Source organism: Squalius cephalus (assembly GCF_949319135.1).
Source record: "Squalius cephalus genome assembly, chromosome: 6".
In the NCBI taxonomy this organism is placed as follows: Eukaryota; Metazoa; Chordata; class Actinopteri; order Cypriniformes; family Leuciscidae; genus Squalius; species Squalius cephalus.
Window position 1 is genome coordinate 18,370,605 of NC_137127.1, and position 144,179 is coordinate 18,514,783.

Below are 144,179 nucleotides of genomic sequence, written 5' to 3' on the forward strand. Positions count from 1 at the left end.
TACCCCCCCCCCCCCCACCCCAAATGGTATACACAACAAATGGTCACGAGACCTTAGACTAGGTAACATTCCCACACAGTCCAACTCTTAGTTGGAAGATCAAAGCAACGTTTAGACAGCTGACTTAAAGCTGACTTCTGATCAGTAAATTGATGCCATCATGTTCACCTTGAATGCCCAATACAGTGTAATTCACCTTAGTTTTTTCATGTGATGTTATGTAAGGAAGTAAGATCAGCAGATCTTAAACATATTCTTAAATTTTAACCCTTCAGTACGTATCCTAGAGACAAAGATGAATTAATGATATTAAGAAGAGGATCTAGGACCTCTGGAAGCATCTCTTTCAGTAGCTTAGTTGGTATAGGGTCTAACATACATGTTGTAGATTTAGATGATTTAACGAGTTTAGTAAATTCTTCCTCTCCTATAGCAACGAATGAATCAAATTTTTCCTCAGGGAGACTACAATGCACTGCCTGATGCGATACTGTAGTAGACGGTTGCATAGTTATAATTTTGTCCCTGATATTATCAATCTTATAAGTGAAGAAATTCATAAAATCATTACTGCTGTGTTGCTTGGAAACTTCGGTGCTTGAAGCTTTATTTTTCGTTAGTTTAGCCACCGTTTCAAATAAATACCTAGGATTATGTTTATTTTCTTCTAATAGGGTTGAAAAATAAGCAGATCTAGCAGCTTTTAAAGCCTCTCTGTAAGTAATTGAGCTCTCCTTCCATGAAATGCGAAATACCTCTAGTTTTGTTTTCTTCCAGTTGCGCTCCATTTTTCTGGCTGCTCTCTTAAGGGCCCGAGTGTGCTCGTTGTACCACGGCGTTGGACTATTTTCTTTAATCTTCTTTAAGCGCAACGGAGCAACTGTGTCTAAAGTGCTGAAAAAGAGAGAGTTAAAAGTTTCTGTTGCAATATCTAGTTCTTCTAAGCTATCTGGGATGCTGAGATGATGAAACTGATCAGGAAGATTATTAATAAAGCAATCTTTAGTAGCAGAAGTGATAGGTCTCACATATTTGAAACACGGAGTCGGCTTTGCAGCCTTGGCTAAATGCAAATTACACGAGACTAGGTAATGATCTGAGATGTCATCGCTCTGCTGCAGAATTTCAACGGCATCAACATCTATTCCGTGTGATAATATTAGATCTAGAGTATGATTACGACGATGAGTAGGTCCTGACACGTGTTGTCTAACTCCAATTGAATTTACAATGTCTTTAAATGCCAATCCCAATGCATCTTTTTCATTATCGATATGTATATTAAAATCACCAACAATTAGTACTTTATCTGCAGTCAATATTAATTCTGATAGAAAATCCGCAAATTCTTTGATAAAGTCTGTATGGTGCCCTGGTGGCCTGTATACAGTAGCCAGCATAAATCTCAAACGTGATTTATCGTTTACACTATATATTTTTACATTAAGCACCAATGCTTCAAAAGAATTATATTTAAAACTTGATTTCTTAGTGGTTTTGAAACTATTACTATAAATTGCAGCAACACCACCCCCTTTGCGTTTCAGACGAGGCTCATGTTTATAACAGTAATCTTGCGGGGTTGATTCATTTAAAGTAATGTAATCGTTTGGTTTTAGCCAGGTGTCTGTCAAAGACAGCACATCTAGGTTATTATCTGAAATCATATCGTTAACAACGAGTGCTTTAGAAGTAAGCGATCGAATATTCAGCAACCCAAGCTTTAGCATTTGCTCATCTGTAATATAGCTGTTTTTTATTTGTTGAACATCAATTAAATTTTTAACCTTAGATGGGTTTAAACGTTTTTTGGATTTCCAAATTCGGGGAACAGACACAGTCTCTATATGATGATAGCTAGGTGAAAGAGGCTCTATGTGATAGGATTTATCTGACCTTGGTGACGCGAGGCCGCTAGCAGACAGTCGGTTAAGCCAGTCTGTCTGCTTCCTGACCTGAGCCCCAGATTGTCATGTTTGAGCTCTAAGACTATGAGCCATATTACTAGAGAGAAGAGCAGCACCATCCCAGGAGGGATGAATACCATCTCTTTTCAACAGGTCAGGTTTGCCCCAAAAACTTTTCCAATTGTCTATGAATTCTATATTATTAAGCGGACACCACCTAGACAGCCAACCGTTAAGCGAACACAATCTACTAACTATCTCATCACTCCTGCGAACAGGAAGGGGGCCAGAGCAAATTACAGTCCTTGACATCGTACTTGCAAGTTCACACACCTCTTTAATATTAATTTTGGTGATCTCCGACTGGCGGAGTCAAACATCATTAGTGCCGACATGAATAATGATCTTAGAGAATTTACGATTAGCATTAGCCAGCACTTTTAAATTTGCTTTGATGTCAGGCGCTCTGGCTCCCGGCAAACATGTGACTATGGTGGTTGGTGTCTCTATTTTCACGTTCCGTGTAATAGAATCGCCAATAACTAGGGCACAATCATTCTCAGTGGGTGTTTCACTGAGCGGGGCAAATCGATTTGTTATGGTAATCGGAACGGAAGAGTGGTTTTTTGATCCGCGACTAGAGCGATCCCTCACTGTCACCCATTTGCCCGGCTGCACAGGCTCTACTTCAGCCGGAACCGACTCATGTAAAGTGTTCACTATGCTATGCGCATCCAAAACATCTAAAGCACTAGCACTCTAACTATCCTCAATTAAAGTTTGGATGCGTGTTTCTAATTCTGAAATCTTCTCTGTCAACCTAACTGTCTCCTTACATTTATCACATATAAATCCTATATTGCCGACAGAGAAGGCTATACTAAACATGTGACATGAAGTGCAGGTGACAATAACAGGACAAGACATTACTCACCGTGTTTGTTGACTGATTCTTACTCACCTGAGCTTTTTATGAACTCAAAGGCGCGGACGCACGAGAGAAAAATAAATAAATAAAAATAGCTGAGCGCACGGGTGGCGCGTTAACAGGCTAGCGAATTACTAGCATTTTGTGCTAGTAGTACTAATAACAAAAGCTAGCGATGTCAGGTTAATCTGAGATGTTGGGTAAAATGTAGTAGTATAAACAACTAGAAATGGTAGTAAAATGATGGTTCAAAACAAAGAAATATAAGGCTAAGACGGAGCTTACAGCACCGAAGCAAACAAACACACTCACAGCAGGCAGCGAGGCAGACAGGAGCAATCGATCAGCGATTCAGACAGGAGCAATCGATCACCGTCATCGACAGACATCTTTGGTTGACGCTGGCAGATATGAGCGAGTCGGAGCGCGCTGTGTTCCTCAATGCCCCGCTCTCGCCCACTGGCCTCTTCGGCCCTGCGGTCAGCGGGATTGTGGATCGCTTCTCTGAAGTGCAGAAGGCGTCGCAGGCTATGAACCTTTTTCTGCCCTGCCGCTCGAGCCCAGCCGCAGGCCGCTCTCAAGCTCAGCCTCCTGCGCGCAGCTCCACACAGCGCTCGTCTCGGCCACCCACTACTTCGCAGCGACGCCAGGGCGGCCGCCCTAGGTCGCGCTCGACCAGCCATCGCAGACCGCCGCCCCCCCCGGGGACCGCGGCCCAGGATAACGCTGAAGTCTGAGCCCGCGAAGTCCTCCTAGCAGCTGTAAGGAGGAAAAGATGGCTGAGTCCCGCCGCGGCCGGACCGCCATCAAAGTGCCCAGCTCTGTCAGTCCCCTCAAGTCAGGCTACTGCAGCAGCTTACACCGCAGCCAACGAGCCAGTAATATCACTCGCTAGCCTGCACACAAACGCCGTTTTTACGGCGGCCCAGATAAATCTCAGAAAGAGTATAAATTCGGGTTTCCAGGCTCCGGCCGAAGGTGTCATAAGTGTAGTAAATGTGCCCACACCCACGTGCTCACTGCTACACACAAACATGGTCCCTATGGTAACGCGCTCACAGCGCTCTCTCATAAAGCGGACTCACGCCGCTCAAGGCTTTCCTGCTGCGGCCGAAAGTGTCATAAGTGTAGCGAATGTGCCCACTCCCACGTGCTCACTGCTACACACAAACACGGTCCCCATGGTAACGCGTTCAGAGCGTTCTCTTTAATAAAGCGGACTCACGCCGCTCGAGTGCTAAGTGTAGTAAATGTGCCCACAGCTGTGTGCTCACACCTACCCGCTGCCCGCTCTGCCATACAGTTACCCCGGGTTACGGACCCTCTAAAGCTCCCAAACACTGGCCGTGTCATAAGTGCAAACTTTGCGCCCGCTCACGAGCACGCGCACTCACTTTCAGACACAATAACCCCCACGCCGCTCTCGCGCCAGGGGAATTTGACAGCAAATCGCGCTCCATCCTTAGAGATCGAGCCACCATACGCTGTACAGCCGGCCAGCACTGTTTACCAGCCCCCGTGTTCGAGCACCGGCCCCATCCTCTCTGATACAGATTCCCCATCCCGCGCAGCGCGGCGATCTGAACCCAGAGACCATTCGACCCCTAGCTATGCGTGCGAAAGCATGGGAAGCAATTCAGGGTGCCTCAGAATGGGTGCTGAATATTATAAAACACGGCTTCTCGCTTCAATTCGCTCGTCGCCCCCCGTGCTTTCGAGCGCAGACGGAGACGAAAGTGAGTTTAGAAGCAGCGCACTTGCTTCAAGCAGAAATAGCAAAGCTGCTGCGCAAAGGGGCTATAGAACAGGTGTATCCTTCTCTGAGCGAGTCGGGCTTTTACAGCCGCTACTTCCTCGTACCCAAGAAGGACGGAGCATTAAGACCTATTTTAGATCTGAGACACCTGAACAAAGCCCTCATGAGACGGCCGTTCAAAATGATTACAACCAGATAAATCCTCGCGCAGATTCGCCCAGGAGACTGGTTTATCTCGCTCGATCTAAAGGATGCATACTTCCAGATCCAGATAACTCCCCGTCACAGGCCATTCTTGAGATTTGCCTTCGACGGTCGAGTATATCAATACACCTTCCTCCCATTCCTCCTAGGTCACCATGTTCTAGTCCGCACGGACAATACATCGGTAGTGGCCTATGTGAATCGCCAGAGCGGTGTCAGATCAAAGATGCTCTGCACCCTGGCAGAACGCCTCCTCGTGTGGGCTCAGCACTCTCTGCGCTCGCTGAGAGCCGCGCATGTGCCTGGCCACCTGAACGAGGGCCCCGACAGACTGTCCAGGGACAACGTTCCCCCCGGGGAGTGGTCTCTACATCCCCAAACAGTCCAGTCGCTGTGGCGCTGTTTCGGCAAAGCGAAAGTCGACCTTTTTGCGTCAAAAGACAACGCTCACTGCCCAGAGTTCTTTACGAAGAACGAGGACGCGCTGGCACAGACCTGGCCCAGCGGCCCGCTATATGCTTTTCCCCCGGTCTCTCTGCTGCCTCAGGTCATCAGGAGAGTCAGGGAAGCGCGCCACACAGTGCTCCTCATAGCCCCATACTGGGAGAACCAAGCTTGGTTCCCAGAGCTAATACAGCTGGCAGACACAGTCCCCTGGCCAATACCGGTGAGGAGAGACCTTCTCTCCCTAGCCCGCGGCTCAATCTGGCATCCCCATCCAGAGCGCTGGTCTCTGCATGCATGGAGCCTCAATGGTTTCCCGTTGATCTGCCAAAAGGGGTTATGAACACGATCATACAATCTAGAGCCCCCTCTACGAGGCGGCTCTACACATCAAAATGGTCTGTGTTTAGTAAATGGTGCACTGTCAAGGGGCTCGATCCACAGACATGTGGGGTATCGCAAATGTTATGTTTCCTTCAAGAGCTGCTGGACGTGGGAAGATCCCCCTCCACGCTCAAAGTTTATGTTGCGGCCATTTCAGCTTTCACTGTCTCAGAGCTGGGCCGTGCATTAGGAAGGAACGAGTTTGTCACCCGCTTCCTTAGAGGAGCCAGGAGGATGAACCCCCCGCGACCCCCCTCGGTTCCTATGTGGGATCTTTCACTGGTCTTGGAGGCCCTGAAAGCGCATCCCTTCGAACCTTTGGAAACTGTGGATATGAAATACCTCACGCTCAAAACCGTTTTTCTGATAGCTCTGTCTTCAGTCAAACGAGTGGGAGACATACACGCGTTATCTATTAACGCCGCGTGCCTCGAGTTCGGACCTAATGACTCTAAAGTTATTCTCAGACCGAGGCATGGTTACGTTCCCAAAATTCTGGGCACTCCCTTCAGAGCGCAGGTCATTTCCCTCTCAGCCCTGCCAACCCTCGGCAGAGAGGCTGATAGTAATCTCCTTTGCCCGGTCAGGGCACTGAGAAACTATATCACACGCTCCGCCGCTTCCAGGCGCTCGGAGCAGCTTTTTGTTTCGTTTGGAGGGCGCACCAAGGGTCTCGCCGCCTCGAAACACAGCCTGTCCAGATGGATAGTGGACGCTATTGCAACATCTTATGCGTCTAAAGACCTGCAGTGCCCACTGGGCATTCGAGCTCACTCCACCAGAGGCATGGCCTCATCGTGGGCGTGGTCCAGCGGGATTTCCATTCATGACATTTGTGCAGCGGCAGGCTGGGCCTCCCCCTCTACATTTGTTAGGTTTTACAACCTGGAAGTTCCCGCCTTGCAGGCGAAAGTTTTATCAGTCTAAGTCCCGCGTAGACCGGCCCACTATCAGTGCGCGGGCTACGTTGGTTGATTTAGCTCTACTGGTTGAGCTGCACTATACAGGGAATTGTCAGTTCGGACCGGCTGGCCGCTCCGTGCTCCCTTTTATGTGCTTGTGTACTGCGCTAAGCCTTGTTGGCCGCCCGGCTCCCTGTTATCACGTTCCCCGGGCTCTCCCTGGGACTCATTCAGTGGATGCTGGGCGCGCACGGCGTTGACAAGGGAGTTCCCGCTGCGTAAGCTACTTACGCAATACGAGAGAACCTCTCGTAAGAGAACGTATCGGTTACTAAACGTAACCTCTGTTCTCTCTAGAAGAGGGAACGAGTATTGCGTAACCCGCCGTGCTCGCGCCACGAGCTCATTCGCTTCAAGCGACAGAAACCAGTGAAGCAGCCTCTGAGCCTTGCTTATATACGCTAAGCCACACCCCTTTCGCGGGCTGTGACGCATGAAGCGCGCCAAGCGCGCTCATTGGTCGTGACGTCACGACAAGGGCTCAGCGATAGGCTGCTGCAGTTGCCGCAGGGCAGCCAATGGGCACGCTAGCTGCCTGCCCTAGGTCTGCATGCTGCTGCACTGCGTTGACAAAATTATTAAAAATTAAGGATAATTTTTTGGCTTCAGTATCTCGAGAAAGAAGACTTTCCCGTGCGTAAGCTACTTACGCAATACTCGTTCCCTCTTCTAGAGAGAACAGAGGTTACGTTTAGTAACCGATACGTTAACGAGCGTCAGAGTAGTCCATAAAAATGACAAAAATAGGCCATGTGTGTTTATTGCTGTAAATGATAGATTATACCAATGGTTTTGAGATGCAATACTTAAATTTTCATTTATAACTTGATAAATACTGAAGTTAATGATTTTATTGACACTACGTTATACTTTTGCGCAAAAAAAAAAAAAAAAAAAAAAAAAAAACGGACGTGGGCTTCCTAAACATTGATTTTAATCGTCTCTGGTTTTATTTCGCGCAACAACACTGCTGATTCGTATATCATTCGGTTCAGGAACTAGAGTAAAAACAGACGTTAATATCAATCCGTGAGCGGTAATCAGGTCAACACAATGAAAAAAAAAAAGAGATTTAAGCCGGGTTTAGATGTCTGTGGTGATTTTTTTCTTCTCATAGCCAATATTTTAAGAACTGCTTATTTGTTTTGTAGCTTAGTATTCTGCCAATAATATCCAACTTATTTTAAGGACAATTTTGGCCTGCTACGTGTTATTTACGGGATGGTAACGTTAATGCGTTGTTTTGACATCTGACATGGCCATGGCTTCACAGGTGTAGTGCCGAATTTCGACCCCCGCCAAATTATTACCCCCTAGTATTGGTAGGTTTAGGATTAGTTGTGGGGAAGGGGTTAGGATTAGGGGTGGGGTTAGGATTAGGCAATCAGGTACTGACTTTAACGAGGGGGGTAATAATTTGGCAGGGGGGTCAAAATTCGGCACAACACCGGCGACACCGAAGTATGAGCAGGAACGAAAAATAGCTGCTGCTTAAACAGCTTGTTTGATATTATCTCGGTGGAATTGCCCCAAATTATGATTTAACCGGTTTTATTGCGGATTATTTTCTGGAGGATGATTGTGATAATGAACAGGACACATTCTTTGACGAAACTGACGAGGAATTTGACGGTAAGTTTTTTTGTTATTATTTTGTTATACTAAATATGTATACTGTCAGTGTCCAGCCAATGTAATGCTAACACATATCTGTGATGCAAAAATAGTGGATTTTAAATGTTTACATATGTTGATTGGGATTGAGTCAGTCTAAATTAATTACATTTATGGCATGATGTTTATTTGTTTCATTACACTCTGAATTGAAGTCTGCTTACCACCTATAGGCTGTTTCTTGTTGTTCCTATGCCCTCCCCTCAATTAATCCAACGCATTATCATCCTAGGGCGTCATACTGACGCTTTTGACATTTCGTCTACATCGAACGCACATGGCACCCTTTAGCGTCAATATGACACGCACAGAGCTTTGTTCGGTGGTAGGTTTAGGTCTGGGGTAGGGTTAGGTTTAGACCGCTAGGAGGCGCCTTCTGGCCCATATCTATCTGCGTCTCATATAATGACGCTAAAGGGTGCCATGTGCGTTCGATGTAGACGAAATGTCAAAAGCGTCAGTATATGACGCCTTGGGATGAGAACGGGCTGATTAATCAGATCCAGTTTGACTAAACTGAAAAAATATTTTCTGATATTTTCATATAAAATGCTTCATTATCCATTTTAAATGTGGAATTAAACCCACTTCCCATTCTTGTATGGTACGCAGTCATGTTTTTAGGTATCTTGCTTTGAATAATAATAAAAAAAAGATCTTTGCTTTTTCAGGCAGTAACCAACATGATAAGGAGGACAAGCCAGTTTTGGTGATTGAACCCCAAGCTATTTGTCTGGTGAACATGAAGAGGGAACACCAGCAAAAAGAATTTGCTTCGAATGCTGGAAGTCCAGATGTGAAACTGAAAATCAGTTTCTCTTTTGCAACTGCAAGTATTTCAATGGGGAAAAGTGTTCTTTATTTTTCAAGGAGGGAGAGTTGCTGTCACTCAGGATAAGTCATTTGGAGATGGACAATACTGTACTCGACATGGTAGTTTTAGCTCAAATACGAAGTCACTTGCACTCTGGGGAAGAAACCGTTAAATCAAAAAAAGACTTTTTAATAACAAAATGTAATACTTTTGTGAATAGAATCCATGACATTATCAAATATTTTACATCTAGACAATTTTAGAATGTGTACAAAGTTTGAGACTGACCTGTTAAAGGGATAGTTCACCAAAAATGATTTAGTCATACTCATACTCACCCTCATGTTATTCCAATCCTGTATGAGTTTCTTGCTTCTGTTTAACAAAAAGTAAGATATTTTAAAGAATGTTGGCAACCAGACAGTTGGCGGCACCTATGGAAGTCAATGGGTGCCGTCAACTGTCTGGTTACTAACATTCTTTAAAATATCTTATTTTGTGTTCAGCAGAAGAAAGAAACTCATACAGGTTTGGAACAACATCAGGGTGAGTAAATGATGACAGAATTGTTGTTTTTGGGTAAACTTTCCCTTGAAATTTTATTTATTTATTTATTTTTTACTCCAAATTTACTCAATGTTACACCGTGGGCCAGTAAGAGAATGATCATTTCAGAGAATGAGAAATGTTATGTTATTTAATTGATATATTATTGACATTTCACTGATATTACATTTTACTAATAAAGTTATACAAATCATTCCACTGAATTGACATGGTAATTGTTGCTACGATCAAGCTCTTGTGGTACCCCATTAATTTCAATGTTTTTATGCTTTTAGCTTTTTGGACATGCACATCATAATAAATAGACCTGTTTTACGAAACTTTAAGAATTTTTCCACTGATGTGTCATATATCACTAAAAAGGGGAGAATCTCAGCTTTAATGTGTTATATGGCACATATGCAGGATAACTATGGATAAAATGTTTGGCAGTTTTAACAAATAACTCAAATATTTTTGAATTTCTCAAAAATATGATTTTCTGAGCCCGAATTTTAGCAAATTTTTGACATGGCCTTACTCAGTCAATATTAAAAATATCAAGGTTATATTTTCACAGAATGTTCTTTACATTGTGTAGGATGATTTTATGTAGAAAACATTGAATCACAAAAAAAAAAAAGACTTTAGCTGAGTTTTCAAAGGCAGGGTCACATATAGCCAGCTACTATTGGATAGAACCTTCAGTGTTGCTCAAAAGGGTAGCTTGACTGTATATTATAACTTATGAGTAGCTTGTAAGTTTAATATATTTTATAATATATTTTAGAATGCTGTATATTAACATATGACAGCCGGCACGTGTCAATGGAATGTGGCATGGTTCATGATAGTGTGATGTTAGGGAAGGTCATACATTTATTTTAATCAAATGCATTTTTGTGTATCACTTTACAATGTGCACTAATATGCATTAATTTATGATTAATTAAGTTAATGCTTAATGTTTGCCGCATCAGCAACTAATAAAGAGTCTATCTGATTAATAGATTAAGTCATATATTAATTGCTATTGATGAAATGTGTAATCATAGAATAATACCCTATCGACATCTAGTATTAACTAATAGTGTAAATGTATGTGTTAATTACCACAATGTGTCGAAGTTCAACTTCCAGCCTTCGGTTTTAATGAATCATTTAATTCTTTATTAATCATACATTAGCCTAGTTAGATAGTTCACTTTAAAATGAAAATTCTATCATCATATACTCACCCTCAAGTTGTTTCAAATCTGTGTGAATTTCTTTCTTCTGCTGAACACAAAGGAAGATATTTTGAAAAATGTCAGTAACCAAACAGTTAACTGGTCCCATTGACTTCCATAGTATTTTTTTTTTCCTACTATGGAAGTCAATGGGACCAGTTAACATGTTTGGTTACTGACATTCTTCGAAATATCTTCCTTTGTGTTCAGCAGAAGAAATAAATTCATACAGGTTGAAACAACTTGAAGGGTGAGTATATGATGACAGAATTTTCATTTTAAAGTGAACTATCCCTTTAATGCATATCAGTGCATCTGTATTGTAAAGTGTTTCCTTTTTTGCAAATGCATGTGTCTAATGCTTATGAGCAAAATGTCAGTCGAATCCTAGATCAAATAAAAGGGGAAAAAAATATCTGACAGATCAGCATCAGACAGATATTTAAGATTATCTTAAATATCACTCACTTAAAAAAGACAGGGGAAAACATACAGTCAACATTTTATTTACAATTCAACTAGTCAAAAGTAAATATAATAAAAAACAAAATAATAATGCAAAACAATGAATGATAATAATAGAAAAAAACAATCAAAAAATCAAATTCCGTTCCCTTCACCCCCCTATGACGTAGCTTCTAGTTGGTATCGGTGAGCGGAACAATCAAGCCATAAATCTCTACATGCAAGAAAAAAAAAAAAGTAAATCCTGTGCATGATTTACTAATTGGTTCCCTAGATTTATAAATCATGCGCACGATTTAGCAGATCGAGGGAACCAACAATAAGTAAATCGTGCTCATGATTTAGCCTACTATTTTTTTTTCTTCTGCATGTCATGTGGGGGGCTCCGTAAAATATTATATTATAAACTTAAATTAATGGGTAGATAAAGATGAAAAAATTACTCTGTATTAGTTATGTCTGTGTGTTGTGAATGAATGCATGCGGAGTTACCCTTATGGGAAATGTAGTTCATGAAGTGGTGGCAATGGAAGGAGTGCCCTCTGGTGGAGATCAACGTGTGGATGTGACAGTGTCCATTGAAACAAGTGATAGAAACCCAATGTCATTTCAGGACATGTAGCCTACTTTTTCTGAAGTCTTTAAAGAACACTCCTATATCCTGTCCTGCAGCATTTTTCTCACATACATCATTTTTTTCACTACCATAAGGAAGTTGTGCTTTCCAGTAAGTCATCTGAGGTATAGGTGACATGAATCCAGGATTACTTTCTTTTGTTAGAGCATTTCAACACAAACCTAATAAGCAAGTTTGTTGCTGTGGATACGTAATGTTGGGTGTTATTACCTTTATGTTTCTTCTATAACCTTCTACATAAAGAATGCACAGCAGAGGAAACACCCCTGACATAAAGACTGAATGGAAACACTGCAATAGTTTGGATATTTGAGTGGTCATTTTTAGATTAATTTGATTAGTTTGAACAGATATTGTTATTGTTAATCAAAATAAATGTGAATATTTTTATTAAAATGTGCCCTTTTCCTTATTTAACTTGACCTATTCCTAGTGGAAAAATCTATACATTTATTTTAGTATAGTACAACACTGTAAAAAGTGAACAGTTGGATCAACTTAAAACAATTACTTCAATTGGTAACACCTAAAGAAATTAAGTTTTCTCAACTTAAATTATCACGTTTTTCACGATAAAACGTGATAATTTAAGTTCAGAAAACTTCATTTCTTTAGGTGTTACCATTTGAAGTAATTTTTTTAAGTTGATCCAACTGTTCACTTTTTACAGTGAAATTATGTTAACATTTTACTGACATATCCCTTGAGATTTACTGATAAGTATTATAATTAAACTTTATTTTGGAGTATACTTATTTATTGCACAATGCACATTCTTAAGCGTAAAATGTGTTTTAACATCACTATTAGTAAGGATAGTATGATCACTGTGTCTTAAAATGCAAGATTATAGTGAACCTAGTGTATACTTGCAATATAGTTCAGTTTTAGCACAATCAAATTAAGTATATCTATAGTTGGATCAGCAATACTTCCAGATATTGAAAGTGCATTATGTACAACATTAGTTGTTCCAATATAGCAGTCTTTAAGTATAACAATTTAGTATACTAAAAGTACAATTGCATGGTGTATTTATAGTAAGTAAATAAATATGTAATTCAATTTGTAATACACTTAGCATAAAATAAATGTATTTCAAATGCATTTTGGTATACTTATTTTTCACTAGGGATGAAAATAATTAAATAAAAAGATAAATAAAAATAAAATTCTTAGGTTAAATGTTGTTTTCTTGTAATCTGAAAGATTGCAGTTGGAATTGATTTATTGCAATTATATAATATATATGAGTGAGTAAAAGCAAGATAAAACAGTGCATACTGTAAGCATCGGTATGAGAGTGTGAGAATAAAACAGGTTTGGGTTGGTAAGACTTTCCTAAAGCAAGTCCCATAAAATATAGTTTTTTAATGTTAAAGATATTAATAGCTTCTTTTGAGTGGCTTTTATATTTTTTTATCTCATTAGGGGAAGTATGCATAAAAAAATTCTATAAATCCACTTATACTTAATTCTTTCAGTATTTGTTTCTGTTTGCCCTACATGTGAGTTGCTTCTCCATTGAATCCAGTTCTTTTTTCTTTTAATGAAGAAAAGTTAAGAGGTTTTCCATGCAAAAATGACTGGATAAACACTTTCTGCACACATGGACCAACACATCAACACAATAAATACTTAAATGGACATTTTATCAAGAATACAGAAACATGCATATTGTTTGTCACTGCCCCAAAACACAAACATTCACTTTTAAACATTTATTTTCTTTAATCAACATTTCATCCCAAAAAAATGGCAGATCACTCATTATATTCAAGTGAAAGTTCTTGTTTTTTTCCAACAATTGTATATTCTGGTAAGCGTATTATGTTCAGTGAAGCATGTTGAGTGAAAGTGAAGAAGGAAATAAGTAGGGAAAAAAGACAATATGCTGAAAGAATTAGGACAATACCAGCCATACCAAAGGCCATTGTTGTGCGATTATAGCATTTACCCTCAAAAACTGTTCATTTACTGCTCTTGCATAAGATATGTTTTCAAAATGGAAAGATTTTAATTGCAATTCATTGTGTTCTTCGTGTGTCTACTTAAACTGGCCACTTAAAGGATCTCAGAAAGTGGACAGTAGATGCATGCGATCAACTGATCTTGTTCTTTTGGCATTATATACCAACATCCCTGCCACCACCGCAATGGAGACAACAAAGAGTCCTGCAAAGACCCCAGTGCTTGTGCTCATGTGTAGAAATCCACCATCATTTGAGGCTACAAAATTAAAGAACAAGAGTTAAATAGAAAATAATGACAGAAATCATATTACAGACACTGTTAAAGGAATAATTAAGCCACAAATTAAAACTGCTTTTTTAAAGACCTATTATGTTCTTTTTCAAAGTCTGATTTTGTTTTTTGGATCCACTAGAATAGGTTTTCATGCTTTAATGTTCAAAAAATACATTATTATTAACATATTTCACATAGTTGCAGCACGTCTCTTTCCAGTCGGTCAGTAACACACTGTTTATTTAGTTCCTGTCTCTATGAAGCCCCTCCTGCTGGATCAGTGTGTTGTGACTGGGCAAGTGCATGTTTCGTAAATGTCACGCCCCTTTCCCTAATGTGAGTTTTTTCCCCCTTTTTTTTTCCTGTATGCCATGGGTGGGAATTATTTAAATGAGAAATATTGTGAAATACAATCGAGGCATTTCAGGGAGTTCAGAAACAGTGCTTACTGATATAGACAATAACTCCCTTTGGAGTGACTTTGTGCTTTGTAACTTTGCAGACCTTTTTCATGCTCAAACAGCAACATTTCACACTAAAGAATCTTGTAAATGTAAAAAAGCATAATAGGACCCCTTTAAACCATATTCATATACCTGCAGAATTATGAGTCTGTCTCGCCACACGCAGGGGACCCTGGGTGATGTAATGCCTGGCTGTTTCTTGGCTCACGTCTCGCCTACGTCTGCGAGCGGCTTGACCGAGGCAGCCTTGGGCACATCTGGAGTTAGAGCTGTCTTTTGCACACAGGATCACGGAGCAGCTAATGTACACCTGTCAACACGATTATTATAGTGAAAGGTTCCTGCTCAACACAATTTACACATTATTGTTATGCAAATGTATCACACCTCATCGAAGCCTCCTGTGAACTTGAAAGCTTGGATCTCAAAGTCATATTTTGTGGAGTCACTTGGGTGAGGCATGACTGTTTCATCCATAACACACCTGAAATAACACAATCAAATAACTGAATGACTTCTGAACATATACTTGAAAAAAACAACAACTTATTATTACGTATTATAATACGTATTATTTTTCAAGTTAGAGAGAAAATGCAACAAAAAACATTCATCATGCCTGAATGAGCTTTGTTTAAGTCTGCAATTATTTGATCAGAAACAGTAATATTGCAGTTAAAAATTACAGTTCCCTTTTGATACGGTTCACTTGCATTGCGTCAGTTTTTTTTCTGACACTATGGGGAAACTCAGTTTTCTCTGAATACTGAAGCCTGATGACAAGTGGTTTCTCAGCCTGCAGAAACCAGGAACGATTTTAATGCGAAGATCATCTCCTTGCTGATTCTGAAGACGACAAGACAGAAGCCTCTGTACTCGCCGTCGAAGCAAGCCACTTGCAGCGGATCAATGGTGCCTGTCCGGCGAAAGCAAAAGAGCAAATGTTATCCGGCGAAAGTCGAAAGAGCAAATTCCTATTATAAAAGAGCAAATTAAGCGACGTTTGTTGCAAAATATCACACCACAAGTGTGGCTCATGCAGGGTTCCAATGCTTCCCTCGTATGAGAATGACTCGGGACGCGCCCACGCCGAGGTTGGACTCACTGAGACTCTTCAGCAGCCCTCACCACAGTTGACGACGTTAAGGAAAAAGGATATACTAAACTTCCCCCATTGGAGGAAGCCGTCACTGCGCATCACTTTCCACCCTTGGCTGGAAGGCTAAAGCCTCCCACCCGTCCAATTCATGCAGAGCTACATCTGCGCTCACGGCCAGGCTGGTTCATCGTTGACTCAGCAGCACGCCAAGCCGGCTCCCGCACCCGCTCAGCCCCAACGAAAGGCGGAACTCGAGGCGAAGCAGCGCTTCCTTCCCGCAAAGCGCTACCGGTTTCCCAGGCGCTAGTGACCCCGTCCTAAGCTAAAGCTGGTCCCTGAGCCACCTAAGCAGTCCTGCTATCTTGGTCACGAGGAGGAGGAGACTGGGTCCCGCAGAAGCCGGACCACCACCAAAGCGACCATGTGTCCCAACCCCCTGTTCAGTTCTGGGCATTGGAGGCGTCACACTTCTGTCTCGGACGCCAACTCTCACGTCCTCCGAGCCGAAGTACAAGTTCTGCTAGCAAAGGGTGCAGTAGAGAAAGTTCCTGCAGCCCACAGCGAGTCAGGCTTTTACAACTGCTATTTCCTTGTCCCTAAGAAGGATGGCGGCCTCAGGCCCATCTTTGATTTGAGATGTCTGAACCACACTCTGATAAGACGGCCGTTCAGAATTAACTTTGGAACAAATCCTCTCACAGATCTGCCCAGGGGATTGTTTTTTATCAGTGGATCTGAATGATGCATACTTTCGTATCCAGATAGCTCCCCATTACAGAACGTTCTTGAGATTCGTGTTCAACAGGGTGGCTTACCAATATACAGTCCTACCATTTGGACTGTCCATAGATCCACACACTTTTACAAAATATGGATGCATCTCTCTCCCCCCTGAGACGAAAGGTAGTATGCGTCCTGAATTACCTCGACGATTGGTTGCCCTTAGCCCAATCAAAGGAGGAACTGTGTGTGGACAGATCTCTGCTCCTCAGCCATCTGGAAATTCTGGGGTTCAGGATCAACTTGAGCAAGAGCTCGCTGTCCCCCAGCCAACACATCGCATTCCTGGGGGCAGTATTCGATTTGTCCCAAATTCGGGCCTGGATTTCGCCGGAACGCTCCCTGAAAAATCTGTTAGTGGTGGCATTCACAGCTGGGAGCAACCTCCTCCTGAAAATGTTTCAGAAGCTACTGGGCCTCATGGCAGCAGCCTCCTTAGTAGTTTCCTTGGGCCTGTTACATATGCGGCCACTACAACGCTGGTTGAAGGCCCACATCCCACCTCTAGCGTGGCACGAGGGCCGCATTATTCTCAGGGTGACCCACGGCTGCACCAGAGCCCTGGTCCCCTGGCTCCTGGATGGAGCCAATGTTGGCCTGGCACATCAACTGCCTGGAAATGATGGTAGTACTTCTGGCCTTCAAGGAATTCCAGCAAGAACTCAGAAGGCACCTTGTCCTGGTCTGGTAGGACAGCATGACAGTGGTAGCCTATATAAATTATGAGTGATTCGGTCTACCTAGTCAGTCTCCACCCTTTTTTCCACCCTGTTTTTAGGAGATATCATACCCACAGGTTCTGGTCCCAAACCCAAGCCTGCCTTATAGGACATATTCTAGGTCCCTATCTCTGGTAACCTGCCCTGGGGCCCTCGCATGATGGCTTCCGTTCTGCGCTAGTAGCACTGCGTTTTGCAGTGCATTCCCTGTTGGATCAGAAAAGATTGACCCAATGCGAGTGAACCGTGTTGAAAGGGAACATTCCAGATACTGATGTACAGTAACCTTGGTTCCCTGAGATAACGGGAACAAGCATTGTGTAGCTTCCCATGCTACTGCGCATTTGCGTGAGTCGAGGCTGCTGCTACTCTGTCGAAAATGGCTGAAAAGACATTTGTCTGCAAATGCACGGACGTGCACAGATGTGAACCAATCAGGCTTCAGTTTCCCCACTGTTATCTCAGTGAACCAAGGTTATGTCCGTAACCAGAAAGTTTTCTGTTTTAATATACTTTAAAATGTAATTTATTCCTGTGGTGTCAAAGCTGAATTTCCAGCATCATTACTCCAGTCTTCAATGTCACATGACCCTTCAGAAATCATTCTAAGATGATCTGCTGATTGCTCAAGAAACATTTTTTATTATTATCAATGTTAAAAACAGTTGTGCTGCTTCATACATTTGTGAAAACCGTAATACAATTTCTTTAGGACATTATAAATGTCTTTACTGCCACTTTTGATCAATTCAATGTGTCCTTGCTGGATTAATGCTAATGTATGTCTTAATTGATTCTATTATTAATTTATTTATTATTAAACTCCATTGTATAAGATCACAGAAATCACTTCTAAAGATCTCTCAGTAGCAGATCAAGTGTAGCATTATTCAATGTGTTGACGTAATTTCCACTGAAACAGGAAAATAGGGCGGGACATATAAAACAGCTCTTCCCCTTTTTTTAAAAATAGCCAGTAGCATTTAATTTATATCACAGCTCGGCCAGAGCCATTGAGCTCGGGAAAGCCGCAGTTTCCTCCTAATCTCTTCCATATCGCTTTAAAATATAGCATTCTGTGCAGAATTCAAATGGGTCCGATACGTTTTCTGGTATGCACAGATCGCGCAGATGATCTGTGCTAATGTGTCTCTGGACCGGAGAAGACTGTTTGCGCTGCGGTGGTTCGTGTGACACTAATGTGAAACCAGACTTCATTCACCCCAACGGAAAGCATATTTACACTATCTGGATCATTTCCTATTCCCTATATAGTGCACTATGTGCTATTCACCATGTAGAAAATAGTAAATGTGTGAACAAGTGACTGATTTTAGATGCAGCTTCAGTGTTTATTTATAATGTTGGGGGCGGGATGCTTTAGATTCTAGAGAGCATTTGATTGGACAGAAAATCTGATTAGAAGCTGAAGTGCAGTGTGATGTCATCAAAATCATTGATTCATATTGGCGGAAGTGGGAGACTGTAAGTTTTGAATGCTTATCTCTTCTAAATATGAATGTTGTCATTGTTTGGGGGTCCGTTAGCTTATAGAAAACAGTAAGGCTCATACTAAAAGCCGAAAAACTTGATTTCATGGGGACATTAAGTGCTTTGAGCAACTTGACCTTAATTAAATGACAAATAATTTTTCTTTCACTAATACAGTTCAAACAAGTGTGTTTAGCACTGAATAAGGGTTCAGGTGCACAACATCTTTAGCTTCACACTTGTTTTCACATTGCAGCCACAGTAAGTAATAAATAAAATGTTCCTTATTTGAGGAAAGCCATTGTGAGGTTTTCAACAAAGCCTTGAAGGCCAACCATGTATTTGAAGGAGAACACCAACTTTCTACATGGGCTTGAACCTGAAACCTTTGTGTTAGTTGACCAAAAGCTTAATCCAGTGAGCCTTTAATTTTGCAACAATCCTGCAGTGTTTTAAAAATTACCAATGACAAACTTGGAGTATAATGAATAAACTTACTCTGTCCATGTCATTGCTCATTCTGAAAATGTCAAAATCTAGTTCATGATAAAATCTTACCCGTCTTTGATGATGTCATAAAAGACAGCACTGAACGGATTGTCTTCAGGAGTGGCCCTGCAGGACTCAACGAAGAGCGTGACCTCTGGGAGAGCAGTACGGGCTTCAATGCCCATGTAGATCTTGTCCATCAGCTGAACCTGCACTGGATACTGGCTAGGATCTACCTGACTGTTAAAGGTTTGGTCTGTGAAAACTTCAAATGAGTAACTAAATGTGCCAAAGCTGGATTCAGTGAAGATGTAGTCAGATTTGTGGTTGACATAGCGGTTGGACACACTGGCTATTTTGGGATACTGGCAGGAGAAGCCAAATTTAACTTGATTGCGTCTGGTGATAACAGCATTCGGGTTCTCAAAGGAGTTGATCTCATTTTTGAAGACAAAGAAATCTCCAGAGTCCTGGTTGGTGTTAAATGAAGAATAAAGAATGTAAACACTCAAATATTCCAAAAAGAATTTAGAATAATATAAAACACAGTTTCCATACATCCATCGTAGTGCCACAGGTGTTGAGGGACATTGTGCCCATGATGTGGGTTTGATTGGAAGTAAGAGAGCAGGTGGGGTCTCGTAGCTGGAGCCAGTCCTGGTCAATGCCATCCATGGAGGCTTTACTGACTACAATGCTGATACTGTTATCGTCACAGATGACCTTTGCTTCACCTTAAAAGATATGATGCATTTATTAAGTCACGTTTAGTGTATTTTTATGTAACCTGCATTTAAATAATGAAAAAAAAAAACACAATTTGCGCAATGAGCATGAACACAATTCATAACTCATAACATTCTCAGTGGACATTAGCGATTAATCTATTCCAAATACATTTAAAGGTAACTCCCTTAAGTACTAAGGTTTGTTACCACCCAGCAACACAATTTTACATTTACATTTAATCACTGAGCAGACGCTTTTATCCAAAGCGACTTACAACTGAGGAGAACAATAGAAGCAATCAGACCAGCAAGAGGGCAACAGTATACAAGTGCTGTAACAAGTCTTAGTTAGTCTAGTACAGTTAAAACAGTTTTTTTTTTCTTAATCAGAAAAATAAATAGAATAGAATAGGCAAGTGTTAGTATTAATTGGTAAGGTGCTGGCGAAAAGATGTTTGTTTTTTTTTCCGAAAAAGAAAAGTAGACATTATTTGAAAATGGGTAAAGACTCAGCTGCACAAATTGAAATAGACAGGTCATTCCAACAGCAGGGAACAGTCCAGGAAAAGGTCTGTGAAAGTGATTTTGTGCCTCTTTGGGATTGCACCACGAGGCGTCGTTCACATGCAGAACGCAAGCTTCTGGAGGGCGCATAAGTCTGAACTAGCGAGTTTAGGTATATTGGTGCAGACCCAGTGGTTGTCTTGTAGGCAAACATCAGTGCCTTGATTTTGATGCGAGGGGCTATTGGCAGCCAGTGCAAACTGATGAAGAGAGGTGTGACGTGGGCTTTCTTTGGCTCGTTGAAGACCACCCTCGCTGCTGCATTCTGGATTAGCAAAGGCTTGATAGCACATGCCGGAAGGCCGGCTAAGAGAGCATTACAAGAGCAGAGCAGTCTCATGCTCTGATAGGAAGCGTAAAAGCAAATCTGCAGGACCGGGCCGTTGTAATAATATGGTCTGTGAATCTTAGCTGATCATCAATCACAACTCCAATCATCAATAACAACTCCAACTGACAACAATGTCAGTACAATGTACTGTTAATTTTGTTCAACCAGTTTAATACGTGCTTGCTAGAAGTGGTGAGGATTTTGGTTGATCCTCAGTGATTCACCGAAAAGATTTGTTCACTGATTCGTTCAGTGGCTCTTTGCGCCAATAGGTGTCAATAAGTGAATATATTTGTGCTTTATGTTATTGAATCATAGCCTAGAAATCTAGACGCACCCTAGCGGCAGCAAATGTAATTTGCAGCCAGGGTCGTCTAGCAACTCTCCGTTGGCTTGCAAGCTGGAAAAACCAAACTCTACTCAGGCCAATCACATCGTTTATAGAGTCGGTGGGCGGGTTTAACATAATGACCGCAGAGTTGCGACGGTTCCGCGTCAATTCCCTGCTACTTGAAAACAAAGAAGATGGCTGCTGCTGCAGGCGAACAGTGGTCTTTCGAATCGGCTTTGGTCGCGACTCTGGAAGACTTGGATTTAAGCTTTTCTTTGAGAAAAGAACAAAGAACGACACTGAAGTCATTCTTAAAAAAGGAAGATGTGTTCGGAGTTTTGGCAACCGGATGCAGCAAAAGTTTAATCTATCAACTAGTTCCGCTGGTGGGAAAACACTCTGGTTGGTTGTAGCGCTATCCTATTGCGTGCAGAGGGAATTTGAAAGACTGTTTATCCCGCCCCTCGGATTGAGCTCTGCCAATGGTGTGTTCCCAGACCCATGATGTGGGTCTGGCTTGTCAGGCTAATTGAATCATTCAATTCATCAAAAAATGTTGAATGTCGTCAAATATAATAAGGTAAAGAACTCTAGAAAGAGCGTCAAAGCATTGTTTTCTCCACAAATAACAAAGCAGCCTATAACCTAAAAAATGTACGAGTTTAACTTTAACACATTAACTGAACAAACAACATTCCATAAAACTTTAGAAAGTTCGGCAGTTCAGCAGTCACATCACATGCTTCAAATGTTGAGAACAATTAACACGAGAATGATTTATTCACTTAAAAGATTCATTCAAAAACACAGAACGCACCAGTACTTGCTAAGCATTCACATATGTATTCAAATATTTACATTTACATTCAAATGTTTCTGCTAATGCATTTACCTGATAAAACCCTTGCTTTTGCCACAACCACAATAATGCACCTCATTTCTGACTGCCTGATGAAGAAAAAAGAGGAAAGAACTCTTGAGAAATTATACAGAGAACATAAATTACTGGTGAACTTAAAACAAGATCCCCCTTTACCTGTGAAGCGTCTCTGCTGTGAAACACACAGGTACATGGCGAAATAGATCAGTCTGCTGTGGAATCCAGGTCAGTGTTGCCATCATAACCCCATTACTCAAACTTGTCAGGGTCTTAGACATATTAGAGGGGCCACTGACCTGGAAGTCAAAGATGCTACACAAGAGGAACAGAAAGATCACAAACATCAACTCAAGTGACCGGCACATGGAAAAACTGCTTTAGCAAACATTGTCAGTTGAGCATATCAAGGTATGCTTTGACCTAGTGATAAAATAAAATCAGTTTAATTAATCACTGCACTGCATTAAAAGTCACTGCACTAAGAAATTAATTGTTTTGATACCGTATATCAACTCTCCCAGCTAACACAAATGTTTTAAAGGGGCGGTATAATGCTCTGATGTCCCCAGAGTGTGTATGTGAAGTTTTAGCTCAAAATACCCCACAGATATTTTTATATAGCATGTTAAAATTGTCAATTTTTTAGGGTGAGCAAAAACGCACCGTTTTGTGTCTGTTCCTTTAAATGCAAATGAGCTGCTGCTCCCAGCACAGAGGGCGGAGCTTTAACAGCTTGTGTCCTTTTATCTCACACAGACATGCACTGAAAATTTCAAAAACTTTTAGCCTTTTATGTTCAAACCGGATTCAGACAATGATGGAGAGACTCAAGAAGAGGTGACAACATGTAGAAGCAACAGGACATTTCTGAATGGTTAGTTGATGAATTTATGTAGCTTATGTGTAGTTCTCTTCTAGTCATTGATTAGTATATTCTGTCATGATAATCTATAAATCGCCTTCCCGGGGGCGGGTTTATGTAAATTTTAGGGTTGGTGATGTCACTATCCCGGGAGGAATGTCTTGTAGTCCCTACCAGCCGTTTGTTGTAGTCCTTAAAAAGCAATTTCTTTAAAAGCAAATATCTCTCTTTGCTTTGAACTTTGAGCGTTGTAACTTTGCAGATGTTGTTTATACTCAAACAGCAACATTACACACTAACTAAAGTTAAAAAAGTGAAATCATAATCAACCACCCCTTTAAGAACTTTTGCTGAAACGTTCAAAACACAAACAATGTATAAATAATGTTTTTGTGCTTAAGTTTTGAGTCCATTATTAAAGATCAAATAATTCTGAACGGATAATTAACTTATTAGAAGAATGTTAGTTCATAACTTTGAGAGAACCTTGCCAGAACATTAGCCAAAGTTCTGGAAACGTTCCATGTTAGCTGGGTTGTTGAAGTTTGGTAGCAACAGAAATGTTGCAAAAAAAGTGAAATACAATTAAATACAGAAGCCAAAGACAGCGAAAACTAATTGGCTGACAAAGAGTGGAAGACAAATATGTAACACCAAACATTATTCAGACCTGTTGTCTGCGATCTGTGCTTGGAGGGTGATCTTGTGAGCCTGTCCCACAGCCGCATGATGTACATCTCCATGCAAAGGAGTTGGTGTCAAGAAACTTGGCTTGTTCACCCCTGGCACACAACCCTGAGCTGGTGGAAGAACTGCAAGGTGCCGTAGATTGTGTTTAAATCCACAGAAACAATGCACACAATACACAGTTTCAGTGGTACACTGTTCATTAATGAGCACAACAAACCAAAAATACACATTCTAAGGGTTTCATCATCCACAAACTGTGAACATACATAAGTTCACTTCTACTTCCAATTACATGCTGCGATATAATCAACAACTGAGCCTGTTCTTCCACAATTTTTCTTTTGTCATGTATTGCATTGTTTCTGGCTCTTGCACACATTCTGCCAAATGACAGAAACTGGTTGTTCAGGCGATCAAAAACAAATGTTCTGCTGGTGGTGATTGATGCCTCTATTGATGCAAATATACTGTGTCTCTATCTAGTTTACACTCTTTCAAAATGCACTTTTGACTTTAATTTCTTTCTTTATATTTTATCAATGCCTTTATTCAACAATAGATTATACATTTCACACCTAAGTATTATCTGCATTGATTTTCCAGTTATTTGTGATTTACTGTATTAGGAATTTTAATCAGTATATTAATCAATATTTCTTATTCTAGGCTATATCTATACAGTTACCTTCCTAATTATTATTTTTGCATAAAGGAGAGTCTCTGTTTGACCCATAGCAGATGTGCTACAGTGTGCAAATGTGATTCTCACTCACTTTCAACTCCAAACTGCAAAGGCACTTGGCTGAGAGCAGTTGGCTTGCTGTCATTGAATGCATTACTGACAGAGAAGACCCCATTATGGTCCATCACAGTTATGTTTGAAACAGGATAATCCTCCAGGATGAGCTCAAACACATGCACACCCAGGGCCAGTGATTCTCCTGTGTGCAAAGTGCATGATTCCTACAAAGCAGAATAAACCATTATATACTGTGTATATACATATATATATATATATATATATATATATATATATTAGAGGTGGGCATAGATTAATTTTTTTAATCTAGATTAATCTAGATTAATTTTGAAATTAATCTAGATTAATCTAGATTAAAATGGCTCATTTGAATTCTGCCGAAGGCATTCAGAATATGTGTGCTACCCAAATAATGACTATAAAAGTAAGTCTTTGTGAACGGGTTTCTCAAGTCAGGTGGCGCATTAGACCAGGGGCTCATCTCCTGTTTCCAAAATGCATCACAAACTGCTTGAGAAAGCTGTTCTACTCATAGACTGTAAAAGGTTACTACTGTACTGTTACCGTCCATAGGCAACATTAGGTAGGCCTATGTTATTATCAACTACTATAGGCTATCAATTAGGGATGGGCGATATGGCCTAAAATCTATATTGTGATATACATTGCAGCCTCTTGCGATAACGATATACAGTATATTATAATAAAACCATTTCAGAACAGGTTACACAGACCCTGCTAAACAACTGCTAAATGTATTTTTTTTAAAGGGTATATGTAGTTTTGAGAACATATATTGTGCAAAACTGTGAGTATACAACATAATTTTGCAGATAAATAAAATTTAAGTACACTAGCTGCAGAGACTTAAGTAGGTCTAATGTTTATTATAGCTTTGAGCTTATGAAACCCCAAATTTAAAGTGATAATATTGTCTAACTGATGTATTTTCAGTTAAAAAGAAACACAACAACGATTCTTAAAATCGGGCGTAGACAGAGATTATGTGTTAACGTTACACCACTAAGATATATTGGAATGAGAATAATACGCGCGCGCTGGTATTCAATGATATCATGTTTCGTTTTGAATTTGAGGTGGTAGAACGGATTAGTCGTGTGTTAACTTACCGAACCGTTACCCCACACACTCTGTCTATAGTTTGCTGCTGTTTGTCGGACGGCTTAAATCCGAACCAAGTCCAAATAATGGATGTTGCAGCTTTCACTTTCAGCCGTGTTTACTTAAGATGACGACGAATATGCGTTGCAGCCGGGTTTACCTCGCGGCCACGGGTAGATTGCGTCATCATCTCCCAACCCAACCTGGGGAATAGATTAACGGCGATATTTTTTTTATCGCGCGATAAGAGTCTCGCGTTAACGCAGCGCGTTAACGCCGATAACGGCCCACCACTAATATATATATATATATATATATATATATATATATATACATATAATATCGTATCATACAGGCTCACACACACTAAACATTACCTTGTGAAGATGTATGTTTGTATGTTGATGGCACAGTGTGCAATTGGCGTCATTAAACCTGCATCTCACAACATCGTCATCTGGGTCATGTGCCAGCAATTGAAAATTCTGGAAGCAGTTCTGAGGAATCCTGAATATTATCAAACAGAAGATGGAGCAAGATTATTTTTTGGAAGTAGATGTGTCTGTTATAAAGGCAAATGTGAATAATTGATTAAAATGCACAAACCTTATGTTTGGAATTGCTGCTGAAACAGGGGATCTGTTTGGAGACTGAGTGTCAGATCTTTGGCTAGTGTCAACATGAGTGTGAAGCGTCCATCCACCGACACCTTGAACATTATCTTCCCAACAGCAACCAGAGGAACTGAAAGAGATATTTGATCAAATGCATATGCATTCTTTCAGTGTTTTATGTGTTTAAATTCATGAGTTTACTTTACGCATTGACCACAGAACTTAGCATAATAACATTCCTTTAACCTAAACTATTAACTTTTAAGGTCTTTAGTATGTGCATTTTGGGATTTTATTATTTAACCTAGTATGTATATTTTGCGACCATGTAAGACTGTTATCAATAACTTAAGGTAGAACATAATAGTTCTATAATATAAAAGTAGCATCAGAATTACCTCAGAATGAAGGGACCATTAGTGACATTGGTGGCCATGTGAACCTCTGATTGGCACCACAGATTTTGTGCTGTGCTGTCTGTCTCCATAGGTTCTGTGTTGGTGAGGACGCCACAGGATCCACTCTCACAGATCCAGTTGACTTGAGAACCACAGGGACCCCTACTGGACTCTCTGTAGTAGAAGTGCATCTGCATAAAGCATATAGAGGATACCGGGGTTACCACATGTTTAACTCTAGTGAATTTTTCTCAGGAGAGATTTCTTTTTAAAATGTTTATTTTTAAGTTTTGGCTATAAAAAAGCCACATCAGAAACAACACTGTAAAAAGTTGCTGCCTTAAATTTTGCAGTATAATCAACGTCTCGGTTATGTATGGTAACCCTCGTTCCCGTGACTAACGAATAGGAATCCGAATCCTCTACGCCTAGAGTGACCGAGTGATAGGGAACTTGGATGTTTAAGTCATTACAACTTGAATTACATTTACTTAAAAAATAAATGTTGAATCTTGTATAATTTGCCTAACTTATATGCGTAAAAGCAATGTAAAAACATGTTGTCATAACTTATTGATATTTTTTACAGTGTATCTAATTGCAATGATAATGCCTCCCTTTGTTATTGTTAACAAAAACTATTATATAAATCATCAATTATCAATTATATTGACCAATTTCTCATTTTCAGTAATTGAAATAATGCTGAAATAAAGTAAAATATAAATATTAGATGAAAACTTAAACTTTCACAAGTTTAATGAAAATTAGAAATGTTGCCTTGGCAGCTAACTGAAATAAATGTTTAGTTGAAGTATTAAAATGACTAAAATTAAACTGAAATAAAAATAAATTAAACCTAAATATATTCAAAACTAATAAAATTACAAAAGCACATAACAACATTTCTAATAAAATGAAAACTTAAAATACATAAATAAGAGCAATTACTATTTATAAATAATACTAAAGTAGCATTGCATCACAGCAACCATCTCTTTTTTTTCGGAGAAACTTCAGCAACTATTTACAATCTAGGTTTAGATTACTTAATTTTACGTAAAATTTATTTGACATATTTTGTATGACAGTTAAAATAGAGGTCAAATAAAATGGATTAAAAATAAACAGAGTGAGACTCATTCAGTTCTAAAATGTTAAAACTGGATTCACCTCCACGGATCCATCTGGAAATCTGTTTCCAGGCGTGAACGTCATGGAACCCCCATAGAAACCTACGGCTGGTCCCACAGCGAGAGTCAAGCTAATCAGCAGCAGCATCGTGCCTTGTGCCATTGCGTCTGATGGAAACTTTCGGTGAGCATTGCTATATACAAAGAGAAATGAGTTGATGCCTTCGGTTTCCAAGTTATTGTTTAAGTTGTTCCACCAGTTGATGACAAGCATGTGATGAATGACAAGAATCAGGTGTCTTAAAAAGCCACACACGGATTATTTATATCTGGTTACCTTCTCACCTTTGATTTCCTATGAAAAAGATACAGATAACAATATAATGCATGGTAACATGATACATTGCAAAAAATATTATTTTATAAATTAGAATGTTGTCAAAACTCCATAAAATATTAAGAAATTGTTTTATATGCATAGCAATAATAAGAAAAAAAAAAAAAAACTCATTTATAAACCAACTTTTGCAGTCGATCAAGATTAAATTCACATTCCACAAACAAGATAGCAAATATTTCAGATGATCTAACTGTTAACCATGTTGTATCTCTGGAATCCATATATGGATAACCATACAGTGGCTAAATGTATGATTATAGGTCAATATGTTTTTCAAAGCAATATAATGATATCCATCTTTAACACTAGAAAATCTATCTGATTTGTGATCAACAGAAGAAAGATGTCACACAGGTTTGTAAAAAACAAAAGGGTATAAGTAAGGACAGCTTACAACTAATTACTGTAATGCTCAATAAGGTTGTTTTATTGTTAAGTCCTGGCTTTTAGGACTTGTTTACTCAGAGAAACAGTTGGGTAACTTTCATAACATTTCCTTCAAATGAGCTGAGAGAAGAAGAGAGTGAGACATCTAAAGAAAAGATTAATTAGAAACAGTTGAACTGAACAAAAGGGTTTTGTGTAGAACATCCACATCATATTTGCCTCCATGCTGCATTTGTCTACAGTCAAAGTATTGTTTTATTAATTTTTAAAAAATCTCCTACAGACAATTCTAATGTCTTTTGTGATTGTGCATGACTTTAAAAGTTAGGTTTTATATATAAGAATCAAAAAGCCTATTGAAAAGATGTAGCCTTGTGGCCTTACCAGATTATGCAACAACAACAACAATACACTCAAAAAAATGCTGGGTTGTTTCTGTAAACAAATTGTTGGGTTGATTGTGCTGGGTCAAAAAGTTGGGCTGTTTGGGGTACTGTAAACACATTATTGGGTTGATCATGCTGGGTCAAATGAGTTGTAAGGGGGTCATTCACAAATAAACCGCTGGTTGGGTTATTTTGACCCAGCAACTGGTTACTTTTTTCATTCTTTGCGGAACTTTCTGGATTCTTCACTTCTGACTCGAGGAGCACGCCACTCGGAGCAGGCAGTGTTTTATGGTAAGTTAATATGAATGTTTACCTATATTTTTAATAAGTTGTGGTGGTAGCAGCAAGCTAATTTCACTGTTCAACATACAGTCTTTGATATGGAAGTGTGAGGGGTAACTATTTATTTCTGTGAAACATTAAATAGCCACAGCTAGCCGGTTAGAATTTTTTGACAAAATGCCACGTTAAATCCTTAGTTGAAATTAAACCAGCTATATCAGCAGCCTTTTTGAAATATGCATTTTAAATTCTAAATTCATCATGTAATTATCGTAGGCCTATTCATTGTGGACGTTGCGTATTTAAAAGTGAGATAAGCGTTTTGTATGAAATCCATACGCGCACTTTCCTCACAGGGCTCGCACGTAAAATCAGCGGGAAATGAGTCTCTAATGTAGGCTAGCTAGTGAGTTGTGAGTGAAAAGTCTGCTGGCGTAGTTTTAGAAATACTCGTCAGAAGAAGTGACTGAGGTAAGTTCCAGCACAGTCTGCGTGTGTTTTCTGTAATGTCTCGAACCATCGTTTCTGCCAAAAAAAGGCTTTCAAGAGCTTGATATAGCCTAGTTTTTATTATGTAGGATATGACTTGCAATCTTTATATACAGCGACTGAGGAAAGGAGAAATAAATGGACAGGCGTCAGTTTTGAGAAGAAAATTATACCCGTTTAGTTGAACGAATGATCGTCAATATTTAAAACTTAAAAAATGCAAACTTACATGATAGCCTACCTGAAGTAGCCTATTTTATTGTGTGTAACATCTAAACGAGGCGATCATCAGCGCCAGTCAGGAGATTACCGAGCAGCTTTGTGGGTTTGTGAGTTTTAACGTTAAAGACACTATCAACATTACAGTAATATTTTACTTTTAATAAAGTAATGTTTTATTTGAATGCCTTAATGTTGATAATATTTGTCCAAATTACTCTTTTATTACTATTACTATAATTCAGTTTGCAAATACTGAATACACATTTTGTTTGTTTTTCACATTTGGTCATTTAATGTTTGCAATATTTTAATTGCATATTCAATAATAAATTGATACTTCCACAAAAAAAAAAAAAAACTTAACTTGCATGTCAGTTTTATTGCAACACTCTCCAAGTGATTGTCTGGGAAGCAGACACACTCTGTCAGTTTAAATCTAAACTAAAACGCATATCTTTTACCTGGCATTCATATAGAACATTATACATTTCTATTATTCAAATGATTATTAGGCTGCATAGGTCAGCCGGAACCGGGGACACTTTCCTATAACACCTGATGTTCTCATTATTTAATAAGAAGAATGGCATCTATGCTAATTTTTGTCTTTCTGTTCATTCTAAAGTTTACTGAAGTCAGCCGGATCCAGGCCATATCCAGATCAGAAGGTGGACCTGCGCCTGGACCCATCCATGATGCATCCCTGAAGTGCCAGCCTCATCCACCCTGTGAAGGCCTCATCGACACGACTGATCCTCAACAAACTCGTCTCCATACCGGTGTGATGACTCCGACTTCCAACCAGATGGAACTGGATAAATATTCTGAATTTTCTTATTCAATCTGACCTCTGACCTGTAATGCTGCCTGAATCATAATCATACACTGTTCGCTCGATGGCCAGAGGAGAACTGAACGACTGAGCCTGGTTTCTCCCAAGGTTTTTTTCTCCATTCTGTCTCCTGATGGAGTTTTGGTTCCTTGCCACTGTCGCCTTGGCTTTTGGCTTGCTTAGTTGGGGACATTTAATATTCAACAATATTATTGATTTGCCTTAAGGTGGACAATGACGCAATTTTTCATCTAGAAACAAACTTTGTTGTATTATTTTCATGTTACAGTATTACTGTGAAGCTGCTTTGATACAATCTGTATTGTTAAAAGTGCTATATAATTAAAGATGACTCTACTTGACTTGTGTAATCAACAGGTGAGGACCAACATGGTTGAATATTTACAAAATGAGATGACTGGTGAATTGCTGCACATTCTGTGCCTCAGGGATGAAATGAGGGGGACATGTCAGACCTTTGACATTGATTAACATTTGTATTCAATAACGAAAAGTATGTATAAAATTTAAAAAAAATTAAATGAGATTGAAATCACATATACTGTGGCCTCTCTGGTTTATTGTATTACAGAGATAATAATTATTTTACATTCGTAATATAACAAATATTTGTTACTAATTTTATTAAGGCAATGAGACAAGAAATAACCCAGCACATGAGTAAGACTTAACCCAGCAAGAGGGTTAATTTCACCCACTGGTTGAGTCAAATGAATGACCCATAAATATGGGTTAAATGGTAAAACCCAGCACTTGGGTCAAACCAACCCAGCGCGTGTTCTGTCCAATAGTGACCCAGCGGTGTGGTTAAGGTTGGGTTATTTTTTAACCCAGCAGTTTTTAGAGTGTACATGAATGCTAACATGACTGAATATTAATGACTTCATTCAGGACTGTATGTGATTGTATGTAATGTGTTTTATGTATACTCTAAGCATTCAAAAGTTTGGAGTCCATAAGATTTTTACATAAAAAAAAAAAAAAGGCTCTTACTCTCACCAAGGCTACATTTATTTGATCAAAATACAGTAAAATATTAATATTATGAATATATTATTCCAATTTAAAATGACTGTTTTCTAATTTTAATATATTCTATTTTATCGTGTCATTTTTTCCTGTGATGTAAAGCTGAATTTTCAGCATCATTACTCCAGTCTTCAGTGTCACATGATCATTCAGAAATCATTTTTAATATGATGATTTATTGCTCTAGAAGCATTTCTTATTATTATTACTATTAATGTTGAAAAGAAAACAGCTGTGCTGGTTAATATTTTTTTTGTGGAAACCTTGATATTTGATTAATAGAAAGTTCAAAGAAAAGCATTTATTTGAAATATATATATTTTTTAACATTAGAAATGTCATTACTGTCACTTTAGATCAAGTTAATGCGTCCTTTAAAAAAAAAAAAAAAAAAAAACTTGAAGTGTACGTATGCCATAGGCTACTTAATGGCTTACGTTAAAAAGATAGTTCGGTTTCATGTTAAATAAAAATACCTACATACTGACCCTGAAAAGTGGTCCAAAAGTGTCAAAATGTTCCTAATTGCGAATTTCCTTACTTTCTGCTATCGGAGACCTTCAGACACACGCCCCTCCCCTTAGAGCGAACCTCTTTTGATTGACATGGACCATGACCAATCAAAACAATGGAATGTTTGTGAGGGGCGGGATTTCCTTCAGCGCTGGATGAGCTGCTGCAGTTCTAGGTGACACGTACCGAAAGGTGCGATTAGGCCTCTCTAAACTTCAGATAATTATTAAAAAAGGCTGCTTTTCACTATGTAAACATCTTCACAGAGCTTTGGCTAAGCACGAGGACCAAATACAACCGGATTCGTTACTTTCTTTAAACTGTTGAATGTATTTGGAAAACTTGGGAAACATTTCAGATATATATGTCGTTTGAGCAACAGTCCAGAAATATAATGTTTCATGTTTCATCTCGGAGGGGACAGAGTTGTTTCTATACTGAAGAGTGAAGAGAAAATCATTCCCAGGAACGTTTCTGTGGAATCCAGGAGAGGAGGGAACATGGGCAACGGCGTGTGCTCCAGGAAGCAGAAGAAGATTTTCCAATCTCTCTTACTGGTCACGGTGGTATTCGGGATGATCTACGGTGGGATGGTGTCTTATGAGATGCACAAACAGCTGAAGAGGACAGAAGAGATGGCCATGAAATATCAGCAGCACCAGGAGTCTCTTTCCGCTCAGCTTCAAGGTAAAAACACACGTCGTCTTGATGACGTCACGGCGCAAGAAACATTCTCCCAAACTTTGGCAACTTACGAGCCCTAAAATGTAGTTTACTGTGAGTGATCTTGCAGGGTGTCTATTGTTTGTGGTGTTGTTGCTTAATGGTTTAAGATCTAGAGAGGTAATCGAAAGTTTTAGGTTTAAAGCACATTTCAAGACCATTTAATGAGAATAGAATAGAATAGAATAGAATAGAATAGAATAGAATGGGGCAACGTTGTCTATTGGTTAAAGGGATAGACATGAGGATGAGTAGGCTAAATTATGACTACCACTTTAAGAAAGATCGGGGCTGGTAACCAAAAAGTTCCTGAAAAATTTCAAATGACATAAAATTGGTGACAAATGTTTCTAAATATTTCACACCTTTATCTTGAGAATAGAACAGAATAGAATGCGATAGATTGGGGTAGCTTTTTCTTGTGGATTTAAGTCACCATGAAATCATAATGGAATTAATCGAATATTGCAGTATTTATTATAAATGATTTATCTGTGCACGTGCCCTCCTCATCTTTAATCACTTCTCTGAAGTGTTAACTGGCACGAGGGTGGGACAACATGTCACTCACATGACATCACAGCAAAAGCAAACCACAAAGATCCAAATGAATTCCCCATGGACAAAGTCAAATCCAGCCCTACATTTTTAACTTCCGTTTCATGCTGACTTTAATTGTTAGATCAAACCATATAAAATGATTCCATATAGCAATGGAATCTACACGACACTTGACTGACACATATGAAATGAAACACCACGGTTTGCAAACCTTTTTCATGGAACTCAAACAAAGTGTTTTGCTGCAAATCCAACTTTGCTGCAATTCACAGAACTTGAAACTGGTCAAACTGGTTGTTAAGGTATTGAAATTCTAGGAATGTTTGAGTGCTTTTGTAGATACTGCAGTGATTCCCTGCAGCTGCCGTTGAAGATGCTCATTTTTATGCAGAGCATTTTGTTTCAACCTGTGCCTAAAATCACAGTCTTTCATTGTCCCAGTCTTACAGAGATTGGCTTCGCAGTTTTTCTGCTTGTCCAAGCTCAATATGCTAGCTGCAAAAAGGGTACGACAAAATGGCCCTAGTTTTTAGATTACCAGTAAATACAAATATATGTTAAACTGTTGGCAGATGAAACTATAGTTTTGTTACTTTGCAATATTGCAATATTGAGTTGCATGCCACATTTTCTGTTCCGTTCTTCTCAAATGTTTTGAGTTTGGAGGGGGTTTTGTGTGTGTATTCAATCATGTAATGTATTACTGAATATACATCTGCTCCACATTTTAGTATATCAGAATCGTTTGAGTTTTATGGTTGTATTCACTTATAAGCTCAAATGTAATCAATGGCTGATTCTCAATGGTTGATAGCTAATAATGTACCCCTGTTGCAATTGAATGACAATGAATGAGACTTCAACAAAATAGATTTAATTTAAATGCTCAACAATAGATTTTTCATTTGCTAGCCTGCAGTCCATGACTACAACAAAGCAGTTTTTTAGAGACATATTTATATTTGTAATAAAATAAATAAATATAAATATGTATTTGTTTAAAATTACCTGGGGTAAAAGAGTTTCCCTTTTAAAGTGTAACGAGACACTGCGTCAGGATAATAATTATAAAGTAGGCTAAATATTTTACTGTAGGAAAATAAATAAATGCATGTTTTTTGTTAATTTAAATATAAAAATATTTTCAATAATAAAATAATTATTAATCATATTTTACGTTGTCAAGACAAAGATCTGACATATACATATAATAAATATAAAACAATTCATTGTAAATGACTGATTAATCGTAATTTAACAATTATAAAATTTAACAATAAAAAATCTAAATCACTTAGGCTACTGCAGGAAGTTAAATAAATACATAAATATATTTGTACAAATATAAACATTTCTCTAAAAAAATATTAATCATCATCGTTTTTGTCAAGATCTGAACTATTTAAAAAAAACTATATAAATATTATAAAAAAGTATATAAAATAGTATTATTCATGGCTATGATGAATTATATAATAACTATAAAATAAATATATATATAAAAAATGTCTCAGATTTCAACTGTAACCACCGTGGTTCCCCGAGAAGGGGAGATCCTGTGTCTCGATCGACACTATAGAGAACAACATCAGCATTTTTTATTATTATATTTTTTAGTTATTTAATTTTATAGATATAATATAGTTCATTATAATTTATAAAAAACATTAATAATATATTATTTTTTTTATTCGTTTATAGAGAATTAATTGCAGAATTAATTGCACCCCTGCTAAATATGACCAAAAATGGCTGTAAAAAATAAATCTGCATTGTTTATCCTTTTGATCTTTCATTAAAAAAATTAGCAAAAATCTAACCTTTCATTGAAGTAAAATAATTGAAAGTAGGGGAGGAAATCACATTATGAAATAAATGTTTTTCTCCGAAACACGTTGGCCACAATTATTGGCACCTCTAGAATTTTTTACGAGTAAAATATCTCTGAAGTATATTCCCATTAATATTTACCTTTTTTGTTTTTAGAACACCAGGGTGACTAAACATGAAATTGTCCAGCTATGACTTCTTGTTTCACAAGAGTTTAAATATGAGGAAACACATATTTAAAGATCTCAGTTCAGATCAATATTGTAGTTCAGATCTTGACGACAACAAATTATTCATATATTTTTGGAAACATTTTTATATTTGTAAAAAAAATATTTATGTGTTTATTTAACTACCTGCAGTAACCCATTTAGATCATTATATAACAGTTATTAATAATACTTGTTCTTAGGGGTGTAACGATACCCTCATGTCACGATTCGATAGCCTACATATCACGATGCTGAACTCACGATACGATATTATTGCGATACTCCAAGACATATGATAAAAGGTTAGCAAAAAATGTACTTTTGATTAAAATGCTAAATTTGGTATTACATTGGGTGTGTAAATGAATAGGCTTGGACTTGTGCTGATAACCCAAACACAGGACAATAGAGACACCAGAATAAAAATATTCATGATTCTGAAGCTGAAAATACAGAATTATTTTAGACGAATATGCTGCACTCTGTCACTGACTAGAATGTAGACACTTTTTACTGGTAACATAAGACATTTGGCATTATCAGGACCCACAAACATTCCCCCTTTGCATTATTATACATTATATTCAACATTGTATATAGTAGTTTAATATAGTACTGACACTAAAACTCTGTAAACTAGAATTTTTTCACACACAGTAATTTTCATTTTGGGTGAACTATACACAATACATATTCTCACTGTCCACGATACATATTGTTGCATTTTTGTATTGCGATATATTGTGACACGATATATTGTTACACCCCTACTTGTTCTATATTCATTAAAAAATAGCCTTGGGACCTTGATCCAACATTATATATTTTATTTCCTAAGCATATGTGCTGCTTATTGCACAAACGATTTTACTTTTAATTGTTATTGTAACCACGATAAGAGGTCCTGTGATTACTGCCTTCTTTGAGTCTTAATCACTGCACAATCTCTTTAATCAGTATAATAAGTACTTGACATGTCTGTTATGTAATGATGAAAGTAATAGGAGGATACAAGACAAGAGGCAAGGGGTCCAAGGATGCATACCATGACTTCGCTGTAATAATGCAGTTCAATGAACAACCCACGCTGCTGAACAAACACAAATATGGGGAGGAAAGCCTCTGCCAGCCCTCATTTCCTGAGGCATTTCAGATTTTGCTGGTGTAGCTCATGTTACGTGTAAAAAGAGCAGACGGGTCAACCTTTCAATCTGATGCCATTAGAGAGAAATTAAGAGGGTTGAATGTGGCACTCAATGGGTCAGTGGTTCACACAGTGGGGAAAGTCTTAAAAAAAATAGCTCGGCTTACTTTACCTTCTGATTATGGTACTGTAAATGGTTCTTGTTGTGAGGAGATTGTGTTGGGGTATCTAGATTTTTTTTAATATATATTTTTAGCACTGGTGCTTTGTTTGCATGTTAACAGCATGCTATACTTTTTGTTTGACTGTTTGCACAGTAAACCCATGTCAGAAATGTACATCTTTAAATTTATATCTTTTATAACACGGCCTCTATAGCCATATGAATTCAGAGTCAGACAGATGTTTTTGTTCATTCAGTTATTTTTCTGAATTAGTCTGTTTAGTAAAATCTTTTTTTCGATGTTGGGTTGTGCAAAACTATATATTTTCTTGTATAATTAAGCTGTATAACTCAGCCAATTTAGTGTCATGTCAGCATAGGACTCATGGTGCATTACGCTGTCTCAAAGACATAACTTTCATTGTGCCATATGGTGAAAAAATGGCATGGAGATATCTGAGATTAGAGCCGAACACATTTGTTTGCATTTTTGCATAGACTCAAACTGTAGCTGAAAGATAACCAAGGAATATATCAGCTAAATTTAAATTAACTTTCATTGCACAAAACTGTCTGACCTTTGGATTATGCATTTCAATTTTAAAGATGCTGTATGTAGCTTTTTGACTGTACTAAAGCATAAAAATACCATAATATGTTTGTAGAGATTTAGTTATTAAAAAAACAAACAAGCAAGCTCAGCCCAGGTGAGAAAAAGTAACGCAACGCATTGCTTTCCATAAAAAGTCACCAATTAACGCAATTAGTTACTTTTTATGGAGGAATACAATATTGTAACGGATTACTTTTAAAAGTAACTTTCCCCAACACTGGTCAACACCAATACAAAAATGTATTTTTCTCTCTTTCTTCCTGTCAGTTGTGTACGAGCATCGCTCTAGGTTGGAGAAGTCTCTTCAGAAGGAGCGGCTTGAGCATAAAAAAGCCAAAGAAGGCAAGTTTGTTTATAATATATGACAACATCAGTGACTAATTGATGAAGAGGAAATGATGAAGTGTAATGACATCCTGTAGCTTGCATGATGGATAAACCGGTGCAGCCCAAAGCAGCCATGTTATGCCAAGTGTCAAGTTAATAAGATCCTAAGAGTATTTGGACTTTTAAGCCGCACTTAAAACGTATGAATGTCTTTGCAAAATAATATCATGTAATAGTTCATTAATTAGCATAATACGTTTTTTGTATTTGTCTCTGCTGTAATACTTGTTTTTGCCTTTTCCTCACAGATTATCTTGTGTATAAAATAGAGTCTCAGCAGTCTCTCAACAAAGAAAAGGTATGTTGTTTTGAGAGCTACGGCATGAAGAATTTTTTTTCAGTAAAAATTTGAGTTGTAAAACTAGTTGAAATGCAGGGAAGCTAAGTTTTTTGAGAGAAAACATACACTTACCCTGCAGTCAAATACTCATCTGGTTGTTTGTATGCAAAACATAAATTTCTCGAATATCACGGCCTGTGGCTTTCTGGCATGGCATTTAGAGAGACATGATGCCATGCTTACAAAATGACTAGGTTTGTTTGTATTTGCTTTGTTTACAGCAAGATGCCAGCGTCAGGTTTAATTCTCTGCATTCCCAGCATCAGATTTTGAAGGTCAGTTGGAAAAACTCATCAACTGTTTAAAAAAAAAAAAATGTTTTGTGATGTACTGTAAAATGCAGTATGTATTTTCTTCCCACGGCAAACACAGATAATTCACTGTTGTCTGTGTATGTGTGTGTGTTTATCATCAGAACCAGCATGACGATCTAAAAAAGCAGTATTACGAACTACAAGAGCGACATCAGCTACAAGGAGATGAACACAACAAGGCATTAGATGAACATAAACTGAGACTTGGCCAGCTTCATCAGACCAAAGAGACTGAGATTTCTAAGCTCAAAGGTATCATGTTCTCACCATCTTTCTCATAGCAATCACACCCTGGCAACCACCACAAAGACTCTAGCATCATGTTGCGTACTGGTGTCTTTATGGTGGAAGTAAAAGCTACAGTCATTTCAGCTGCCTTTCTCACTCTCTTTCTTTCCCAGATAATGAATTTAAGCTACGTGAAGAAAACAAGCAGTTGAGAAAGGCTCATCAGGACATCTATGTGCAACTTCAGGATACCAGGGTAAAACCGAAAAGTTTTTCTTTTTAGAGCAGTAGTACAAAATATGTTTTATGGTTATTATGAATAATTAAGCCATGGGTACTGTTTGCCACAGTTAAAGGGGTAAATCTTGTGAAAATGTCTGGTTATGGCAGCCCCAAAATTCACAAACAAATAAATAAATAAAATTAGAAAATATATTTAGCATGAAGAAACGGAATCATATTTCAAGACCATTGATATATATATATATATATATATATATATATATATACAGTGAGAAAAATAAGTATTTGAACAACATGCTATTTTGCAAGTTCTCCCACTTAGAAATCATGGAGGGGTCTGAAATTGTCATCGTAGGTGCATGTCCACTGTGAGAGACATAATCTAAAAAAAAAAAATCCAGAAATCACAATGTATGATTTTTTTACTATTTATTTGTATGATACAGCTGCAAATAAGTATTTGAACACCTGAGAAAATCAATGTTAATATTTGGTACAGTAGCCTTTGTTTGCAATTACAGAGGTCAAACGTTTCCTGTAGTTTTTCACCAGGTTTGCACACACTGCAGGAGGGATTTTGGCCCACTCCTCCACACAGATCTTCTCTAGATCAGTCAGGTTTCTGGGCTGTCGCTGAGAAACATGAAGTTTGAGCTCCCTCCAAAGATTCTCTATTGGGTTTAGGTCTGGAGACTGGCTAGGCCACGCCAGAACCTTGATATGCTTCTTACAGAGCCACTCCTTGGTTATCCTGGCTGTGTGCTTCGGGTCATTGTCATGTTGGAAGACCCAGCCTCGACCCATCTTCAATGCTCTAACTGAGGGAAGGAGGTTGTTCCCCAAAATCTCGCAATACATGGCCCCGGTCATCCTCTCCTTAATACAGTGCAGTCGCCCTGTCCCATGTGCAGAAAAACACCCCCAAAGCATGATGCTACCACCCCCATGCTTCACAGTAGGGATGGTGTTCTTGGGATGGTACTCATAATTCTTCTTCCTCCAAACACGTTTAGTGGAATTATGACCAAAAAGTTCTATTTTGGTCTCATCTGACCACATGACTTTCTCCCATGACTCCTCTGGATCATCCAAATGGTCATTGGCAAACTTAAGACGGGCCTTGACATGTGCTGGTTTAAGCAGGGGAACCTTCCGTGCCATGCATGATTTCAAACCATGACGTCTTAGTGTATTACCAACAGTAACCTTGGAAACGGTGGTCCCAGCTCTTTTCAGGTCATTGACCAGCTCCTCCCGTGTAGTTCTGGGCTGATTTCTCACCTTTCTTAGGATCATTGAGACCCCACGAGGTGAGATCTTGCATGGAGCCCCAGTCCGAGGGAGATTGACAGTCATGTTTAGCTTCTTCCATTTTCTAATGATTGCTCCAACAGTGGACCTTTTTTCACCAAGCTGCTTGGCAATTTCCCCGTAGCCCTTTCCAGCCTTGTGGAGGTGTACAATTTTGTCTCTAGTGTCTTTGGACAGCTCTTTGGTCTTGGCCATGTTAGTAGTTGGATTCTTACTGATTGTATGGGGTGGACAGGTGTCTTTATGCAGCTAACGACCTCAAACAGGTGCATCTAATTTAGGATAATAAATGGAGTGGAGGTGGACATTTTAAAGGCAGACTAACAGGTCTTTGAGGGTCAGAATTCTAGCTGATAGACAGGTGTTCAAATACTTATTTGCAGCTGTATCATACAAATAAATAGTTAAAAAATCGTGTATTGTGATTTCTGGATTTTTTTTTTAGATTATGTCTCTCACAGTGGACATGCACCTACGATGACAATTTCAGACCCCTCCATGATTTCCAAGTGGGAGAACTTGCAAAATAGCAGGGTGTTCAAATACTTATTTTCCTCACTGTATATATATATATTTTATGTAAAGAAAAAAGCAAGTCAATAAATAAATAATTCTATTTATATCTCTGTTGCTGTATATTTAAATTTAATGTGTATTAACCATATATAATATAATGTAATACATTTGATATTTAATTGTTTGTTTATTTAGAATATTCTAAATGACATCAGGTCAACAGATATTACAATGATGCAATTGTTACTGTTTTACTGTGCTTATAATTGAAATTCAAAAATGATAATTATCAGTTTAAATAATATGTGATTATTTTATCACATTACAAATGGAGAAATTGTTATGATTCTGAAATAATTTCACAGTGCAAAAAAATTAATGGTTCTTAAAAATATACTTTTTTTATGCAATGTATATTTTTTAATTTTTTTCAAAATGTTTAAATTTTGTGAAATGTTTTTGTACATTTTCATAAAATTCACCTAATCAGAATTCAAATTTAGTCTTAATTTCCATGATCCATTTTATTGCAGATCAGGCAGTTGTATTTTTGATGATTATAATTTAGCTTTATCACACGGTCCATACTAATATTCAGTGCGGTTATCCTGAATGCTTGTATTTGAGCTTTGCCTGTGATGGTTCCTCTTGTAGCAACAGCACAAGAACCTAAAAACCAGCCACGATCAGCTTGTGTTGACCCTGGAGGACCACAAGAGTGCGCTAGCTGCGGCACAGGTTAGGGTGTGTGTGTGTGTGTGTGTGTGCATGCGCTTTAAGCAGGTGCAGGAGTGTGTGCGCTGTTCCACTGACAGCTCAAATGCTATGCAGAGCATATCCTGTGGGAAAGGCAAGTCAAGTTTCACAGAGCTCATGTAAGCAGCAAGCATAGTTTAGTGTAATAAAATTAAATTATTGCATGCATTTTCACACTTGTTCGAGCATTGTGTCATTATCAAGCAACAAATAAGTTGCTTCTCCTGTGCAATTTAGGAGTGTTATTTATGTGGCTTCATCCCAAATCAGACACCTATGACGGTAACCATGGTGGTTAGGATGTTGCCTATGTAGGAAGCAAGGTTTTGAAACAGAGCTAATATGTTTTATTATATTTTCTGCAAAGCACTGCATAGAAGTAGAAATGCTCTCAGTGTGAAAGCAGAGCATGATACTGCTGATTCAGTTAGATTTCAGCGCTGCTTATGCAAGCTTGTCAGACTGGACTAAGCCTGCGTTTCAAGTCCGGTCACATTCCACAAGGCCATTATGATCTCTTGCGCACGCTCTCACTCTCGTTTCTCTGAACTTCTTGCCCTTGTTTAGCGTGCTAAAATGTGCATGACTCTGATAAGCCATACATGCTGTACTTCCTGTTTACTCGCTCTTTCTCTGTGGCTTTGAGAAACCAGATGTACAGATGCTCGTTAATTAGAACTGTCATTATCTGCTTTCCCAGGATGATAGAGAAGGATGCTGGGAGGCATTGGTTTAGCGTGTGTGTGAGATACAGAGTGATATTTTCCTTCCATATGCTGGCAACACTTGGCATTCAAACAGAAAAGAAAACAGGTACTGCACCCTAGTGAAGAAGGACTGGGAGAAAGGTTAGGTTAGGATTGCAGGATCTTGGGTATGAGTTGAGGATGATAAAACAATAGTATGATTTAAAAGAATAGTCTTTTGAAGTCATACATTTGCATTGTGTGACCCAAATTTGAAGTCTTTATTTACTTTTCTTTAAATGGGTGCAAGAACAAAATAAGATGCAAGAGGTACAAAGCTGATGTACAAGAACCTGCAATGTTTAGTATCAATGACATTAAACATTTTTAAAGACCTACATTTAAGTTCAATAAAAAATAATATGCGTTTGAACATAAATAAATATAATATAATTTGAATAGAAATAAATACATTTAAAACCATGTAGTTCTCTAGTATTAAATACATTTTGCTTTAAAACAAACTTTACTTTCTAAAACAAAATCATTTATTTTAAAAGTATAAATATTCAATTATTAAATATGAATTAAGTATCAAATACATAAATACAATAATACCATATTGTTTCTTTTTCTTTTTATCAATTAAATACATTTTGCTTTAAGTTCTAAATAATATGATTAAATTAAATTAGTAAATAAAATGAAAACCAAGTAGTTTTGTAGAATTTGGTCAATTAAATAAATGTTGCTTTAGGTTCTCAATTCATTATTCAAGTAATTATGCAATTATTGATATAGATTGCTCTAGTTTTCTTTCTGTTTTCGCCCTTTAATCTCTTTCTCTTCTGCCTTATGTCAGGCTCTTGATTTTGGCTTGCTGTGTTTGTTGCCTGTTTCAGCTAACCACCAAACCATCGCTCATGTAACATTTCAACAGAGTATATGAAGCCTTTACTCTGATGCGTGGTGTTGTACTGACGTAGTCGGTCTCGATGGGTTCCAGGTTCAGGTGGATGAATATAAACAGCTGAAGGAGACGCTCAGTAAGATGCCCAGTCTGAGACATGCAGCTGTTCAGCCCGTCCAGAATGAGAACGCAGAAAAAAACAATCAACCCCAGGATGCTCAGCCAGAGGTATTGAAACTGTTTATCCATCATGCATTCAAAACTGAGGTTTTCCCCCAATCATGTCACTGGTTTAAATGGTGAAGAATGAGATCTGTTTCATGTTGATCTCCCTCAGATGGAGAAACACCACGAGGACGAGAAGCCTGAATCGCACCACAGGGAGGAGGTTGGAGAAATGGGAGGAGCCGAGGAGAGGAGGAGAGAGCTGGCAGAGGAGGAGATGGAGCAGGCGGGGCAACCTCAGAAACTAGAGGAGGAGTTTGATGTGCCGCATAATGAAGTGGAGGAGGAGGAGCCACAGGCCAACCAACCAGATGAAAACGCGCTAGAAAGGGAGCAACGTCACGTTCAAGAGGTCAGAACACTTGCGACATGATTCTGAATGCAAACATTAGATAAATTACCAATAAACTAGCATGGCTACATTAGCGTTCAAAAGTTTGGGGTTGGTAAGATTTTTTTTTTTGCTCCCCAATGATGCATTTAATTGATCAAAAATACAGTGACAAATGGAATATTGTAAATCATTCATATTACAATTTTAAATAACTATTTTCTATGTAAATACAGATATTTCAAAATGTAATTTATTCCTGTGATGGCAAACCTGAATTTTCACAACATTACTTCAGCGTCACATGATCCTTCAGAAATCATTCTAATATGCTGATTTCATTCTAATATGCTATTATTATTATCAATGTTAACAACAGCTGTGCAGTTTAAAATTGTTATGCTTTTATTTTCAGGATTCTTCTTCATTTGTTTTGTAACTTTATAAATGTCTTTACTTCAATTTAATGCATCTTTCCTAAATAGATGTATTCATTTCTTTAAAAATGAACATACACACAGACCCAAAACTTTTGAACGGTAGTCTAGCATAGTAAGCTGCCTACCTAGACATTTTTAGCCAATTGGTCAGAAAGACAAAAATTTCAAGTATCATTTGAAAAATGTTCCATCTAATTTAAAACATACTATGGCTATGTTCAGACTGCGAGCAAAAATTCTTTGCATATGCAGATTTTGCATTTCCCAAAAAACACATGAAATCTGTTGTTTTGTTTTTTTTCAAATCTGATTCAAACTACATTTGGAGTTTGTGTGAAATGCGATTCCAATCAGATTTTTACAAATGCGTCTCAGTCTGGACACTGGCTGCTCAAATCAGATTTCAAATTGTCTTATGCATCACTCTTAATGTGACGCACAACGATAACGTTAAAACCAGTGACGGAAATACCGGAAATATTCTGCACCGAGACTCAATAGGGCGCTTATTTGGAGAGCGAGATGATGCTTTTAATTTTTCCTGCATCATTTGAAAGCCTCATCACATACGTTGGTACGCTTACGTTGTTACCAAAACAACCCATGCAGATAGGTTGGTTATGTCACACAAATGTAATTTGACAGTCTGCTTGAAAAGATCTGATTTGAGAAAAAATCCGATTTGCCTGCAGTCTGAACATCAGTATGTTTTCATTCTGTATGTTTTCGTTATTATTATAAATATACTGAGATGTTATCTTAGCCAGTCCACCTCCCTGCATTGTCTTCCAACATTGAACTAATTTCCCATTGTAAGGCCCTCACTCTTCTGTTCTGCCCCCAGGTGGCGCCAGCGCAGGTGGAGCGGGTGAAGTCTGCATACGAACAGCAGCAGGAGCAGCAGCGTCTGGCTGCGCAGCTGGCGGAGGAGCGTAGACAGTTGCATCTGCGTCAGGAAACCCTGCAGAAACAGCAGCTGCAGCAGCAGAAGGAGAGAGAGGAAAGATTACGTCTGCAGAGAGCGAGAGAGGAACAGCTGAACAGAGAAGCCGATCTCAAAGAGCAAAAACTCCAGCAAGAGATGCTCCGGTCAGAGGCCCTCCCTCGAGTTATACAGTTATAAAAATAAAAATAAATATATAATACAATATATAAAAATTATAATAATTTGTAATTATGTGTATTTTTAACAATACTTTTTGCAGTAATGAAGAATGGTCATTTGTGCCTGTTTATTTGCTATTTTACTGTTCCAGGAAACTGCAATGATTTGTTTTATAAATCCTTTTATTTTTTTGTATTTACCAGGAAAAAGGCACAGTATGAAAACATAGATGCTGATATAGTCCAGGGAGAAGAAGAGCCACAGATAGATGATGAGAAAGGTGACAATTTATGTGGTTTGTCGTGATAGCAGTGCTACTTTTTACTCGTGGTGTCTCAAAGTGATTTCTTAAATGTTTGGTGCAATTCTAATATCTTGGACCAGTTGTTCAAAAGTAATCTGATCGGATTGGATCAAATCTTGAAAATTGGTTGTTGAAAAGAAGGGAAAAAAAAGGATTCTGAAATCAGAGTAGATTACAAAATCCAATCTTGGATGCCAAAATAGATTGGGATACCTTTGATCGAAAAAATCTGGATTATCCTGATCCCAGCAGAAGGGTGGATTTCAGGAACAAAAATGTAATTAAACTTTAAAACTGGTAAAAAAAAAACAACAACATTTGTATAAAGAGATATTTGATATTTTTATTTTGTTCTTGATTAGTTTAACTGTAAAATAATAAAGTAGTAGACATTAGGCTACCTATTAAGTCTTTCAGTACAGTAAAGTAAAAAAAAAAACTATTTTAGTGCAATAAAATAAACAGCTGTCAATATAGAAAAATAAAAAATAAATTATATATTTAATTTTAAGTTTTTTTTTTATCACTCTATGTAAACTACATTGACACAATCATCAGAGATGAACCAGACAGAAGTAATTTCTAAGAATTATTGCATGCATATTTGTTTGTTTTGGTTCTGGGTCACATGAGGGACTACGGAAACCCTAAAGGGACATGGAGATGGGAGGAAAAATGCTTTTGTGTTCTCTCGCAAGAAGTAAAATGGATTACCTGATCCTGGATAGCAAAACATGGGATTTCCAAATCTAGATCATTTTGATCCAGATTAAACTTTGAATAACTGGGCCCTGAGGATTATACTTTTGTATGTCTCTGTCATGTGTAGAGGAGAACGCGCACCATGAGGAGCCAGGGCAAGGTGAAGAGGACCATGCTCAACATGAGGATGAGGTGTGTTCCCTTATGATATTATAAACACATACAAGCACCAGTATTCATATAAACATGGCTTGATGCTTACTTTTCCCAAGGAGCACATGTGCTCCTAAGTTTAAAAATGTAGGAGCACATTAAAAAATGTATATTTCAAAAAGTACAGTAGGTTTTTTAAGATTTCTGCTTCAAATTGAATTGAATAATTCTGTAATTATAAATATATATTATAATGTTGGACTTTAATTATAATTATAAACAAGCTCGAAATACACCGGGACTCTTATTTTGAAGTTTGTTTTACTATAGCTGGCTGCTTTTTCAAAAAGATGAGGCACATAAAATATGCACTCATACAACAATCTACAACATGTTACAATTACAAAAATAATATAAAAACCATAAAGTAAACATTGTCACAATTTATCAACAGTAGATCATAAGCAATCTATTCGCATAAATCCTTAGTATTCATTGATTGCGAACTGCACTGAAACCGAGAACCTGTAGAATGCACAAAAGCGCAATTATTTGACTTTAAACATGCAATGTTCATATTTATTTAATTCAGTCATCTCCTTTTGAGATTTAATAATCTGAATAATTTTTTTTCTGTCCCCAAATTAGTTTTTTATACCATGTAAGATATTTAAGACTTTTTATGACCTTAAATTTCATAAAACTGCATTTTTAACTTGATGAGTGACTTTTTAAAGCATTACATTTTTTGCACATGCTGTGCAAATGTGAGTAATTTAAGCCATTGTTTGTGAACGTGTACTGATGATAAATACGTCAAACTTACAGCGACCTGTAGGAGCGGATGTTGATCCAGAGGACGACCCCAACAATCAGGGTGAGGATGAGTTTGAGGAAGCAGAGCAGCAGCGGCATGCCCATGAGATAGAGGAGGAGGAAGAGCCAGCACCTGTAGGCAACCCCAAAATGCACCTGGCCGTAGAGAATCAACACCAGCCGCCTGCTGAAGAACAACTGGTGGTAAGCAACTGGTTCTTTGCAGCTGAAAGGAGTCTCCTAACCAGCAGACGTGACATGTTTTCAGCATGATGTTTAATAGGTGTATGAAACGACCAATGAGTCTTCAGTGTTGGTGGAGATATACTGTATTTTTTGTATAAAAACAAAAAACAGACTCACAGTGATTTAGTTTGGGAAGCTGACTGTTGTAGGGGATATTTATATTATGCAACTGAGAATGTCTGAAGTTTTGTGTGTTTTGTGCAGATGGCTGGAAACCCAGACCAACAGGAAGATGCTCTGGATGAGCAGTACCAGGAAGATGGCGATGATGAGGTCGGATAACAAATGCAAACACACACACACCGTCCTAAAAACAAAAAAAAAAGAATTATTTGTTCCCTAATCGGGATGGCTTTCTCTCTCCAGGCTCAAGATGAGCTGGCTGAAAATCAGAAGCATGAGGCGATGCGCGAAGAAGAGGGAGACCCTTATAATGAGGAGAATGGAGAACAGGTACAAAATATTTATAAATCGTGGCTGTTCAGAAGAGGTTTGCTGATCAGACTTATACCTGGACAATGATGAAATAAATTAAAAATAGTCCTTTAGATTTACATGATTAAATTAAAAGTAGGCTGTGCAGTTTTTGTAGAGGCTAGTAATATCAAGCTAGCTTTGAAAGCATGAGATGCCGCCCTCCCTTCAGAGCGTCTCCAAAGCCACGTGTCCTTCAAAACACATGATCACAACTCACACAGCAGCGTCTGCAAAGCGTCACGAGACGGCATTAAATTACCTCATGTCTCAAAGCACATAACAATACAATAATAATGAACATAAACAACTTACAGAGCTCTACCTGACTGTTGCAGATTCTTTTCGGCATTGATATTGTTGCCATAGACAGGCAGAAATTCAAGTCTCCAAGGACAGCTCCAAGTAGAACGTCACGGGTTGCCATCTCTTAATTACTGTAGTTACGACAGGGCGTGAACGCAGCATTTGCTTCAGAAGGAACTGTAAAAGGCAGCTGCTGTTTGTTTGCGGCACTCAGTGTCTGTCTACAACTCTGCATAGCCTCATGGAACCCGCTGATGGTGTAGATGTCTGCGTGAGCAGGTGTGCGGAGGTATGTAAATACATACATTGGCAGGCTGGTAGGACATCCTATTATTGTATTCGGACCGAATCCAATGATTGGACGAACATTTTTGGTCCTGAGACATCCACAAAAGATATATGTGCATTTTTTTTATATTTAGACCACTTCTTCTATTATTGATTGCTATCAGGATGTGAAGAGAGTTTCAACCAGTATAACAAAAAGTGCAAAAACATTGCCTACCCTAGCTTTAAGGAATGAGACCAGAACCAGAATATTATAGTGACTTGACAAGGACTAAGCAACAATGCAGGACAACAAAAAATGAATTTTCAATTCTTTTTTAATATGTGTAGTGTAGTGGAGATTCTTAGATATTGAAAATGCTGTTATGTTAGGGGCTTATTTTAAAAATAACCACAATGACAGTCAAAAAGTGTCCTATTATATACCTGTATTCACTCTATATATACTTCAAAAGTGTTTTGTTGTTGTTGTTTTTTTTGGAAGAAATTTATTCAGCAAGGATGCATTAAAGTGATCAAATAGTAAACACTAATTTCAAAAGTGACAGTAAACACTTTGACTGATACAGAAGAAAGATCTTTTGATCTTTCTATTCATCAAAGAATTCTGAAAAAAAGGCATCACTGTTTCCATAGAAAATATTAAGCAGCACAACTGTTTTCAATATTGATGATGATAATAATAAGAAATATTTTATGAATGTTTTATGAAGGATCATGTGACACTGAAGCCTGGAGTAATCATGCTAAAAATTCAGCTTTGCCAACAGAGCAACACATTTTAAAATATTTAATATTAAAATAGAAAACGGGTCTTTTAAATTGTAAAAATATTTCACAGTATTACAATTTTGATCGAATAAATACAGCCTTGGTGAGCAAAAGAAACTTCTTTCAAACATTCAAAAATCTTACCGACCCCAAACTTTTAAACAATGCACTGTGTAATTTTTAGCGGTGGCCGGTAAACTCTAGTGGTGAGGTTGTGAATCGCAACCAACAGAAATTACAGTGGCCGACAGGAAAATATATCGTCGTCTGAGACAGCAGAGAGTAGTCAGTTAAGCAATGAGGTTTCTTTAAAAATATAAATTAAGAAATTTGCTTAATAATATTCAAAATAACATATCGTTTTACTGAATAATTAAGTTGTTACTTGTTCATCATTGTGTCAGAGTTTTATTCGCTGACTTTAGCTAGCTTCTTTGCACGAAGAACAACATAGTGACAAAACACGTTTGTTCGCTTAGGACTACTGTAGAAACATGTCGGCGCATATCAATGTAAAAGACCCGTGGTGTATGTAGATAGTAATGGCTCATTCTAAGGTAATAAAAACATAACGGTTCATTAAGTAGGTCTTTATACACCACTGAAAACATAGTTATGTATATGATATTGCATTTCTGTCAACATATCCTCCTAAATATTACACAGTGCACCTTTAAATACCTTAGTATCTGTTAAGCATTATATATTTGTTAATTGTAGTGTTAATTTAGTTTCTTGTCGAAGGCAGGACCATGAATCTCTAGTTAAGCTGTCTGTTCCAAGACAACAATTTTATGGTCTCTGTCACTGTAATGTATCACAGAGAGTTATGTAGTGCTTACGTGTGTGTACGTTTTCACTTATTCTTTTGTACAAGCTGCCGCTGTAACTGTAGACTGTTGGCAGTGCCACAGTTGGGTGAGTCAGATCAATTGCAAAGTCCTCCACGGTGTTCAGTTACTGTCAGGAGTCCAGCTCCACTTTAAACATCCATCCTCCATTTTCACCTCATCTCTAAAGCCCCTTTCACATAGAGCGCTGATCCCAGAAAATTGCCATAGAATTGCTAGAGGGCCTTCTGTGTGAACGCAAACACGTCCCAGGATTGATTCTGGGATGGGGACGTTAACATTGCTGGGATTAGTCCCGGAACGTTCATGTTGTTGTAAATGAACAACAAAGTTTGCACATCAACATCTAATGCCTGATCAGCTGCCATGTTGTTTAAAGCAATGCAAACACTTCCATTGTTGTACCACAACACTAACGTTTTCAACGCATACATTACACATGACGTCTTTACGGGATGTGTGTGAACGCCCTCACAGATTCCAGAAAATCCTTGGTAGTGTGAATGAACAAATCAAACAATCCCGGGACACATTATCAGTGTATTTTCCGGAATCTCTGTGAAAGGGGCTTTAGATTTAGGAAATGTTATTCATGCTTTATTCACATCTGTGCACTTTTAAAGTTACAGTTCACTCAAAATGAAAAAGTCTGGAATCATTTACTCACCTTCATGTTGGTCCAAACCCATAGCTGTGTCCGAAATCGCATACTGTATAGTAGGTACTACATTTAGTTACATACTTGAAATGTATTTAGTATGATAGTATGAATGTGTGAAGTATGAATGAAATTTGGACATACTACATCTGCCATGTTGTCACTGTCTTGTGACCTAAGGCGTCAGTTGTGTCGCTTCACTGCCGTTCACAAACCCCCTCCTGTGGCCTTGTGGGATATAAAAGTGTCCAGTGGATGCACACTTGGAAGTAGCAGGTCATCCGGGTACTCTTCAGCTACTGTTTCATGAATTCTATGAATTCGGACAAACTACTCAGCTTAAATAATGTTTTTTGCCTACTATATAGGCATATTCGAATGCAGGGCATCACTTTATTTCTTCTGTAAAAGAAATTTGAGGTGGTTAGTATCAAACGAACAGACTCAATGCCTTGTATAGGTGTGTGTAACAAACATCATACTTGATTATTTTTATATAAATATGTTTTTTTTGTATCTGTACAGGAAGAGGTCAGGGATCAGGTTGTGAAGGAGGATATTCAACTCGCCCAACATCACAATGAGGAGAACTATGAGGAAGAAGAGGAGGAGGAAGGCGGCAACGGGGATAAACCCCCCATTCGCAGGGCAGAAATGTGAGGCGATTGAAAGGAAGGACAGCCAATCGCTGCCACATTTGGATTGGGTTTCTCACACCATCCTCTTAAACATTGTGCCGGGAGATGGCTCTGTTGGGTTGTTCTGATGAATAGGAAATCGAATTTTCTTCCAGTTTGTGTAACTCTGAAACCGAGATGCACCAAAACGCCCAATCACTTACAGAGCAAACACCTGCTGTCTGCCTTTACTGTACGTCTGTCTGTCATTTCTTGTAAGGAGCAGTGAATAAGTTCAGTTTAAATGCTGTTATATCTTGAGTTTGATTTCTTTGGCTGGACGAAAATCTGAAAGCATAGATTTCAACCACCAGAAACTCTTGCACTGAAACATTTGCCTTTTTTTTTTTCAGTTGTGGCTCCACATACAAGAAATATTCCATCTTTGAAGTAAGCCCTTTTAAAAAACTCTAATTTTAAGTTACGACTGATCTTGATGGACAGGCAGCAGTCACCAATCAGCCTTAAATCCTCACCTGGTCTTGCCCAAACTTGTGTTGGTAATTCATCCATCTTGTTGAGGAAAAATACAATGCAGAAATATTGTATCATGGGCGAGTTTGGCAAGGTGCTTGGTTCAACATACATTTAATGTTTACATGTAATTCAAGTAGATAATTGTAGCTGTTGAAAGTCATTTTTAAATGCTGTACTGTATGTGCTTATTTACCATACTGCTGCCTAAACATAAACCAAATTCATTTAGTTAAACACGATTTTTATTTGCTTTTCACAAAGTGCCTCCTAGAGATTATAGGGAAAACTTCCTCAAATGCTGCCTATCTCTCCAGGATAATTTGGTTCCTGATCTCTTTGTCGAATGTCTCTGTTATGGAAAACTATTTGTATTGAATTTTTTCTCTTTTCTTTTCAAGTCGACCTGCCAACTACTATTCTAGTATAAACTAGTACTAGTGTTCTACGTGCTACTCGACCTGGTCCTCAAGTCTTTTTGTTACTGTTAGTCTTTGACATATGACATTAGACAGCAGAGAAATGAATGGCACATTGAAAATGAGAATCAATAAGAGACATAATATTCAGATGTAGAATTTGAATATGCAAAAAGTCAACAAAATGTTTGGATTAGCTTACTCAAAATGATTTGTTCTGAATGTATGCTAAATCACTACAATATTGAAAAAATTGTATTTATTTTGTCTTGTATTTACTTTGGTTTTTTATATTATATAAAATGAAATAATCTTGTTTTGTCACCTTTTTTTATTTTCTGGGATGCATATGATTTTTAGGTTTATTAGTTGATGTAATCAACTTTCCTGTAAGTGTTCAGCTTTAATACTTTATATTTAAAATAAATATATATATGTTTATAGATTTTTTTTCTGTTCTGCAAGTGATTTACAGAGAAATATTTTTGTGCCGTTTTGTTGATAATGGCATTGTGAGCGGAATAAAAATTGGTGAAGGATTAAATGCTCATCCTCTTTTAATCATGCACAAAGTCTGGCAGGTGTGCTGATGTTTGGAGCAGAGGAAATATCTCTTCGTCTAATTACATAAATGTAAAAATGAACCTAAAGCAAAAATAACAAAGTGCTCTGCTTTCATCCTGAAGTTCCTGGAAGGCTGATGAGATGCAGCAGAAGTGACACAGAGGTAATGTGTAGACTCAGGCGACAGTTCTGCAGTCAGTCTTAGAGAACGAGAGCCTTGGATGAAATAGTAAAACAAGATGGACTGAGACCATCCCAAAAACATTTTCCACCTCTCATTCTTCATGAAACGGAACAAAATTTGTCTTGGTACTTAGTGGTATATTATTTAGACTATAAATGGTGTGTTTGTGTATCTCTTGATAAAATAAATATTTTTCTTAAAAACACATTGGCCACAATTAATGGCACCCTTTTATTCAATACTTTTTTAAACCTGCTTTTGCCACAATAACCAAGAAGATATTTTATATCTCAATGGGACTGTCCTGTTAAAATAAAGGATAATAATAATAATAATAATAATAAATAACAGCTTTTGAGTCTTCACCTATAATGCCTGATGAGTTTGGAGAACACCTGACAAGAGATCAGAGATCATTCCTCCATACAGAATCTCTCCAGATCCTTCAGATTCCCAGATCCATGTTGAGGCTTCTTCTCTTCAGTTCAGCCCACTCATTTTCTGTAGGGTTCAGGTCAGCGGACTGGGATAATCATGGCAGAAGCTTCATTTTGTGCTTAGTGACACATTTTTGTGTTGATTTTTATGTTTGTTTTAGATTGTTGTCCTGATAGAAGACCCAACCACGTCCCATTATAAGATTTTTAGCAGAGGTGGTCAGTTTTTTTTGTTTTTTTTTATCTGTTGGTATTTGCTAAAATCCATGATGCCATGTATCTGAACAAGATGTCCAGGACCTATATGTTTCTTTTCAAGGCTCAAATTCTGATTATTTGGTTGTTGATAAGGGTGTTCCTCAAGGCTCAACACTGGGTCCTCTGCTCTTCTGTGCCTTTATTAATGACCTTCCCAAAACTTGCTCACGGTCTTTCATTCATCTTTATGCCAATGACACTGTTATTTACTCTTCCCACTCTCATACATTCAGTTCAACTCATTGCAGGATTGGTTTTACAAAAACAAACTTGTCCTCAATAAAAATAAGTCTTGCAGTATGGTGTTTTTTTAAAAGACGCCACCCCTCGCATTCCTTTGATTTAGATATTAGTTTTAATGACGGGTCACTCCTCAATAAAGTTAATCTATTTAAATATCTTGGTCTTTAGCTTAACCCCGAACTCTCCTTTAAGCCTCACATTAATTTTATCAAAAAATCGTATGGTTGCTTATGTTCTCTTTAGCGCTCAATTGTTTTTCATTTCAAGTCAGAAAAAGATCTCCCAATTAATTCTTCCTATTATTGACTATGCAGACATTATTTACCAAAACACTTCAGATACCAATTTAAAACCTCTAAATGTCATTCACAATGTAGGTGTGTTTTGAGATGTCCTTACAGAACCCATTGTACGCTGTATGGAACTCTTGATTGGCTCCAACCAAAATCCCGAAGGCAATATCACTGGCTCCAGTTTCTTTTAAAATGCGTTCATTTTAATTGCCCTTCTTACTTAAAACAGCTTTTGGTTCCATTTACATCCTCCTATCCCTTTCGACACATGCAGCATCCGTTTTTCTGTGTCCCGAGAATTTTTACTGAAGTCGGCCACAGGTCATTCCAGTACAAAGCTCCATCTGACTGGAACAATCTCCCTCCTCTTCTCAGATCAATCACATCTTTCTGTCTTTATGGGACTAATCGATCTTCTCATCTGAAAATAACCTGCTCATGTTTTTAAATCAAGGGTTCTATACCAACGCTTATAAATTATCCTGTTAATTTTATATATTTATTTTTATTTCTGTTATCTCTCAGGGTGCAGGTACATTTTGATTTTCATGTTTGCACTAAAATGTCTGTCCTCTTGTGTGTACATGCTCCTGTTTGTCTAATACAGTTGTAGACTGTAGGTGGGAGAATAGGGGAGTGAGCTATTTGTGTGTTTATGTGATTAAAAAAAAATATATATATTTGTGGGAATACAGTTGTAGACTGTAGGTGGGAGAATAGGGGAGTGGGCTATTTGTGTGTTTAAGTGATTTTTTTTTTGTTTTTGTTTTTGTTTATTTGTTTGTTTGCTTTAAATGTGTTGTATTTTGTATTGTAGTTTGTATGTGTGATTGGGACCCCCTCGAAAATGAGATTTTACATCTCAAGGGGCTATCCTTTCAATAAATTCAAACTCTTCCAGGCGTGTTTTGTAACTTCTTTAGTTGTTGGAACTTCTCAATTAATGTCCTGCTGATGGAAATGGGAATTTTCAATGCTTTAGCTATTTTCTTACAGCCACATTCTAATTTGTGAAGCTCAACAATCCTTTGCTGCACATCAGAGCTATATTCTTTGGTTTTAATTATGCTGGATGTTTAAGGGAATTTGGCCTTTGTGTTGCCTCTTATTTATACTCATGTGAAACAAGAAGGGACTTTGGCTAGCATATCTGCATTGTGTTATCATTTCAGGCAGCTGTAATACGAAACGCTGGAAAAAATGCTTACCGCAGGGAAAGTTGCTTCACAGATTAAAAAAGCTGTAGAAGGCCTAAAATTTTGTCAGATCTCTCGTTTCTCTGTTCTTTGCTTTCCCGCGCACAGTCTCCTCGGCTCGGGTTTCATTGGCACTGAAGTTGACACCAAAATTAAAACAAAACACTGAAGCGCATATGAATTAGTGATCGCCGCTGAACAGATAAGCTAAACTTAAGAGGACAATGGTGGGTCATGATGAATGGCTTTTCAATGGGAGGCCTTGAGCATATGCAGTGGTTACATAGCCAGTGTGCGAATGATGCTTTCAAGGGCATGTAGCGCTATCAATTGAGGTTTGTCGCACTCAATGTTTTAGCTAAACGTCAAGATTTCTTAGGAAATACAAAATGTTTTGTGCATTTTGTATGTAAATCTATGATAAATAATGACAGTAGGCTTCCTACATTTTGCTGATCGGCCAATACAAGCGGTCCACTGTTGCTATGGCTACTTCTTTAGGTGTTAGCGATTTGCGGTTACACTTGCGACAATAAAACACCATTATCATTTTTAAACGTTTGTAAACAATTAAATGTACACATATTATGTACTCTGATTATATCTGTTAAGAATAAGTATGTTTGTCTTAATGGTATAGCTTGTTTCCGCAAATGAATAAAAAGTAAAAAAGGATAATTCACTAGCAAATTTTATCTTGCAATTCTGACTTTTTTCTCACAATTGCGAGTTTTATCATCTCTGCATGATTCATATCATATATGAAGTCGCAATTGCGTGTTATCACAATTATGAGAAAATAAGTCAGAAATGTGAGATATAAACTCGCAATTACAAGAAAAAAAGTCGGATTTGTATCTCTTTATAACTTTATATCACACAATTCTGACTTTAACTTGCTATTGCAAGTTTACACTCACCTAAAGGATTATTAGGAACACCTGTTCAATTTCTCATTAATGCAATTATCTAATCAACCAATCACATGGCAGTTGCTTCAGTGCATTTAGGGGTGTGGTCCTGGTCAAGACAATCTCCTGAACTCCAAACTGAATGTCAGAATGGGAAAGAAAGGTGATTTAAGCAATTTTGAGCGTGGCATGGTTGTTGGTGCCGGTCTGAGTATTTCACAATCTGCTCAGTTACTGGGATTTTCACGCACAACCATTTCTAGGGTTTACAGAGAATGGTGTGAAAAGGGAAAAACATCTAGTATGTGGCAGTCCTGTGGGCGAAAATGCCTTGTTGATGCTAGAGGTCAGAGGAGAATGGGCCGACTGATTCAAGCTGATAGAAGAGCAACTTTGACGGAAATAACCACTCGTTACAACCGAGGTATGCAGCAAAGCATTTGTGAAGCCACAACACGCACAACTTTGAGGCGGATGGGCTACAACAGCAGAAGACCCCACCGGGTACCACTCATCTCCACTACAAATAGGAAAAAGAGGCTACAATATGCACAAGCTCACCAAAATTGGACAGTTGAAGACTGGAAAAGTGTTGCCTGGTCTGATGAGTCTCAATTTCTGTTGAGACATTCAGATGGTAAACAGAATGAGAACATGGATCCATCATGCCTTGTTACCACTGTGCAGGCTGGTGGTGGTGGTGTAATGGTGTGGGGGATGTTTTCTTGGCACACTTTAGGCCCCTTAGTGCCAATTGGGCATCGTTTAAATGCCACGGCCTACCTGAGCATTGTTTCTGTCCATGTCCATCCCTTTATGACCACCATGTACCCATCCTCTGATGGCTACTTCCAGCAGGATAATGCACCATGTCACAAAGCTCGAATCATTTCAAATTGGTTTCTTGAACATGACAATGAGTTCACTGTACTAAAATGGCCCCCACAGTCACCAGATCGCAGCCCAATAGAGCATCTTTGGGATGTGGTGGAACGGGAGCTTCGTGCCCTGGATGTGCATCCCACAAATCTCCATCAACTGCAAGATGCTATCCTATCAATATGGGCCAACATTTCTAAAGAATGCTTTCAGCACCTTGTTGAATCAATGCCACGTAGAATTAAGGCAGTTCTGAAGGCGAAAGGGGGTCAAACACAGTATTAGTATGGTGTTCCTAATAATCCTTTAGGTGAGTGTATATCGCAATTTTGACATAATAACACAATTGCGATCTCACAATCTCGCAATTGTGAGAAAAAAGTCAGAATTGTGAGATAAAAAGTCACAATTATCTTTTTTTAAATTTTTCTGTGGCAGAAACAAGCCTCCATATAAAGGAGACCATGACGTTCAAAGAACGAGGCCCAATCTTTCCTACATGACCATAACCATGAACACAGATTTAATTTCAATTTAGGATATTGTTCATATGCCTCTGTCCACATTAGCCTGTGAGAACATGAAACGCTTGGCTGTGACATCATCAGTTTTATCTGCTGCTAACCACAGTGTCACATGACTGTATCTGATTTAATCTCTGTGCCCTTTCTTCACACCAGCCAAGCTTCAAGCAATACCACCCAAGAACGGATTCGCCTGTCAAAACAGCCATCAGGACAAAGTGTGAACTAACCAAAGCCAAGGGTTGGCTGGTCATTGAGCAACCAAATAGCCCGAATTACATGCAGCTGACATACTGTGACCTAAACAGTCAAAATACAACAGAAGCACTATGATCCATTCTATATGTAGCCATCCGTGCTTTGATAATAGTCTTTTCTCATTTATATCTTGGCTGCTGCGGTCTTAAATTGATGCAGGTTTATTTTGAGTAGATGAAATGTGTAAATGTAAAGTACAGGTACAAAAATAGCTTTAATAAGTCATTAAAAATGTACTCTTATCAGCTCAAAAGAGTGCATTTAAGAGTTTACTATAAACAAGTGCATTACTGGAGCTTTCTCAGTTCACTCTGACGGTACAGTACATTGGATTCAGATCTTGGCTTTAGGTTCTGCTGTTTCGATGTCAGAGAATGGTACAGAATCTGGATGCTTCTGGTGAGGAGGGAGGCACGGAATCTTCCGGTAGCTTTGGAATGCCATCCAGAACTTGAAGTTTTGGCAAACAGAAGAACACACTGCAGAGGAAACGGCACAAATCTCAAGGTTAGACTTAAAGGTTAGACTTGGCTCCATAATGAACAGCTCTTTTTTAGTAAATTATATCTTCTGGCATAGCTATTAACTTGAGGCATAATGTGATCTTGGAGACAAATGATGCTGTTTGGCGTTTTATAATAATTAAAAGCTGTAATTAGCTGATTAGTTTTAATCAATCCACTGTTTTGACAGCAAGTTATTAAAAGCTCAGTGGTGTTCTATATGCCCTTGTGAAAAAGAAGTGTCGTTAACTGTATTGAATGTCCACTTGTAGTGTACTTAAAATCTTAAAAGTATATTTTTAAAAATATGTACTTGCAGATAATATATTATGATGAAATAAAAGACAACTTAAGGGTATTTCCAATACACTTTTCACGTTTCTTTACACAGTTAAAGGGATAGTTCACAGAAAAATGACAATTCTGTCATCATTTACTCACCCTTAAGTTGTTCCAAACCTGAATTAATTTTTCTTCTGCTGAACACAAAAGAAGATATTTTGAAGAATGTCAGTAACCAAACAGTTGATTGGACCCAAAGGACTTCCATAGTATTTTTTCCCCCATTGAAGTCAATGAGGTCTATGAACTGTTTGGTTGCTAAAATAATTCAAAATATCTTCTTTTGAAGAATTCAAATATCTTCATTGGAGCACAGACTTTGGTCTCTTTTTTTAAAGCAGATTATTGTTAAAATTAAAGTAAAAAAATTGTAAAAGTGAAACAAAAAAGTTATAGAAGTTTAAGAAGTTTTCATATTATTATGAAAAATGCAAACAAATACTCTTTTTAAATTTTATATGAAATATATGTTTTCCAAAGCATGTTTTAGTCTAAAACTGAGAAAATCAAAGCCATAAATCTAAACAAATTGTGTTCCAAATTTGAGGTTGATTTCTCAAAAAATAAGCTTTTAGTTAGATTTTATTTGGGCGCAGTACCAAACGTTTCCACTAACTGAAATTCGCTTCCCATTCATTTCCAATGCGGTCATTTTTGACTGTGAACAGAACAAGTGTGACTATTTTTTTCAGGACCATTTAACCTTTTCGAATCATGTCCATAGCAAGTGCCTTTGCTAAGTTTCATACCATTCCAATAAAGTAAAATATTTCTCTCACCGTGAGCGGTAGTCCTCCTGAAACTGGCAGGGGTTGCATTTGAGGGTCAGAGATCGGAGCGGCGCGCTCCTCAGCAGAGACAACTCGCCCAGAGAGGAAATACTGTTTTCAGACAGGCACAAGTGCTGGACCTCAGGAACCTTTGGCAGCTGACGAATGGACGTCAAGTTGTTCCGGTGAAGATTCAGGATTTTACATCTATAACACATGCACACTCTCAATCACAAGTTTTGTTAGTGACTGTAATGCGTCACAATGTTCTTCCTCGTATAACTCACATATAACTCACACTAAAAATTGTATGAATGATAAAATATTAAAGCAAGCAGTATTATTATAAAGAACAAATACAAGCCAAATATTTCACAAAAAAAATTTATAGGTAATGTGTTGATCTACAGTGAAGAGAAAAGTATGTTATGTATTATAATGAAATTATATTCACTGACACTAATTTCGACCAAAGTGTCCAAATAATTTTTGGAGCCACTGTATTTATGTTTCATTCAGTATGGCAACACCAACTGTAATTAACTAAGAAAAATATTAGATTTTTCATATTTAGGAAGGCACAACATTCTAGAAAATGTTTCTAGAATATCTGCACTGCACTGAAATGTACTGATTACAAATAAAATAGTATGATAATATCAGCAATGCAAATATAATCTTTTATCAGAAAAACCCATTTTCAAATAAAATAATGTGATTAAAGAGGCTGAGTTTGATGCTGATACATAATTAACAGTTTCCTTCTTACTGTAAAATAAACGCCTCATATGAGATTACAGCACACAGCTAAAGTTGCACTACATGTATTTTTACACAGCCATGCACAAACTGTTACAAAACAACCAATGCAATATAATAGGACAGCCTCCGTTGTAAGATCAGTGGGAATTTGTGTTATAACCAACCAGATCTGCACTCCATCACAACTCATGACAGTGTCATCAGTACTCAGAGTTACATTCATGTGCACTATCTTGCAGTTATTATAGTGTAGAGGTTAGTTTGGTACCTTGGCAGTCTGACAGAGCTGAGATCCCTCAGAGCGTTATCCACCAGCTGCAGACGCTCCACCCGGATCAGTCTTCTCAGGATGCGGATGAAGTTCTCCAGTTGGTATGGATCTCCCAGGTCCTGATAAGACAAGTTCAGCACCTGCAGTCACAGAGACAGAACTTTGAATGCAATACGAAGCTGGATAGATAGAATTTTCAGCATCAGTTTTCAGTGTCACATGACCATTCAAAAATCATTCTAATATGCTGATTTGCTGCTCAAGAAACATTTCTTATGCAATGTTGAAAAAAGTTATGCTGATTATTATTTTTGTGAAAACCATGATACATTTTTTTCAGGATCCTTCTTTGATTAATATGAAGTTCAAAAGATAGATGGATGGATGGATAGATAGATAGATAGATAGATGCTTGTTTGGTGTCTCACCACACAATTCTCCCAGTTCTCCTGAAGTCTCTCCTCCCATTTCTGTCCTTCATCCTCTCTCCTCTTCCTCCTGCCTCCTCTGAGAAACATGTCTTCACTGTCAACAGACAGCTCGTCTTCAGCAGGTCCTGTTTGATGACATCACTGATTGTCTGTGTCCAGTGATTATATGACACACACACAAAAAAAAAAAAAATTTTTTTTTTAAATGAATAGTGACCCAGAATGGCATCTCACCCTCTCTGACCCTGGGACAGGCGAGCTGGTCTCCGCGGACATCATGCTCCTCGAGCCAGTGCCACGATGCAAACCTGAACCGGCTGGATGGCAACTACACAAAATAAACGTAATGACATTCAATGTCCATATAGTATAGACAAATAAGGTGTCAGTCAAACCACACATGATACTTAGCAATCATATTGACTTTGAATTGGCTTACTGGTGTGGCAACAATGCCAGAGTCTGGAGTCAGTTCCACAGAGAAAGGAGTGTGTGTGTCGCTTAACTCAGAATAGTGCGAGTGAGACTTCGGAAAACTTTCACTGCTGGTGTTCACTCCAGAGGAACTAGACAGAGAGAGGCTGAAGTCATTAACAAACATTCACATGCTTAACATTCAAATTACATTCAAATTTGAATAGATATGCAAATATAGCTATTTGAGTTCACATTACCTTGCAATGATAAGCTTTATACAATAAACAATATTACTAATGACATATAACCAACTAATTTCAATAAATTTGCATAAATATTGACAGATGTGTCCAAAAACATAGTGAGTTGAGTTAATTATCAGCCTATACTTCCTCCGTTCGTTCGTTCATTTATTTATTCATTCAGATTCAATCACATTAAACTACCACTTAATTTATCATATGACACAACACAACATCCTTATAGAAATTCGAATCATAGATTCAATAGAACACCTACGATGCCCAAATGTGCTGCCTATGTAGGGAGCTCAGCAGGTTTTGAGACACATCCTCTGTGTGTAATAAGAGCCTGTGCGTCCTTACATCCGCTGGGCTGAGGTTCTGGTGTAGATTACCGTGAACTCTGCACCCTGATCCGGATTAAAGTCACCCACGCCACCCGAGCACACCCGCACATTATATCAGAACATTGTATAAGATGAGCTCACGTTTACGCTGTAATGGCTATTGATGATGTGCTAGGTTTTGTGAAGCTGCTACATGTAAATACACATTATTTTCACTTAGTGATTCATTAAAATGTCATTCAATATTTGTAACATGGACATAGATTACATAATGTCATAATAATGTTTTAATATAATGTCTTAATAACTGTGACAATATCATAATCACCTAAAGCCTATTTAGTCCACGAATAAAGTTGCTTTAAAAGTAGATCTTCATGTTCCAGTGGTAATTCCCATAAATTATGCAGAAAAGTAACTAAACAGTCTTCCAAACATGAATGAAGCAGACAGATCTAAAATAAAAGCCAACTGATCATTCGTTTTTGTTCCAGAAAATGTACAGAAAAAAGAAGAAGAAGAAGAAGAAAAAAACAGCAAGACATCTCCATATTAAGAGATAGGCTACTGTTCAAAACTTTTCCTACCTTTCGGACATGTCCGTAGGTTCTGACAGATCCCTTTGGCATTTGACATGCAGTGAAGAGTATTATTTACAAGGAATATAGTGCGGTTTCCCATTGATGATGGATGAATAGTGTGCTACAGTGCGACAGGTGAGTGTGAGCTCTGCGCATGCGCGCAGCAGCGTCAGCTTCAGTGATCTGCGCACGGAGGTCAGCTAGGGCAGCAGTGTGTCTAAGGTTGCACTTCAGTAACTTTTGGAAAATGCAACTGTACCCCTTTTATGTGGTCATCATATTGTCAAATTGAGATTTGTAGGCTGCTTTTGAAAATGAATTTGTCACACCGCAAGACCATTTAAATAAACTATAGAGTGGGGGGAAACAGTAGAACAGTAGCCTAGTGTGTGTGTATTTGAAAAATATTGTTAGCTGATGCTAACTGGCTAGCTGATGCTAAATTGAGGGGATTCTTAAATATTAAGTCCAAATATTTTTATTCAACCACCTAAATACATTTGTTGGAAAACCAAAGGTTGTGATGTTCAGACCATATTAACTACAGTAGTTATGATAGTGAGAAGCCTTTTACCCATATATGTATGGTTCTACCCCACAGACAAAAATATAATTACATTTTCCTAACTACAGGCCTTACTATTCTCATATCACAAATAACAGTGATGAAACTTTTTTCTTACTGCTGAAAATTTGATCACTTAACTTGAAATCCGTTTTATTTGAGGTACATCGCCAGTGTAAGCTTCACAGTGAATACTTCTACATCACTCTTGTCAACTTAGTCCATAGCAACAACAAAAACGTATCAACTTTATCTATTGGTATCCATAAGCCTGAGCTGCTTCAACACGCAGTCTGTCAGAGACGATAATAAAACATAATTGACTCTCAAAAGCATAGATTCGGGTACTTCACAGGTCTTTTTTAAATGTAGTTTGATCACTATCTTAGTTGTTTAAAAGATTAAGGCAATTATCAAAGTTTGTTAAATGTCCAATAAAAGATGATCCATTTTATCATGATATGTAACAATTAATCAGCAGATTGTGAATCTCTCTCTCTCTCTCTCTCTCTCTCTCTCTCTCTCTCTCTCTCTCTCTCTCTCTCTCTCTCTCTCTCTCTCTCTCTCTCTCTCTCTCTCTCTATATATATATATATATATATATATATATATATATATAAATAAATACCAGCATGTATTTATATAATTACTTTTTTCTGCAAGATATATTGGTGCACCAGTAGGTGATGATAAGTGACCATCTTTATGAGTGAACTACTATTCAATAAACCGATTCGTTTACAAAACTAATTCATTCTAACTATAGATTGAACCCATTTAGTACCAGGTGCTAGGTGAATTTTGAAGGGGCTAGAAAGGCTGATGAAGTGGGCAAGGATGTCCTTTAATCCTGCAAATCAAGATCTGTAGTGCTGAAGAAGGGGAGAGTCTCAGATTTAGATTCTCAATAGAGGTTACCAAATCCCAACCATCACAGAGAATCCTGTTAAAAGCCTTGGGAAATTTCTTTATGCAACACTCAAGGACAAGGCAGCAGTAAGAGGTACTTGTGGGGAGTGTGAGCAATGGTTACAAGTTGACAGGAGTGGTCATCCAGGGCGGTTCAAGACTTGGATTTATCAGCATGGCATACTACCAAGAATCCTCTGGCCACTGCTGCTATAGGAGTTCACAATTTCCACTGTTGCCAAACTTGATATGGTAGTCAGTCTGTTCTTGCGACGATGGCTGGGTCTTCAAGAAATATTTAGCTATGAATGGGAGCTTCTACAAACTGAGACATCTATTGAAGAGTTTAAGGTAATGCTAATGTGAGAGAAGTGCTGTTTCAGAACCGAACACAGAGCTCCAGCTTCAATTAAGCGGGTTATGGCAGTGAGCATAAATCACACTTACAGTGGAGAGTGTGCTTGGACTGCACAAGAACGGATGGTCTTCATCATGGCTGGAATCTTCTGCAACAGCACAACATACTTTGTTCATTTGTAAGATTTCTCTGCAAGCAACTCAAATTGTGATAAAACATGAAGTAGTTTCAATAGAGATGAAACAGAGTTGGTCTTAAAATAGACATTTTACTCTGTTTGAACACTGCTTTGAGCGCCTTCTCTCACTTTGGCATATAATCTCACTGACATTTATCATGGAAAATTACACACTAGACATATTTTAAATGTTACTAACCTGACTCAGTTTGACATTTTTACGTTAACTCCACCAACATACAGTAAGTGCATCTATTGTCAGTAAAGTAATAAATGTTGCTTGTCTTTGAAGTGGATTGTCATAGTTTTCAATAGAGGTTATTTTAGACATCAAAAGTGTGTTCTGGCAGTGTGTGAAACCATAGGCTAGAGGCTTTTCTGTATCTTCTGTACATTTCTAAACTTCTGTCACTGAAGTAACACAAGACGACAATTTGAAGACATTCATCTTTATTTCTGAAATAGAGAATACAGCTGGTATTTTTTCATAATTTATACCAAATGCACTCTCTCTTGGTCTGCCTGAGTCTCCATGGCAACAGCGCTCCACTACCTGTACATTCGCAACCTTACATTAAATCAAAAACTCATATTTATATAATAAGGCATATTAGTATGTCAGCAGTAGTTCAGCCATGTACAAAACCAAACAAAGGTGGGGTGGGGTGGGGTGGGGAGATAAAAGACCTTAAGTGAGTCTACATATAGAGGAGTGCACAAATCCTTGCAATAAATATCAACGTTTTCTCTACGTAACACAATAGCAAATATACAAGAGAAGAAATACAGGAATTACAGGAACGAATTATGCTGGTGTGGAATAAGACGTGATTGAATGGGAATACATAGAATGGAGTGATTGCAGAGACCCATAGTGTTGGCCTAGATCCGGGCCACATCTGGTAAATGTGGATTCAACGCGTACCAGATGTGAGCCACATCTGGGCCGACACCATGTTGCTGTCTGGGCGACTTCAAATATTTACAGCTCTGTATTTCCTGGTACGGTTAAAGCTTATGAGTATCAAAACACAATCACTTTTATAATATAAATATCTTGTTTATATAATATTTTCCTGTGTGTTTAGAAAACCATGGCAAAGTAATGAGTTTGCTTTCTGTGATGTAACTCGCGGTTGGTAGAAGATAAGCATGAACTCGGCTGAGTGTCACGTTGTGTTTGCTGGGCTTTTACATGTCAAAGTTGTTGTCAAAGGGCTCGATGACTTCAGGATTCATAACTCTGCCCATGAAGAGGATTGATCCTATTAGAAAACAAAATAAAAACAATGAATTAACAGCACAACTGATAACATTCACAGAAAAAAAACACAATACTAAAATAAGATTTGTGCTTTATATATACACATTACAATACCATTCAAAAGTTTCGGGTCAGTAAAATGTTTTTATTTTTTTTTATTTTTTTTATAAATACTTTTATTCAGACACCTTAAAATGATCAGTAAAGACCATTGACAGTAAAGGCAGTAATGTTACAAAAAATATGGTTATGGTTAGGCGTTAGGGTTCGGTTAATATAATAAGTTGACTTTAGAATATCATTGTATTTTTTATCAAATAAATGCAGCCTTGGTGAGCATAAGAGACTTCTTACAAAACATTAAAAAATCGTACCGACCCCAAACCTTCCCAGACAGCAACATTGTGTCGGCCCAGATCCGGCCCACATCTGGTACACGTGGATTCCACACTGTCCAGATGTGGGCCGGATCTGGGACAACATTCTTGCTGTCTGGGTTTTAACGGCAGTGTATATATTGTTGTTTTTAATTTGTGTTATGGTCATGGGTTTTTGAAGATGGCATGTACCTGTTTTTCGGTTTCTGATGACGAAGAAAAAAGGGTGGTCAGCCATGACCTGTGGGTAAAGCACCAGGGTCCTCGTCAATGCGATCATACCTGTAAGAAAGACAAACAATAGTGGCTCAGTGATGTGAAACATTTCTTTTATTTAATAAAAAAAAATGTTTTAATTAATTTTAATGATTTTTTATTCAAATTAATTGTAATATTTTTGTGGGGTTTAAAATGAGGGTGTAAAATCCTTGGGGAAAACCTTTAAGTAGTTTAGCATGATCTTTTGGTTTAAAATATTAATATTTAAAAAAAATGTTTGTTCACTAAAAATCTGTTGTTTAGCGTCAATGCTGTGTAAACAACATGCAGGAAACCCTTTCTTGTTACGTGACAAGAGAACCATAAAACTGGGAATTATATCATATTCTTCCTTCAGGCCGTCAAGGTTAGTAAGTTCTTTTTGAATTATCAAATGTGTCCTTGTTCTCCAAAATGCTATTTAACTGGTATATAAAATATATTAACACTTGTAAATAAAAATCATTACCTTCAAATTTACAGAAGCCACAAAAAGGTCCAATAAAGTGAAAATGTTTTCGGGATCAACCCTTCATCAGTGCCATATAGTGTAAGTGCACATCTGCGTCTATTGACGAAGTATTACTGTAAACATCCTAATGCGTGTATTGGCACAATACATTGTCACATACAAGAGCAAATTCATTATCACACATAGAAATGAGTCATGGTCATATATTCATATCTCAAGTCCCTATATCCTCTCTAGGTATGAATTAAGAACTGGCCATGAATTGATTTTTCTGTGAAAAAATGTTTGTGCATGGTTTACAAAGATTGTGGTGCACATCTGTTTTGTATATTTTGTGCATATACATTTCTATCATTATTGAAATATATGCCACATTGGTTTAGTATAAATTCATAGGCCTATATCTAAGGTAACTAACTGTGCATGTGGAATGTATTTATTTAATTTTATTACATTTAAAATATGCATCTAATATATACAGTGCTATGCATAAGTTTAGACACCCATGCTAAAGTTGACTAAAAAGAGGAATAAAAAATCATCTTTTGGAAATTGAACTTAATGCCTTAATTTAAAAAATTAGGAAAAATCCAACCTTTAAGGACACCAATTTTCTTTGTGAATGAATAATGTATCGTAAATAAATAAATGTTCTTCCTTAAAATACAGGGTGCATAAGTTTGGACACCCTTATGTTAAATTCCCATAGAGGCAGGCAGATTTTTATTTGTAAGTATTTTTAAGTATTTTTTTTTTAGGATACTATGCATCCTGATAAAGTTCCCTTGGCCTTTGGAATTAAAATAGCCCCACATCATCACATAGACTTCACCATACCTAGAGATTGGCATGGGGTACTTTCCATAAGATCATCTCTCAATGCAAATCAAACCAGCTATTAGGCTAACTGAAGTAAAACCATGCCAATCTCTAGGTATGGTGAAGGCTATGTGATGATGTGGGGCTATTTTAATTCCAAAGGCCAAGGGAACTTTATCAGGATGCATAGTATCCTAAAAAATAAAAAAATAAAAATACTTAAAAATAAAAATCTGCCTGCCTCTATGGGAATTTAACATAGGGGTGTCCAAACTTATGCACCCTGTATTTTAAGGAAGAACATTTATTTATTTACGATACATTATTCATTCACAAAGAAAATTGGTGTCCTTAAAGGTTGGATTTTTCCTAATTTTTTAAATTAAGGCATTAAGTTCAGTTTCCAAAAGATGATTTTTTATTCCTCTTTTTAGTCAACTTTAGTATGGGTGTCTAAACTTATGCATAGCACTGTATATATATATATATATCTTTTTACAAAGATTACACATCTAAGAAATTGGCACATGCATTATTTTTAAATCCTTTTCATAATTTCGGACTTCCTTGTTTGTTTTTGACATCAATACAGAACTGATATATAAAAACTAATATTAAAAGGATTTAACCAACACTACATGACAACTCAGTCAACCTTTCATAAACCTTGATTAAAAAGACACGTGTTGAACAGGAGGGGGCGCTTTTAGCTTGTCTGAATGTACAAGATTCTCAAAGCAATTTACTGCAGTGAGAAAAAAGCGTATAGATAACAGACAGAAAAAGGAAGGATGGGGAGGAAGGTAAAATTGAGAAACAGTGATAAAGAAAACTTGAAAAGGGAAATTAAAAACTTGAAAATTTGAATTAGAAATAAAGATAGAGGAAGAATATTAAATGTGTAATGTAATTATAGTAGAATGTGCCAGTAAAATAGAGATTAATGTTACCTGATCCTGCGGCCCCCTCGGCCCCTTCCTCTGTCACCTCCAGGTAAGCCTTCTGCACAGCCTTCCCGATAAACAGATCCTGTCCATCTGTAGACAGACAGAACATGGAAATAAAGAAGATTCTAGAAAATGAAAAAAATAAATAATCTGAATATGCAAAGCAAGTTATTTCCATTTATTTATGAGCTGGTGTAATCAGGGATGCAGAGCAGTGTATAAAACACACAGCTCATTCACAGATTATAGTTTTAAGGGCATATTTAATACTGAAATAGAAAAATTGATAAACTGAACATTAAAAAAAATTGTAAAATAAAATAATAATAATACTGAACATGAAAAACATGTAAAATAAAATAATTTTGAACATGAAAAAAATCCTAAATTAATAATATTGAACATAAAAATGTTATAAAATGAAATAATAATACTGAATCTGACAAATTTGATAATTGAAAAATTAATCAAATTAAAACAAAAACAGTTTTGTTATTTTCACCACACCCAACACAAAAAACAAGATCATTTCAGCTGAATAAAAACGTGCTGTATGCATATATGATCATCACAATCATTATTATTATTATTATTATTATTATTATTTTATAGCATATCTAAATAGATAAATAGAAAGTTTTTGCTGCTGAAAATGTGGGTGATGCTTGTATGAGCAAAAGTCGGCAACACAATAGCTGGGTGGTTGCCAGAGCAAAACAAGTGTGTTGCATCCTGTCCTTGAGCTGTCAATCACATTTTGATCATCTGCTTACATGTGCAGAATAACAGAGTGTTCTCATAGGTCAGTGGGTTTGTTTTATCGATTACCTGTCACCTCGGCTGTCATGGCTGACAGATCGGCATCTTTGGTGAAGATGTTCTTGATGCCCAGCTGCTGCAGTGTCTCTCTCAGATCGATCTTTTGTTCCACCTTGAATCTAAAAAATGATCAGGTCAGTGTGAGCTTTGTCCAAAAACAACAAGTACGCAGGTTTTGCATGAATCAAAAAGCATTTATAAATGAATTGAAAACACCTGGTAAAACAGAACACCGTGTGCCTCACCTGGGCAGGTAGACCTCCACCTTCTGCCTCTTGACGTTGTTGGCCCACTCCTCCAGCAGCTGGGCTTTGATGATGGGCTCCAGGGAGGCCAGAGGAACCTCCTGACGGGGCAGGACGATCATCATGCTCATGTCTTCTCCTTCATAGACCATCTCCAGGACCTGGTACGCTCCACCCGCCTCTGTGGTGCCATCGCTAAACTCTCCTGATAATGGAGAACACGGCGAGGTTAGTGATTATTAAATCTACTGAATGATGGAGATGATTTCAGTAGGATGAAGCCATGCCACTTTAGTATGATTGAGATACTATAATAGCTTTCATTAATATTTTGAATTTTCATTTTCATTTTTAATGGTTGGTCCTGGAAGAGCATTCTTATCAACTAATTACGACATTTAACGGGATGTTTTGAAGTTCTGTACTGAGCCATTTCCAATGTCCTTGAAAGCTAAGGTAGGCAATTTCAGAGAGGCTAGCAATAGCAAGCTAGCTTTGGAAGCATGAGATCCCGCCCTCCCTTCAGACTTGTCTCCAAAGCCACGCCTTCTTCAAAACACATGATCACAACTCACACAGCAGCGTCTGCAAAGCATCACGAGAGACGGCGTTAAACTATCTCATGTCTCAAAGCATTACATAACATTACAATAAAAATGAGTGTGAACAATTTACAGAGCTCTTACTTTTACCACCTGACTGCTTCAAATTCATTTCGCCGTTGATATAGTTGACATAGAAACTCATAAATCCGAGTCTGAGGACGTGAACAGCTCCAGGTAGAACGTCACGGGTTGCCTTCTCTTAATTATGGTAGTTACGACAGGGAACTACGTGAAAGCAGCATAAGCTTGTTGTTTTGGTTCAGGAGGAACTGTAAAGATGGCGCTCTGTGACTGTCTGTCTACAACTCTACATAACCTCATGACGTGTGATGTCTGCGCGAGTAGGGTGCGCGGAAGTATGCAAATACATACATTGACAGCAGCAGGGTTCTGTGCAACAAAAGAAGCCCCAAAATAGGCCAACGTGATTTTCTCCGTCGGGCGGCCGAATTCTCCACTTAATTTGTACGTCTAGGGGGTGTTGGAATACATACGGGGGTGGAAATCAATCCGTGAGGGAATAAAAATTAACCTGCGGCAACTACTTAAAAGTAGCTCAATTCAATGGGAAAACCACGAACTTGACAGGCAGGTATGGACATCCTATCATTGTATTCGGACCGAATGCAATGATTGGACGAACAGTTTTTGGTCCTGAGACTTCCACAGACAATATATGTACATTTTTTATATTTAGACCACTTCTATTATTGATTGCTATCAGGATGTAAAAAGAGTTTAAACCAGTATAACAAAAAGTGTTTCTGAAAAACATTACCTACTCTGAGCCAGAATATAATTGTGATTTGAAATGCTGTTATGTTAGGGGCTAAGAAAATCAACCAGTATAACAAAAAGTGTTTATGAAAAACATAAAACCTAGCTTTAATGTGACTCTGCTTTTCCCATTTTTAAGAGCTAGAGAATGCAAATGTTGAAGATAGCTCTGTCTCTCATTTACCTTCATCTGTCCTTTTTTGTCAGAGAGATGGATGGGACAAGCGCACTGCAGTGATTCTGTGGGATCTGAAAGTCTCAGCCTGACCAATCCGCAGTGAGCCATGCATACTATATACCACTGCTTTTGAAGAACTCTTCTTCTTACCATGGCTGCATTTAATTGGTTAAAAATACAGTAAAACTGCAATATTGTGGAATTTTTCTGCAATTTAAAATGATTTTCTATCTTAATATACTTTAAAATGCAAATTTATTCCTGTGATAGCAAAGCTGAATTTTCAGTAACCATTACTTTCACCCTACTCTTTTCAAGCCAATATTCACACTTTCATTTTCTAGTTAAACTCCTGCAATCACTCCATAGGAAAGCATATACAGTGAATTATCAAAACAAATAATTAAAAACAAAGACAAATTCAAGCCTGGTCTTACCATAGTAGAAGTCTCCCTGCTGGTACATCATCAAGGTCTGAACTTCACTGCCATCATCCTTGGTGAAGGAGAAGGTTCTGGTGTTTTCTGGTCTGAACTGGTTCTTCCAGCTGCCCCTGAAGTACACAGCATTTACTAACATGATCATGGTGGAGCTGCTGAAGTCGTCGGCAGACACCAGGTTTTGGATTTTGCCTGCAACAACAACAAAAACCCAGACTGAGAAAAACGCTGCATGTCACAATCCTCTCTTTCTCGGAACAGGAAAGACGGCATGATCTCTTCAGTGGCATAAAATCATCTCTCTTCCAAAGCTCTGGGATTTGTGCTGGTATCTGACAGTCCTCCTGAAAAGGCTAAAGCTGACTGTGAGAAAATGGATCTGCCTGGAAATGGATTGGAAATGTCATTATTATGCAGAATATGACTGATCTGCCATTATCTACTTTAATGTCCTCCTTCACTAAAGTCATAGTAATTCCTCTTAACGCCATCTATTCATTTTGAAGAGAGTTTTACTTGAAAGTAAAATCATTCTAAATTGGATTATACGCTTTGTATTTATTCAGTGGTTAAATGACATATTTCTATATAATATATTTGGGGAAATTAATACTTTTATTCACTAAGTATGTAATAAATTGATCAAAAGTTACAGTAAAGACATTTATAATGTTACAAAAGATTTCTGATAAAAATACATCAAGCTATTTTCAACATTGATAATAATAAGAAATGTTTTTTTTAGCAGCAAATCACTCAGTATATTAGAATGATTTCTGAAGGATCATGTGACACCGAAGACCGGAGTAATGATACTGAAAATTCAGCTTTGACATCAGGAATAAATTACATTTTAAAATAATTCAAATAGATTATAGTTATTGTAATAATATTTCACAATAGTACTGTTTTTACAATTTATTTGATCAATTAACTGCAGTCTTGGTAAGCATTAGAAACTTATGACAGTAAAAATACTACCAGCTCCAAATGTTTGAATGGTAGTGTGTGCATGATATTAACTATATTTAAGAATTTAGTGACTTCTAGTCCATGTCTCTTAGCTTTGAGGCCATCTATATGGTTATGCATACGTATAAATGGACAAACCCTTTAATACATCCCAAGACGTCAATACAGGAATGAAAGCTATTTGCCAAGCCATTCATCAGGTCTTAGTAAATAACAAGGACCCAATTTCAAGAAATCTTCACAAATACAGCAGCACACAGCCAGTTTGAATAAATTTTTTCCTCAGTGATGTAAGATAACTTACTCTCCGTGTGGTTCAGCACCCAAGAGTTGATGCGTTCAGCCACGGCTGCTGACTCGCTGAAGTCCACCGTCTCCAGCTCCGCTTTGAAGTACTTCTTCATGAGCTGCAGGAAGTCCTCATTGAAGTGAACCCCCCTCTGCAGAAAGAGGGAGTTGGCCAGCCGGACCACGTACTGCTCTTCGTCTGTGGACAGGGCCTGGGTCAGGTTACTCAGCAGAGAGAACTCCTCATCTGGAGCAGGTGAAGAGAACAAGAAAATGCTTTTGTATAATATGCTGGAATAGTAAGGTCCGGTATAAATAATCTCATTAAAAATTCTAAATCTCTTCAAACCTGTCAAGAACATAGGACATATTTCACTCCAAAATAAAAAAAAAGTAAAGTTCACATTACTGTAAAGCAAAATAATAATAATTTAATAAATAATATACATTTATTTAAATTTTGTTTAAATGTATTAACTTTTTTAACGCCATTCCAGCTTTATTATTATGTTAATGGCGAGAGCCAGGATTAGTTATTCACAAATAAAAAGATAAGACTAAATTTGGATTTACTTGTTTAAAAACCTTTACAAAAGTATCAACAGAATAAAACAAGTTTCTCAAAGGGCATTTCTCAAAGTATTACAGTCCAGCAAAATATGTATAAAGGGGTCATCGGATGCAAAATTCACTTTTACATGGTGTTTGCATATAAATGTGTCTTGTAGTGTGTGGACACAAAACCACCATACAAAGAAAAAAAATCCATTGACATTGACGGACTGTCCTGTATTAGCATATTTCCGCCCTTAGCCATTTGTATACTGTCCGCCAAGGCAGCACTTTATGTCTTGTGTGACTCCCCCCATGGAAGAGAGGGGTTGGGTGAGCAGTTGCTCATTAGCATTTAAAGAGACATGCACTGAAACAGGTCGCTGTGAACAGAGCTGTTTTTGAGGAGGTAAAAAGGGTGTTGTTTTGTTGAATTTTAACCAAAGTAAGTTACAAACTTTACATGAAGGCCCTAAAGAATCATACCAACATGTGTAAAATGGGCATCCGATGACCCCTTTAATGGACAGTGGATGACAAGTATTTTTATTAATAATTACCCACCCACATCTGAATTTCGTGTGGCGCAAAATTATAAACAACCCCGCAAAATCCCAGAGATGCCGATTCGCACGGGACTAATATTATCACAGGACCTCGATGTTCGGCGAAATATGGGGAATTTTTACTTTACAAATTACAGACATGGCCGATTCGCAAGGGATTAAGATAACAGACAACCTCCGCAATTATTGCAAATGACTAGAGGTCACCAGGTAATACTTATCCCGTGCGAATAGGGCTGCTTTTACAATTAGAGGGAACGTTGATCAGGCCTATCTAAACTTCAAGTTTTTAAAATGATTTTAAACTTTCAGACAGACTAATCTTTTCAAGCCAACAGTCAAATTTCGCATCACTGTGATGCAAATAAATAAATATTATTGAAATTTTAAAGTTCAAACCATTTGTTGTACTGCCTTTAATTGATATAGAATCCCTGCTAAGATTAATGGGAATCACCCAATTTGTTTTTTGAAAATTAGCTTAATTGTAATGAAAATATCATATGACTATGAAAGTTTTGATTCTATTTATTTTTGGATTTGTGGGTGAATTGTCACTTGGCCGTGTTTTCGTGAGATTTGCTTGTAGAAACATTTCAAGTCAAACCTAGAATGATACCTATGCTTTTTAGTGCTTTGAATCAAATGTTGTAATGTTATTATAATGTTATGTAATGCTGGTTAGTTTGGTGCAGAATTTGCTGAAATGCCTTTAAAGAAAATGTATAGGAAAAAGTACATGGTCACTGTTGCGGCCAATAGGGAAAAGACTCAAAAGTTGAAGATGAAAGAGAACATGTAACCTATCATGTGCTTTAGATTTTGTTAACTGTACCTTCTCTGAAATGACTGTAGCCCAAGGCCTGTCTGATCTCCTCTAAAGAAGAGCCTCGGGCGCCCAGCTCCACCATGCCCAGAGCCAGAGCCACACTCAGCGGGGAGAAGATGATGTTCTCCTCTCCCCCCGTGATCTGGAGCTGGTGGTACAGTCTGACCGAGAACTCTGCCGTCACATCCTCGGGAACGTCTGCCGCCTGGCAACCACACCCCCGTAGCAACATCAGCGGCAAGAGTCCGAGCAGCAACATGGTAAACGTGGGACGAGCTAATGAGAGACAGGAGAGAAAGAGTGAGTCAGAAGGACATGGTACTGGAAATATCCACAGTTCGAATCCACTGTGAGACACCAATGTGTCCCTGAGCAAGACACTTAACCCCTAGTTGCTCCAGAGGCGTGCGACCTCTGACATATATAGCAATTGTAAGTCGCTTTGGATAAAAGCGTCAGCTAAATTAATAAATGTAAATGTAAATGTAAAATATAACCCCACGTGAATGAGATGCATCTGTATAGTGTGAAAGAGACACATCATGAAAATATTCGGCATATTCGACATATTCTAAATTTCATGATGCAAAACTTCCAAAACGTAATGCGTTATAATATTGCATTACTTCCTAAAAAAAAAAAAAAATGTGCAAGTGAGATAAGTAAATGCATGCAGCATGCTCACATTTAGTCTAGAACTTCAATAACCATCATGTTTACGCAGCGCACACAACGCCTCTGCACTTCACTCCTAATGTCTCCCAACTTGCGTTACTTTTTTGAAAAAGTAACTCTTATATTTTGTAAATTTGAAAGTGATGCATAACTAATTGTTACTTGAAAAAGTAATCTGATTACTTTGAAATTTATTTGAAATTTATTTGAAGGATAACCCCTTGAGATGCACCATCTCGTTTTCGAGGGGGTCCTTAAAACAAACACAAATACAAATACAAATACAGACAACAGGTTACATTGTATAACACATAATACTTCACATTCATACCAACATTTAGCTCTCCATATCTCCTCACATACCAGCCCTCTAAGTACATTGAAACAGAAAGTATACAGTCATCACATATAACATGCACTTTAACTCATGTTACTTGTAATTCATAGTTTATCAGTTTTGGAAGCTTGTTTCCGCCACAGAATAAAAAATAAAAAAGGTAATTTTGACTTTCTCTCACAACTCTGATTTTTTTTTCTCACAATTTCCAGTTTACATCTTGCAATTCTACATTTTTATCACAGAATTGCGTGATATAAAGTCGCAATTGTGTTTTATAAAGTCAGAATTGTGCTATATAAACTCGCAATTGCAACTTTATATCTCGCATTTCTGAGAAATAAAGTCAGAATTGCTAGATGTAAACTTGTAATTGTGAGATAAAAAGTCGCAATTATCTTTTAAAATGTTTTATTCTGTGGTGGAAACAAGCTTCCATTATCAGTGTACACTATTCCAAAGAAAAAAGTGAAATGTTTTCTGAATCAGTTAATGGTGAATCACCTTTTTCAAGTCCTAATCTATGTTCAAATTAGCGTTATTGTTATTCAACCATATGAGTACATGAGGGAATGAAATTGTGTTTCTCTTCTTACAGTCACTGGTGGAATTTTACAGTACAGTAAAAATATATGGAAATTGAGAACCTGTTTCACTCCTGTTTCAGATACAATAGTGTTAACAGTCTTGCTTCACCACAGGGTTAATGCCTCTATTTCTCCCTCTGACTGCACAGCAAAAGTTCAATGCACCAGCATACCTGCTTATGCAAGCGAACAAACCCACACTTATGCACAGATATAGCTCTACCTTCATCCTAGAATGGCACAGTCTCCTGGCTTTAGTCGTTGCCAGGCAACAGTGTTTTCCACACAAACAAAGAATGCAGGGGAGAATGTGGCCTTGTGCCATTGTGTGATGAAGATAGAGAGGAACAGGCATGCCCTGCGTAAAGCTATAGCATGTTCTAGAATCTAGAATTATATAAGTTAGATAAAAAACTTTTAAAAAGATTAAATGAAGATTAGACTGAAATAAGTTTAAAGGGGGGGTGAAATGCTCATTTTCACTCAATCTCCTGTTAATCTTGAGTACCTATAGAGTAATATTGCATCCTTCATATCTCCAAAAAGTATTTTGTTTTATTAAATTTTTAACAGAAAGATAGGCTGTACCGAGTCTTTCCGGAAAAAAACGAGCGGCTGGGGGCGGGCCCTGTGGGCGAAGCTTAGCTGTGCTAACGCGCCGAGCTAGTGACAACACACAGAGACATTTGTTCAACAAACAGTTTTACTCACCGTCCGGTTCCAACGCACGACCGCGAACCTTTATCATTGTGACTGCTCGATCCTTAAGCATTAGACGATCTGCAAATCCGTAGATCTGGGCTTTGTTTATAAAACAATCATCGTCGAAATGCAGGGAACAACAGTCTTACACAACTCCGTTTATGCTCAGGAAAACAAACTCCATCCACGGGTTCCTTAACGCTGGGTTCTTTGGGAATCTGTGCAGGGTTGTCTTGCCCTGGCAACCAAAAACACACTTCTTTGGTGACATTGACTTCCCAAAAGCCGGGCAGGGCGCTTTGATGGCGAACTGCTTTCACTCTCTTGCTCTAGTCTACGAGTGCGCGCGCGGCCGCGATCTTACCGGAGAAGTGCCCTTAGGACCCATATAAGGAAATTCCGCCCTATCTTACGTAAGACAGAGCCATACTCGAAAAAAACTTTCCGAAACTTGTGACAAACCGGAAGGAGTATTTTTGGAACAAAAATACTCCTTCAAACGTACAACTTAGTTTTTGAAACTTTGTCCATGTTTAGCATGGGAATCCAACTCTTTACCAGTGTAAAAAACTCAGTATGCATGAAATAGCATTTCACCCCCCCTTTAAGTATTACTATTACTGTAACAGACTTTGTTGAATTCTGTTATGATGCACTAATTCTAGATGTACTGGCGCTCTTTGTATATGTGTGTATGCAATGTATTTTTCCCCTCGGGGCTTGCCGTAGATTGGCATGGGTCATTCGCACTTGGTACTGGAGTGTCGCGGGTTTTTGGAGTTGGTGATCTGAGGTGTTGTAGTAAAGTGGAGAAGAATTCAAACTGCTATCGTTTATTGTTTTCTTATTTCTGAGTGTTAGGCGAACCCTGTATGAACGCTCGGTCACATTACTAAAACTGAAATAAAAATAAATTAAAACTAAACAGAAATATATAAAAAAACGAAAAAAATCACGTAACAAGATAAAACCTTAATTTCAACAAATTAAGAAACACTATAATGGAATAAAATAAATAAATACATAATAATAATAAAACACTAGCGACAGCTGTAACACCTGTAAACTAAATTTTACATGAAAGGGGTGGTTGAATATGATTTCACTTTTCTAACTTTATTTAGAGTGTAATGTTGCTGTCTGAGCATAAACAACATCTGCAAAGTTACAACTCTCAAAGTTCAAAGCAAAGTGAGATATTTTTAAAGAAATTTTTTAAAGAAATTGCTTTTTTAGGACCACAACAAACAGCTGGTAGGGACTACACGACATTCCTCCCGGGTTAGTGACATCACTAACCCTAAAATTTACATAAACCCACCCCCGGGAACGCGATTTATCGATTATCAAGACAGAATATGCTAATTCACCAACTAACCATTCAGAAATGTCCTGTTGCTTCTACATGTTGTCACTTCTTCTTGAGTCTCTCCATCGTTCTGACTTCAGTTTGAACATAAAAGGCTAAAGGTTTTTGAAATTTTCAGTGCATGTCTGTGTGAGATAAAAGGACACAAGCTGTTGAAGCTCCGCCCTCTGTGCCGGGAGCAGCAGCTCATTTGCATTTAAAGGGACAGACCTCAAAAAGTAACAACTTTAACATGCTGTATAAAAATATCTGTAGGGTATTTTGAGCTAAAACTTCACACACACACTCTGGGGACATCAAATACTTATTTTACATCTTGTGAAAAGGGCATTATTCCACCCCTTGAAGAAAATATTAAATGTTTACTGATCTTTCAATGTTTGCCAATGCAAAGGTTACTGCCACGTACTTTAAACTTAATTTTTAATTCAATTTGTAAGTGAACATACATTTGCCTTTGACACTGGCATAAAAAGATTACAGACATACGTGCTGGGTAGATTACAATGTCAGGTGTCAGTTCTCGTACAATTAGGCATCGGACCAAACAGCCTCAGACTAAAAGGCATCAGACAGAAAGGCATCGGACGAAACGGTCGCAGACAAAAAGGCATGAGACATAAAAGCATATTTTTTCTTCTTTGCTTAGGGTTAAAACAAAGTTGAAAATACCTTTGCAGGTATATACTGCTAGTGAACATCCCGAGACCATCCACGCTGAGAGTGACGTTTCTACAAATTTGTGCACACAACAAAAATGACAGCAGTTAATAAAGCAACTGATCATAGTGATGTGTATGTTCGCACCAGCTCTGCAATTCAGGGCTGCAGTCTTTTCACGACAAGTTTATTTATATAGTAGGCTACTTTATACATTAGATTACTTTAAAGCAGCAGCTTTATAGTCAACATGAAAAAACAGCTATGTGAGTGTGTGTATGTTAATTATGTAGAATATATCTATTGATGGTATTCGTTGTATGTATTTATGTAATCCCTTGGCAATGTTCTTTATGTAGGCTAATTATTCAAGCATAAAAAAGGAGAGAGAGAGAGAGAGAGAGAGAGAGAGAGAGAGAGAGAGAGAGAGAGAGAGAGAGAGAGAGAGAGAGAGAGAGAGAGAGAGAGAGAGAGAGAGAGAGAGAGAGAGAGAGAGAGAGAGAGCTGTACTTTAAATTTTATTCTTAGTTTTAATTAAATGTTACACTGGTCAGGACAAATACAGCAGTTTCCCTGGTAACCTCTGTACACAAAGCAGCAACACAGTCTTGAAAGAAGTGTTATTTAGCTAACTTTTTAAACGTGCAAATAATACAAATGTACAAAATAATCTCAGTGGGACATGTTCTACACAATTGAACCAGTAAGAAAACCGTGTGCATGTGACGTCATATTGAGGCAGAGCAATTCGAAACTTCAGTGCTTCCTTCTGAGTCCGTTTCGTCCGATGCCCTTTTGTCCGATGCCTTTTTGTCTGAGTCCGTTTTGCCCAATGCCTTTTTGTACAAGACCTGACACCTGATGTTGTTTTTCCTGAGACCTTGAAGCCTTTCAGTCTGAGGCGCAATGCGCCTAAAAGATAAAATAAAACACTTTATATATTATTTTATTAGTTTACCTGCGTGCCATGTGACCATTAACCGACACCAGAGAACCGTGAATTTATTTTACATTATTATTTATCATTACTTTTTATTATTCACCTAACTTATTAACTTAAAGGGGTGGTTGATTATGATTTCACTTTTCTAACTTTAGTTAGTGTGTAATATTGCTGTTTGAGCATAAACAACATCTGCAAAGTTTCAATGCTCAAAGTTCAAAGCAAAGGAAGATATTTGCTTTTAAAGAAATTGCTTTTTAAGGACTACAACAAATGGCTGGTAGGGACTACACGACATTCCGCCCGGGATAGTGACATCACTAACCCTAAAATTTACATAAACCCACCCCCGGGAACACCAGTCCATGTTGAGAAGAGGAAGAGTTGTTGTAGTAGAGCACATTTGTGAGTCTGCTCAAGCTGTCGCATCCGTCTTTTCAAATGCAATGCAGTATGTAACGCAAATGCAATAGCATGTCACTCTGTAGGCATCTTACAACAGTTCCCACATGAGCGATTATATAGATTATCATGACAGAATATGCTAATCAATAATTTGAAGATAGTTAACTCCACATCAGCAACATAAATTCATCAACTAACCATTCAGAAACGTCCTATTGCATTCTACATGTTGTCACTTCGTCTTGAGTCTCTCCATCATTATCCGACTCCAGTTTAAACATAAAAGGCAGAACAGTTTCTTACATTTCAGTGCTTGTCTGCGTGAGGTAATCAGAGCAAAGCTCCGCCGTCTGTGCCAGGAGCAGCAGCTTATTTGCATTTAAAGGGACACACACGAAACAACACGTTTTTTGCTCACCCTCAAAAAGGGACAATTTTAACATGCTGTACAAAATAATCTGTGGGGTATTTTGATCTGAAATTTCACATACACACTCTGGGGACATCAGAGACTTATTTTACATCTTGAGAAAAGTGACTAGTGGCTGGTCTGTGTGTGCAATTCCACAAACCTGGAAAACCTTCTGAACGTAGGCCTTTTTAGGAAAATTTAAAAGATAAAAAAGAATTAGTAGGCTAAGGAGGACTCAATGAATTATGAATAATTTACTGCCATTGTGAGAATAACGTAATAATCATGCAGTCACTAAAAACGTAACTTTAGTCTGTTTACAAGTATTTTAAAACGTAATATAATCTAATTTCAGTTCATTTTTGGAATCTGATTACATAATCCAGATTACATGTGATCAGTTACTACCCAGCACTGCATACACAGTACCTACGCATGTAAAAAAGACATAGGTAAACATAAAATCCAGGCATATAAATTAAAATATCAAAGTTTAAAATTTCAGAATAATCTGAAGCAATAACAAATTAAAAGATTAAGGGGCCAAGCACAAAGAAGGCACAGTAAATCATGCTAGCGTGGCTGGGCATCAGACCAACTGCAACAATGAGCAAATAAAGACATATTATAATGATTTTAGAGTCGTTTTGGCATCATGCCTCTACTTTGTAGCTGCAGTATATGAAAATTTTTTGTCTATCGACACGAAATCCATAAATTTTTGTCGGCACAGTCTGAAGATGATATGGCAAAATTGGTGTCCATGTTCTCAGCATGACCCAAGGAATCTATTAATACCAGTTTCATTACAATAGCCAAAACATCAAAATCGATTAGCATTTTTGGAAATGTTTATTATAACTTTCGTAACTAGTTTCATTTTGTATCAATACAAGAATGTGTTCATAAAATATATCATATTACGACAAAATTCAAAATGGCTGATGCCAAAAATGGCCGATATGGTAAAATTGGGTATCGTTCGACTCGACATGCCGCACCGAATCTAAAGAATCTAAAGTTTTTTTTTATTTTTGGCCAAACCATTCAGAAGTTATAAGCAAATATGTTAATTTTCTATATCTCCTGACCACTAGGTGGCACTGTGTCAGAATACGCTAAATCGTTGTGGAGGTATAGCCTCAAGTTCATTTTGCCGTGCTCTTCGTCAAATTCGTTCGCGGGTTATTCAAGAACGGTTCAACATATCATATTGTTTTATGGTGTTGAAAGGGCATTGTTATGTGGTTGCTAAGGTGTTCTGAGTGGTTTTAGTCAGTTGCAATGCATTTACATTTGTTTTTATCCAAAGGGACATAGGATGTTCGGTGATCTGAAAAATGAAACATTATTACGTGCATCTAATCAGCACCACATGGAATTCAAGCGAAACAAGCAACTGATTCAAAAGTCTGGTTCACAATCCACAGATGATTCATCTGTTCTCATTCCTTGAGCTTTCTTGATCTCTCCATTTCAGATACTTTTGGTTTAAGACGTACCGTATTTTTCGGACTATAAGTCGCTCCGGAGTATAAGTCGCATCAGTCAAAAAATGCCTCATGAAGTGAAAAAAAACATATATAAGTCGCACTGGACTATAAGTCGCATTTATTTAGAAATTTATTTCACAAAATCCAAGACCAAGAACAGACATTTAATCAGGAAAGGCAAGTTATTCAACTACACAGTAGCACACAGAACAACAGGCTGAATAGGTGTCCAGTATGTTAAGGTAACACATTAACGCCCGTTTCACACATACTCCGTTTGTAGTGCGTATATTTTTCCGTACCCTTGTTAACAGGTCAGAGCTTTCACAATGCACGCGGTTGCAGTCCGTCGATCCGTTCCAGGAGCGGTGTGTATACAGCAGTGCAGCGATCGTTTCCGCGCCGAGTCTATTTTTGCTGTGCTGCACGCGCTGAATTAAAGTGACAGCACACGGTTTGTGGTCAAAATGAATACAGATTGACCAGATTGACATGAAAATGTAGTAATTTCATCATAAATGCATTTAATTAAATACTAGCCTACTATTTTTCACAGTCATCTTTTTACTTAAAGCGTTGGTAAATCAAGGAAAACTACAATTTACTTCAACAAGGCGACATAATGAACAACACTCGTCTCATTCGTGGAGGTGGAAAAACAAGTTATTTGTGACATGCAAGATTTATTGTATAAAGATTTAAATTATGCAAAAGAAAGGGTATGAGTCTGCTGTTTTTGTCAATTTTAAGTTTTAATTTAAAATGTATGCGATTTTAATATAAGTGCATGGTTAAATATTTTACCACTTGCTTGAGCAACTTAATATATAATTATATAGAAGTAATGCATTCAATAATAGTTTGTTTAAATTGTGTTTAAACGTGAATACGTCTATTAAAGAGTATACGTATAAAGAGAATCGCAATGCTGACAAAAAACTTTTTCTTTTTTTTTTAAATAAAATTTGCTGATAACTTCTGGATTTGAAATACAATGTGTTTGGGGTTACAGCCGCGGGTCAGTTACATAGGTCAGTTACGCACTGCAAACGCAGCTTATGTGAAAGCACTTTAGCGCGTGCTGCTCCTGCACAGCATATGCACCGCACACGCACTGCACACGTTATTCAGCTACACAATAGCATAAAGAACAAATATCTGGGAGGCTGAATAAGCTAAATTAACATAAGCCAGCGAGTCCAACAAGCAAGTTACCAGTAAAAAAGTTCACCAAGCTCCCGCGATCTCATTCCTCATCATTTTCTTCATCATCCGTGTCGCTTCTGAACAACTCCGCCAACTAGAGCGCCCCCTCGCGGCTGTAGACGGTAATGTTTTCTCTTGGTTCATCTCAGTCTGAATTAATTTTGATATATAAGTCGCACCTGACTATAAGTCGCAGGACCAGCCAAACTATGAAAAAAAGTGCGACTTATAGTCCGGAAAATACGGTAGGCTTGTGTAACCTGACCCTGGTGACCGAGGTCTGGGACGAAAAACAGATGGTCACTTGTGAATGGGAGAGAAAAGAGAGAAGTGGGACGACAAGAGAGGGTTTGCCTGAAAACAGCACCAAACCTGACTGACCTTTCGCTTACCCGTGCTGGATTCTGTACAAAGGTCTGATGGCCACCTGGGAGAACTCAACGAGACCACCAACCACCCTAATGGGACCAATGAGAAACAAAGAAATTCTGGTTCTTGTGTGAGCTGTCCTCTCTGGTGACACTTTATTTGTCAGTAGACCTTCACTGAGAGTAACTGAACTAGTGGCACTTGCTGTTTTTGTTGTTTTATGGTCTGCCAGGTGAAAATCATAAGTCTGATCGCTTAAGGTATAATTTATAACAAACAGTGAGGAATGAGTTTGATGGCAAGGTTTAATACTTTTTTCAAATCACTAAGAAACTGTCAGTGTTTTTATTACCTCAAAGCACAACTGCAAATGTTTTCTGAGAATGTCTGATATCTGGATCATGTCATCTCAAGCAAAGCCTAGACAAACCAGTCAGTATCTGCTCAAGTGAAATCAAGCTTCAAAGTGCCACAAAACTCTTCTCAGTTCCTTTCACACACTCAGAGCAATTGCTTTAAATATCCTCCCAACTGCCTTTAAAATGTAGTCTCAACTAGCAAGCGCACAGTGAAGACGTTTCCGAAATGGGGGCAGCGTAGGCGCCCTTTTCATCTCTTGCTTTTTTACGCTTTTCATTTTGAGTTCAAGCTTGAAATACAAGAGACTAGAAGGATATAGAAAGACAATCTGATGGGAGATATTGAAAGACCCATGCTGGATAGCCATGCAATTAAATAATTCAACTTAACTGATGCATTGTGTTTCTAGTTAAGCTGACCAATCACGTAGTTAGTAAGAGGCCAAGTGGAAACACCAGCATTCAAAACACAGCAATGGATCTCTTATTTCCCAAAGATGATCATTCATTTATACAGGTGTCTCTGTCATCATCAGAGGGAGAATCACAGTTGGTGGCACCAGAACAGTCTATACACATCTATCAGCCTCCTCTTTTCCTGACAGGATGGCCCAGATAGAGCAAGGCATGCTGGGTAAACTGCCATCTCTCTCCTCTTCTAGCTCCAGAAGCCTCCAGAGGACAGACCCAGTGGTGCAGCGCTGTTTAGAAGAGGACATGGAAAAAGATGACGGAGCAGGAGCAGGATTTGACTGCAAGCGAAATGTCGAGCAGGTTGAGGAATTGGAATGAGACCAAATATATTCAGACAGAAGGCTAAAAACTCTGAGGAGAAGACACGCTAGTTGAGGAGTTAAAGAGCCATGCACTGACAGCGCAGTGGTGAGGGAACTCCACTGGAGACCAGAGAAGTGCAAGACATGGGTCAGCTTTAATTAAACTCTATTCAAGCGACGACACCCACAGGAACCTGCTGAACACTGTTGTACAGAACAAACCACAGTTATCGCTCTGAAGATACAGATGCAGGAAACTGAGCTAAAACAAACATATATGAAGACTTCAGGCAAAAGTTTTTGCTGCCTTCAAGTGCACCTGGGAAATTTACTTCTGAGTTGAGCTTTGATGACATGAAGGTTTATTTATATTTATTTCATACCATGATTTTCATGCAGATACCATGCATTTTCATTTATAATCGCATAAAATGTGTAATTAACTTTGTGTTTGTTGTCTATACACTCTTTTGTACATAATGCTTTAATATTATTTTTCAATGTACGAATGAATGCCTAATCATTGTTTCAAGTGAATCAATCACATACAGCTTAATTGTGAGACTCAAATTAGGCCTAGTTACTGACTGGTTGTTCATATGATAACATTTAGTTAAAGATGCACATTATGAGATGTTTATAGCATTTTATAAAATAAAATTAATAAAATATATATTAAATTTAGTTTATTTATTGGTTAGTTGGATTGGCACTTCTAAAAAAGTAATTAAAAAGTTAACCGTTTGCAAAAATTGCAGTTGTCATTTTACACAGAAATTGCAGAACAAAAGAAAGCACTCTTCTTCTACTGTATACAAAACCTTAATGGGTTCTTTCAGGCACTTCATACATTTAACCTTTTAGGGGTTCCCATCATGGGATCATCAATATTGTTTTTATTCGGTTTTAATTTTAATTACATTTTATAATTTAAAGTAAACCTATTTTATCACTAAAAATACCCATTAAATATGCAAGTATTATGCAATCATTTAAGACATTTCTCCTTATATAGAAACTTTTTGGCTTAAAGGGTTCTTTAAAATTGAGTCTAGAACCCAACTGAAACTTTTTTCAGTGTAGAAGAATTTCTAATGAATCGTTAAGAGGATTCCCTCACAGAGAGAAAAAAGGTGTACATTTTTTACTTTTAGGGGTACAAGAGCTTTTCACTGCATGGAGCAGAACCCTTTAAAGGACATATTTGTACCTTTTTTACTCTTAAAAGGTGCATATTAGTACTTTAGAGTACAAATACGTATCTTAAGGTACTACTATGCACCTTTTTGTTGTAAAAAAGGTACAAAGTTGTCCTTAAAGGGTTCTGCTCCAGTGACAAGCTGTTACACCAGTAACATTTGTACACCTTTTTTTTTGTGCATCCATACGTTTAAATCAGTCCAGTGGGAGAAGTTTGCTGGCTCGAAACCAAAGAAATCCAGATGGTATGGGGTTTACCGTAGCGAAGCTCTCATCCTGCCAGCAGTCCTATACCACCCAGGTCAACACAAGGCAGCATCCATCTATCATTAGAGGGTTAGTATACTGACAGCGTTCAGAGTAAGAGGCTTTGACCACAGTATTTGTGTGTTTGTGTGTGCTATTATCTCCTTGCGTCTGCACTGGCACAGCTGTCCAACAGCAAAGCCCACAGCTGGAAAATAAACAAAGCAGGGCCATAAATCGCTGCCACCATAGAGATCACCAGGCTGATGCACGTCACTCTATTATAAATGATACGAGGCATCTTTGCTCTTTTATGCTAGTATCGCATTTCTCTTTCCATCTGTTATCTGAAAGTCATTTCCTTTTGACCTTTGCCTACACTTCCTTAAAGAGACAGTTCGCCCAAAAATAAAATTTGTCATTATTTACTCACCCTTAAATGCTTTTATTTTTTTCAGTGAAGCTCAAACTTAGCTCATATAGCAAGGCAAGCTAACGACCACATCTGTTAAGCAGATACTATAACACACACACACACACACACACACACACACACACACACACGCACACACGTGTGTGTGTGTGTGTGTGTGTGTGTGTGTGTGTGTGAACTTCTTCAAGACAGAAAATTACCTGAGTTTGACTTTACCTCTCCTTGCAACCCAGAGTTAAAAACCTTTTATCCTTCCCAAGTTCAAAGGCAGAGTAATTTCCTCCCTGTGCTGACGAGAGAAGACGTGACTCAGAAATGCAGGCGTCCTTCAAAAACACCCCCCAAGAGGGCAAAACAGTGACAAACCCAATTGCTCATAGGCTGCCAATGTTCAGACGCTTCAAATCTCCTCATCAACATTCATGCCAATTCAGCAGTTCTACAAGAGGTTTATCAGCGGCAGAACAGCCTAAAACATATAACAGTCAGCAGTGCTTCCATTTTAATTCATTAATAAAATAATCTGTTCAATAGCTAATTATTAAAAATAATTCAATATATAATATTCAAATATTTCAAATGAATTTAAAAAAAGAACAAAACAGACACATGGAAGTACATGAAAGTATTCAAATATTATAGGCTTACTACAATTTATTATTAATAATAATTAAAAATAGTATTAAAAATATATCAAATATTTTTTAATTTTTTAAATATGAATAAAATATGTTTTTATTACAAAATTATTTACAAATAACATAAAATAAAAATAACAAACATAAAACTACTTATTATATATAATTAAAATAGTATGGGTTCAGCAGGCTACATCTAATTATTTAAAAATAATAATAATAAAATATGACATTTAAATATAAATAGAAGTATTTGTATTAATTTAATTTACACTATATGCAAATAAGACTAGTGTGATACAACTGCATAGAAACATTGTCTATAGAAAGATAAATACAGACTATATAAGCCTTTTAAAATGATAATATACATATATATATATATATATATATATATATATATATATATATATATATATATATATATATATAATATAGCGTATAGCTCCTTCTATATATATATATAGAAGGAGACTAAATTAAAAATGTACTCGCTTTCCAGTAAAACAAGTCGGTCCATGTCGGCCAGTTGTTCTGACTCAGTCTGCTTTCTGCAGTTCGCAGGCTTGACACATAACTGAACAGAGGTCAATAACAGGACCTTTGCATGTTTAGAAAGGCCATCACAGATGCTCAAGGAACATGTTCAAAAAGCAACAGGCGATATTTTCAATATATTCAATATAGATCAATATATTCTGCACACTTAGTGACAAAGCCTTTGAGAGAACACAGATGTTTTTAATACTCTTTATGCCATCTGTTCTATCCTGAGGCCAAGTGACAAGTGTTCGCGGGAAGACAATACTCCGTCAGACCTGGAAAAAATCCCTTTGCCACCACTGAAATTTAAGCTATGGCTGTACTTACATAGTGAACCTTAAAATTGAACAATAAATATAAAGATCAGTCAAAGCATCAAATTTATTTGTGTGGGCACAAAAAAAAAAACTTTGTGTTGGGACTGTCATCCACCATGCAAAATAATAATAATAATAATAATAATAATAATAAAATAAAAAAATATTTTTTTAATTAAATTAAATTAAATTAAACAGCACACATTTTTGTTCAACAAGAAGCATGATTTGAGCAAAAATGGTGCAGAGCAATTTACACACTAAAGTAGGCTATAATTCTTTGGGTTATGAATTTGTTCAAAATTTTAACCCTACACTTGCAATAATAGAAAACACATAATACTTCCTGTATATATTGCAGACTGTGTTGGTTCTGTCAATACATTCGAGAAAGCACTTGACCTGTCACTATTATTCATGCTTTCAAATGGCTCATGCACATCTGCAAACCAGCAATCAATCTGGGAATCAATATCCACTGATTGGAGGTAACCACCAAGGAATCCACATATGTGTGAGTGTGATTGCGAGCCCTGAAAAGTGCTGCAATTCTCTTTCAACTCCTTTGCACCTTGCAGCTTTTTCCCCAGCACCATTCTTTTCTAGTCCTCTCTCTTTCCTCATCCTTTTTCTATCGATCCATCGCTTTCATTGCCTCCCTACTCATACCGATTGCACTTTAACACCTCATTTTCCTTCCCCTCTCCTTTAGTGGCCCCTCTCTCTCTCTCATATACTCCACATTACACACACTCTCCAGCACACCTAATCTCCACGTGAAACGCGTCCCACAGAACAAACCAGCTATTTTACACCGGCACTAGCAAAGGGGGGTTTGGAAAGGAGGTGCGTCCTCCATTCTGCTCTCCCCGCGTGTCTCATTTACAGAAACATGAAATAGGATTTTCTTGCAGGAGATGATTTACGCATCCCCAGATACGCCCAGATGTGGGAATGCATTTCTGCCTGCCGTTTGCACATATACCCTCCGCTGCCCTTCCTGGTTCAATACAAACATTTGATTGAATCAATAACAAGAGGGTTTAAAATAGAAAATTAAGAAAAAGCCCAAGAATATCACTAAAAAACAACACTACGTGCTTATCAAGACTAGGAGAACAAATGGTTAAAAAAAGATGTGCAGAATTATCCTGAATTTTCTTCAAGGATTGTGATTTTTTAAATTATTTCTACAGAATGAAATGTATGCAGAATAGATGTATGTGAATTGCATGTAAAACTGCAAATGCATCACTGCAAGTACAATCCTAAACTGTAAAGAAATGTTATATTAGATGTTATCAGACCAGAAAAAAAAGCATTTGTGAGGAAGATAACATGTCCACATTATTTAAAAAAAACAAACATAATTTGTTATTATAGGATATTCACATCTGCACAATCTCTCTCGTAGAGAATAAACCCATCATACCAATAACATGGTGATGAATTATAAACCTTACAGAATACATATTTCCTTGTAATTCTGAACAGATGACATTTGGATACCATGAAAAGACGATGCGTGGATGTCCCTTACCGTGAGATGTCAGAGAGACGCTGATACTCTGGGATGCTGATGTTAAATCCTGCTCGTCTCTGCACCCTCACACACCTTTATTATGAGAGACAGCCCTGCCCCTTTTCTCCTCTGATTGGTCAGGCCTAAACTTAGCTTTAAAGCGCCCTTATTTGTTGACAGCTTTTTTGTTTTTCGTCTATCATTTGTTAGCTTACGCGTTCTGTTTATATCCTAAATTTATCTTATTGCTTGTAATTTAACATTTAAAATAAAGATATACATATTAACCAAACCGATTTTCAATGAATACTGCGATATGGCGAAACAGACGCCAGTCTTTTGACTGCATGTCGCCAGATTTAGAAATGACGGTCATGGGAGTTGTAGTTCTTTGTCAAATTTCTGCGTATTGCCTTGCACCGATTGAAATCTTTTAAAGGACTACTAAACGTCGCACCTAGCTCCGTTCTAGCCCCTCTCTGTTCTCTGATTGGTGCTCACCACCACCTAGCTCCGCCCCTCATCCTTTAGATTGGTCATGCAGAACACTTCCGTCTTTAGCGAGCGATTCCAATCCACACAGAAAGGAAAATATTCAAAAGAGTTACCGAGCTAATCGGCAGTCAAATAAACATCTGTACGAGCTTCACACAGGTAAGAGAGGCTGTAAACACACTTTTAAATTGAACTGGGAATTAACGATGTTCTTTTAGCTGCGGTTTCTATGAATATAATTTGTGTTGGGACTAGCAGTCACCTAGCTAACAGAGACTTTAGCAATCCAGCTAACCAGAGCCTCACAATAGACCAGTAAGTAAGAAAAGTAATGATGTTTAAATTTGATTTATTTTGTTTTATACAAGGCAGGAAGCCCATCTCAAAACAGTATTAACCAGGCATCAAGTTTAAATGGAGAGTAAATAAGGTTTGAAGACAGTAAAAGCAGGCCTGCTGAATACTGAAAGAAAATATAATAGGAATTTACTCAATCAGGTTTACAATGACAGTTTAAATATTACATTGGCTTTGATCTTATACTAATCATTCATACGAATCAGGCTAGATAGCTGTTTCAACGTTACAAATGTTGAAACTTTGATATCCTGGATCTGTTTCAGACCAGACGTTAGAATCAAGCTGTTACAGTGTTTCACACAATTGCAGTGCTGATAAATATGATGACGTCACATTTGGGTGTAAACCTGAAATATCTTGACAGCTTAAATCAGTCGGTAGAATCTGTTTTGATGCCATTGTCCACTTAAGTAAGAGTCAGATACAGTTCCCGTTTATAAATTGGCAGAAAAATAGCTGGATTAATTAAATTGAAGTGAAGGTGACCTATCATATATATCAAATAATTATTGTATTTATTTTTAATTCTGAGGGTCCTTGAATTGGCGGAGAATCACTGGCTCTGTGAAAGTTGGAAAAACCTGCTCTAGAGCGACATTGACCAATATTTGTCAGTTTAAAAAAGCTTGAGTGGAAGAAGTGATTGTTTTTAATCACATTACAAGAAAAGTTTTTTGTTGTTGGTGTATTTTCTGAAAAACAGAGCAGAAAATGACTGATGTTGAATGACTGCTGAGTATTTGTGTTGATGTATTACTGTAAGAAGCATTAAAGAGCTGATTTGTGACAGCTTGTCAGCATCACATTGAAAAACCATTATGGTTTAACACAATCAATCATATTAATGTATGAATTCTGATTTTAGAAATATAGAGCTTGATGACAGTATTTATATAATTACAGTTACAATATTGTGAGGTACTAAAATGAAGTGACTGAACAAAATACTTTTAATATTTACTCAAAATTACAACAGTGCAATCACAACTCAGATGACCTATTGTCATGCATATCTATCTGCATTATTCCATATTGTGGTGGTTCAATAATTGGCTAAACTTTCCCTCACTTGACAGTGAATATGTTGTTTCACTTTTAATCTTCAATGCATTATACGGTAAAAATGTAGTATAGGTGGATCTGATTCAGGATTCACCTGTGTTAGGGTGTTACCCATTTCAGTGCCAAGGTCAGACTCAGACTAGAGACACTACAGGAATCAGGTGTTGGTTGGCCTTTGTCAAGAGGAAAAAGGTGAGTCATTATAATGCATATGTAACCTGGCAACTATGTTTTATAAGAGGAGTGCTGGTATTTTCGACCATTAAGTGAAGCAACGACCTGCTCTATGTGATGACGTCACTGCTATCCCTATGAATGTCACCCAGATAAGGCCACCTCCCATAGCGGGGCCAAAGGCCTTCCGATCAGGTGGGAATGACTCACGGCCTCCTGTCCATTAGCCTGAATCGGCGGCATTGAGATAAGCGTGCCTCGCTTTCAATGGTTTGTAAAGTTCCTTGTAGCTTGAGAGGAACTGTGACCTTCTGCAGATAACAAGAAGTGCTATTGTTTCACACGTGTTGGTGAAGGAATAAAAACTTTGGCATGTTGTTGTAGACTTTGAGAAGAAATAAAGTCACTTAAGGCCTGTTCAAGTACGATAACTATAACGCTAACTAATAATCATTCAAATTCTTTGAGAATAAGGAAGTCCATACCACAATGATGGCAATGCTTGCAATATTGTTGGAATACATTTTAGAATGTTTTTTTCCCTTATCCCCAGCTAATGAACGATATAACATGCCAATCAGAATCCACTCAACTTTTAAAAGCTTGAGCATTTAAAGTGGAAGATGGCATAACTGCAGCTCACGTGTGTAATAAACAGGACATTATCATTCGTTGTTGTGGATTTGTAGGGCTGCCCCCAAACTAATATTTTTTCTAGTCGACTAGTAGGCTAGTTCATTTAAACCATTAGTCGACCAATCGCACGCTTATGTTAATTTAATTACTTAAATATATACTCTGGGGCGGAATACATGCCTACTGGTATTCCAATCCGCACACATAAAGCTTGTCGCAATGCATTTAATAATTATGAATGTGTCTGTAACAAGGAAACATTTTAATTGTTAATTGGCCTAATAAACTAGTGTTTTCTGAGTCAGTGTCGTCTGCAAAGATGAAGTTGGGATATTATATTGTATGTAATGTGATTTGGTATTTTCTGCCCAGGGACTGCAGATGAAATTTAGCTCTGTAGCTAATTCTGGGACAGTTTCTTACTGTCCAGTGTCCCTGTCAAATAAATAAATAAAAATGAAATGAATGAATGAAGTTAACTCTGAGAGAGAGTTGATGCTCTGCATCTCTGCAGTAAAGTGAATGCGCCTATAGAGAGACATGCAGCTTTCATACGGATTACATAAGCAGAAAGTATTTGTTTTCGATTTGAATTGGTTAATTTAAAACTACACATTTCAAGCTTTCTATTTATCTTAAAAGAAATGTCTATGTCTGTGAGGCAAGTAGCCTATACACCGAGTTTCGGTTCATTTTTGTGACGCGCTCCAGTTCATGGAGACCGAGACGGCAGAAAGTGCATCCTGTTAGTTTACTTTATTTTACAAAAGCACAATGTTTTGTTGTTATTGTGAGTTTACACATAAAAGTATTCCCTTTACAGTTTTGAATGATGACTGATGAATGATGAATCTGTATGACCAAACCTGACGGAGTATTTTAAGTTGTTTCCTCTGTTACCAGGAAAATGCAGTAAGCGCGCTAATACTTTAGCTTCCATGCCTCGCGCGAACACTTGGATATGCGCCTAATGATAGCACACATTTATCTAGGTTTAGCCTACATTAGAGTGAGCGGCCAAGTTACTCACATGTTTTAAATAAGTCATATTTGAGGTCGATGGATGATAGGTGAACGTTTGGATTTGCTGTCCGACATACTGTAATTACCACAAGGACCCACCGGTAATGATCTAATGAGCCTGATTTCGACACCTCCTGTTTTGTTTTCTGCGACTAACCGACTAATACAATTTTGGTCGACTAACGCCCTATTCGGATGGGATTCGTTTTACAATGGTAGATGGAGTAATGCAATTTTACCACAGGACGTCAGTAATATTAATGGCGAATTCACATGGGATAAGAAAACACAAAACAGGTTAGTGCTGCTGCCTGAGTGTTTCTAATACAATGTCATCATTCAACAACATCATTCTTTCCTCTACTATCATGGATTTTTAGGGGTTCAAGCATGAAGTGCTGAAACCCTATTTTAATTGTAAGGATTTTTATTATTTTTCTTCTGCCGTAAAACGCATCGTGCAGCCCAAACCATAAATGCTGGAGTCTTGAAACCTGGCCAAATGGTAGTCCTCAATTTGGGGAGAACCTATCAAGAGTATTGCCCCGATTGGCCCATAGGTGGCGCTACAGCAACCAAAAGTACAAAATCGCTCATAACTCTTAGACCGTTTGTCCTACTCAAGTGTCTTACACCACTGTGATCCCTGGCTCAAGGCAGACAAAATGTGTATCTCCAATTTCGATTTAGGCAGGAAACATTTTCTGCTATGTCGAATTTTGTCCAGAACCTACTTTTGCGAACTAGTCCCTCGATCGGAACCAAACCAGTCTAGGACAATTCTCTGGACTCTCTAAATCAATAATTATCGGAAAAAAGTTGAACTTTTGCCTTTGGGTGGCTGTAACAGGGTCATTTAGAAAAGGGGCATGACAAAACAAGGGCGCATATGTGAGAACATTCTAAACAAGCATCTAAAGTTTTATGGATATCGGACCATAGGCGGCGTTAAAATATCATATATATCAACTGTTAAAATACTTTAAAACCATACATTTCCTATGGTAAATTGCTTGTATTGGCTGTAAATGGTATTTCAGTGGTTACATATTTGCTAAATAAAACTTAAATAAAGCTTTTGTGCTTAAAGGCCTTAACTGCTTGAACCCCGATAAATGCTGCTTGCAGCTTTAATTTCTTTTGTTATTGTGGCAAATGGGACCGCAAAAGTTGTAATTGTTGTATTTCCCATTCACCACTATAGAAGTGGCGACTTCTGCTTCTGAGAACTCTGGAAATGTGAAAAGGGTCCATTTGTTGAATTTCGTTATGTCTACTTAAGATTTTCCTTACAATCTCTGTTGTCTTTGGGCCGTACAACCTGAGAAGGATAATTCAAAATCTAACATTATCATCATAAAGTCATGGGCGCACCGTCCAGGAAATAGCCTTTATTTTTCTTACACTGGCCACGTGTCTCATACCTTTAATCTTAAGGGGCCCAAATCGCCTAAATCTCACCGAAAACTTGGCGCTTTCCCATGGCTATCACGTCTACCTTTGAACGCAGGTTGAAAATGTCATTTCCTTACTTGTGAAATGGAATCCCGCTACCCTTTTATAATCTCTTCCTCATTGGTGCCCCTTTCAGAGATCGTCTGGGCCCCCCTCATCGCGAGCCCCCCAGGAGTGAATGACGCTCCCCCCGTCTCTTCCGCGCCCTGACGAGGATGACAATGGAAGAGATGAAGAATGAAGCAGACGCAAACTCGATGGTATCCATGACTCTCTACGCCGTGATGTACCCTGTCTTCAATGAGGTATGGTGGTTTGTCTCCAGCAGTTATGGTTTGTTGACGCAGACTGAAGTTCAGGATTAGGAGATGCAAATGATGCACACCCACATGCTCAGGAAGGTCTGAGGTAGTGGAGTCACACTCATTTTACACCACTTCTAGTTCTGGTTGAACTAGTGTTATTTTAACAGACAAGTCGGATGCTGAAGTTGTTATCTGGCTAGCCAGCATCTTTGAATTTTTTTATTTTTTATTATTATTACTATATTTTTTTTTAATGTTTTTAAAATAAAATGAAAAAGGTTTTCATAAGTTCATGTTTTAGAATCCATTTTACTTGAGATGTCTGGGGGTTTCATAACTAAATGAAAGGAACTTTGCTAACTTAGCTTTTTAATTAATTCAATGTTTTTAAAAAACTTTTTTTCTAACAGTCAATCTATCTTTTTTAAACACATTTTTAGTATTGTAGACACAAGTGAGGTTAGACTATAACAATATCTTTGACAATGTAGTTCATTTCAGCGAATAGTTTCATTAGTATGGATCTTTTCAGTTATTAAAATGTTAAAAATTATTCACTCATGGTTTCCCCTTAAGTTCCTGTGACATTTTATGATATTTATTTGTTTTAAGTTAAATATTAAATGTAGCTGTTTTTCCATTGTTTCCAAATATAAATTGTTTTTAAGGATTTTTTAGTTGTAATTCAATGGATTGAGATGGTTAGGCCTACAAAATTATTTTTTATTTCAAGCTGCGTTGTTTGTAACATTTTGTTTTGTAATTTTTTTTAAAATATATAATATAGCTATTGCTTTGTGTCCACATTCCAAGAAATGTACTGTTTAAAAGTTTGGGGTTAGTAATATTTGTATTTCTATGTTTTTGAAAGAAGTATCTTATGCTCACCAAGGCTGCATTTACAGTGCTATGCATAAGTTTACCTAGAGATTGGCATGGAGTACTTTCCATAAGATCATCTCTCAATGCAAATCAAACCAGCTATTAGGCTAACTGAAATAAAACCATGCCAATCTCTAGGTATGGTGAAGGCTATGTGATGATGTGGGGCTATTTTAATTCCAAAGGCCAAGGGAACTTTATCAGGATGCATAGTATCCTGGATCCATGAAGTAACTGGCCTTTAAAAATAAAAATCTGCCTGCCTCTATGGGAATTTAACATAGGGGTGTCCAAACTTATGCACCCTGTATTTTAAGGAAGAACATTTATTTATTTACGATACATTATTCATTCACAAAGAAAATTGGTGTCCTTAAAGGTTGGATTTTTCCAAATTTTTTTTAATTAAGGCATTAAGTTCAGTTTCCAAAAGATGATTTTTTTATTCCTCTTTTTAGTCAACTTCAGCATGGGTGTCTAAACTTATGCATAGCACTGTATTTGATCAAATACAGTAAAAACTGTAAAATTATGTATGTTTTGTTTGAATAGGCTATATTTTCAAATTTAATTTATTATTATTTAAGCAGAATTTCAGCATCATTACTCCAGTCTTCAGTCTCACATGATCCTTCAGAAATCATTCAAATATGCTGATTATCAGTTTGCTCATTATCAATGTTGAAAACAGTTGTGCTGCTTAATATTTTTGCATAAACTGATCTTTTTTTTAGGATTCTTTGAAGAAAGTTCAAAAGAACAGCATATTGCATACTGTGTTGCATGATACATTGTAATTTGAGATACATTTTGGGGTTGTATGTACTGCAAAAGTAGTTTTGTTGTAATATATGCTGTAGTTACAGTGATATAAGATTTCGTTCAAACATAAAATGCAATAGATTATGGTTGAACATAACTATGCTGGACTGAATTTCTTCAGTCTTTCTTCTTTCTTCAAGAAGAGCAACAGAGTATTGTCTTAAATCTAACCATTAAAGTTGTCCCATTTTATAACTAAATATGCACACTGACTCAATAACATTGGTTTACAATGGATCCTTAAGTGTGTCATAAATGATTTTCATACTCTCTTATGAGCACAGTTAACACAGAAAACATGCTTTTTACATAGTCTTCATGTGCTGCTGTGGATTCATTCATGTCTCTTTAATTAGAGGCAAAATCTAGACCCACTACCAACTATATTTCTATTTTAATGTGGTGATAATGGCTATGTATAATGTATGCGACACTAAAACCAAACAACCTGCTTTATCTGGCAGTAAATTAAGATGGCTTGTTTGTGTGTGTGTGTGTGTGTTTTACAGCTGGAGAGAGTAAATCTGTCTGCAGCACAGACTCTGAGAGCAGCTTTCATAAAGGTGAGCAAACATGCCGTGATTCTGTCATTAACTGATCGGCAAAACCCTTCTCTCTTCAGCTTGCTTTTCTTTTCATATATTTAATTAGTCAGAAATCTCCTTCAGACCATCTGAAATGTATCTACGTCATCAAGGTGAAATTAGAAAAATGAACCCCCATGAATTTTGTTCACCCCACGAACCTGTAATATACCTGACTGCTGATTTTACATTTAATTGTCAGCAACTCTGCCTGTCCTGATACAAACTGTGCTGATAGGCTTAGGCTTTGTCATAACACAGGACATTTGCATATAAAGATTATACATTTTAAACAAACAGTAGCAAAACGGCCAGTTTATTTCTAAATTCTAAAGTTGGAAATGAGTTGGTTTTGGTGCAAGTAACCTTGTCTAACATATAAGTAGACCACAGGGGGGAAAAAAATCAAAATTTCAGCAAAAAAATCTGGTGCAGACTGCTTTTGCTGTCTCAGCAGCACCATTTCTTCTCATGGCTTTGTAAAATTGTTGTGTAACAGTCTCATAATGTTAGAAGACATTCATTAATCATGAAAGCATTTTGACATGTTTATCTTTTCCTGATTGTAATACTGTACATAGATTGATTTGTCTTTAAATTTGAATATAAGAATCGTTTGATATGTTGACCAAATTATGAAACCCTTAATAAAACAATTTTTTTTTTAATCTATTTCAAAAAAGATATGTTTGTGGTTGTTTTGGACTGATTTGTGCTCTTTATTTGTCCAGGCAGAGAAGGAGAACCCTGGACTGACTCAGGATATTATCATGAAAATTCTGGAGAAGAAGAACGTGGAGATCAACTTCACAGAGTCTTTATTACGCATGGCTGCCGATGATGTTGAGGGTGCTTATGAGTTTTCACATTTTTTGAGAGGAGAAAAACACGCTTGTATGGTTTGCAATGCAAATTCTTGTTAACGTTGCAGCCTCGTGCCTCTAGGGGGAGCTGTTTCCCCATGAATTAAAACGGTAGTGAGACTAATGTATTTTCCCTCATAATTTAATTTCTTCCTTTTTGCAAGTGTTTTTGACATGTTCAGATGTATTCTGCTAATGAATGCACAGAAACGCATTGGGTTTCTGGCTAATGTGCGTTTTTGTTGATTTGAAATGTGAAGAATACTAAATGTACCTCCAAATTGAATCCAAGCCAATTGTAAAATCCTTGTTTTGCTCTTCCTACTGTAATCTATCCTTGTATACTTTGTTTGTGAGGTGCCTGACTGTGTTTACATGATAATATAGAAGTTTCTGCATTGCTATGGAGTCATCTGCAGTGCATTTAACATTTCAGCATTTGTTCAGTAGCATGTATTATGGTCTCAGTTCAGACGGTTGTCGATCGTGATTGGCCGTTAAAAGTTCTATGTCTTTAAGTGCATCACATTTTAATGACGGGTCATTAGAATTAAACTTTTGTTGCCATGGTTACTGAGTGTTTCTTGTGGGCGTGTTCTTTGTGTGCAGAGTACATGATTGACAGGCCTGAGCGGGAGTTCCAGGACCTGAATGAAAGAGCTCGCGCACTGAAACAGATCCTCAGCAAAATCCCTGATGAAATCAATGACCGAGTCCGTTTCCTGCAGACAATCAAGTGAGAACATATTCATGTGCACATTCACACACAAATAATAACAATAAAAATAATTGAAAAAATTCACTTGCCCCTTTTTCCCCATTTGCGTCATGACTTTCGTATCATTACGTCAGTCTTTACTTTTACACTTGCCCTGACAGAGTTTCTTTTTGAAGTATTTATTTAATATTTAAAGAAATGTCTGGCTCGTGTTTCACTCTCAAATCAAAAGACATTTTTGATATTATAAAATGAAGCCTGTTTTCTAAGAGCAGTTAGATCTGTTTTCTTTTTCCTTCTTTCTTTTGATTTTTGAGGGTGGATTTTATTTTTTATTTTTTTCAGACAGATTTTAGCCAGTTTTAAAATGTACGAATTTTTGACAGTTGTATGTAAAAAGCAGTGACTCTTTCCCCGCCAGCGCTTTTGAAAAGTTGTCAGCAAGCGCCAGCCTTTTTGATCATTTTCTAAAAAGTTTCATGACCCCCAGAATATTTTTGTTGTATAAATATATGGACATGATGTGATATTTCAAAAGAAAGAACAGTGCCTCTGATTTGCATTCTTTTTTTTAAATCAACACTTAAACTTGGGTAAATTTCATTAAAAAACAACAACAGTTTGAGCAAAAAACTGAGAGAAACACATTTATGTCAAAGACTACATCCAGATCGGATTCAGAACGATGATCAAAACATAGATGGAGTAGATCGAGTCCATCAACACCCCTAATGCTTGCTTCCTGGGTCGACGTTTGATTCAGTAACATTAGGCAGTTTTGATTTATATGCTGTTTAATGTTGATGATCGTGTTATTTTACATATGCATCTGCTTACATATGATCTCGCTTGTTTCTGTGTCTTCCTCACACGTGTTTTGATCAGGAGGTTCAGTCCTCTTTCAGAAGATGTGTAATAGTGCAATTAAACCTACATTATAACAGTGAAAACATGGAAAGTCGGAAAATTCCGTCAATGGCGGGGAAAGAGTTAACAGTCAAATATTTAGTATTCACCACCATTACTTTCCCCACTGAAGGTCATAAATATGACTGATGAGTGGAAAAGGTCACATGAGTGAGACATTGATACAATTATGTCTGAACATTTGTTTAATTGGTGTCCACAGAGATATAGCCAGTGCAATAAAAGAACTACTGGACACAGTGAACAACGTCTTTAAGAAATACCAGTACCAGAACAGAAGGGTGAGTGACAACACACACACACACATGTCTGGTGCACTATCTTTGTGAGGACTCTCCATAGACGTAATGGTTTTTATACTGTACAAACTGTATATTCTATCCCCTTACACTTCCCCTGCCCCTAAACCTACCCATCACAGGAGACATTCTGCATTTTTACATTTTCAAAAAAACTAATTCTGTATGATTTATAAGCTTTTGTACCCATGGGGACCTCAATTTAGGTCCCCACGGTGACACGAGTCCCCATGAGTCTGTGTGCATTCAGGTTTAAGTCCCCACCGGTGTAGAAAAACATGTCCACACACACACACACACACACACACACACACACACACACACACACACACACACACACACACACACACACACACACACACACACACACACACACACACGTAGTGTTTTCATGTTTTATGGGGACTTTCCATAGACATAATGATTTTTATACTGTACAAACTGTATATTCTATTCCCTTACACTAACCCTACCCCTAAACCTACCCATCACAGAAAACTTTCTGCAATTTCACATTTTCGAAAAAACATCACTTTTTTGATTTATAAGCCGTTTTCCTCATGGGGACCAAAAAATGTCCCCACACGAACAAGGATTTCGGTTATTGCCATCCTTGTGGGGACATTTTGTCCCCACAACGTGATGATTACCAACTCACACACACACACACACACACACACACACACACACACACACACACACACACACACACACACACACACTCATTATTGGATCGATGCAGTCAGTATACTGTCTCACTTACTGAAGGAAAAAATAAAAATGGCTTTGTGTTTTCCAGGCTCTTGAGCATCAGAAGAAGGAGTTTGTGAAGCACTCAAAAAGCTTCAGCGACACTCTGAAAACATACTTCAAAGACGGAAAGTATGGAAGTTTTAAGAATCACCCATTATTCTCACTGCAGATCACTTTTTATTTTTTCTTGCCAAAGGGTTGGTTTTTTTTTTTTCATATAAATTTATAATGGAGAATTCTTGGCTTGATTCTTGTTATCTTTTGTGCTTCCATCAGAGCATGCCATGATATTTAACACAACAAAGAACTAGTAATTTGAAAATTAAATAACGGTAATATACATTGATGAAAATGTTACAGTACTTAAGATTTTATCAGACAAGCAGTGTTGCAGTTCCAATGATCTTTTAGGAATTAAATGACATAGTAATGTTTGATCATTTTAATTAAATTTATAGTGATAGCTATCTTTAATAGTGAATTGTTTCAGCATAATTAATTATTGCGTAGCATTTAATATTATTCTCCATAAAATGCATGGAGAAATGTGGCATATTAAGGAAAAAAATATAAGTTAAAGTACCCTTCCTGTAGACATGTGTGATATGCATTTTACAAAAAGTAGAAGTATTCAAAAGTTTGGGGTCAGTAAGATTTATTATAAATATTTTTTAATGTCTCTTTTACTCACAAAGGCTGCATTTATTTGATCAAATGCAGTAAAAAAGTAATATTGTGTAATATTATTGCAATTTCAAACAAGTGTTTTCTATTTGAATATATTTTATTAAAGGGATAGTTCACCCAAAAATGAAAATTCTGTTATCATTTACTCACCCTCAAGTTGTTTCAAACCTGTAAGAATTTATTTTTTCTGCTGAACACAAAAGAAGATATTTTGAAGAATGTCGGTAACCAGACAGTTGATGGACCCCATTGACTTCCATAGTATTTTTTTTTTTTTCTACTATGGAAGTCAATGGGGTCCATCAACTGTTTGGTTACAGACATTCTTCAAAATATCTTCTTTTGTGTTCAGCAGAAAAAAGAAATTCTTACAGGTTTGAAACAACTTGAGGGTGAGTAAATGATGACAGAATTTTCATTTTTGGGTGAACTATCCCTTTAATGTAATTCATTCCTGTGATGCAAAGTTGAATTTTCAGCATCATTACTCCAGTCTTCAGTGTCGCATGATCCTTCAGAAATCATTCTAATATGCTGATTTCCGTCTCAACATTTCTTAATATTATCAATGTTGAAAACAGTTGCCCTGCTTTCCTAATTTTTTTGCAGGATTCTTTGAATAAAAAGTTCAAAAGAACAGCATTTACAAAATAGAAAGCTTGTAACGTTATAAATGTCTTTACTGTCACTATTGATCAATTGAATGCATCTATTCTAAAAGTAATCTACTGACTGCAAACTTTTAAACAGTAGTGTACCTTATTAGCACTGCGAGAAAGTTATTTGAGCAGAGGCGACAATAATGATGGTGGTTTATGAACTCATAATTTGTGTAAATTTTTTGTCTTTCCATCTTTTTGGAAATGGCATTAGGGTGTCGCTGCATAACATTTGTAATTTCACCTGTAACATTGATATGTGTTCAGATCTAATTTGTATTCCTTCCTTCTCCACATTTCTTCCAGGGCAATAAACGTGTTTGCCAGTGCCAACCGGCTCATCCACCAAACCAACTTGATACTGCAGACCTTCAAAACTGTTGCGTAGGAGTCGTAGAAGTGTTTTCTTTTTTTTTTTTTTTTTTTAATAACCTTTATATGAACAATGTAAAAAAACAACTTTGGACTGTAATTTATGATTCTTTTCTCCTGGCAGTAACACTTAAGGCAGGATGGCTTCTATTATGGTTTCTAACCCCATCTAAATCTAATCTTCTTCATGAGCTGGAGTGACCGTCCAGTTTTTCTCATATCCTGAGCTTTACAGTCACACTATCGCTGTGGAGACTCTCTCGCTTGCTTTCTCCCTCTCTCTCGCTTCTGAAGTGTTTATGTTCTGTCCGGTCAGTCCAAGAGAAAGCCAAATGCCTGGGGGCCTTAACAGTGATGGACACGGGGTGTTCCAGACGTGCTTGTAAATGCTGGGGTTTAGCTGTCTCCTCTGATGCTTTGAACTTGAATGAGAGATGTATATTTAATAGATATTTGGTAACATAATTGTTCAAATAAACAGCACATGTCAAACACAAGTTGCTTGGATTTGTTCTCTTTTTAAAATGATTTTTTAGTCCTCATTTCAGCATGAACAATAGCTAAGGCTCATAATAATAATTATAATTTGTTACATTTATATAGCGCTTTTACATATGGAAGGGGGGAATCTCCTCAACCACCACCAATGTGCAGCATCCACCTGGATGATGCGACGGCAGCCATAATGCGCCAGAACACCCACCACACACCATCTTATTGGTGGAGAGGAGACAGAGTGATAGAGTCAATCAGTATATATATATGGGGATGATTAGGAGGCCATGATGGACAAAGGCCAATGGGCAAATTTGGCCAGGATGCCGGGGTTAAACCCCTACTCTTTTTCTGAAGGACATCCTGGGATTTTTAATGACCACAGAGTCAGGACCTCGGTTTAACGTCTCATCCGAAGGACGGTGCTCTTTGACAGGAGACTGTCCCCATCACTATACTGGGGTGTTAGGACCCACACAGACCACAGGTGGCCTCACTAATACCTCTTCCAGCAGCAACCTAGTTTTCCCAGGAGGTCTCCCATCCAGGTACTGACCAGGCTCAACCCAGCTTAGCTTCAGTGGGCAACCAGTCTTGGACTACAGGGTGATATGGCTGCTCATCATTTTGGTTAAAATCTCAAGACCCCTAACCTCAAGTATTAAATTTAAGGTGCACATAAATGCTACTTAAGTCATGCTAATACTTTGGAAGGAATAATATGTCATGGACATGGGCATGCACTAATTTTATATTTGACATTTCTGAGCTAATTTTGAATAACTTTTAACCGTACTTATCACAATGCATTTTAGAACTGGCATCTCCACGATGAATTTTGGATCTGGCGTGCCTATAATATTTTGAAATGCTCCCTGAATGGTAAATAATCAATTTTATGTGATGTATTTCTAGGCAAAGAAATAAGACAAAAGAGATTTTTTTCTTTTTTTTTTTTATTAAAAAAATTAAAATATTTTTTGCTTATAAGTATGGTTGAATTAGATTATTAAAGGTCAGCAGCAAAGACATTGGTAATAAAGTGAGATAAAATAGTTGTTTTGTACTTTGACATTTAATTATTGCAGGTTTGCGTAATATTCAGAGTTTGCTTTCCACAGTTTGATTTATTTTGAGGAATACTGAATCTGTTTTTGAGCAAGTGAGTTATGTAAATGCATGCTCACATTTAATCTAGAACTACAATAACATCATGTTTACACAGCGCACACAACGCCTCCGCGCTTCCGATTGCTCTCAACATGAAGACGAGAGGTGTCAGTCAATCAAAGGAAAAACAAAGTAACATACTTATTTGAAAAAGTAATTTAGATATTTTTAGATAAATTTAAAAGTATCTCAACTCCTTGAGAGCGTAGCTTTTTAAAGGGCACCTATAGATTTTCCAAAGACATTCTTCTTTCAACCTTAAATGGTCCAACAAAGGACCTTTTTTATAGTGTGTTTCTTCCTTCCTTCAATGGTCCCTCAAGTTATTATTTCATGTATGATATTTCTTCCTTCCCTTGATGATAATTGATACCCTGAGACCTTCAGAGGTTCTCCAAAGGATTCCATCATTGTGGCATTCTGAGGAATCCCAAATGGGCCATCAGCTTATGTTTTTTTTCATGTTTAATGTGTTGCTTCCTTCCTTTTAGGATTTTTGGTACCTTGAGAACTAGCTTTGATACCATACATTAAGATGGCTTTGTTTTGTCGTTCCCATAGATTGGATTTTAGGTTCCGGGAAAAGTATTTGGCGCAATGCTGTGTGCATTTTATTCATTATATATTTTAACAACTTCCAAAACTACAACACAAGAGATTCATTGTAAGCCAATACTTGCACTGTTCTGGAATACATGTGAATATATTATAGAAGTACTGTATGCTTTTAGTCTCCTGCAGTGGAACAGTATCTCTTAAGGTTCTTCCTTCCGTCATAGCCAGACTGCAGAGTATCAGGATCTTACAACCATCCCTTATTCACAGCATGTCCTAATGTTTCTCCTCAGGTGTTCTCCCTATTGCTGTAATGCATAATGCATGTTCATCCTGTATGAACTCTAGGCTCCATGTCCCAGAGCAACTTCCTCCCTCTCTACTGCACTTTGATTGACAGGGCCGAAACCACGGAGACGGCAAGTGTTTGGAATGTCTCTTGACTGCAGAGGACCTTGTTGTGAGAGGGAATATTTTAACGTGAGCGGCAGAGCTTTTGAAGTCCACTTTGATAGAGCATGTCTGAGTTTTAAAGCTATCTATTCCAGCTCAGAATGCATTAGGTGGCTTTTGTAGGTGATGTCTGATCTCAGTGTTTACTGAATCTTGTATGTGTAAAACTTTTAACTTCTATTTTGGCAGTGCAGATTTGAATATCATTTTTGAAACCTGCATTGCAGTTTTAAGGTTCCACCAATCTTCTAAATAAACAACACAAGGTAAACCAGATTTACAAATAATTACCTGTAAATTGGGCTCATAGAGGAGGTTAATTTACTTTTGGGCAAAATATTTTAGAATTATGGTCAACTCAATAAGATCTTTTTTTTTCTTCTTAAATGTTTCATTGTGATGATCAAAAATGATTAGTTAAATTCCGTTGTCAATGTACTCATAAACAAAAGCTTCCTAAATGACTTTTCAGCCAACTTATTTAGAAATTTTATCAACTCAATTAGATAATTTTTTGTCTCCATAAAAGTCATAAAATTATTAGTAATAGATTATCAGTATACCAGGGTTATATTGCATTTATTGTTTAATCTCAAACTAATGTTTGTGACAACAACAACGCATTACAAATAAGTCAACCTAGCAAAAGTTCAGCTAATTGTCCGTAACATCTTAAATGAATGAATATGCAGTAGTCAAAAATTATTTTAATGACTTTGTGAGCATTTAAAGCTTGTAAATACATTAATACAGTACTATGCTCATTTTATTCAAATCCATTAAAAATAAGTTTACTTCTACCTAAACTAAGCGATTGATGCCTTTGCAAGCATTGTAAAGTATATAAAAACATAATATGGTACCATACTCAGTTTTATGCAATATGTAACAGTCATGTCCTTCCTCTTTATTCATGAAGGCTTCTTGGAAAAGGTTGAAGATCCCAAAAATGAAACATTGTACATTCTTAAGGAGTCTATTTTATGATCTTGAGTTTGTTTAGCAGATTATTTTCAGGTCGCTGCCCATTCTTTGGTGTTGAGACTCGGTTATCACCATGAAATACTACTGCGACACAGTGGACGTTTTGAAGATTCTCAAGTTACAGGAGTTGAAAACATGATTTGGAATATGACTATTTCAGGTAAGCTCCAACCCGACATAATTCTACTTCCTGTGTGTCACTTTGAGAAGTTCCTGTTATTTTTGCAGAGAGCCGCAGGTAATGAACACATCACTGTCCAAGTGTCTAAATATATTACGAAGTGTCACGCCAACTCACGTTTAGGCGGACGGGGAGTTTGAAGGACGCCACATCTCGCATCGCCGGCATTCTGCACTTCCCGCATATCAATTAATATGCAAATCAGTGGCGCTTTACTCAAGGCAATCAAGTAGATGCCTCACTGGCTTTTTTTTTTTTCTCTTTTCTTTTTATGTCTTTTTGATGTCACACCCAATGAGTTTCAACAGGGCAATTAGGAGTTTTAACGCCTCACTAATATGAAAGATCATGTTGTCGCTCTTGCTCCTGTATAAGCACACATACATGCCCTCCTATTGAATTATATAAGGAGCGCTCATCACTGATAACGGCGCTTTTCATGATAAAGTCCCTCGAGCGATTGCTCACTTTAGTGTGTCGTAGCTGTCAGCACTTCTTTTTGCCTCGTCATCGAAAATGCGCTGGGGTTATGCCCTGTTGCCTCATGGGACATCGCCCTCTATTTTCTTGCAACATGTAAATGAGTTGTTAACTCCTTTAATTGACTTAATTTGACTTTCCTTTCAGTTCTTGTTTAATTTTGTTTAACGGCAGAGTGAGACCTTTCTCAGCCCGCAGAAACCACAGCCCGAGGTGTATACTTGCCGGGGATAAATATTTTCAGGGGTTTTTCTGTAGATATTATTGACAGACATGCACAACAAGAAGTCGACCGTGAGTATCTTGGGACTGTAGCCTGAAGCCACGATGCAAACGCTCTGATGCAAGCTGTTATCGTTATTTGTCATCGTTACAGTAAGGGACCGTAACTCAGTGCTTGATATGCATCTCACACTGTGAAGAAGACAATTTGTGTTCGTCTCTTCGTGTGTGGGTACTTTTGCCCTGAACGATAGTCAGAGGAATGATGGAAAGAATGGAATTTTAAATAAACAAGAAAAAACAAACCGAGGGAACACAACGAAACATGAAAAAGACTGGTTAATTGAAAATTGTGGGGTGCTTTATCTCTGGAGCTGTGGGCGGGATCCTTTTTGAAGTCTCACCTCCTTGGGGAATCGTCTAGTGTTCGGGATTAGACACGCGGCACGTCTCAGTGTGTCTGTGGAGTCCCAATCCTGTTGGCACTCTGGCCCGATAGATGCTATTTCCCATAATCCCTCAGAAGCTCTTGAGTTTACAGCATCAGCGTTTGATTTTCTTTATTTGGAGTGTTTGTTGGTTATATGCACGCGCTAATTTCACGATTTAACATCAATCTGATTCTCAAAGACCTTATTCACAGCTGTGCCATCTTTGATTTTTAACGGGAATGAAAGCGAGGCTGTGAGGGATAGACATACATCCCTTCAGTCGGTAGTAATGTTATTTAATGAGTTTTTGGATTGTTCTGCTGACGCTGTAGAAATATCTTTCCAAGAAATTTCAGTAGACAAAAAAATCCAGACAACATAAGCTGTGGAAAATAATAAGTGATCTAGGAGCTTTATACAGCTTTTTACAGAGAATTCCATTGAAAACACGGTATATCTATCCCTCACAGCCTCTCTTCCATACCATGGTGCTGCTCTGAATAAGGTCTATTAAGGTCAGATTTTACACTGGTCTTTGGCGTAATTTGCGGGTGGGATAGGCAATATCGACCCTTTGTCCCCACCACTTTTTGAAAAATATCACGCCACAGATGTACCTAATAGAAAGAAACATCTCCATTTGATCAGCAATTTGCTCGTTTGTGTTAAATAAGAGCCGATCTATCGCTGGAATGTGTTGTTTTTGAAATCATGGCGAGTGCTCTTGCAGTCTTCACACAGACTTCAACCGTTGCGGAGCCAGGAATACAGGAGGGGTACTCTGGGTTCGGGCCAAATACCCAGATAGTCAGTGTTTTTTTTGTTTTTTGTTTTAAATCAGTGCGAAGAAATGCAGGTACTGCCAGTGCATCAGATGGAGACATTGAAAAGTTCATCAAAAGATGGCTGCAGCTCCCTTCAGACAGAGATGCGGGAGAAAAAGAGCAGCCCAAAAGCAAACAATTTCTACCTAAGGTGTGTTCCAAATGTTTATCAGAGTTACCATTCATGTTATCAGTCTGAGATTTCTAAGATCTATCTGACTAATCATGTGCCATTGTCTGTTCCCCTTTTTGTCTCTCTTTCTGTCAATAATATTCCCTCTTTTATGGTACGCTTACTTGAGGTGGCTCCTAAAGTTTTCTTTCTTTCTATTATTGTTCATTACACTTTTTAGTTGTTCTTATAAAGTTGTATGTTAATGTTATGTTCCAAATAAATTCTCATACCACTCATATTGTTGTTGTGTCATTTTTAATTGGGGGAAAAGGAGCAAATATGGATGTTTCGAGGTAGAAGGTGGGGTTAATTTGACATAAAACCCTATAGTTGACATTTATTTGTGTCTTACAAGGACACTGTAAAATTAATATTATATTTTTAAAGTTGGAAGTAGATGCCATCTTAAGGATTTTATGGTAATTATCATTTTGTGGAAAAACTAATTATTCAAAGCTCTGGTTTTATTGTAGTCTTTAATACACATATTTTAGAAGTTGTACTGAACACAAAAATGTTTTTAACTGTATAAGTGTAATTGCAAGTATGTTTTCTAATTTAGCAAACAAGACTAAGAGTACCATTTTTGCTGCCGTCATTGTGGCCTAGCGTCGGCTCAGTTTCAGTACCCAGTCTCGGACCAGTACCGGGCTGGCTAAGTGTAACATTTTTGTTGGCATGATTGTGGCCCAATGCCGGCAGTGTTAGCTCCGTTTTAGTACCCAGATTCGGGCCAGTACTGAGTAAGTGTTCAATTTGCATGATTCCCCCCCAAACCAGTTCAGTGGAAATCCCGCCCTGCAGCTAATTCTAAAGATTTCATTGGGTCATGTCAATCATTGTACTGATTGCCTACACTAAACACTGATCCCTAAACCCGCCACCGGCAGTTTCGGCAGCCGGACTTGGGCCAGTGTATTTGGGCTGATTCTGGGGTGTCACTCATCCCGAGTCTGGCAACCGCAACCGTGCCGAGTTATTTCTTCTGGCCTGCCGGATCTGGGCCGTTATCGGGCCGAACAGTTTGGGTACTGAGCCTGGAGCCCTCTCCTCGAACAGCACGCCAAATATGCATACCATTGACTCTATCTGACTTATTTGTAAGTGTGAACTTGTGAATGTACTATAACTATAAAGTGTTGTTTACATGTGGTAAAGTTTAATCACAATATTGTCTAAATATATAGCAGGTAGCTCATTAAAGGAAGAAAAGAGAAAGAAAATTACACACCTGAGAGGAAGTAATTGACCGGCCGCCACTGTATGTATGTATGTATCTTTTAATTATAGAAAGTTAATGAAGATAGGAGAAAACATCTGCTCATTTTGTCCAAAGGCAAAGTGAGAAGGAGGGAAAAACAACGAGAAAGATGACAGAACCGAGAGATGCTGACAGAGGGAATGAGACTGCTGAGGTGACGAAGAACTGAAGAGGTGATGGAGTTTTAAACTAACGGTGAAAATGACACGTTAGAAGAAAGGTTTGGGCTGTGCTCAAGAGAATTTCCTCTCAAGTTTTTATTTTCAACACAATCAACACTTTATTTGAATGTTTTACGATGTGGGTGTGATGTTGGTGGAGCTCGATCTCTTACCCTGTTTCCGGTGGAGTTATTTAGCGCATTTTCAGCTGGAACAAGTTGCATTAAGCATGTCGTTAAAAATCTTCTCAAAGATTCAGGAATGATTTCATGAAACTCTCCTTCCACAGCACACTCTTCTCCGTGGTCGTGTCACTTGCGTCCTGTACAGTTCTGTGTTCAGACAGGAGGGGGCAGTGTGGAGCTGCGCATCATATTCCGCTCTTGTTTACATGATCAAACCTTTGTGATGATTGAGTGAATTGTACCGCATTTCATTGGATTAAATGTTTACATAATGATTTAGAGTGTTCAAGCATCATGGTAACTTTTTAAATAAAATGCTATTCAAAAATCAAAAGCTGAAAAATGGTAAATGAGATTTCTGTATATCACTTGTTTATTCTTAGCACATATGAGATTAAAGAGAGATCAACTAGCCTATATAAGTTTTTATTTAAGTCTGTTTAAGCAAAATACAAATATCCTACTAATCTACAACACCCTTAGAGGTTCAGAAGAGATCTCAAATTGTGCTCGGATTTGCCATGACACAAACGTCCAGAGCAATGATATTTTAGTAGCCTATCATTCATAGGCTATTTTATTTGATATTTTTATGGCTTTAGTTTTAATAAATAAAAATAACCCTTTCCTGTAGTCAAAATGCAAATATCCCACTATGAACTTTTAAATTAATCCAATATTAAACGATCTGAGATGCTATCCAAATAAATTTTATAGTTCCCTCATTGTATGACAACATTTTTATTTGTACCTGTTTCTCCTAATGTAGCTATTTTAGAAGGAACATTAAATATAAAGTTGATACAAAATAAATCATTTCATTTTCCTCTGGGAATATGAGAGAAAACAGAGGACTGTAACTTGATGGTTCTCTAGACTCTTATTTCTGTCTAACACTAATTGAATCCTTGACTGAAACACTGAAGTATCCATGATGCTCTTATCTTGCTTCTCCTTTAAGGTCATTTGTGGGGTATCGGGCTCTGCAGTGACGGGATGGCTGGAGGACGCAAGTCAAAAGGTCAGCCAATATACCTGTTGTCATGGCAGCACAGGCTTTAACCACGCCGCTGGATGAGAGGCAGACACTACAGACACGAAAGGTCGGAGGTCATTGACACAGATAAAATGTTATGCAGTGTCACATATTAAATGCCATTTTAAATGGCATTTAGGTATTTATTTTAATTAGTATGCATGTTTTTATGATCTCATATTAATTGAGAATAGCTACCTGTAATGAGAATGTGGTTAATTTAATTTAAAAAAGTGAACATTTCTGAACTTTCAGAACATGTACACACACACACACACAGGCCCAGTTTCACTGACAGGTTGCGGCTGTAGGTCAATAAGGACATTCAAGTAGCTTGTAAACATTGTTGGTGTGGATCTTGAGACAAAACAATGACACTGATATATTTTATGTCAGTACAATTTGCTTTCTCTTAAAACTGCTCAAACATGCATTTTAGTCTGGGATCAGGCTTAAGCCTTGTCTGTGAAACCAGGGGATAGTGTCTGTGTGTTTGGCCATTAGCAGGAAGTCGCTATATCATCTGAACAGAACTGTGTTTGTGTCTTTCTTCGTTTCTCTGAACATTTGTTTGTGTCTGTGTGTGTCAGTGTCTGACAGCATCTTCATCTTTCATTTTGCTCTCATACTGATGGAACAAAGTTGTTTGTTTTTTGGTTAAATCGCTTTTATTGTTGAGACACAGTTAACAGTGGGTTGTAGGAAGAAGAACAGGTATATCAGTAGATGCGACAGTGAGAGTGAAAATGTTTGTTTGGACTTGTCTTTTGCCTATGGTTTTTGAGGCCAGTCTCTCTCTCTCTCTCTCTCGCACACGCACACACACACACACACACACACACACACACACACACACACACACACACACACACACACACACACACACACACACACACACACACACACACACACACACACACACACACACACACACACACACACACACACACAGGGTGTTGCTTCTTCTTAGACGCAAATCCAATCTCACCTTCTCTTCCAAACACACATAAATTCCTCCTTTATCTTAATCTTTTGTCTCCAAGTCCCCTTTTGAATTCTTTTCTCGCACAGTTTTTCAATATAGCTGATTCTTCTACAGGAATGGTTGATGTCAAAAGGAAAATGATCATTATTTACTCACTGTAATGTTGTTCAAACCTACATAAAGATATGACAGACTGCTCCTATGCTCACAACAAAGGCTGCATTTATTTGATCAAAATTAAAATAGTTTTCTATTTTAATATATTTTAAACTGTCATTTATTCCTGTGATGCAAAGCTGCATCTTCAGCACCATTACTGAATTGATCAGCATCATCAGGCTTCAGTGTCGCATGATCCTTCAGAAATCATTCAAATGAATAATATGTTTTAATTTCGATGAACAAATTGAAGCTGTGTTCTCCATCTTATTGTGTGTTGCTTCACCACAGTGGACATTTCCATTGTGACGTCTTTCTTGATTAGTTTTTGCTAGACTAAGTAGTTCTTGTTCTGAATACAATTATTATACCGTTGATCATAGTGTTGATGAGCAGCAGGTTCAAGGGCCCACAGTGTGGAGGGGATTTTTCCGACACCCTGTTGGTGGAAAAGGCTCTGAGATGGACTTGGTGGCGAGAGTCACATCGATGGCTCTCCTCGCAGACATAAACGCCTCTCATCTCTCATTCTGCCTATGTCCTGCGGTCCCTCTCTGCCCTATGGCCCTCTCGTCTCTCTCGCCCTCATTTTCTGGAAGATATAACCAGCAGGAGGTGTTTGAAGAGGCTTCATCTGTTTCACCAGTGTTATTTGGCATCTTAACATAATGTGCTTGTCTCTGTCCAAGACTCATCAAAGAGAAAATCAAAACAGCTCGCTTTTATCTCTGTCCGGGTGTCTCAGAAAGACACGGAACAGTTTGCGTTTGTGTAAATGAAAGTCTGCCTGTCTGTCTGTGTGTATGTCTATGTGTCTGTGCTGAACGCTCACGCTCATCAAAGACAATCGCGAACAAATTCACCGGGGCATTGAAAAAGAATCTGGGAATGATAAAAGCTTCATTAGTAGCTGCTCTTGTTTTATCAAAGTTTGCTGTGTGTTTGTGTGTTCACTTCCTCCCTGTGATGCTGAAATGCATGTTGCCTTCCTCCAAAGGAAACAATACATATTCTACGGCGTAATGAACTTCTGTTCAACTCCACGAATACACACAAACACTCACATTGGGTTTAATAATGCAAGTTATCTCAGACTACATACACAGTCATTCCAGGAGGCAAAAAGATTTTTGCTCAACGCTTTGGGTTTTTGGGGGCTTTTTTTCTTTTCTTTTCTTTTCAAAGACAACATGGACTGTAGAAAATTGTACTATTCTGATTGGCCAATTGCGAAATTCTGCAGCATAATGAAACAGTGAAAGCTAAACTTGACCGTTGGCCTATATTCTTTCCTCTATGCATAATCAAATAATTTAGTTAAATTGATATTTATTTGTATTTGTATTGTATGTATTGTTTTATTTTGCTGAATTTGATTTATTTTATGTTTTGTTTTATTTGATTTATTATTTTATTTTCTGCATTTGCTTGTCTTTGTATTTTTATATTTGTATTTTATTTTATGTTTCATTTATTAGTTGTTGTTTTATTTTATTTTTTGCTTGGTTTCTTTTAGTTTTTGTTGTATTTTTATTTATTTATCATTTTATTTATTTTGTTTTTTATTATTTGTTGTTTTATTTTAGGTTTTTTTGCTTTGCTTATGTTATTTGTTTTGTTATTTTATGTCAGTACAATTTGTTTTATTATATATTTTTGTCGTTTTATTTTATGTTGTTTTTTATGTCATGTTGTTGTTTTTGTAATTAGCTGTGCATTTTGTTATGCCTACCTGCATCATCATGATGCCAGGTTTTGTACATATAAGCACCACTCACATTTTCCACATTCAATCTACTATTAACAGTTGTATTTTTTATTATTCTAAATCAATGAGGCCAATATCCTGTACACTAGTAATTTAAAAGCCATAGAGGAGAACGATTGCACAGGGTTCAGTTTGTCCTGCAATTGAAAACTTCACAGAACACTGAGGGGACAATTAGAGGGTGATAAAGTGTAGATTTTGTGAATGCGTGCTTCTGAAAGAGGGGACGCACTGCAGTGTGAACGGAGCATGACTAACAAGCTATTTGAAACATTCCTCCTGTCTGGATTATCCTGATGCTCAAATTAAATTATGTTTACTGGAGCGTCCCAGGCGTGGATGGCGGCGCAGTGAATCTGCATAAGAGAAAAGCCACTTCTCCTCATCAATATTCAAATTCACTGACTTTTTCTCTCACACAGACGCGGCTGCGACAGCGACGCTCGCGGCCAAGCACACGTCAAGACAGTGGCTGCAAAATGTAGGCCTAGTCAGTTTTGTTTTTTACACTAACACACACACATTTTCCCGCTGCAAGTGTTTGTTGACTTTACTGTATGTCAAACTACATTAGTATGATCCCTGAAAACACATTGCCCATCTGTATTTCTAGATTTTCGAAGTTTCTTAACTGAATTTCAGACCCATTAGGGCATAAAAAAAATAACAAAATGCTCAAAGTTTGAACTATTAAAGGAGTTTCTCAACCAAAAATGATTAAGAATAATCATTCATGTCATTCTAGCCCCAGTGATTTTCTTTTTTCTGTATTTCAATATAATGAAAGCAAACAACTGAAGCAAAGTAATGCAAAAAAAATAAAATAAAAATAAAAATAAAAATAAATGAAGCATCATAAAGGGTGATAAAAGTAGTCCATACTAATATGTTCAAATGTTTGGGGTCGGTAAGATGCTTAATGTTTTTGAAAGAAGTCTCTTATGCTCACCAAGGCCATCTATTTAAACAAAAATACAGTAAAAACTGGTCTCTGAAACTGAAGAATCGTTCATGATTTTTTTTTTTTTTTTTCTATTTATGATTTGGTTTTAGAACTCAAATGATTCAATGACCCGATTGCAGTTAACAGTCCAATGCAATGGAAGTTTATCACTGAATTACAGCTTAAGTTGCACAAAGTTATATTACAACTTAAAAAGACTTGAAATATAGCATCTAAAGCTCCAGTTCCAATTGGATGTAAAAGAACAACTAGTTTTATTTAAAATATCTTCTTCAGTGTTCCAAAGAACACAAGTGAGTAAATTACTGAATTTTGATGAACCATTGCTTTAACATTAACATAGTAAGTTTTGAGTGTACGATGTTCACCCAGAAGAGTTGAGATGCCGTCCACTGCCTTTTCTGCACACCTCAGCGACTGCATTATAGCACACTGATTGGAATGGATGACTAGCGTGTACGGGACAGTTGTTCGGAACCTTGAATAAGTATATGGCCAGTGGGTAGATGAATAATGGAATCTGTGTGCCGTGGCTCATTTTCTTCACACCAGAAGCCATAACATAGACGTCTTTAACATTCCTCGTGTTGCTTTTCATGTGCTCAGCATCTGAATTTGTCACACAAAATGAGAACTTTGTGAAATAAGAGTTTGAGGGTGTTTTTTGTTGTGATGGTGAGATGATTGGATGAGAACAAAAACAGTACAGAAAACAGGGCAAATCCTTTGTCATATGCACTTTGCAACTTAACAAGTGAGCTTTCAACCAAACCTTTCAATGAGCAGGCTATCAACTATAGTTGATGTTTAACTCATGAGAAAGGTCACTTCTTCTTCCTCTTCTCTTTTTTTTTTGGTGGCATTGCCTTTTGCTGCATTCAGGTCCTGTTGGGAAGTTAATTATGAGGGGTTTTTGGTCAGAATAAGATGCAGCTTCATATTCCTTTCTCTCTATCACTTACTGACCAACCTTGGAAGATTTTTAGCAACACTTCAATAAAATGGATGCACACTAGATTTGTAATTGAAGCTTTATCTGTGTATTTTATCGTTCTCAAAGTGCCACAGAGAATGATAACAAATGTTGTTCGGTTGTACGAGTGCCTCCTCATCAACTGACTAAATGAGTAGTGTTTTCTGGCAAGCTTCATCACTAATTCTTCATTAAAAGTGCCTAGAATGAGTACAACATTCACAGTTTAAAACTTTTGATCAATACTAATTTGCTTTCTCCATAACTCTTGAATTCATCATGTTCAGTGCTTAAAGAAAATCCAGTGCTAATTATGTATTTTTTTGTCTCGTTAATTTGTGCTCATCTTGTAAATACAATCATTCCGACTTTACTTAAATGCAACATTCATGAGATCTTAATTTTGCTGTTCAAAACGTTTGTAGTCAGTAAGATGATAAAAAGTGATAAATATATTGATAATATATTGAATGATATTTATCATTTATATTTTAAATGATGCTATTCTTTTGAACAATTTTTAGTATCCTGAAAAACGGCAACCATCACATTTCCACAACAATATCAAGCAGCTCAACTGTTATCAACATTGATAAAAAGAAATAGTTATTTCACATAGAAACGTTATTTTAAATTGTAATAATATTTCACAATATTACTGTATTTTTAATAAATATATACAGCATAGGAGGCTTCTTTCAAACAGTGTTTTTATTATCAGATATTATTTTATTTTTTGATATAGTTGTTATTATATTTTCATTTGAATATTTTTGTCATTTGTATTAGTTATTGTTTTTTATGTTGTTTATGTCTATAAAGTTTATACTAATTTTTAATTCAGTTTTACTTTCAGTAACTGTATATAAAATTAAACTAAATGAAAATAGTATGTTAACTATAATAACCCTGCTTTCAAAAACTTAAAAAAGTCTCACCAACCCTAAACATTTCGAACGGTAGCATACTTTCAATGTTGATGCCGTTGAAATTCTGCAGCAGAGTTATCTAGTCTCGTGTATACCTCATTTAGCCAACATTGCAAAGCCGACTTCTGCCACTAAATATTGCTTTATTAAAAATATTCCTGATCAGTTTCATCTCCTCAGCATTCCAGATAGTTTAGAAGAACTCGATATTGCGACAGAAACTGACTCTCTCTTTTCCAGCACTTTAGACACAGTTGCTCCTTAACGCTTAACGCATTTGACACTATCGACCACAACATTCTTTTGAATAGACTCGAAAATTATGCTGGCATTAGTGGAATTGCATTTACATGGTTTAAATCATACTGATCTGACCGTTATCAGTTTGTAGCAGTAAATGAAGAGATGTCATATCGATCACAAGTTCAGTATGGAGTACCACAAGGCTCAGTACTAGGACTGTTGCTTTTCACCCTTTACATGCTACCCTTAGGAGATAGCATTAGAAATCATGGGATTAGTTTTCACTTTTATGCTGATGATACTCTCTCTATAGCTCTATATTTCTTCAAGCCCAGACGAAACTTACCAATTCACAAAATTAACGGAATGCATTGCTGATATAAAAATTTGGATGATTAGTAATTTTCTACTGCTTAATTACTTAAGAAAAAACAGAGTTTCTAATTATTGGGCAAAAAACCTCTGCACGTACTAACCTAGAATACTGTTTAACAATTGGTGGCTGCTCTGTCATTTCTTCGTTGTGGTTAGGAACCTGGCGGTGCTCTTTGATAACAATCTTTCATTTAAAAGCCATGTTTCTAGCAACTGTAAAACCGCATTTTTCGATCTTAAAAATATATCTAAATTACGACTTATGCTTTCAATGAAAAATGCGGAAAAGTTAGTTAATGCGTTCATGACCTCAAGGCTAGATTATTGTAATGCTTTACTGGGTGGTTACCCTGCACGCATATTAAACAAAGTCCAGCAGCAGCTCGAGTTCTTACCAGAACGAGGATATATGACCATATTAGCCCGGTTTTGTCAACACTGCATTGGCTTCTTATTAAACATCGTATACATTTTTAAATATTGCTGATTACTTACAGAGCACTAAATGGTTTAGCTCCCCAGTACTTGAGCGAGCTCTTAACACATTATAGTCCTTCATATTTATTGCGATCTCAAAATTCTGTCCAGTTGATAAAACCTAGAATATAAAAATCAACTGCTGGGGTAGATCCTTTTCCTATTTAGCACCTAAACTTTGGAATAGTCTTCCTAGCATTGTTCGAGAAGCAGACACACCTTGACAGTTTAAATCTAGACTAAACACACATCTCTTTAACCTGGCATACACATAGAACATTATACATTTCTATTATTCAAATCAGTTAAATGATTATTAGGCTGCATAAACTAGGTCAGCCGGAACCGGGAACACTTCCTATAACACCTGACGTTCTCGCTACATCATAAGAAGAATGGCATTTACACTAATGTTAGTCTTTCTGTTTATTTCGAGGTTTATTGTAATCAGCCGGATCCGGGCCGTATTCAGATCAGATGGTGAACTTGCGCGTAGACACGACCACAATGCATCCCTGAAGTGTCAGCAGAGATTGTGTCAACTAGACGAAGGCCTCATCGACACGACAGCCATCGGCACTGATCCTCAACAAACTCGTCTCCATACCGGCATGATGACTCCAACCTTCAACCAGATGGAACTGGATAAATATTCTGAATATTCCAATCCATCTGACTTCTGACCTGTAATGCTGCCTGAATCATAATTATACACTGTTTGTTCGTTGGCCAGAGGAGAACTGGCCCCCGACTGAGCCTGGTTTTTGGCTTGCTTAGTTGGGGACATTTAATATTCAACAATATTATTGTTCTGCCTGCATTGACACCATTTAATGAGAACTGAACTGAGCTGGACAATGACATCACGGTTTTCTCCAGAGCGGCTATATATAAATGAACTAAATTAATCACTTTTTTACAACAAAAATGAACCATCACTCATCTACTTAAGCTGGACTATGACACTATTTTCTTCTAGAAACAAACTTTGTTGCATTATATTCCTGTTATCATTGTAAAGCTGCTTTGAAACAATCTGTATTGTAAAAAGCGCTATATAAATAAAGGTGACTTGACTTCAAATAATACCTTGGTATTAACCCTCAAACGCATACCTCGGGTCTTTAGTGACCTGGGACATCACTACCCTCCTCCTTTTTCAGTTAGACATCAACCTTCTTAGTATTCCTCAATCAATTTTTAACAATATAACAAGAATTTTTTTTATAAAATTATAAAAGAATACCTATTTTTCCCATTCATTTTTTCATAAAAATTCTATAGGGTCACTAAGGACCCGAGGTGTAAGTATATATTTTTTCTGCACAACAATAATTTAATCTTTGATGACGGAATAAGTGCAGTTCACCTTTATTCCACAAGGTGGAAGGTGAAGTGACTTTTAACTCATAGTTTCCGCAGGCAGAAAAAAAAAAAAAAAATAGGAGAAGTATCATCAGCAAAACTTGAAATGGCTCAGCGATTCACTGCAGAGCAAGTACTGAACGCTATCAAATATTAGTCTCACTGTCTGATTTTTAGCAGGAGAAAGCAGGAGATTTTTATACTATCGCGACTGGTAGAGATCCATTCATGTTAGATATAGATCCAGGTCGCTAAAGACCCAAATTTGTAATAATGATTGGCGAAACATTCATGCATTTAAGGGTTAAGATGATAAATGTCCAAATACTTTTGTATGACAATAGTAGTATCGGTAATTGGCTAATACCATAACCCTTACTATCATTTACCATCATTGGCTTATACCATAACCTCTTAATAATAATTCTAATCTTCTTTTGTGTTTTTTTTTTTTTTTTTTACTGAAAGAAAGTCATACAGATCATTTCAAGTTCAGTTTATTTCCATTTTGGTGTGAACGATCCCTTTAACTCCGGGTTGCTCCAAGCAGATTGTTTCTATAGTTAACATGTACTTTAAGTTGCTTCAAATGGAAAAGTGTCTGCTGAATGAATGATAATAGTGAAAGCTGATGCACGACTCTCACGTCAGCCATAAACCTCCCCCTCAGTTAAATCCATCGATTCTGCTTGTAAGCACGACTCCAACAAAAAAAAAATCATTACCATCTTCATGACGGATGATATTTTTCGGAGAGAAATGTTTCTGCTCATCAGCGCTACTGTCGGATGTACCCTTTTGTCCTTGAAAGACAAAGCGGGCCTGACATCACAATAGAGAGATTGATGATTCGAGAGAGGGGTGTTTGTCAATTTCCCCATTACTTTTGCCGAAATATAACCGCACCTTCCAATGAGGATGGATCGGATATTCATTTTCATTTTACTGCTTTAACAACTCATGATAATTTGTGGCCTCACATTTAGCGGTTAGACAGCATGCTTGTTTGATGTAATGGCCTAACAGACCATGTAATGGATTACTACGGTATCTCTCCAAGAGAATGTGGCAGCGATTCAGATGCCCGTCTGTCTCTCTTTGTTGAGATGCAAAGTTGTGTTTAAAACTTATTTGCCTTTTATAAACTTTGTGAAAAGAGGTCAAAGGTCAGCCTGGTTTTGTTTGTGTCCTCCATATGTTGCTTCGACTTTACGCTGATGTTTTCTGCATACCGAGTTTCTTGCATATGAAGCATAAAAATTTAACACAATAAAATGTTCTGTTACAAAAAAAGTATGTTTCTGGTCTGACAGCTGTAGTTGACCAATTTCTATCTGTTTTAGTCAAAGCCAGAAATTACGCACCACATCTACATGTGTATGTGCTAACCGCCGTAGTTCCAATTGGCCAGTGTTATTTTGAGATTGTTTTACATAAAAAAAAAAATTAAAAACAAATTGGATTATATATACTTTGGGCACTTTTTTAACGACCTAAGCGCATGGTCTAATGCGCACAGCGCAAGTGCACTTAGTGCACAAGTCTGAATCCACTTTTGCTAGTTTAACGACGGGAAAAATGGTCGGCACGCCTGGCACATGGTCTAAAAGGGTTGTCCCTATTCTCTTAATGGGTGTGTTTTGGGCGTAACGTGCAATAAACCAATCAGAGTCTCATCTCTCATTCCCTTCAAAAGCCAGTTGCGCTCGCGCCATGGCAGATTCGCTATTTACATGGCGGAATTTGCAAGCGGAAAAACTGAACGCTTCTCTAGCGAGGAAACAGATCTGCTCATGCGCGAGGTTAAAGCTCGCAAGCAGACCATCTACGGGACAAAGTGTAAGCGCGTTGTGCTTTTTAAATAACAAAAAAAATATTGCGCCATTGACATTGGTTTTTGTTGGTCAATGGCGGAGTCTATTTCAGTTTCCTCAAAATAGCAATGCACCAACAATGCGCCTGAACACACCTCGTTTTCAGACCAGCACGCCCATTGGCGCAAATACATTTGCAAATTTAAACAACGTGGTGCAGGACGTGAAAATGATAACTGCGTCGGGCTGAAATTAGCAAAAAAACACTTGTGTCGCACCACATTGCGCCGGGTGTATGATAGGGCCCTAAGAGTGAAATGTCATTTTATCATTGTGTATCAGACATTGCCACCTTGTGGAATAAAATGGAATTGCACTTATTCAGTCATCAAAGATTCAATTATTGTTGTGCAGAAAAAATATACTTACACTGTTACACACCTCGGGTCTTTTGTGACCCTATACAATTTTTACATAAAATGAATGGGAAAACAGGCATTCTTTTACATATTTTTTCCTCTTGTTATATTGTTAAGAATAAATTGACTGAGGAATACTAAGAAGTTTGATGTCTAACTGACGTCCAGGGTCACTGAAGACCCGAGGTATGCGTTTAAGGGTTAATATGTTTGATTTTTTAAGATTTTTTAAATAAAACAGAAAAGGAGAGGGTGGTGTTTTATATATCATATTTTGTTTTTTTTTGTCAGTATACAGTGAGGATAACCGGAGTAGCCAAGGCGAGGTGAATGACGTTATCAAGTAAGTTGCTGTTTTCCTTTTTGCAGAATTACTGGACTGTTCTTTCACTGCCCTGGGAATGAATCCTTATTGAGAAACTTTGGTTTCCAAAATGGCAATGGTTGACACACCTTGAGATTGTCATTGACATGGTTGTGAGTGTTTTTGTGTGTGTGTTTGTGTGTGTGTGTGTGTGTGTCAGTGTTAAGAATATCAATGTTTGTGTTTTCTTTTGTTAAAGGATTTTTGTTTATGGATATGAGCTTCCATTCCTCACTCATCTACTCATGCTATGGGGATTATGTGCTATCACTTATAAAGAGACTGATGCACCGGGACATATGGGACAGTTCCTGAATTATGATGTGTCTGGTCTTTATCTCATGCACAATAATTCTCAGATAATACCTTTTTTGTGACTTCCTCCGTTTATGTCATATTGTTTGATTTCTGCTATTAATATTTTTATTTTCTTTTTCTTTCTTAATCATTGTTTGTACTGATGCATTGATGAGATGAGAAGGGCTGCTCATAACTCAAATATGTATTACTCATATCTGATGTGAATGAAAACCTTTGAGGAATTAAACAAGTATTGACTTACATAGACAGGTTTGGGATAAGTTTGTTTAATTTAAGAACCACATTAAGGTAGTTTCTTGGTCCAACCAAATTTACTTCAAAAGACTACTTATCCATAATTTACTGAAAAGGGCAGTCCATAATATTACCTGGATGAACTTAAAAGTAAGAGCACAGGAAGATTCATGCTTTCTTTTTCAAATGTATAAATTACTGTACATTTCTTGTTAATAATCTGTGTGATTAAATATAGAAGACCTTATTTACATCTTGCATTGCACTTCTGCAGGAGCCCATGCGGATGGAGTCAGAACAAGCTCTAAATGCACTGGATCTGTGGAATGGTAATCTGCTTTTGACAAATAGTGAGATTAACCTCCATCATGCTGAGCGAAAATATGTGCACTTAAAAAGATGATGCATTTTTAATAAGGGGCCGAAAGCTTAAGTCAGCATTCAGAATGACCTCTGGATTAATTATGTGAGGCTCGTAGCAGCAAGGTTTTGAAATATATATATATATTCCACTTTTATCCTTTGATCCGGTGGCCTCAGCTCCTTTTGGGTTTGATCGCAAAGACTTTTGTGACATTTAAAGTTCTTTCTTGCGCACACAGAGCAGAAGGTAATGGATCACACATATTTATGAGACTTCAAGCGGATATGAGGAATGTCTCACGATGGTAAGCAACTTGAGGACTACATCAGGGTTAATAACTCCCTGAGGTTCCCGTTAGATCAATTATTATGACAAATGCTGGAGATTCAGGGATTTTTCTGTGTATCACAGGATTTTTTTTTTCTTTTCATACCTAAAATGGAAACACATTTCACAATGTACTTTCTTAAAGTCCCCCTGTAGTCAATCACTTTATCCCTTAAAACTCTTCTTTGATCCCCAAAAATTACATATGTAAACTTTTTTTTCCTTGAAAAAAACGTCTTCATGCCTTAAAATAGCTTGAATGTAACTCAACACCCTTGCCTCATTTAGTATACGCGGTTCTATGAATATGCAAATTAACCCTGCCTCAACTCACTCACACCAGCTCAGAGATCCACTCATTGACGATCACACATTGACGTGATTGGTTACAAGGTAGTTTGTGACATCAGAAACACCAGTGATTTCAAACCGCGTTTTTGAGACTGTCTTTGGTTCACTGCAGTTTTAAGGAGAAAATACTCAGTAATGGTGCTGACATGAATTTGCACATGGTTTGTCTTAAAGCATATTATAAACACCACATAGACATAAAACAATATTAAAAGCTTGATTTTCACCACAGGGGGACTTTAATACATTCCTGGTCTCCTCTGAGACAACTTTCCTTTCCAGGTGACATAACTGATGAGTTTTTAATTTATTTACACGAGCAGACAAATAGCTTTTTAAGTGTTTTAATGAACAAATTATTGCAATAATAGCAAATATTGATCTGAATCTATTTTCGTTTGTGTCAAATGTTGACTTTTTAAAAGCATTTGTCTTTCCAATCTGTGTTTACTAGCTAAGGACAGGCTGTTCTGAATACCCAGACAAACTGTATCATGAGCATCCAAGTGAATAGTACCTCCTCCGAAGAAATCAGGTGTGTTTGTGTGATTTGTCCAGATGAGTGTCTCAGTCATACCAGATGTTAGGACAGACTTGCTGGTCACCTGTTTGTCCTTTTACTTTGTCTGTTTCTATAACAGCTGCTCGGTTTAGTAAGGCTGTACAGACAGCTGATAGAAATTATGAGGCCTTTAAAGTATACGATTTCAATATGATGGAAGTGATTTCATATTATGATGGCTTCATGTATTGCCAAGTTGCTGCGTACTGAATCATTGATGTCTAAATCTGGGTGGTCATATGTTAATATGCTCTTGGCTGTGATGACATAAATCTGGGATTTTGCTGTTCTTATACTAAACTGAATGATATATTGATATCTGATAATTTTTCTACTAATTAAGTGCTCAAAGTCAAATAACAAATTTTGCAACATCAATACTGTTATTGAACTGAACTGAATCAACACTGAACTGACTTCAGTAAAATGTCTTTTTTTTAGAGCTGCATTACAGTAGAATTTAAATGTCGCATCATTGATCGTGTTGACCACTGTAAAGCTGTTTTGAAATAATCTGTATTGTATAAAGTGGCAAGTGCTATTGCCTATAAATGAAGGTGACTTGAGTTTGTTTTTTATAATTTATTCATGAAACGTGGGTGCTAAATTCCAGAATGGAGTGAAAGCTTTAAAACAATGTCTAAATTAAAAAAACATTTGTCTATTAGTTAACCTTGACCAATTTGCCTTTGTGGCATTCATTCTTTCTAAAAGAAAAGTCATTTCAAATGTAGAGCAATTTAACTAGCTATTATGTGCACTGATGAATACAACCAGCAATGTATTAAGTGCTTTAAGATGTAAAAATGCAACAACAAAAAACAAAAGGGTAAAAATGCTTCAAGACGTGTGTCTTGATGTGTTAGTTTCGGCCTTTTTGCATTTCCTACACACTCTTAAGAACTAAATCAATACATCAGTGTTTTTGTAAGCTAGTCGTTCTTTCAGACCAAACAAATCTTTCCAAAGCTTTGTGAGAGAGTTTAATTGTTGTCCTCCATGTTTCATTTGCCGCTGTCAGGTGCACTTACTGTGTTGAGGACAGATGTTTTGGAGAAAGTGCCACAGAAGTGGTTAATTTGAGCAATCCCCATTTGAATTTTGGCAAGACATGGAGGTCCAGTTGCTCAAGATGATAAAAAAACACGGTCTGGTTTTACAGACAGAGCTTCGATTCAGCCAGGATTAGGCCTTAGTTCAAGTAGAGCATTTAAGTTGCTTTTATAACGTGGTTAAGAAAAAAAAACATTAATGGTGTGCATCTTGAGACAAAACAATGGCAGTGACATTAAATATATGTCAGTGCAAATTGCTTTCAGTTAAAACAACTCAAACATGTTTTTTTAGTCTGGGACTAGGCTTAAGCCGTGTCTGTGAAACCGGGGGTACATGATTTTGCTTAACTGTTATTTTTATGTAGTGTGACGGATCGACTGCCTCTCCCTGGTAATCAGCGCCACCCCGTCCCTTAACTCGCCGCCCTTCGCCAGGTTCCCGACTGGAGTGGGTGTAATTGGAGAGGAGGGGCACTGAAGAGGAGAATTGGCGGCGTAATAATGATAATAATAATAATAATAATAATGCGCTTTTCTAGGTACTCAAAACGCTTTTACATATGGAAGGGGGGAATCTCCTCAACCACCACCAATGTGCAGCATCCACCTGGATGATGCGACGGCAGCCATATTGCGCCAGAACGCCCACCACACACCATCTTATTGGTGGAGAGGAGACAGAGTGATAGAGTCAATCAGTATATATATATGGGGATGATTAGGAGGCCATGATGAACAGAGGCCAATGGGCAAATTTGGCCAGGATGCCGGTGTTAAACCCCTACTCTTTTTCCGAAGGACATCCTGGGATTTTTAATGACTACAGAGAGTCAGGACCTCGGTTTAACGTCTCATCCGAAGGACGGTGCTCTTTGACAGTAAAGTGTCCCCATCACTTTACTGGGGCGTTAGGACCCACACAGGGTGAGCGCCCCCTTCTGACCTCACTAACACCTCTTCCAGCAGCAACCTAGTTTTCCCAGGAGGTCTCCCATCCAGGTACTGACCAGGCTCAACCCAGCTTAGCTTCAGTGGACAACCGGTCTTGGGCGACAGGGCGATAACATTAATTCACCTGCATAATAACCCACATAGGCCTACTGTAAATAGTGTTAAAAGAAATGGTATCTGCAATTTGTAAAGTTGAATAACTTTTGAGAATATTTCTTTGGAATGAATTGGCTGCCAGTGATTGCGTTGTTTTGTTGAACAGTAGCAAAGAATCAAGCTGTGTCGGATAGATTCACATCCCTCGTGGCTCTCTGTTCACTTGTGTGTGTGTTCAGTCTGCGTCCAGGTGTTGTGTTTTGGCAGGCCTTCCTGAACAGATGCTATGGTGTGTGTCCCTGCATAGTGTGATATCACCGAGCCCTTGAGTTAGGAAATTAGCAAATTCCAGAGATCTCCTCTCAAGCTGTTTGTGTGAGTGTCCATCTAGTCTTATGTGTGTGTGCCACTGCCAGTGCCTCTTTGCTAAAATGCTCCTCTTGCAGCAATTAGCTACATACCATCAGGATGTTTTGCTGTCTGATATGCGGTGCCGACGGTGTGTCATCTTAATGACATATTAGCAATAATCATATTCAGAAAAGGTTTGCATGTAATGTGAGCATTAGTGTTTGATTCACACTCAGTAAACACTAGGGCAAGGATCACATGCTAATAAAAGTCAGAAAGCAGTTTTGGCTTATGCTACATTCACGTAGACTCCCATCTGCTCACATCCTCACACTTATCAATTATTCCTTTCCATGGTGATGCTCGTAATGCCAAAATGGATCCATGTGTGGCTTTTTTGTAATGATGACAAAATGCTTGAAATTAGTGATTTAACTATTATGCGACCTTATGCGACAGAAAAACAAGAGTTCAGCCATCTTTAGAATTTTCTCTTTGAACTTTTGTTTTTGCAGTAGCTCTGTATTTTTCGATGGCATCGCTGCCGAAGAGTAATTATCTGGTGAAGTGGATTTACTTATCTACTGCAGAGTTAACTAAAGTTATCATGTGCATTGTAATGTTTTAAGCAGATGTTATAACAAATATCAGTAGACTGGGGAGATTTTAAAATGAGCGGTTCATTCATAAATCCGTAAGAACTTTCCTTAATGCTGTGGAAATACAAACCGGAAGACAGAACACAATGAGTGCAGCGCTTAAAAGGGGCGGGGCTACATAAGGTCCATACATTAACCTTTATTTCAACTACCTACTACTTCCTAACTATAAAATGGTAAAATGGTTCCTAACTATCTTTAAAAACCCCATAAAATGACTTAATTAGCAGTTCTTCCTCATGTGTTGATTTATTTCATATTGAAGTAGGATAGAGATTTGCTATTAATAATTTGTCAAGGCTCCGTTTATTTGATTTTAGTAATACATGTGATATTGTGAAATATTGTGAAATTTAAAAGAACTGTTTTCTATTGTAATATAATTTGGTGCCCCAGAAACATTTATTATATATTACTTATTATCATCAGTGTTGAGAACAGTTGTGCTTAATATTTTTGTGGAAACCATGAAACACAGCCATTGAAATGTTTGGGGTAAGATTTAAACAAAAAAAGAAAAAGAAATGAATAGTTTGGAAGCACTAAATAGATAAAAATGTGACAGAATTTTTTTTTTAAATAAATGTATATTTCAAACAAACTTTAAAAGGCTCTTTTGCACTTTCTGTTATATATAATTATATATAATATTATTTATATATATATATATAAATTCTGTCATTAATTACTCATCCTCATGTCATTCTAAACCCGTAAGAATCTTCAGAACACAAATTAAGATTTTTAATGAAATCTCAGAGCTTTCTTTCAGCTACGCAACTGCCACTTTCAAGCAACTACCACTTTCAAACCTCAACTTTATGAAGCAACACGAGTGCTTTGCTTGCGCAAAAAAACCATAATTAACCACTTTATTTACAAAATATTAATCTCCAGCGTACGTTGCAACAACGTCTACTCTCGTGTCAACACAACACCCATGTGTCGTTGTGTTTTCGTAAACGCACGTTGAAAATTAATATGTTGTAAATAAAGTGGTAAATTATGTTTTTCACCGACATGTGGGTGAGTAATTAATGACAGCATTTTCAATTTCTGGGTGAACTATACCTTTAAATGTACTATACAGTAAATAAACATTATAGCGGTCACAGTCGAACTCAGTTTGGACTTTGTTTCTGTTTGCACTTTTCCCCTGTTGAGTTTGTTGGTTGTTAATTTGATTCAACATTCAGTTCAGGTGTGTGTAGTTAATTATCCTTGTTTGTCTGTGATCTTAGTTCCCTTGTTTCAGTTCATTGCTGTGTTTGTTTCGTTTGTGGATATACCTGTGGATTTATTAAAGACGGCCTGTTTCCCTTCATCTTTGTGTGCATTTACAACACAGCATTGTGACAATAGCATTATAGCTTAGCTAAAGTTAACAGTCATGGATTGATAAAATGAATACTTTAATTTCTTGGGGGCTTTAACTGTTGAAACTTATGTTGTTTTGGTTGGTTTTACATGATAGTTAGCACCTTCATAAAATGCGCAAAATTCGCAATTACGAATGATTTTTCTAGACTAAACCTCCTGAAGTAGCCTAACCTCAAAATAATGTGAAGGGAGCATTAAACTGTATTCAATATTAAGTGATTTGCTTGGTCAGTAGGCCTTGTGTTTAGAACTTCCATACCTTTAGAATGATTTAAAGTTAGTCTGAAGTTAATTAATAAAGTGAATTACCTCAGCATTATTGTGCAGATCTATAATATATAGAAGAATCCTGCCTGCCTGCAATGAAACAGATGTAGTTATCTTTTTGAAACAGGAAGTAATGCAGGTTTTCGGGTGCTGGAGTTGCGGCTTCCAAAGCAAAATAGAAGAAAATTAAAAATCGGGCTACCAAACTCAACTGAGATTAGTTCCCCACTCGGCTTTGCGCAGGAAGCAATTGGGTTGTCGTTTTGGATGTGTGCCAGTCTGCGGGAGAAAAAATGGGTGCAGTTCATCAGAGCGGTGATTCTGCCGTGAATAAGACCATCCGTCCGTTACCAAGCAACGGTTCCACTCGCTCCATCATCAGTGCCGGCCTGGGAGACGGGTGCAGAAACGTTGTTATTGATGGCTCCGTACACCCGTCTAATCTCTCGGCTGACACAGAGGGTTTAAATAACCACGAGAGAAATGAGGACAGACGCCCACGACTACGCACGCTGCCTGTGCCCCCACTGGCAGAAGAGTCAATTAAAGTTGAGGAAATTTGGACGGGAGTTAAAAGTCAAAAGTGACGTGGATAGAAGCCAATTACTATGCAATGTATTCCAGATGCTGAGTTCACCTGTTGCTTCAGTGAGTCCTGAGAGATAGGAGGTGGTCTTGTGGAAACGAGGGAAACCCAAATGTCGATTCATAAATGAATGTTAACTATAAAGTTATACTGACATTTTTGTTCTATACTCTAACATGTTCCTACATTATTGGCATCAATGGTTACATGAAGAACTCTATGAAACCTTTTCATTAAACTGATAGTGGAAAACGGTTCTTTAGATTTGAAAAAGTTCTTCACACTTAAAATGGTTATTTAACTCTTTACTGAAAGGTTCTCTGGGGAACCGAAAATGGTTCTTCATATGGAAATGCTGCGAAAACCTCCTTTTGGAGCTTTTATATTTAAGAATGTATTGACATCCACATGTAACCACACGCAGTATCTTGGCATCGAACCACTGTTGGGCACTACAATCCTCTGGTTCTGTTTCGAATGTGCATTGCCACAGTTCATTGTACATTAGGATCTTTCACATGTGAGTTGCTTTCTTTGTAATGCAGTGAACATCAGGCTTGTAATGCATAAGAGGCCATTGTTTTGGATGATTTACCTGTTTTTCTCTCCTGTTTGGTAATGCATATGTTCTCTGGATGTTATTCCTGGTAAACCAGCATTATTTTCCCATAGCAACCCAGACAGCAACATAATGTTGGCCCAGATCCGTGCCACATCTGGTATATGTGAATTCCACGACGTGACCGACACTATGTTGCTGTCTGGAAAGAAGGTGAGACAATACATGTTCAAGTCAGTGTTAATTTTGATTTAGTTTTATTTATAGTCTTTTAAATAAAATGCCATTTAATTGTAGTCATATTTCACAGACAAGCCAGACTAAAATGCTGTTTTAACTGAAAGTTTCTTACACTTACATATCTTAAAACATGTCAGTGCCATTGTTTTGTATCAAGATGCACACCAGTAATGTTCTTTTTTTTCTCTTTTTTTCTAATGCACGTTTATAAAAGAAATAAATGCCCTAATTGAACTATGGCCTAATCCTGGATCTCTACAGTAGATTTAGTCAACTAAAATCGAATGTGTTTATTAAATTGTAATGCTGCCCAATATTTTTGTGGAAACAGTGAACCATTCAAAAGTGTGGGTATAAAAAAAAATCAATTGAGAACCAGTTATAATTGATAACAATTGAACACCAAATAAGCATATTAGAATGATTAATATATTATAAATAAATAAGCGTATTGGACGGATGATGTTACACTGAAGACTGGAGTAACGGCTGCCGAAAATTCAACTTAGCCATCAAAGAAATGCATTACATTTTAATACATATTACAATAGAACAGTGGTTCTCAACTCCAGTCCTCGGGACCCACTGCTCTGCACATTTTGTATGTCTCCCTTATTTAACACACCTGAATCAGATCATCAGCTCGTTAAGAGAGACTCCATGAACTGAACTGAGTGTGTCAGATAAGAGAGACATACAAAATGTGCAGAGCAACGGGTCCCGAGGACTGGAGTTGAGAACCACTGCAATAGAAAACAGCTATTTTAAATTGGAATAATATTTTTCAATATTACTGTTTTTACTGTATTTTTTGGCATAGACACTTCTCTCAAAAACATTAAAAGAACATTTTTCCAAACGTTTGACTGGTAGTGTATGTGCAGTCAATGTCCCTTGAAGAGGATCCCATTTCCCGACTATCTAATTGCATCTTCACATCATGAAATGTATGGAAACCATTAAAGGTTGCTTGGGCAGCAAAAACCATGTTAAACGGATGATCACATTAGACTTTATGTCCCATTCATTGTTGTATGCATGTTCAATTTTTGTGGACTTGGAGCTGCAAATTTGCATAACGAAAAGACATTAGAGGGAGACGATGTTAACACCACAGATTGACTCAACTGGGAATTCTCATTTTGGCAATGCAAGTTGAAAAGGATGCAAACTTCAATTAAGAAGAGATGCTGTGGTTTACAGTCGTGGGAAACTGATGTAGATGGCATATTTTAACGTTCTGAATTTATAATTTTTTATTCAAAACAGAAGCCTTGGAGCATGACATCATTTGTTGTGAACATCGAAATAGTTTTGCATACTTAAAATGTAGTGACAATTTTTTTCCCCATCTCTGGCTCTTCTAAGAGTTATTGCGTGAGGTTTCTCGATCTCATTACGTATGCCGTTCTCACTCAGTAGCGTTTGGCCCCATTTTGCCACCGTTAAGATGGGCTGTTGGGTGCTTCGGTTTCACTTTAACTAATCTTCTAAAATGATCTCAGCAATGCATGTAGGATGAATGCTGCCAAACTCATTATCATTCTTGCATCACTCCTTTGCAAACTCTGAGCTTCCTCAAGCTGCCTGAAGAAGCATGTTCAAGAAGGGGGAAAATACGCCACTGCACACATCTGAAATTCAAATCCGCTCTGTGTGAATTATTTGAGGCCCAAATTCTCAATTAATTTTATCCACAGCGTATAATATATGTGCTGCATACAGCTTTCGGCAAAATACAAAAGCAGCAATTGCCTGAAAGGGAATTTCATAGTCGTGTGCATTAGCTCATGCCAGTATTAGCATTTTAAATTGAGTTATGTGCTTAAACAAGCAGTGGAGTTGCTCCTGGTGCTCTTCTCAAGACACCACTGTTGTTTGTCTTGCATGCCTAAAACTGCAGTTGAGCTGTTCTTACTGCAGTATTTGTTTGAACACTTACAAAAAAGTGTCATAAAGCAAAATACCATGGTATTAACATGTTGTTGTTTTTTTTTTTTCCCCCAAACACATACAGTGGAGAAAATAATTATTTGATCCCCTGCTGATTTTGTAAGTTTGCCCACTTACAAAGAAATTAAGGGTCTATCATTTTTATGGTAGGTTTATTTTAACGGATAGAGACAGAATATAAAAAAAAAAAAATAATAAAATCCAGAAAAAACACATTATATATAGGTTATACATTGATTAGCATTTGATCGAGTGAAATAAGTATTTGATCTCCAACCAACCAGCAAGATTTCTGCCTTCCACAGATTGGCTATGTGCCCATGTGGAACACAGATTAGTCCTGCCACTTTAAGAAAGTACTCCTAATGTCAGCTCGTAATGTGTATAAAAGACACCTGTCCACAGAATCTGTATCTTCCATTCCAATCTCTCCACCACCATGGGCAAGACCAAAGAGCTGTCAAAGGAGATCAGGGACAAGATTGTAGACCTACACATGGCTGGAATGGGCTACAAGACCATCAAGAAGCTTGGTGAGAAGGAGACTGCAAATCTCGCCTCATGGGGTATGGATGATTATGAGAAAGGTGAGGGATCAGCCCAGAACTACACGGGAGGAGCTTGTTAATGATCTCAAGGCAGTTGGGACCACAGTCCCCAAGCAAACAATTGGTAACACACTATGCCGCAATGGATTGAAATCCTGCAGCACCCGCAAGGTCCCCCTGCTCAAGAACCTACATGTAGAAGCCCATCTGAAGTTTGCCAATGAACATCTAATGATTCAGAGAAGGCTTGAGAGGAAGTGCTGTGGTCAGATGAGACCAAAATTGAGCTCCTTGGCATCAACTCAACTCGTCGTGTTTGGAGGAAGAGAAATGCTGACTATGACCCCAAGAACACTATCCCTACAATCAAGCACGGAGGTGGAAACATGCTCTGGGGCTGTTAAGGGGGTCGCACACCGGACGAGAAGCGCAGCACTGCGTCGCGCAGCGCCACGTCTTTAAAATTTGAACACATTATTCTCTATGAGAGTACACACACCGGCGGCGCCAATCAGCTGCGTGGATGAAAACTGCAGATGTTATCGGATTTTCAGGTGATATTCTAAATTCATTCAGTTAACGGAGGCTCTGAGGTAAAGTGTTCAGACTGCAGACTTAGCAACGATTGTATTTAATTGTACAGTACAATCATAACCTGAATATCACCTGAAAATCCGATAACATCAGCAGTTTTCATCCACGCAGCTGATTTCTGTAAATGAATGTAAAACTAAATGTATATTGCAGCACAGGGTGAAGTCAGTATATACATTAACGACAATTTGAGACAAATAAATGTACATTTAATATAAAACTATGTAAATGGCGCTCTGTGGCGCGGCAGGATTTTGAACAAGGTCCTGAGCCGTAGCTGGGCGCCGCGGACAGACGCCGAATGGCGCCGCCGGTGTGTGTACACTGATAGAGAATAATGTGTTTGAATTTTAAAGACACGGTGCTGCGCTTCTCGTCCAGTGTGCGACCCCCTTAAGGGTACAGGACCACTTCACAGTTTTGAGGGACTGATGTACCATAAAATCTTGGACGAGAACCTCATTCCTTCAGCCAGAACACTGAAGATGGGTCGTGGATGGGTCTTCCAGCATGACAATGACCCAAAACATACCACCCAGGCAACAAAGCAGTGGCTTAACACTAGAACTACCGGAATTCCAAAACTACTAGAACGACCATAGCGGTCATTCTGACCGTTCATACTTTGGCGTTCATATGGCCGTACTGAACGTCATTTTCGTCATGAAATATCTATTGTACATGTTAACCTTCTCTTTTCCAATGAAGCTTTTAATTCCTGTCGTCATAGCCCTTAAAACAAGCACAAAAGAAAGATTGCCCTGACAGGTGCTGCCTCTATTTGAGGAACATTTTGCGTCAAAATAATATTTTTTTTCACCGCACTCACCACGTGAATAGACATGCACAAAAGTTAGGAAACGTCAACGCTTCATACAGTTAGCACAGCCCTGTTTGTAAATAAGTTCAATAATCCATACAAAATCTAAAAATAAATGGATCTACAATGATAGGTAATGATAAACAGGACACACAATTTTAATTCAAATGAATGTGAAAATGTACACACAAACAGGCTAAGAAAAAACATGAACATTAGCTAAACAAGAAAACGAACTGCTTCAGAACGATTAGTTTCAGTGAACAAAAAATATTAACGAACAAAATCAGGTTAACTGCCCATTTGAACGGCGCAAACATCCCGCATCATTGACGCTTACGCACATTCCACACAGGTAAACACCGCCTTTCGCGTGCAGCTCCCACACACTTTGTGACATTTGGCACATCTCCTTGGTTTTACTTTGTTTGCAGTTCCTCCAGTTGTATGGCGTTTGATTCCATGTGGTCGGAGTGAAGTTCGCTCGCCAGTCGTGTGATGAAGTCCCTCTGCGAAACTTGCAATGTAGCGGACTTATGATATCTATAACGCGTGCGGTCAAAATGACCGTTATGGTAGTTCTAGGTAGATATAGTCAGAACTGTTGTGTGTTTTATGATTTTAATAAAATAACAGTGTCAGAATAAAATATACACATATTTAGGAAAAGTCAGAGTCTTACAGCCACATTTATTTTATTTTAACAAAGTTATTACATTGTAAAATTTAAAAACGGTCAAAATGACGCCTTGGGAGTTCTAGTGTTAAGAAGAAGCACATTACGGTCTTGGAGTGGCCTAGCCAGTCTCCATACCATAATCCTTTAGAAAATCTGTGGAGGGAGCTGAAACCTCGAGTAGCAAAGTGACAGCCAAGAAACCTTAAGGATTTAGAGAGGATCTGTAAAGAGGAATGGACCAAAATCCCTCCTGAGATGTGTACAAACCTGGTGACCAACTACAAGAAACGTCTTACCTCTGTGCTTGCCAACAAGGGTTTCTCCACCAAGTACTAAATTATGTTTTGCTTGGGGATCAAATACTTATTTCACTCACTGAAATGCAAATCAATTTATAACCTATATGTAATGTTTTTTTCTGTATTTTTTTTTTTTTTTTTTGGTTGATATTCTGTCTCTATCCGTTAAAATAAACCTACCATCAAAAATGATTGACCCTTCATTTCTTTGTAAGTGGGCAAACTTACAAAATCATCAGGGGATCAAATAATTATTTTCTCCACTGTAGTAATACTGTTTGTGTTTTCTTGGTCAGTTTTTAAAGGTTTTCCATTTCATTTGGATACCAGTACATGAACATGGTAATCATTATGGTAGTATCATCTTACACCACCATCATTGTACCATGGTGGCACCATAGCACTTGCAAATAGTTAATAAATCTTTAAAGACTGCATGACATCACTTGACAGGCGCAGTTATCTTTGCTGTGTGGATTTCCTAATGAAATAGGAAGTATTGAAGTGCTCATCCCATTTTTAATAGCCAATAGTCTTTAGATACATGTAAATATAACTTGAGTCATCAGTATTTTGTAATGATTTAAATTGTGTGTATGTTCTAAAAGTTACTTTTATCAACGTTTAGGTGTACTTTAAGCAAATAGATTGTCCTCAAAGATGACAGGTATGGACTAAAAGCCACAGAAAAATATGAATTCATGGGGTCTTTAACATTCTCCCCTGACACCGATTACAGAAGTGGTTAATTTGGGCAAATAAAATTTCATGTCCTGTAAGATTAATAAACATTAGGAAGATCTCTTCCGCCTACTGTAGGCCTAATGATCCTCTTCACTGTCATAACATTAACGAGGCATCAAAGATGGTGTTTTAATGCCCACTGTCTGTATTTCCTCCCAGCACTCACTGATATAATGCCATTATTGTTGTTTGTAATTAAGCAATTTTATATAAGGGAGTGAAAAGATTCTAACAATCATCAGAAACGCTTTGAACAACTCCATGCAAAATATACACCATACACCAGCTATATTACTAAATCTACCCGATTTTTCATATCACCAAAAATATATACCGGGATATGTTGACGTGATTGGTTACAATGTAGTTTGTGACGTCAGAAACACCAGCGATTTCAAACTGTGTTTTTGAGACTGTCTTTTTTCACTGCTCAGCAATGGTGTTGTTGACTTATGAATTTGCACATGATTTGTCTTAAAGCACATTAAAAACACCAGGTAGACTAAAACCGTGATTTTCATCACAGGGGGACTTTAAATAATGCAATATTTATAGTGAATATTTATGTCTCCATTAAATGTTAATGTGAAATGTCATGTATATTTATATACTGTATAGCTTTCTGGGGAATTGAGGTCAAATACACTCCTCTGTACTGTAGATGCTTAGTAGAGAGAAAGGTAGAAGTTGTGAGTTCATTTGGGATGATGTTTTTCTTTAGCCCAGTTTTAAGTTACTGTGCATGCCATGATTATGCTGATGTTGTTGATTTTTTAATGACATACCACTGGAAATCAGATTTGTACATGTTGTAGATCTCAGTATAGTTTCATTTCTTCTGGTATTTTTGAGTAAAAAAAAGGAAGTGGTTTGAAGTAATAGCTCACTCAAAACTGAGGTGAAAAGCATCTTGAAAAGTCAAATCTTTCAGTTCATGATGCAATTTTTGCACAATGCATCTCGAGAAGTAACTATTTACTTACATGGAGCTACAGTAAGTTCTACCTACATAAATAAAGCATGATTAGAAGTTCACCCCCTTAAAAAAGTAGTTCTGCATCAAAATAACTCTCCTCTGCCTCTGTGAGCACTAAGATGTGAAGAGGCACTTTTGACACCTCTTCCCCATCTGTAAATAAACTAAAAGGAAGGTGAACTGTGTAAATTCATTGAGGTGGTTTGTAAGTCAGCTGGTCTAAATGATGTAGCTAGATCATAATAAGTATAAAGATAATATGATTGGATCCTTTAAGCCATCATTATTTTCCCCTTTTTATGTAAATTAATGCAGACACCACTTACGGCTCTTCATTAAGTCGTTAGCATTGGTTTGCTGATTCAAGTTTTTATTTGCTGTTTGATTGCCAGTAAACATAACCTTTTCTACATTGCAGCTGCTAATGGATTTTTAGATCACTTTTGGCATATATAGGATGGCCTTCTCACCAATTAGGTTTTGTTTGTGAATAGGTATCTGAAATCTTTCTCTTTCATACAGATTCTCTGTCATAGCTGGACTTTTGACGATCAGCAGTCCATAATGTGTGATTTGTAGCCAAGAACTGCTAGAATAGAACACAGAAAGTGTGTTCACTTGCTTCCATTGACTCTTGCACGTTTTGAACTACTGCTGTTTAAGCTGAAAATGTCACCACTAACTAGAGGTAAGCTTAATATAATGAACTTAAAAGTTTTTTTTTTTTGAACGACAAACTGGACACACCTTTGTATTTTATATTTTCAAAGGTGCCATTCTGGATTGTTTCGGCCTACTTTATGTGGTCTGTATGTGGCACCAAGCCACCTAAGAGATTCCAACAGACTGTTAAGGTAAACCAGCCCAGTTATAATACATGAATTTTCACAGTAAACGATCAGCAGGGCATTTGAAGAATCTGTGAATACTGTCAAACCTATGGTCCACAGAGCTAAGCTGAAAGATAGCAGTGAAACAAGAGGAGGGAGTCCATTAGTAACACGTCAAGAGATATACTGTATATTTCAGTCGCTTGTCTTCCTCACTTCTGTGTAGAGGTAACAAGATCTGAGACTACTTTTCCTTTTCTGTCTCTTTCTCTCAAAGCGCACGTTTTTTTTTTTTTTTTTTTGGTCTGTCTCTTTGCTCAGATAAGAGAGGGGTTTCCCCTGGATGGCGGGCGATCGGGGAGATAAACAGGCTGAGAGCAAATGGAATCTGAGAAGAACTTGTTCAGGAGGCTTTTGTGTGGGAGCACAGATGGGGAAGAGGTGTCAAAAGTGCCTCTTCATGTCTCAGTGCCGACAGAGGCAGATGAGAGGCAGATGAGAGGCATGAAGGGGTGGCCTTTACTGGTAATAATAACAAAAACACTCTCAAGGAGAAGCGCAGCTCAGTGCATAAAAAAAAATACGCTGTACACATGAGATGAGCTTGCACACTGATGAAGTCTGGACAAGGTAGAGTAGTGTTCTTGATTCTGACATTTCCTTTTTATAGCAATGAGTACAGATCTGCTGCTCAGTTTATAAAGCATGATGCTTCTCTAGGAATACACATACTGATCAAATATATACATTTTCCCGCATTTCAGGTACATCAGAAGGCTGTGCTTTTCCTAAATGTCAGAGGGATATTTGACCCTGTGGGTGAATGTTTAGAGATGACTGGTAGGAGTTTTTTTTAAATCCAAAGTTACTGAACTTTTCAAGCCGAATACTAGCAACACTGAAATGGGTTCAATTCTCAGGCCCTTTGAATGCAACTGAAATAAATGCATACATTGACTTTTAAAAGTCAGTCAAACTAGTTGTAAGATTTATTTTTAAAAACAAAATGTAATAATGAACAATGTATAAACTGATCAAAAGTGACATTGGAGAGATTTGTTACAAAGGTTTCTATTTCAAATAAATGCTGTTCTTTCATCGAAGAATACTAAAAAATGTGTCACGATTTCCACAAAAATATTAAGCAGCACAACACAACTGTTTTCAATATTGATAAGATAATAAGAAATGTTTCTTGAGCAGCAAATCAGAAGGATCCTTCTGCAGGATCATATGACACTAAAGACTGGAGTAATGATGCTGAAAAATTCAGCTTTCCTATCACATGAATAAATTACATTTTAAATAAATACTGAAATAGAAAACAGTTATGTAAAATGTTTTATTTTTATTTTTTATTTTTATATACAATTTTACAGTTTTTACTGTATTTTTGATGGCCTTACAGCCTTCCTCCCTTTCTTGTGGACTAGCCATTAGCCACATATGGCCCAAGAGCAGAGCTCTAAGTTTCACTATGTCAACTTCTCTTGCATGATGACGCAGATTATATGGAATACTGGCCCAGGGAGAATACTTTAAACTGCAACCTTGGCTTACCACTACCTTTAGGGATAGCATATCTAGAATATCTATTCACCAACTCCTAGGGAGCCGCAAGGGTGCTTCAGCGTACCACCGCACAATCGGGGTAAAAGCGCTCACACCCTGTCTAGACTCATCCAGGATGCCTCCCAGCACCTGCAAAGGTGCCTGATAACAAGAAGGGATGCTATAAGTGAAATTACCTCTGCTTGTTAGGTTCTAATGGATCGGTTAGGGCTCCAACAGAGAGTGGCGTTCCCTGCTTTAAAACCCAGACAATGGAGAGGGTTCTATTCAATCCTGAAGAACAGTCTGAGAGCCAGCTAAGTGCTAGTTACAAACCTTGATACTGCTACCCTTCTAAAAGGAAGCCACCCAGGAAGCTAAAGACCCCAGAATCCTGGGGGAGGCAGCTCAACCCTCCTAACACACTCATCTAGGACCTGCCATAGCCTGTATTGATTCAGAATCAGAATCAGAATCAGAATCAGAAAGAGCTTTATTGCCAAGTATGCTTGCGCATACAAGGAATTTGTCTTGGTGACAGTAGCTTCCAGTACACATACAATATAAAGTGACAAGACAAGTGACAAGTAACATAGGTATAAATAAAAAAAATTAAAATAAAAGATTATAAATTATAAATATATATAAAGTAAAGTTATAAGGTGCTATAATGAAATGTCTGAGGGAAGTATTGCACATGTTTGTTCCACAGTAGGGGAACATTTAAGTGTTCATGAGGTAGATGGCCTGGGGAAAGAAACTTTTCCTGTGTCTGGTTGTTTTTGTGCTCGGTGCTCTGTAGCGTCGACCAGACGGTAACAGTTCAAACAGAAAGTGTGCTGGGTGTGACGGGTCCAGAGTGATTTTGCGAGCCCTTTTACTCACTCTGGATGAGTACAGTTCTTTGAGTGTGGGAAGGGTAGTGCCAGTGATTCGCTCAGCAGTCCGAACTATCCGCTGTAGTCTACGGAGGTCGGTTTTGGTTGCAGAGCCGAACCAGACGGTGATGGAAGTGCAGAGGATGGACTGGATGACAGCTGAGTAGAACTGTACGAGCAGCTCCTGTGGCAGGTTGAATTTCCTCAGCTGACGCAGGAAGTACAGTCTCTGTTGGCCTTTCTTCACAATAGAGTCTATGTGAGTGTCCCACTTCAGATCCTGAGAGATGGTGGTGCCCAGGAACCTGAATGACTCTACTGCAGTCACAGTGCTGTCCATGATGGTGAGTGAAGGGAGTGCAGGGGGGTTTCTCATGAAGTCCACGATCATCTCCACTGTTTTGAGCGTGTTCAGCTCCAGGTTGTTATAACTGCACCAAAGAGCCAGCTGCTCCACCTCCTGTCTGTACGCAGACTCGTCACCGTTCCGGATGAGTCCGATAACAGTAGTGTCGTCCGCAAACTTCAGGAGCTTGACAGAGGGGTCTTTAGAGGTGCAGTCATTTGTGTACAGGGAGAAGAGCAGTGGTGAGAGAACACATCCCTGTGGAGCACCGGTGCTGATGATGCGGCTGTCGGACGTGATTTTGCCCATTCTGACTAGCTGTTGTCTGTCTGTCAGAAAGCTGGTGATCCATTGACAGACGGAGCTAGGGACAGAGAGCTGGGTCAGTTTGGTCTGGAGCAGTGATGGGACAATGGTGTTGAAGGCAGAACTAAAGTCCACGAACAGAATCCTTGCATAGGTCCCTGGTTTGTCCAGATGTTGCAGGGTGTAATGCAGTCCCATACTGACCGCATCATCCACAGACCGGTTTGCTCTGTAGGCAAACTGCAGGGGGTCCAGCAAGGGTCCAGTGATGTCCTTCAGATATGCTAACACCAGTCTTTCGAATGACTTCATGGCCACAGATGTTAAGGCAACAGGTCTGTAGTCATTGAGTCCTGTGATCTTTGGTTTCTTCGGGATTGGGATGATGGTGGAGCGTTTAAAGCAGAAAGGGACTTTGCACTGCTCCAGTGATCTGTTGAAGATCAGTGAGAAGATAGAGGCCAGCTGGTCAGCGCAGGTTTTCAGACATTCAATCAGCACTAGACAAAGTGATAACAACAAGGAGGGTATCCTGCAGAACCAGAAAAGGGGAGACAAGGTTACTTACTGTACGTTATTTAAGCTCTCATGGTTGCTGTTAAAGATAGTAATAGAGCAAGAAAGATTAGAGTCAGCCCAAAAAGGACCTGGTTACAGCTCAAAAAGTACCTGCTTACATACCCCAGGTGTTTTCTAACTTAAACACCCAGTTTTTATGGGGAAGGAATCAACAGCTCTACTAGACTATCAGAAGGCGGATCGTAAAATAAAGTCCAGCCTCAGTGCCTGATAAGGACTTGTTACAACCTCTTGTTCCCCACACACACCCTTATCGGATAGGGAAGAAAGGAAGGAGGAGGAGTGTTACTTCTCCTCACTTTCTTTGGATCACTTCCCTGAGATCTTGTCTCTTCCTTCTAGGGAGGAGCAGGAGTGGCCACGCTCTCCCTCTGGCCCTACCTCCAGTCCTCAGACTGTGATGGACCAGGATCCCAGAGGTCTTAAACGAATATTTAAATCGGCAAGGATTCTTGAAAACTTCCTGAAAGCCATCGACCTTGCCCTCGCCTCTCTAAACTTCCAGACTACCGTCTACAGACATACCAAAAAGTTCAGAGGGGGAGACCAGTTTTTCTCTTTTTTCTTGATGTGCACCAAATTCAGATGCCTCTCCATGGCCTCCATCGCCACCATTGAACAACCAATTACAGCAGCTGTTTGTTTGGTGGCCCGGAGGGTCAAAACTGTTGTGCGGTTCAGCTCAGTGACCACTTCAGGTGACAGCCCTTGCCCCTGATCCAAATCTTTAAGTAGATCCGCCTGGTATGCCTGCGGCATGGCCATTGTGTGCAAGGTGCCACCGACCTCAAGCGCGAGGTGGTCTGCAACGACTTAGACTGCATGGTCAGAGGCTTCAAAGAGAATGCATTACCCTGAGAGAGATAGCCTGCAAGCGTCTTTTCAATTGGATGCATCCTCACACACCCCTTCAGGTAATCCCTCCATTGGAATAGTTTGAATGCTGAAAGGGATAGATGCAAGCTGAATACGGCCTCTACTATGTCTTCTTCACCTCAGCATGAAGCTCTGAAATAAACAAAATGCTCATTTGATTGGGACGGTTATGGCCCGACAGTTGATTCTGCCACGAGCGACTTCCTGTCTTTCGCACCCCCAAACTAGATCTAGTCTAGTCGTGGCGCGGGCCATTACCTCCAGCAACTCCTCATATGTGGGGCTGGTAGGCTGAGAAGGCTCACTATAGGGATATCTTCACCCTCTTTAACCACATCCCGCCTCATCCCAGCTGGATGGTGCTGGAAGACTCAAGAGAAAGTACATCCTGATGCAGCAGATCGTTTGAGCTGGACATCTCTAACTCCTCAGCCAGCTTGACCTGTGATCCCCACGACTTCAGTCTCCACTGTGCCTCAGCTACCGCAGGGCCGAGCCGAGGGGTGCAGATGCTTGTCCACAATCCTCAAGAATAGGGGGTCTCTCATAGAATCTCTCACAATGAGCACATTCAGCTCCCTCGAAAACTAAACGTGCATGCTCCTCACCCGACGCAGAGGTCGTGTGTGTCCTCAGGTGTCAAAAACCTGGGACACAGAGGTACACACTTCCTGAAACACTTGTTCGAGTGCTTATCCATAATAAATGTCTTCAAACACATTAACACAAACAAATTGCTCCTGAAGACAAAAAAAAAAAAAGCTGATGACATACATAGCAGGCACCTTTTTATACCTACTTACTTATGGTAGTGACATCATGGTAGTGGCACTCTGGTAGTGACATCATGGACTGTCGTTGGCCAATGAGATTGTTGTGTTGGCACACGTGCTTCAGACACCGGTCATGCTGATGCGGTTCCCCATAGCATTCAGACGTTGTGTTGAGTTCCATTTC

The 144,179-nt window shown here is 37.8% G+C and overlaps 5 protein-coding genes across 10 annotated transcripts; 2 read left to right on the forward strand and 3 right to left on the reverse strand.

The window, feature by feature from the left end:
• Positions 1–13,498: 13,498 nt before the first annotated feature.
• Positions 13,499–32,268, reverse strand: LOC307159908 (uncharacterized protein). Of its 3 annotated transcripts, none has more exons than XM_079873607.1 (13): positions 27,693–27,846; positions 26,520–26,710; positions 26,114–26,251; positions 25,885–26,014; positions 24,399–24,588; positions 23,606–23,747; positions 22,230–22,385; positions 22,086–22,141; positions 19,798–19,973; positions 19,309–19,709; positions 15,049–15,145; positions 14,794–14,971; positions 13,499–14,179 (listed from the first exon to the last, which is right to left on the reverse strand). In XM_079873607.1, exons 1-13 carry the CDS (start codon positions 27,813–27,815, stop codon positions 14,025–14,027), a joined length of 2,133 nt encoding a protein of 710 aa, XP_079729733.1. In that variant the 5' UTR covers positions 27,816–27,846; the 3' UTR covers positions 13,499–14,024. The 3 variants fall into 3 exon arrangements, with proteins under 3 accessions (XP_079729733.1, XP_079729735.1, XP_079729734.1); XM_079873609.1 differs by lacking the exon at positions 27,693–27,846 and adding an exon at positions 32,245–32,268 and having other exon boundaries at positions 13,666–14,179; XM_079873608.1 differs by lacking the exon at positions 27,693–27,846 and adding an exon at positions 32,192–32,252 and having other exon boundaries at positions 13,666–14,179.
• A 74-nt stretch (positions 32,269–32,342) lies between these two features.
• golim4a (golgi integral membrane protein 4a) lies at positions 32,343–52,933 on the forward strand. Of its 2 annotated transcripts, XM_079874578.1 has the most exons (17): positions 32,371–32,408; positions 32,683–32,903; positions 37,730–37,804; positions 38,098–38,147; positions 38,411–38,464; positions 38,605–38,755; positions 38,905–38,987; positions 41,456–41,539; positions 43,250–43,381; positions 43,491–43,730; positions 44,994–45,238; positions 45,458–45,534; positions 46,388–46,452; positions 47,242–47,433; positions 47,680–47,748; positions 47,842–47,928; positions 51,349–52,709. In XM_079874578.1, exons 2-17 carry the CDS (start codon positions 32,717–32,719, stop codon positions 51,481–51,483), a joined length of 1,926 nt encoding a protein of 641 aa, XP_079730704.1. In that variant the 5' UTR covers positions 32,371–32,408; positions 32,683–32,716; the 3' UTR covers positions 51,484–52,709. The 2 variants fall into 2 exon arrangements, with proteins under 2 accessions (XP_079730703.1, XP_079730704.1); XM_079874577.1 differs by having other exon boundaries at positions 32,343–32,903; positions 51,349–52,933.
• A 5,355-nt stretch (positions 52,934–58,288) lies between these two features.
• On the reverse strand, positions 58,289–62,858 carry LOC307160462 (uncharacterized protein). The gene is made up of 7 exons (XM_079874594.1): positions 62,813–62,858; positions 61,659–61,785; positions 61,454–61,547; positions 61,217–61,344; positions 60,786–60,928; positions 59,765–59,962; positions 58,289–58,619 (listed from the first exon to the last, which is right to left on the reverse strand). The coding sequence occupies exons 1-7, from the start codon at positions 62,821–62,823 to the stop codon at positions 58,508–58,510; spliced, it is 813 nt and encodes a 270-aa protein (XP_079730720.1). The 5' UTR covers positions 62,824–62,858; the 3' UTR covers positions 58,289–58,507.
• Positions 62,859–65,251: 2,393 nt separating this feature from the next.
• serpini1 (serpin peptidase inhibitor, clade I (neuroserpin), member 1) lies at positions 65,252–90,536 on the reverse strand. 3 transcript variants are annotated; one of them, XM_079874652.1, is made up of 9 exons: positions 90,435–90,536; positions 75,231–75,500; positions 73,294–73,524; positions 72,015–72,209; positions 70,018–70,222; positions 69,782–69,891; positions 68,957–69,043; positions 66,650–66,739; positions 65,252–66,081 (listed from the first exon to the last, which is right to left on the reverse strand). In XM_079874652.1, the coding sequence occupies exons 2-9, from the start codon at positions 75,481–75,483 to the stop codon at positions 66,008–66,010; spliced, it is 1,245 nt and encodes a 414-aa protein (XP_079730778.1). In that variant the 5' UTR covers positions 75,484–75,500; positions 90,435–90,536; the 3' UTR covers positions 65,252–66,007. The 3 variants fall into 3 exon arrangements, with proteins under 3 accessions (XP_079730778.1, XP_079730779.1, XP_079730777.1); XM_079874653.1 differs by lacking the exon at positions 90,435–90,536 and adding an exon at positions 87,597–87,732; XM_079874651.1 differs by lacking the exon at positions 90,435–90,536 and adding an exon at positions 79,567–79,620.
• A 409-nt stretch (positions 90,537–90,945) lies between these two features.
• pdcd10a (programmed cell death 10a) lies at positions 90,946–103,819 on the forward strand. Its single transcript, XM_079874969.1, has 8 exons — positions 90,946–91,070; positions 95,758–95,926; positions 98,140–98,193; positions 98,946–99,063; positions 99,687–99,813; positions 100,925–101,003; positions 101,821–101,903; positions 103,427–103,819. The coding sequence occupies exons 2-8, from the start codon at positions 95,837–95,839 to the stop codon at positions 103,506–103,508; spliced, it is 633 nt and encodes a 210-aa protein (XP_079731095.1). The 5' UTR covers positions 90,946–91,070; positions 95,758–95,836; the 3' UTR covers positions 103,509–103,819.
• The last annotated feature ends 40,360 nt before the right edge of the window (positions 103,820–144,179 follow it).

Excerpts from the sequence above, each read along its gene's own strand:
- LOC307159908 (XM_079873607.1), bottom strand. The coding sequence starts at position 27,815 with ATGGCACAAGGCACGATGCTGCTGCTGATTAGCTTGACTCTCGCTGTG. Across the intron at positions 26,252-26,519 it reads AATGGTCCCTTCATTCTGAG|TTCCTCTGGTTGCTGTTGGG; the intron begins GTAATTCTGATG and ends TATCTCTTTCAG. Across the intron at positions 23,748-24,398 it reads TTTGCAGTTTGGAGTTGAAA|TTCTTCCACCAGCTCAGGGT; the intron begins GTGAGTGAGAAT and ends GGCACCTTGCAG.
- golim4a (XM_079874577.1), top strand. The coding sequence starts at position 32,618 with ATGTTTCATCTCGGAGGGGACAGAGTTGTTTCTATACTGAAGAGTGAA. Across the intron at positions 43,731-44,993 it reads AGCAACGTCACGTTCAAGAG|GTGGCGCCAGCGCAGGTGGA; the intron begins GTCAGAACACTT and ends TTCTGCCCCCAG. Across the intron at positions 46,453-47,241 it reads ATGCTCAACATGAGGATGAG|CGACCTGTAGGAGCGGATGT; the intron begins GTGTGTTCCCTT and ends TCAAACTTACAG.
- LOC307160462 (XM_079874594.1), bottom strand. Across the intron at positions 61,548-61,658 it reads CTGGCATTGTTGCCACACCA|TTGCCATCCAGCCGGTTCAG; the intron begins GTAAGCCAATTC and ends TATTTTGTGTAG. Across the intron at positions 60,929-61,216 it reads AGAACTGGGAGAATTGTGTG|GTGCTGAACTTGTCTTATCA; the intron begins GTGAGACACCAA and ends CTGTGACTGCAG.
- serpini1 (XM_079874651.1), bottom strand. The coding sequence starts at position 79,606 with ATGGTCTCGGGATGTTCACTAGCAGTATATACCTGCAAAG. Across the intron at positions 69,044-69,781 it reads CATGACAGCCGAGGTGACAG|ATGGACAGGATCTGTTTATC; the intron begins GTAATCGATAAA and ends GTCTGTCTACAG. Across the intron at positions 66,740-68,956 it reads CGAGGGGGCCGCAGGATCAG|GTATGATCGCATTGACGAGG; the intron begins GTAACATTAATC and ends TCTTTCTTACAG.
- pdcd10a (XM_079874969.1), top strand. The coding sequence starts at position 95,837 with ATGACAATGGAAGAGATGAAGAATGAAGCAGACGCAAACTCGATGGTA. Across the intron at positions 99,814-100,924 it reads CGTTTCCTGCAGACAATCAA|AGATATAGCCAGTGCAATAA; the intron begins GTGAGAACATAT and ends TGGTGTCCACAG. Across the intron at positions 101,004-101,820 it reads ACCAGTACCAGAACAGAAGG|GCTCTTGAGCATCAGAAGAA; the intron begins GTGAGTGACAAC and ends TGTGTTTTCCAG.